We start from the raw sequence: 144179 nt of genomic DNA, 5'->3' as shown, positions 1-144179 counted from the left end.
CTCCCAGGGAAGTTGCTGTTACACACACTCTCCCCATCTCAAGCCTCCAGGGTTCAGCAGGACCCTATGGCAAAGAAGCCAAGGAGACATTTTCAAAGAGCTGCAGACCTAAGGGAATGAGATGAGAACTTGGGGCCTGAAGGAAGGAAACAGGAGGAGAAGCTCTGTGCATTCAGTCAGGATCATGGGTTGGGGTGACTGTGGACTTGGGACCCAAACGCAGCCCATCAGTATTGGGATGGGGTAGTTCACACACCACTGAGCAGAGCTCCCCACCTGCAAAATGGTGATATTGGTGCCTGCCTTGTCTCGGTGTTCAATGATAACGGTGTGTGAGCCAAGTCAGAGAGAGGGTCATGAGGGGAGGAACCTTCCTTCGCTGATTCACCATTTCAATTGTTAGATTTGGAAGAGAGCTTTGATGTCATGGACTCATTGGGCAGATAAAGAAACTGAGGAATCAGGAGGTTACACAGCTTTCCCACATCCACATGGTTGATGATGAAGCCACTGCTGGAAGGTGGATTTCTCACACCTGGCACAGACTTTGCCTGGCTGAGTTCACCAAAACACCAACCACCACCTGGCAATAATTAGTTTGGGGCGTAAAACCCCTCCTGATAATTAGACTGTCATGACAGTTGTTTTTCCCAAAGTTCCACAAAACACAAGTTCTGTTGGTTGTTAATATCTTTTATGGGGGAAAAAAAAAGGCTCTGTGGTCAAATAATTTTGGAAAATACTGAGTTAAACAAGGTGAAATCGTGCTTTTTCATAACTATGAATGTGTTCACCTCTCATCTCTGCCGTTTCCAAACCTGTTTGACCAGGGAACCCTTTGGCAGGGGTTTGAACGCACCTCTGCACAAATATTCCATCAAACCCAGTCCTAAGTGATGCTGATACATACATGGTAGCACATTGACTGTTGGGAGTGCATCAAATGAACTATTTGATGGTGCTGATAATAACCGTCTTCTTATAGTCTTTCCAGTTCTCCAAAATCACTAAAGTTCAACCTCTTTAGGAGAAAAGGGAACACACCAGAAAATTTTGTCCCAGAGAGGTTTCAAAGCCTTCCTGGAAAGGAGGATATGATTCTGATGAGGAAAGAGATTGGGTAGTAGTCAAGAATTATCTTCTTCTCCTTTTTCCACTATAGATTCAATACTGCCTATGGAGTTGGGCAGGCAGTCTTTAATTTCTTTTATAAAGCACCTGGTGGTTTCTTCCGTGTGTGGTAGTTATTTTTATCCAATCCTCTTGAGTCTAAGAGGTCAGTACCCAGAAGTGACTCACTACATATTTTTCAACTCTACCTGCTGGCCAGATTAAGGTGAAATCCTGGACTGTTTTCTAAACACTGGCAAGTTGGTTTTTCAAAACAGAGTTGAAATTTAAGTGTTTAATTTTATTATGTCTCTTCCAAACACTCCAACTTCTATCAACTCAAACCACTTGCCAGCAGCTGCTCTGAAAGCTCATTCGTTGACTAGAGCCCTCGAAGCAGGTTGTCCTTGACCCTTGGAATTACATAACTGTAATTCCCAAGCTGGGAAGAGGACCCACGGTTCCTCCCATCTCTCTCAGTTCGTGTCATGCACTTGGCTTTTGGTTTTGGACCACTGGGTGGAGTGAGATTTGATCATGGAAAAGGTAGACATTCTACTGGAATAATTTATAAAAGCTCATACTCAGGCTTCCCTGGTGGCGCAGTAGTTGAGAGTCCGCCTGCCGATGCAGGGGACGTGGGTTCGTGCCCCGGTCCGGGAAGATCCCACATGCCGCGGAGCGGCTGGGCCCGTGAGCCATGGCCGCTGAGCCTGCGAGTCCAGAGCCTGTGCTCCACAACGGGAGAGGCCACGACAGTGAGAGGCCCGTGTACCGCAAAAAAAAAAAAAAAAGCTCATACTCACCATTCATTCATTCACACCTGTCACTCACCAATCATTCCTTTATTTGAATAACAGGTGTGACGTGCTCCAGGCAAGCTGGATGCTGCCCTGGATTAGGCATTGCCTTCGAGGGGCTTGTGTTCAGTAAGGGAGGCCGACAGCTGATGAACAGCAATGCCCTAGACTGTAAGTCCCCTTCTGAGATGGGGCAGCCCAAGGACAGGAAGTGTTCTAGTGCCTTCAGTGTTCTAGTGCCTGGGGCTGGATAGGTCTTTAGTACATACTCAGAATGAGAGCTAAATCCAGAAAGGCCAGTGGGCTTTTGATGAGCTCCTTTCCAAGACTTTTCTCCATGTGCTTCTTTATAGGGAATAGCTTAATAGCAATGGTTTCCTGTAGGTAATGGGTCCTAGCCCAGAGACAAGCAGAAGAACAGACATAAGATTAGTGCTTTTTTTTTTTTTTAACTTCCCATTTTTTTTCTTTTAACTTTTGGTTTTGACATCATATCAGACTTACTAAAAAGTTGCAAGAAAAGTACAAAGGACCCTCATAAAGTCACAGTCCCCAAATGTTAGCATTTGCTTTATTTTTCTCTCTTTCTCTACACATACACACACAATCTTTTTCCTGAATCATTTTAATAAGTTACAGGTGCCATGCCCTTCTACTCCTAAATACTTCACTCTGAATTTCCTAAGAACAAGGGCATGCTTTTATATAACTCCAGACCAATAATCAAGATCAGGACATTTACATTGGTTTAATACTACTACCTAATCTACAGACCTTATTCACATTTCACCAGTTGTGTCAATAATGACCTCTTAAAAAAAATCATGATTGCATTTGGCTGTCGTGTCTCGTCCGTCTCCTTTAATCTGGAATAGTTCTTTAGTCTCTTTGTTTTTCATAAAGTTACATTTCTTTAAAGAGTACAGACCAGTTGTTTTGCAGAATAGCCCATAATTTGGGTTTGACGTTGCCTCCTGCTTCAATCCAGATTATACTCTTTGGGTAGAAAAACCACAGAAGTGACTCCAAGTTCTCAGTGCATCACATCCGAGGCTGCTGACTAGTCTCGTTACTCACGATGTTACCCTTGATTATTTGATTTAGGTGCTGTGAACCAGGTTTCTCCACTGTAAGGATACTGTTTCACCCCTAAGCATGTGGTGGGGAGCTACTTTGAGACTAAATATCCCATTCTCCTCAAGTTTTCACCCGCTGGTCTCAGCATCTGTTGATGATCCTTGCTTACCTCAACTGTTCCTGTGATGGTTGTCAAATGGTGATTTCTCTAGTTCCATTATTCCTTGTATGTTTGTTAGCTGACTGTCTACTTGTAAGTCAGAGCTTAGCCCCTTTTTAGATTTATATCCTAGGGATTCATAGACCCTTGTTTTACTCAATGGATTGTAATCCTTTATGTTAATATTTATTCTCATGTTCATGTTGTTCTGTATTTGGCCAGTAGAACCCCTGCCAGCTGGTCCTGTGTCCATTTGACCTGTCCCTGTCATTCTTTAAGATCATCACAATCAGAGGTAGCCCTTTCCGGCTGAGTTGAGCCTTTTTCTATATTCCTTGACTTCCTGATGGATACTCAGTCAATTTCTCTGTCTGGCTGCAAAACTCCTGCCTCCCCCCAGTCTCCCCGTTTCTCCCCACCTTCATCACTAACTCCCTTGTGAAACCAGATTTTCTCGCAAGGGGACTTGACTAGTAACTAATGGGGCTTTAGCGTGCCCGTCTTCAAACACAGGACTGTGTAATTTCAACACGGAACACAGGACAAGAGTCAACCTCCAACACAGGAGTCCAGGAGCAGGCAGGCGCCAGCAGTGGTTGGACACACCATCCTAACGGTGTTTGCTTTTCTCCCGTGCAAACCAGATGACGGTTGCGAAGGCTTTGCCTTTTGCTTCTCTGTTGCTCTTTTCCACTCCAAAGAGAGAGCAAATTCTGATTCTGCTCCATAATAAAAGGCCCCAGACAACTGAGTTCTCACCTTTAAGCCAGATGTTGTCAAAGTGAGGGGGGAGAGAAAGAGACAGACTGCCCGTTTTGAATTCGGTTTTACTTCAGAAAAGCATATACTTTTTTCCCCATGTCCGTGTGCCACGCTGGACCTGGAGTATTTCCTTTTTGCACCTGGAGATGGGAGACCTCCTCGCTAAAAGCAAGATGTGGTGTGGCAGGGACACATGAAAAGAGAAACAGATCAGGTTTGATGTTAGGAATCATCATAGAAACAAGAATCACTGTAGACACAGGCGGGCAGGGGTTGGGTGTAAATGCATTAGTCTCCACCCTTTTCGTCAGCGGTCACTCAACCTTGGACGTTGGAACCTATCTCACTGAGAGAAGGAATGTCGCTGGAGAAGGAAAACACAGGGTGGTGAGAGAGGGCAGGACCTCTAACCAGAAAGAGGCTGCCTCCACTGGGCTGGGGAGAGAGAGGCACAGAGCGTGGCCCTGGGTACGGGACCAGGTCTGTAGGAACCCCAGGGGGTGCACCCTAAAGGGAGGCAGCGGGGGGTGGGGGGGACTGTAAACCTGACTTGAAAGGGGAGAGTCATCAAAACACCTTTTATAACTACATGGCTTTGAAGAAAAATACAGATCCTGTGGTTTTCCAGGGAAAGGGGTGGGTGGTGAAAGCCACAGATGACATGTCGGTTCTCCTAGAAACAGGGAAGCAGAGGCTCTGGAGTTGGGCTCTTAAATCTCAGCAGTAATCTCACTTCCGGGCACGTTGCTTGTGTGGCCACAGCGCCAGCAACAGAGGGTGGGGACAGCCAGCCAGCCTGGCGAGGGTGACTCAGGGTCAGGATGACCTTGGTCAGCCTCAGAGATGCTGGGAAAGCCAGGTGTCGCTCAAGACAAGCCTCTTTCGTTCTTTCTTCTTTCCAGAAGAAAACCTTCCCTACCTACGACTCTGGAACCCACCTGCCTGACATTTTTCAGTAATTCACATCTCACGATTGCTTCAATTACATTATTAAGACCTGTAGTCTGCCCCTCTCTCAAACACTCCAAAGCCCTTTTTTTCTTTTCTTTGACTTTTTTTCTTGCCTCCTATCCTCCTGACTTTTTAAAAACAGATTCCAAGATAAACAAAGGTACTGCAAGCATGGAAACGCCAGATTTTGAGGGCGCAAGTGGAGAGGGGAGGGGCTGATGGTGGGGAGGAAGCACACAGGGGGTTCTTGAACCTGTTATCCAGCTGATATATAAATTATTTGCAGCAAATGGACATAAGTGGGGAGCAGAGGCTGGAAACAAAATCCTGGGCTTGGAAAATGGGGTAATTTCATTGAGACTGCATTGAAAAAGGAAAAGGTTGTACACATATTGCTGGCTAAGCCACCAGTGATTTCTCTCTCTGTGGAATTCTTGTTGCACTTGGGGTGTGCGTCTTTCAGTTGGTGCCACAGTTGATAGAAATATACCATTTGGCCCTTATTCTGGAAACAAGTATTACTTGGTATTGGTAATGCTCTTGTTTGTATGTGTATGTACGTCATGACAACTAGATTCTTTCTTAGGTGCAAAGCTTCCGTCTTTTTTTTTAAACATGCTGTATCTAGACAAAGCTGAGTAATAAGTATATGCTTATTATGAATATTAACTCATATAATCTCCAACAATGCTATGTGGTAGATGCGTCACTATCCCCATTTACAGATGAAATAGCTGAGGCCCAAAGTTACACGGCAGAGCTGGGACCTGAACCAAATAATCCAGGCAATCTCCCCATCTCAAATCCGTAAGCACATCTGCAAAGACTTTCTTTCTTGATCACACGAGGTAACAGTCACAAGTTCCAGAGATTAGGATGTGGATGTTGGATATCTTTGTGTGTGGGGGGGTGGGGGGGGTGTAAACCTAGTTTCCTCTAACCAGCCAACTAGTCTATACTTCTTAAAAGACACCAGTAATTTTCTCTGTGGTTAAAGGTTTATGAAGTAGCATCCTGGGAAATTCATGCATGATTGAAAGGAAGGAGAGAGAACAGAGGAAGCAGTGACACAGCTGACGATGAGCGATCCCTCTCTCTCCCTAGCATATGCATCTCATGGAGACAAAGGGACTAGGGCTTTAGATTCTGTCACTGGCTTGTCTTCTTAAAGGTTGTAGCTGTTAGAGATGGAAGATGACTTAAAGTTTCTTCCATACTAATTTTTAGGATTTTCAGAAAAGACCAGAACAGTGTGGTCAGTTTTACATGAAGAGAAGGTTTTATTCAGAGGGCAATCATGAGGGGAAAATGCAACTTGGGAGAGGCCAGGGGACAGAGGGCGGGTGGGAAATGAAAGAAGCAAAGATATGAGTCCATCTGCCACCAGCAAGCCCGAAGGGGCGTGTCCTTGAACTGCCAGAGAGTGGAGCCACGGATCGTAGCCGGGATGGGACTCGTGGTGGGAAAAGCAAAACAGAAGCAGTTTAGTCCAAGTAAAGCTTGTGATGATCCCTCCAGCTCTAATCTCCTCAGGTCTGTAACAGGGAACGTAGAGATCGGCTGCCGTATCCTGACATCTTTGAATGCTGAGTAGCTAATCCCCTGGCGCGGAAACCTCTCCACTCTCTTACACCATCTGCTGCTGCACGTGGGCTGCACCCCGGTTAAGTCCATGTCCCCTGTGGAAGGCAATGGAAGAGAAAACGCACAGGTCCTTTTCAGTCCCACCTTTCTCTCCCTAACATTCATCAACCTGTTTTTTCCTCATTTGCAAAGTGGAGATGGCATAACTCCCAGGGCTGGGGAAAGGTCTGGCACGAGAGACAAGTGTAAATAAATGTTTGAGAACTCTGAATCGGTGATTTTAGATACGTGAAGGTATTCCGGGTAACCAGTGCCCTCCCTGAATCGCGTTATCCTTTTGCCAAAAATTGTAACTCTACTAACTTTGAGTGTATCTAGGAAAGAAAAAGCAAACTTAATTCCTATTAAAATGTCATTCAGCCTCCCCGGCCCAGTCCAGGCCGAGAGCGCCCGCCTGCTGCTTCCGCTCTCCGCGCAAGCGCCCGAAGCTCCGCGGAGAGCGGCGGGGTCGCCGGCGGGGCCGGGAAGGGAGCGGGCGCCGCTGGCCGGGAAGGTGCTGGAGGCTGCGGTCCGCATGTTGAAGGTGCAGCTCCCCGCGTTATCTTAAGCAGCTCCCAGTCCCCGAGAGCATTACCGGGATCGCCCGGCTCACAGTTTCAGAATGGCTTTGGTTATTGCCTTTCCTCGGTGTACTTGCACTACCTTGCGGCTCGTCCATTCCTCCCGAAGAAAAAGCAGCAGAAGGATAACTTGATTAATCTTAAAATACAAAAGGAAAATCCCAAAGTGGTGAATGAAATAGCCATTGAAGGTTTGTGTCTTACTGAAGCAGCTAATTGTAGGTGTTGGCGTTCTAAGACGTTTCCTGCCTGTGATGGTTCACACGATAAGCATAACAAATTGACTGGAGATAATGTGGGTCCACTAATACTGAAGAAGTAATGAATAGTAATGAATTAGGATGGAATTCAATTCTGTGCTGTAAAATCTTATAACAGTATTTTTCCATCCTTTGTTTATAGAAGATCTTTCAAATGGTAGTCTTAAATATTGCTACCGGTTGAATAATTATTTCTGCCAATTTATTTTACACTACTCTTTATATTTGACACTTTGTATATTCAGTCATTTATATAGAATTAAATCGTGCAACCCTTTCACTCTGATTTCAAAGAATTAATGTATCTTCCTACAATAAAACGAACACTTTATTTTTAAAATAAAATAAAATAAAATGTCCTTCACTCTGTTCTCTCCTTTTTATGCCTTTTTTTCCAGATGATAACAAAAAATAATCCAGATGGGGTGCAGATGCTGTAAAATGCTACAAAGGTAACATTGAACAAAATGTCCCATCCGAATGGAGGAATTTGTGATTACCACGCAAGCACTTTAAACACCCTGCATGGGTTCAATGCATTCACCCAGCTTGGGGCATGACCACCATTGCCAGGAAATTAAGAGCTGGAACCACTTTAATGTCATTTAAAAGAACACGAGGCCTGGAGTTTTAAATATTTTTTGCACAATGCTCAGAGTGTGTTGGGAACGCTGTCTTTCTCTGAGGCTGAATTTGGTTTGAGTTGAATTTACATTTCTCCAGAGAGCTTCAATGCAAAGAAAAGTTTGAGTTTTTGAAGATGCCTGAAATGGCATCACTGAAAACACCCCAGTCACATATGTGCTTTTAATTTTGTCCAGATTCTATTTCATAAAAATTTGGGCGACATGAATATAATTCTGTATAAAATAAAGGGGAAAAATTAACCGATGATTTTGCTTCCTTAACAAAACTATCTTTATTATGTTAGTTCTGTTCCGTATCTATTTCTATCTATATATAGATCTATATATAGATAGATATAGGTATACACACACACACACACCTACATACATATATAAGTTTTATTCCACTATAATTATAATCTGATGTTAGGCTCTATTCAAAAAAATATTTATTGTAAGTATCTTTCATGCTAGTCCAGACTTCATATTTTAATTACTACATAATATTCCACTGAGGGGTTGAACCATCAGTTCTTAACCAGTTATTTTCCTGTTGTTGGATATATGTTTTATTTATTTACATTTTTTGTTTGTTTTTCAATTTCATGACCCACTTTGTTCTGTAACTTCTTCCTGCCCTTTTTTGAATCCCTTCTTAAGATCTATTTCCAGTTGGTAGAACATTTTTATACCAACTATATATATTTAATGAGGCACACATATAGACTTAAAAGAGTAATCATGGAAATTTACAGGAATCGTAGAAAACAGCAGAGCCTGTAGTAGATATATTAATAATGAAAGTTAGTTATTAATAAAGTTAATACTTAACCCGACTTGTCTCCCTTCTTCTCACCCCAGCTATCTCTTGGATCCAGTTCAAGTGCCCTCCCCTGGTTATGTCAACGAAGTAAACAGCTGCAAGTTAGATGAAGACGATGGCGTTAAGTTAAAAGGCAAACAGAGCCGCGAAGTGCTGGTACACAAGGATGACCCTCCGAGCGAGAGCTCCAAGAGGACCACGAGCAGGAACAAAACGGCTGCTCTGCAGGAGCCCTGCGGGCCGCCCCAAGGACCGCTTCTCCCGGGGGACACGGCCGGGGGACCCTGCGCTGAGAAGACTGGCGGGGCCGTCAATGGCCTCGGCCCCGCTGCTGCCCTGCAGCTCGCTGGCGATCCCGGGTGCCCCCAGGGGGACAGGGGCTCCTGGACCAGTGCCACAAACAAGGGTTACACGACTCGGCCCTTCCTTGGAGGAGGAAGTGCCAGGCAACCGGACTGCGTGCTGCTGGCTTCAGGAGAGACCCGTGTCATCGGAAACGGCGACTCCAGCGCGTCTGGCGCGGCAGGGCATCCCGCCTGGGAAATCCCAGACCACGTCCTCCAGATACCCGCCCCCGATTACCCTCAGCTGTGGGGCTCAGCCGACGACGACGCAGATCACGTTGATCGCGAAGAAAAGCACTGCCTTTTCAAGAGCCACACAGAGGAGGAGCCCGGGCAGGGCGCTCCCCCCGGGGCGAGGGAGCGTGGTTTGAATATGCCCTTCTCGGTGAAGAGAAGCCGGGATTCGTTAAACAAGGCCGTGGCAACTGAAGTTCTAAGTGTATACCTTAAAGAAGAGGATCCTGCACAGGACGTACCTGTGGTCGATTCGAGAAACGGGTGGGAGGAGACCCAGGGCTCCCCTGGAGATGCGAGTGGGGAGACGGTGGATGAGGACGCAGAGGTGGCCGAAGCCCTGGCCGCTTTAGAGGCAGCTACTGCGGGAGAAGATGTGGACGAGGCAGAGTAGGGGAGCGGCTTTGCGCCCGCAAGGAAGCCAGCGTTGTGCTGGGCGTATGGGGCTGGGTTTGCTCCTTAGACACAGAGCTGATGACCGCAGCGCAGATGGGTGCAGCCTTACCGGTGGTTGACACCCAGCAGCTGTTCTGATGGCTGTGAGCGCCTGGGCCACACCGCTTGTTAAACATGGAGAGTACCACAGTCTAGATGGGCTAAAACTCGAGACACGAGAATAAAAGTCAGAGTGGGCCACAGTGCTCGTGTCCACAGCGCATGCAGACATTAAGCAGCCTGCTTGGCACCCTGCACGACTCCCCCAGAACATCTGGTGCAGATGTCCCTGAGGATGCGCTGACGTCCCAGCGCTTAATCCCAAGCGCACAGATTCACAGAACGTTCTGTTTGACTCTAAATTCTCTATCTTGCTTTTGAGAGCCAAACGTTATACCCAACCCGAGAAAGGTAACTACCCCCACTTAAAGTGCCTAATGTATGGTTTACCTTCAGGGACAATCACCCAGGGAACTAATAACTAACCACTTGGACCGGGGGTGAAGCTCAGCAGCTTTCAGGGTGGAGCACGAGCCGCCCGTAAACACGTGGTTAGTCATTAGCTGTGATATCAGGACACCTTGACCTTAATTTTTTTACATTATTACTTTTTAATCTCCTGTGGGATTGGGGAGTCTGGTCAAAATAATTATTTAAACTGCTTGTGTCAAATTCAGGTTTTCATGAGATTTGGAACAGCAAAGAGATAGATGGAGTGTTTTGTGCCATGTTAATGTCTGATTGTGATTAAAATATAGCAACATATGTGTCTGTGTGTCTTAACTCAAGAGTGCTTCTAATTTTCCCAGACTGAGCATTAGTGACCCTTGATGTTTCTTCCAATTTAAACAGCTAGACTATTAAATTACAGATGAGGAGGAGACTAGGTTGGTCTGCCAAGAATGGCTTTGACTCTCTGTCCCTGTAGTTCAAACTCTTGGCACCATGATTACCTGTGCAGATCTGACCTTTAGGATGAATAGCCCTCTCTGGGTTTCAGCCTTCTAATTTATAAACAAGGACAGCCATTTAGACATGGCTTGATGGGGAATTTAGAGGATGGTCAAGAGTATTTAGAAAAATACCAACTTGGAGGATGCTTTATTATGGTGTTTCATAACACAGGCTCTGAAATCTGACCTTGGTCGGATTTCCAGCTTTGCATGTGACCTTGGGCAAAGAATGTATCCCTTCTGTTTGCCCATTAATTGAGAATAATAATATGTATTTCTAGAGATTGTCATAATGTCATCGCTCTATTTTGGTAATTATTTAACATAAACATGATTTCTGAGCCTAACAGACAGACATTTCCCTGGGTTTGCTTGATGACAAGCCACCTCTACATACAAGGTCACTCAGAGCTTTTAAAGGCTAAACCGTTGGCATTGTTAATTGCATTGTTGGTTTACTGTTCTATTTAGTACACCAGATGCTTAATATTTCAAAGTGGTTCCTTCAACAATCTCCTAAGTGTACCTATTGAGATCAGGTCTAGCTGCATGTGATAAATGTCTTATAAAAATAGAGATTTATTTACCTTTTATGTAAAAGAAGTCTGGAGGTAGCAGTCCAGGCTGGTAGAGGATGGCCATGGTATCAGCAGCGACTTATGTTCCTTCTATCATTTGGCTTCCGTCTCAAGATTACTGCGTGGTCCACAATGGCTGCTGGGGCTCCAGTCACTCATTTGCTTTCCATGCTGGAAAAAGAATAACGGGTCAGAAGATCTCACTCCCTCTCTATTAAGGACCTTCTAGAAGTGTAACTCAACCTTCCCACTTGTTTCTCATTGGTCAACATCTGGTTACTTGGTCACATCCAGCTGCCAGAAAGGCTAGGAAGACTTACCTTTCTAGCTATGAGCATGGCTTTCCCAACTAAATTCAGGATTCAGTTACGGAGAAGGGGGAGAATGGACGTTGAGTTATGAGATGGTCTGCTTACAATCTGCCACACCAGGTCCTCAAAACACAAAAGCCCGGGATAGAGCTGATTTGAAAGAGATTGAAAGATATTTACATTTAGTGTGACACAGGAGGAGTCTGACCCTTTGGCCCAAGGAGGACTGGACAGCTACAGCCTTCCCAGCTTCCCGTGGGTATCTCCAAAACAGAAGGATGAAAGAAGAAAAATCGGACAAGGAAAGGGGAAAGTGAGGTATTCCTGCAGACAAGTCTCTTTCCCTGGCACAGAAACACACTTCTGCATTTCCATGTTTACCTAATTTTACATTTTAGGGCGGCTACAGAGAGTTCACCATGATTAAAAACTCTCAACTTTTAAAGATTCTTTATATATATTTAGAAAATTCTTTATATAAAGATTCTTTATATTCTTTATATGTGAATAACTGCTTCAAAAAGGTTAACAGAATTTCATGTGTTTTGTTAAAAGCAGCCCTGGCCCCAATATCCAGGCTCCACCAAAGGACATCAGGGCAAATGTCAGAATCTTTAGGTTGAGAAGAAACTCCAGATTTGAGCTTTTTCCCCTGCAGCTTGTCTGGCAGCTGAGAATCCTGCTCTGTGCAATGTTTTCTTTCTGCAGCCTGGTCCCACCCCTTATCAAAAGTGGTGCTGGTGCTAGTGATGCTTTTCAAACATTCTGGACAGTCTGACAGCATCCCTCTGAATGTAAGGCACTGGCTGTGATTAGAAGTGGACATCACAATCCAGAAAGGAGGAGATATATGTATATGTAGAGTTGATTCATTTTGCTGTACCGTATAAACTAACACAATATTGTACACCAGCGACACTACAATTAAATAGATATATATAGAGAGAGATAGATAGATAGATATTAAGAAGTGGACATCACAGTCTCCTTGATCTTAGCAAACTGCATTGCATGGATATTTACCATGTTAAATCTTGATTTTGATATAAGACTATTTCTATAGTCCATGTAGTTTTCTTGAGCTAGGAAGTTACATTTCACTTTTTACTGATAGTTGAACTATCGTATAAATATGAAATTAGATGTTTTTCCCTGGTTTCCGAGGCAGATGGTAGCATATTGTTATAACTGTCAAAGCAGATCCGCAAGGGATTAAAGAGGATTTCAGGTTCTTAGCACACACCCATTTGTCCATGTTCCGTAACTTTTAGCCAGTCACCGTTTTCCTCTTTCTGTCTTCCTCTGCCCTGACCCTAAGGGCAAGATTATCTCTTTTCTTCTTTTTTTTTTCTTTAAACTGAGGTATAATTGACGTACAGTATTATATGTTTCATTTGTACAGCATAGTGATTTTTAAAGGTTATACTCCGTTTATAGTTATTATAAGATATTGGCTGTATTCCCTGTGTTGTGCATTACCTCCTTGTAGCTTATTTATTTCATACATAGTAGTCTGTATCTCTTGATCCCCAAGGCCTACCTTGCCCACCTGTCCCCCACCCATTCTCATCTTAACGCTTCATCAGTATCTCCCAGCAGGAGGCCTTAGGAAGACGGGAGGAAGCACCAAATGCAAGTACATGAGTGCAGATCTGACTTCCTTAGTTTTGTCCTCTGTGTGCAGTCACAGGAATGTGGCCTCTGCTCTTGAACTTGGACTTTATTCTTCATCAAGGGGACTCCTATTTGTACAATGAGTCTTTCGATGAAAATGTGGAAATTCTTGCTTTCTGTTTATTTTTTTTTTCTTCTAGAGTAAACCTCATTCTTTTTAAAACCTGCCATTTTAGAGCTGGTGATAATTAAACAGAGACAAGCTGACATTTATTTTTCGTGGTAAACGCTTTCTCTGTTAACTTACGGAAATAAGTTGCTCATTTATTTATGTACTAAATTTATAAGTTCCTCCAATGTATTAGGTTATAGTAGACATATAACAGGCTGACTTTTTAAGCACTCTTAGCCACTCTAAGAAACAACATGCTAGGCGAATCTATTAAATATGCTTGGAGTTGACCATTAGCAATTTTTTTTTTCGACTAAAGTGACTATAATAAAGAAGCACCTTTTGCCTAGATCTAGGATGGTGTGCGGCACAGGTGAGACTCAGTACATTATTTGTTGAATGAAAGACTAAAAGCTTTTCACGTGTAGTGGAGGAGACATCATGCAGCTGATTAAAATTCCGAATGCTAACTGTGAGATTGGGATATGTTGTGATAAAGGTATAAATGCAGGGCTGTGGAAGCACAGTCTAGATGAATATGAGAGAAAAGAAATTACACGTATTAGTCACGCGTTTCACTCCGGCGGCCCTGCTCCGTTTGAATAAGGAGGCTGCCCGGTGGTCTGTGGAAAGATGGGCACAGAGAGGAATTGAGTAGCCAGTGGAGGTTTGGTCTCCATCACGAGGTCACGTTACCCTGAGGAGCTTACTCCCAAACTGAGACAACAACCTTAAGAAAACCAATGTTTGGGGCCAAGCAGTGGGAAACTTGGCTCACCACATTTTTCAGTCATCTTGAACTCAATCTTTCAAATCCTGGAGGGGAAAGAAGGAAAGGGTGTGTATTTGTGACATGACACTCAGATGTCACTTTTCTCTTGGCGCCTCGTGGTAGAAAAATACATGGGGGTTGGCTCCGCGATTAACCCCTGCAGCCATGCGCGGCGACCTCCAGGTCTTCGGAGATTCTGACCACACAGCATGGGCCGGGCACTCACACTCGTGCCCCTCTTCAACCCTAATCAGCCTGGGGTGGAATCAGCCTGTGCCTCTTACTCATTGTATGACCTTGGGTTTAAGTTTCTTAACTTTCCTGAGCCTGAGTTTCCTCAACTGTAAAATGGGGATCCTTCCTACATCCCAAGTGGAAGGCAGACATTCTCAAATTTCAGGGTGCTTGTTTTATAAAAGCAGGTTTCTGGGTCTCAGCTCTTAGAGACTTGGATTCAGCAGGTCTTGGGTGGGGCCCCAGCATCTGCATAGTTGTTGTGGGTGTCTCTCCAGCCACACTTGGAGAAGCTCTGAGACTAGAGCAGGACTCGCCACACCTTTTTGATCTTGCACCAGTTATCAGTAAAAATTGTCACACTCCTACCCCTAACAGAAGTATGTTTACAGGGAAATGTACCGGTCCTCTTGTACTATGTCGTGCACTTTGTAGAGCAGTATTAACATAACAGATATCAGTCTGCGTTTTAATATTTTCTTCCCATACCCCTGGGTTATGTGAAACCTACTTTGAAAACCACCGATTTAGAAGCTCAAATGAACTATCTATAAAAGCACTCTAAATAGACAAAACCGGACTAAGATTTTCGACAAGATACATGGCCTATATATATGCATGTGAGCCATACACTTGGAATACAAGCAAACGTGAAAATACCTCCCCAATGCCACTCGTCGCTACTGTTCACCCTCATCTCACCCTTTGAGCTTGATTTTTTAGGAGACTTCTGTATTTTCGGCTTTTAAGCGTTTTGGAATAGTTAATACAAAACAAGGGTAAAACATGACCCAGAGACCAGAAGGTAGACAAAGAATTTTACTCATTTCCCTTATCAAATCTACACATTCCCAATTTACATAAGTGAGACAGTTGGAGGACAGGCTGATTAGAATATTTGTTTAGTGGGGCTCTTGCTGTTTTGAAAACAAAGCCATAAAGTTTTCTCTTGACATCCGTTACCAACCTTAGAAGAAAATCCCACAAAAATAATTTCATTTCCAGGTTCTACTCATCCTTTTTCATTCTCCAAAGTAGCTCCAAAGCTATCAAGATTGGTACATATAAACTTTGCTCCTCGTATAAACAAGGGAAGATTTTTACAGGCCAAGGAGAGTTGCTGGTCTCTTCTCATGAACTAATGTGCTCTCCCTGTCTTAAATGTTCATGCCTAGAACAGAATCAAAAGTTTTGAATTACCCATTTATGAAGCCATATGACCATAGGCTCTAAGATTTTCATGATGTCAGCCACTGTCCAGGAGACAAACCAAGAACTGTACAGTGTTTAAATTAAAAGTTTATAAAGATGGATTTCCCTGGTGGCTCAGTGGTTAAGAATCCACCTGCCAATGCAGGGGACACGGGTTCGAGCCCTGGTCTGGGAAAAGCCCACATGCCAAGGACCAATTAAGCCCGTGTGCCACAACTACTGAGCCTGCGTTCTAGAGCCCGTGAGCCACAACTACTGAAGCCCACACACCTAGAGCCCATTCTCTGCAACAAGAGAAGCCACCACAATGAGAAGCCCGCACACCGCAACGAAGAGTAACCCCCGCTCGCCACAGCTAGAGAAAGCCCACGCGCAGCAACGAAGACCCAATGCAGCCAGAAATAAATAAATAAAATAAATTAATTTTTTAAAAAGAAATGGACTAAAATTATTTTTTTAAGTTTATAGAGAAAAATTTTATAACAAGAAAAACATATCTGAAGACACTTTCAAAATAATTTGCCAAATAATACAGTTATTGATATAGAAATTTTATTCAGTAATAACTTCTGAGAGACAGCAAGTTACGTTTTGTTTGTTTGTTTGTTGCGGTACGCGGGCCTCTCACTGTTGTGGCCCCTCCCGTTGCGGAGCACAGGCTCCGGACGCGCAGGCTCAGTGGCCACGGCTCACGGGCCCAGCCGCTCCGCGGCATGGGTTATCTTCCCGGACCGGGGCACGAACCCGTGTCCCCTGCGTCCGCAGGCGGACTCTCAACCACTGCGCCATCAGGGAAGCCCCGTTTGTTTTGTTTTTTTTTTTATAGGTGCAAATGTAGCTTAACTTTTTTTAAAACTACCATTTGTCAAGCATTTAGTACCGCTTCAGTTCTGCATATGCGTCACCTTCCTTAAGTCCACCATGACCCTATAAGTTGTAGGTATGATTATCCCTATTTCACAGATGAGGAAATGGAGGCTCACAAAACTATCTAATTCATCCATCGTCACACAGTCAGTGGCAGAACCTCAACTGAACTCAGTTTGAACAACAAGCTTCCTTTTAAGGAATAGGTAATACAGCCTCTCTGTGGAGACAGCCATGTTGCCATCAGAAAAAACGGGCTGAATCAAAATGTGAAATTTCTAAGAAAAAATAGCCTTTGGTCTCCATTATTGCAGGGAATGCAGCAATCACAACAATCAAGTGAATTCTGAGATCTGAAAGTTGGGGGAACTTTAAACCAAGGTGGTGGCGCTAAGAACAATCCAGGGCTTCCCTGGTGGCGCAGTGGTTGAGAGTCCGCCTGCCGATGCAGGGGACACGGGTTCGTGCCCCGGTCCGGGAAGATCCCACATGCCGTGGAGCGGCTCGGCCCGTGAGCCATGGCCGCTGAGCCTGCGCGTCCGGAGCCTGTGCTCCGCAACGGGAGAGGCCGCAGCAGTGAGAGGCCCGCGTACCACAGGAAAAAAAAAAAAAATCCAATATTGGAAAAGTAAACTTACATGTATTGTCAATTAGGAAAGAAAGGTTTTTGGTTTTTGTTTTGTTTTATTCTTTTTCTGGTTCTGAGGAAGATTTTAATAAAGAAGTGAAACGTTAGTCAAGGCCTTATCTGTAAAATCTCTGAGATTGTCTACGACCAACGATATTTGTGTTTTTACAATGATCACATGAACGGCCAGTGCAAAGTATCTTGAAATTCCTTTCCTCAGTAATGTCACCTGTAAAATGGAAGTGGTGGCTCTGCCTCCCCCCGAGCTGTAATGCAACTTACAGGAGATACAGAATATAAAGTGTTTAGCACATACCCAGCACCGGGTAAATAATAAACGTTAGATGTGATTCTATTACCCAGTGAAGGTCATCTCACACTGGACCACTTTTTTATGAGTAGCATTTACACTTTTTTTTAATAACTAAAGTTTGATTTCTATGACCACCAAAGCTTTCTGCACCACTTCTAATCATGTTGAATTATTTCTAAACTAGATAAGTCCTTTTCTACCTACATTATTAACAATCATCTCAAGGTAAACATGCATCTTGGGGGCACTTCAAATTTAATATTTTCATCATTATTATTTTTGTATTCTCATCATTATTATTTATTTTCATCATTTAACCATTGGAGGATACACAGTAATTTATGCCTAGTCACAATTTTGTCATGCTATGTTTGAAATATTTGAGGCATTAAAACTAACCTATTTCTTTAATCCTCCCTTGCCACAAATACATTTTTATTAAATAAAATGCATTTTTAATGCAAGATAGAAATCTTGGGTTTGGTAGGGTTGGTTAGTTAGTTCAGGGGAATTGTTTTGTTAGGTGTTTTTTTTATTTGGCCAACATTAAGATATTCATCCATAATCAAACCCAGAAATTTTGTAATTTAGGTTTCATGTTATGATTCCAAGAGCATTTTCTCTATAATTTCTCAGTTAGAATGACTTGCAAATAAAAAGAAGTCAAGTTCTTTTTAAGACTATACCACATTCATGTCTTATCCTAAGAGTGATAAGATAAAATGAGAGCCTGTACATGCAGAGAAAGAACACACCCCTTGTCTTGTAGATCCGGCTCCATTTAACATTGGAGCAATGAGATCATCCTCTCACTTAAGGTATTTGACCTGGTTCCAGAAGAATCTCAGGCCCAGACAGAATCTTAGAAGTTGCCTCTTCTACCTGATCCCTCCTACTCTCCAATCGCCCCCATCCCCACCCCGGATCCATCTTCAATGTGAAGCAATTTTAATGTGGCAAAAACATCAAGAACCCACACTCAAATGGCCAAATACTCATCACTCTATCATTTATTTCACTAAAGAGGGGCTGAGTTTGGCAACTCCAAGGCAGCTCACTGACTCAGCGCTGGCTGTGTCCGGCCCCATGCTACATGCACTACCTGCCCACGCTCTTATAATCCTGACGGCCTCCCTAAAAGGCACATATTATCTTCAGTCTAGTCTATTATCTTCAGTTAGAAGATTGGGATCTGAAAACCTTAAGGTCACAGATGGCCAGAGTCATCTGAATGCCAAAGTTGTGCTCTGACAGGAGCTACAGTCTCAAGCCCTATGGCAAATCAAGGAAAGATGGTGGAATGGAGGTTATCCTAAGGCAACGAAGTTCGGAGAGGGTTTGCAAGAGCATTTCAGAACAGATGCCACACCAGGGCCGGGGCCCCTGGGTATGGATCTGAGGCAGCGCTGGGCAGCCTCAGCTGTAGGGCTGGATGTCTGATACTCCTTATGTATCTACTTTTCTGAGAATAATTGCACCGACCGTGGGGTTTTGTGATTGTTGTCAGAAGTGATAGAAACTCAACCCAAAGGCGGTGAGACAAAAGAGGGATGTCCTTGGAATGTTCATAAAGCTCGGAAGGGCAGCTGGGCCTCAGGGTCAAATGAATCTAGGCCTTGACAACAAACCAGGACTGCCTCGCTTCCCTCTGCATGTTCCCTTCCTTTCTTCAGACCAGCTTCCTTGGCACTGCCTCTGTCACATCCAGCTGCGGTCAGGGCAGCGGGGCGCCTGGCTGGGTTCTAAGAGGGAGGAGAAGAGTTCTCCAAAGGAGGGGGCATAATCCCAGAAGGGAGAGGCACTGGGCTGATGGAGTTTCAGCTGCCCCCTGCACACACTACCTCTTCATCCTCAACTCTTTTTTCTATCTCTGTGCTTCTGCCTCCCCAAAATTTGGACTCTCCTCTACTCTGTGGTTCTTCCACGAGGCTTCTGAACTCTAACTGTGGTTCAGCAAAAAGTGTCCTGGCTCAGCTCCACACTTGGACAGAGCTGTGTGTGCTTGGCCTCTTCACAAGCCACCTTGATCAGCTGTGGTGGGACAGGTACACACAGACCCTTTACCAAGCTACCAAGCTTGGTTGTTGACGATGACAGTGCACTCCATCAGGGTTGCCATGGAGACCACGGCAGGCACCATGACTTTGCCTGCATTTTCCTAGTCCTTAAAAGTCCTGAGAGATAGGTCATTTTACAGCTGAGGAAATTGCATCTCAGAAGGTAAGGTAAGGGACTTCCCTGGTGGTCCAGTGGCCTAAGACTCCGCGCTCCCAATGCAGGCGGCCCGGGGTTCGATCCCAGGTCAGGGAACTAGATCCCCACATGCCGCAACTAAGAGTGTGCATTCTGCAACTAAAGATCCCGCATGCTGCAACAAAGATCCTGAAAGCCTCAACTAAGACCCAGCGCAGCCAAATAAATAAATAATTTTTTTTTAAAAAAAGAAGAAAAGAGGGTAAAGTAATTTCCCCAACATTGCACAGGCAGTGAGCATCAGAGCCACAACTCAGAGCCAACATCAAAGGCCGGGGCCACTGCTCTGAGACCGCACTGCTTCTCACAGCCACACCACTTCCATGGCAGGATTCAGGGCATGGGGTCTCCTCCAAATAAGAACTCAATTATTTCTACCAGCATCCACACGTGCAGGGAAATAAGTTCCCAGGTGAGAAACTGGGATTTCCTATGAGAAAGACAATAGAGACCAGCTACTAGGGTCAGAAAATGAGTTAGGAAAAATCCAAACTTCAATTTTTACTCCCATAAAATAGCTGATGATAATCTTTCATTTTTAAAGGTAGACTTTTGTTTATTTATTCATTGATCGTGAAATCGTGCCTACGTACTTTCTGAGCGCCCGGCGCTGAAAGACACACCACCACCAATAAATGGCCCAGGAGCTAAGCTTCCTGCACTTCTCGCATTCGGCCGGCAGAGGGGGCAAGTGCCAGCCCTGTGCGAGGCGGACAACCGCCCGCCTGGGCAGCAGCTGAAGCGGGTGGGCAACGACACCAGCTGGGCGGCCACAGAATGCCGGGGACAGAGTCCCAGGTGCCCTTTCGGGTGTTTGGAGCTACCATGAGGGATCTCCAGGAAGATCTGAGAACAGTCCTGAAGAATGGTCCTGGGAGGATGAGGAATGAACAAAGGAAGCCCTGGATAGAACCTGCCCTGCAGACAAAAGGGTTCAGAGGATTTAAGAACTGGTAAGGACCTCGGGTGAAAAACGGAGTCTCCTTTGACCACAGCCAAGCCCTGAATGGTGGGACCCCACTTCCAAAGCACCAACATCCTGCTGTCCTCAGTGGGAGGGAAGGAAGTGTTCCTCCACACTTCCACTATATCAGATCATCAGGGTGGAGGAAAGCTCGATATCTGGATTTGAAAAGGAAGTGCAGGAGCATACAAGGCCATGGACCGTCAGTCCCCTTGGCAACTTCATCCTGGACCTGCCGGTGAGAGAGCTGAATCCTAGGGAGGATCTTAGAGAGGGTATCAAAAGGCTGATTGAGGGCTTCCCTAGGGCTTCCCTGGTAGCGCAGTGGTTGAGAGTCCGCCTGCCTATGCAGGGGACACGGGTTCGTGCCCCGGTCCGGGAAGATCCCACATGCCGCGGAGCGGCTGGGCCCGTGAGCCATGGCCGCTGAGCCTGTGTGTGCGGAGCCTGTGCTCTGCAACAGGAGAGGCCACAACAGTGAGAGGCCCGTGTACCGCAAAAAAAAAAAAAAAAAAAAAGGCTGATTGATTAAGAACAAAACCTGTAACCCCAAATGACCCCTTTCTACTATAAAATGAGATTTGGGGGAATTCCTAACATCCTCCCTGGTGCATATATTCTGGGTTTCCTGGTTTTCAAGAGCTGAAAACTGTAAAATCAGCTTTTCCACTTCCTTAGCATAAGCTGTTATTGATCGTCTTGTTTTCAAGGCAAACACACACACACACACACACACACACACACACACAGGAAAATTCAAAATCAGAATCCAATGAGGCACCCCAAAGAGTGAAGTTTGCTGTATATAAAATTTTTTTTACTATTTTAATTATTGTTTATCAAATTAGAATTTGGCAGTAAACATCACTTTTCATAAAGACATTACTTATATATTAACAAATCAATCGATTCATTCAGTCTGGTAGCTTTGTAAGAATCCATGACTTCAGTTTTTCTAGCTCAGCTTCACTTAAGTCATGGTAAACACTTGGGAAACTATGAAACTTTGTGCTCACTCCTAGAGATTTTAACACTGAGTTTGTCTCTTCACCCCAAGAATGAAGAACTAACTCATCTGCAGTACCATGACACTGAAATAATTCCGGAAAAACACCATCACTTTTCTGAAGACGTTAGTAAACAGCAGATGTCTTATTCAGAAAACTGGAAAGAGCAAGTACTCCTGCCACATCTTGATGGTTTCTGTGTGCTAAATGCATTGCCACACACCCTCCCGTAGAAAATCCTCCTACTGATATTCTGTTCTTCTTGATACCACTTTTTACTTCACCGTCGATCAAATCTGTAAGCACCTGACACATTCCATCAATTGATTCAAGGTGCTCTGGGTCGTCATTAGATATTTTAAATCTGTCAAACCATACATTGGAGAGTCCTCCTTTCAAAGAAGTATATGGCCTGGGAGGAGCTGTTAGATAACTTTTATGTGTTGGAATGTTAAATCTTGATTTAAAACTTGCTTGATCCACGTTCTCAGTCCTTGTCCAGAATCACCTGAGCTGTGCAGGAAGATCAGAGGGGCGCTGTGCCTTGCAGCCGGCAACCCATGCAGCGAGGCAGGCGCCCTGAACCCGACAGAGCCGCATGACTGCCGCCACGACCCTGCTGCATATAAATTTTAAGAAGTTTAACCAGGACGTGAAGGAAAGATGGAACGCAGATGATGACAAATGACTCTGTTAAAACTGAATCACACAAGCATGCCCAAGGTGTGGGGAACAAAGGCGCTGACCTAAGTAAATTTGGCAAACAGGCTTCTGGCTGGATTCTCTAAGGCTCACAACTAGAAGAATAAGTACACAGCATACTGCTCTAGTTGGAAACCTATTTCTCACAGGGGTATGTGTTCAAACTACTTTACATGTCTGCTAGGGCTGAGACATTGTATAAACATATTATAGATTGTAAGAGCCAGGTTTCTCTACTGTTGGAGAAAAGTCACAAAGAAGGAAAGTGGGGAGGTTAAAGGGAACCCTGTAGAGCTAAACTGGGGTCAGAGGCAGCAGTCATGACTCATGCTTTTGTTCTAAATATAGTTACATAAATAAAGATGTGTGTATATGAATGGGTTAGTAGTGTGTGTGTGTGTGTGTGTGTATGTATATGTGTGCCCAGAAGCAGTAATACCGCAGTATCAATGAGCACACCCAGTGCTCTGATCTCTATTTCTAAACACCATTCTCCAATAAAAGGAACCGGGGCTCCTTGATTAGTTAGTGGTGGATTCCAAAGCTAAGACAAGGAAAACAACATGAGAAGATGAGCCTGGAGCACCTCGTGGTTCTAGAAAGTGAGAAAGGGCAAAAGGGATAAAGAGGAAGGGAGAAAGAAATAAAGAGAAGGAGCCATATCGAAAGGACACAGGCACCAACCTGAAAGAGCCCCTCCTACAGTAAAAACAGCTGCAGGCAAGATCCACCAATGGATGGTGTAGTGGGTTGAACTGTGTCCCCTAAAAAAGTATGTTGAAGTCCTAACCCCAGGTTCCTGTGAAGGTGATCGTATTTGGAATTAGGGTCTTTGCAAATGTGATCAAGTTAAGATGAAGTCATCCTAGATTACAGTGGGTCCTATATCCAATGACTAGTGTCCCCATGAGAAGACGAGAGGACAGAGGCCCACACCCAGGGAAGACGGTCATGTGAAGACGGAGGCAGACATTTGGAGGGAAGCAGCTACACAGCATGGAACGCCAGGACTGCCAGCAACCACCAGGAGGCAGGAGGGAGCATGGGACAGGTTCTCCCTTGGGACTCAGAAGGAACCAACCCTGCAGACACCTTGATTTCAGACTTGTGGCCTCCTGAACTGTGAAAGAATAAATTTCTATCGTCTTAGGCCACCCAGTTTGCTTTTTACAGGAGCCCAAAGAAAATAATACAGGTGGTAAAATTAAAGGGTGAAGCAGAAATAGGGTATGTGCCTAATCTCAAAATATCTCCCCTCAAATACTTATTAATTACAAAGGGAAAAATAGTGACTTTACCAAAATGAAAGCTGGTGGCCACCACCTTGACTAAATGGTGGAGGTTGACATCACTAGCGATACACAGCGACATCGTGGCCTCCCCCACCAGCCCCCGATATGGAGCAATGGGAAGGGTGTCCTTTGCATAATGCAAACCCTCAGCCTAGTCAGGAGAAACAGCTGGCACACTGAGATTGAAGGGCACTCTACAACATGACTGACCAGTACATGCTATAACACGTCAAGATCATGAAAAATAAGAAAAGACGGAGGGAAAATCACAGGTCACAGGAGATGTAGGAGGCCGAAACTAAATGCAGTGGGAAATCTGGAACAGAACAAGGATGGTAGTGGGATAATTGGTGAGACCGGAATAACGCTGTGACTTAATTCGTAGTATTATGCTGATGTTAATTTCTTAGTTTTTTTTTAAATAAATTTATTTATTTTATTTATTTTCATTTTTGGTTGTGTTGTGTCTTTGTTGCTGCATGCAGGCTATCTCTAGTTGCGGCGAGCAGTGGCTTCTTTCGTTGTGGAGCATGGGCTCTAGGCGCACAGGCTTCAGTAGTTGTGGCACGCAGGCTCAGTCGTTGTGGCGCACAGGCTTAGTTGCTCCGCGGCATGTGGGATTTTCCTAGACCAGGGCTCGAACCCTGGTTCAAATCCCCTGCATTGGCAGGCAGATTCTTAACCACCTCGCCACCCGGGAAGCCCTAATTTCTTAGTTTTGATCATTGTTCTGTGGTTATGTAAGATGATACCATAAGGGAATGTGGGGTGAAGAGTATACAAGAACTCTTTGTACTGCTTTTGCAACTGTTCCTTACATCCAAAGTTATCTCCAAATTTTAAAAATACTAATCGAGGGTGAGGATGGCATTACTATGGGGGGAAGGAGGAATCCAATGGGGAAAGTCAGCCAAATGATCACTTGACAATTCAGACGTAAGAAATCAGGCACTGTGATATTAAGCTCGACAAATTATACCAACCACAATTGTACTTTCAGTACCCAAGGCACCAACAATTGGATCATTCAAAAACAACTCACTGTGTTTAACGTTTTTATTTTTAACTCTGCTTTGGTAGTACAAAAGTCATAGAAGTACAAACCAGACAGTTAAAAATACATTTGACACTCGGTGAAAAATTTCCTTTACAAATTTTTACATCGAGGTGGTAGCCAACTCATTTATTACATCAGAAGTTAGTCCATCATTAGTGTTTTATACAGTAACTTTGTTGTGGGTCTCCAAGCCTTCTAAAGGAGGAAAAACACAAAAGGCCTGTAAACATCTGTTGCTTTGGGGACACTTAAAGATTCTTATTAGGTAATATAAACCTGTAAAAAGCATACATGTTGAAAATACTGAATGCTTAACTTTTGGCATATTTGGAAGCCAGTCAGACAACAACTGCTCAAGTATTAGAAAATAGTTAAAACGTACTCTTGGTATAAATACAATTTAAATATTTTGAGTATCCTCTTGCCTGTTGTATTGCTATTTAAAAAAAAAAGCGATCTGACCTGAATAAAATTATAAAATAATTAAAGCTGAAGAATATCTTACACTTTATCCCTCACCATTCCGGGGGCATAATATTTTTAAAACAAAAAATGATTCCTCTTTATAAAACTAAAACTATTGGTCTAAGACTGCACGCATATTATTTACACTAACACACACCCCCAAAATTCCTATATTGCTACTTTCTGGACCACCGTGAAATTTATTTCCATATTGCCTTCATCGGGTCTACTGCGTGTATGCATGTACACATGTACAGCTTTTAATTAGTTGTCAGCAAAAATTCACATGAAATTGAACCTACCATTCATTTAAAGGTTAGAAATTTTTAGTCTGGTGCCAGAAAAAGAATGGATACTTTAAAGTACATTTTCGGGCTTCCCTGGTGGCGCAGTGGTTGAGAGTCTGCCTGCCCGATGCAGGGGACACGGGTTTGCGCCCCGGTCCGGGAAGATCCCACATGCCGCGGAGCGGCTGGGCTCGTGAGCCATGGCCGCTGAGCCTGCCCATCCGGAGCCTGTGCTCTGCAACGGAAGAGGCCACAACAGTGAGAGGCCCGCGTACCGCAAAAAAAAAAGTACATTTTCATGGGAATCATATTTTGGGAGTCAAATGAGAATTGTGCTTTCTTTCTGAAATAAAGGAAGTGCCAAGGCACCATACCAACATGGAGGCAGGTCTTGAAGATTTCCCTGTACCTGGACTCCCCAACCTCTTGGCCCAGACCTCCCATAAATGTACTACTACCTTCACCTCTGGGTTCTTTGAGGTGTTTTGTAAACTGTAAAGCTTTTTTTTTTTTTTAAGTGGGGTATTCCACACCTACAGGGGAAAGTAACCCTCAAGAATCCTTTAAATAATAGACACTAGCTACAAGATGGAGAACAGGAAGAACACCAAGGAAAACATACCAGAGGAAGGTGTGGGTCCATCTTGCACCAGAAGTGGAGATTGTCTTGTTTTGTTTTAGCCTTGAGTAGTCAAAACAAGACTTTTTTTTTAGTGACTTTAAACCATTTCCCCCTTTATTCAATGGCTAAATAAGATTTGCTTAGCTTGAGTTAAAACAAACAAAAAAACAACCAAAACTCTCAATATTTTATAAGTGACCTAGGAGTGGCATGCTGGTAGCAGGTCGGTGCTGATTTCTCGTCTCTGAATCCAAAGTCTAGCATCTGGTTCCCTCTGACTCCATGATCTCTTGGGGGATCAACTGCCCAGGGTTAGACTATATCTTCAAGGAGCCTTCACCACCAAAGATTCATCTTTTATCTTTTGTAACAGTTAAACTGTAAGAGGATCGTCTTACAACCAGTAGCAAAATGAGATCTAAGGGTTGGGGGAACAGAAGCACAGGCACACAGACATGTGTGTACATACACACACACGCACACACAGACACACACACCCTGAGCATTAGCTCAGACTACACACATATAGTTCACAGACACACACACCCTGAGCATTAGCTCAGACTCTACACATATAATTCCACTGTACATAGTTATCATACTGGAAAAATTGCAGTGTGTATACCAAGGCCACAGACGGGGGATTGGGAGGGGTGGTGGTTGGGAAGACAAAAACATGAGCTCTTTTCCTCCCTGGAAATATAATAAATGTTTCATCAGACATTTTTAAACCAAAACTTGTTTCAAAGCAAAACTGAATTCTGTATCCAGCACAGCAACAGTATTCCCTTTTAGCTTTCATCCACATGCCTGCAGACTCCACCATAGAAATTGTATAAAAGATAAAAAAATAATTCCCTAGGCAACTTTATATGTCATAAGTTTTCAGTCTCTTAGAACTCTTCAAATAAAGTCACTCCTGCAAGAGAAAACAAAAAAGGTAAAGCTTGGCAAGCATCATATCACATGTTAATCTGGCCTAAATATTTAAGAACACAGAGGAATTGTAATCCACCCTCACCCCGTCCCACCCCATCCCACTGCATTCCTTCCCCCACTACACATTTCTTCTTTGAAATCAGTCTAAGGAAATTTAAGCACGAAAATTTCCAAAGGACCTCTTTATTGAGGTTTTATAAACCAAGAAAGAACAGAACTAGGGAACCACAGTAGACTGACGGCATCAGTCTGGTTTAATACAAGTTTCTGGGGTGACTGGTGGGCATTCTCCCTGTGAGTCCTTTAGCACTTGTTCTCAGGAACCTGTTCCTTAACTCTTCAGCTACATTCTGTCAAGTCATGAGCAACAGGGTGAACGTGGTCAGTCACAAGGAACCCTGTATGTTAGGTAATGTGACTTTCCCAGGCCACACCAAATTGAGTTAACTTTGCATCTCCATTGAGCAAAGGGTGCAGCTTGGCTGGGACTTCACTGGGCAAGTAAGAACACAATGATAAAATGCTCAATCTTCATTGTACCTTGGAAGGCTCTGTATTATATTTTTAAGTTCTTCTAGCAATTGGCCCATGTCAACATCTGTGTTTACATTACAAATGAAGCCCCCTATAAACCTGCAAAATAATTTTTTATTTTTCAAAGTTTTGTGTTTGTTTTTTGTTTTTTTACGGTGGTCTCATCTACGTGACAGTTATGTACCCCTTTACTTTCCTGTTTTGAAGACCCAGGATAGGATTAAAATTCTACAGCTGACTGTGTATGTTGAAACATACAATGCAGGCAAACCTACACCAGGTTAAGGAACAAAACATTCTCTTGTCTCCCCAAATTGTGTTTCCTATAAATGCTAAACAAAAACAGAGATGAAACCAGCTTACAGAAATATGAAGAAATAGCAAAAAGTCAATAGGTTGTCTTCACTGAAGTATTACTTTGTACTTATTTTATAGCTCATCCTTCACATGTAGCCTGATATTATCCATATTATCCTTTTCTGTCACTATGTCATTTATAATAATCATAGTGTGTGTGTGTGTGTGTGTGTGTATGTGTGTGTATACGTGAAGGAGAGAGAGCCAGAGAGGGATCTCCCAAACTAAATGGGTTGGGGAAAGGACCCTTACCCCCTTAGCTGAAAGGGAAATAAAGCATTGTCCTCTAAAACAGCAAGAACCAAGTTCTTAATTATAAATGAATAAGTAATTCCCTGCTCTGCATTGCTACAACCGAGCATGGCTAAACTACAGATTTGTACAATAAAACTGAACAAAGTCAAGTCTGGGAATACTGTCATTTGAGAGTCAATTAATGTGGAAGACACTAGCAGGGAAAAAAGTAGAAAAGCCAGAGATGGAAAAATAGAAAAATTGTCCTAAGAGGAAAAAAAAAAAAAGCTAAAAGATAGGAGAGAATTTTCTCAGTAAAACTTCAAACTAGGCCATTATCTAGAAAAAAGGTGTTCAACTACTTTTATGTCTCCTCTTTTTATCAGCGGCTCCCTTAGACCTGGACTGTTTTGCACCAAGGAAAACAAGAAGGTCAAGAGCAAGGGATGTCAGAATGAAATGTTTCATCACAGTAAGAGTTTTCATCCCAACATAGTAGAACTTCCCATTTAGAGTTCTTTGCACAGGTTTGACCAACTTTAAGGAGTGGGCATGTAAGACCAAGGATGGGCTACGAAGGGGGGGTCCGGAGCCAGTGGCCTGTCCCCAGACGCAGACCCCTGTGACTAGCTGTTGAACCTTGGCCTCTCTGCAGCATCCCACATAGGGCTGTTGGGGGTTTTACATAAGATGATATATGTACAATGCTTAATACAGGGCCAAGCAGTCAGTACCCTCCTAAAAGTTAGCTATCGTGACCATTACCAGCATCCCAGCACAGTGGCTCTCTTCCACAATGGCTTTCTGCAGCTGGTTAAAACTGCACTGCATACAATATCTTTGAAAGAGAATGTGAAAAACACAAAATGCTGCTTAAAATTCTTCATTACTAATACCAGAAACAAGGCAGAAAAAAAGGAAAGTTAACCTTTTCAGGCTCTATTGAAAACTACCCAGCACAGATTCAAAGTTCTGGGCTCTCTGTCTTCACACACACTTAACAAAAGGGAAGCTTTGACCAGCACAGCAGCTCTCAATTTCCAGATAAATACCTGTCTTATCTGAGTGATAATCTAGAGGAAAGAAGATACCACATTTTGCACAGCTTGTAAATTTCCAACTGCAGCCTTATTTCTGGGACTGCGTCATGGTGCATTTGACAATGTTAAATTTCTTCTCATTTCATTCTACAGCTGTGAATATGACCGTATTGATAAACAAACACATACTTTAAAATAGTATTTCTTTACCACAACACATTAATATTAAAAGGTGCCTCCTCTACAGGCACACAGCAGTCAGAAACTAGGAGCAGGCTGGCATGAATGCTAAGGGAAGGCTAGCAGCGCGGACCAGAGGGAGAGAAAACACTCCACCCACCTGTTGTTCTCAGGTCGCATCACCAGGGGACCCCACCATATTTAACAAGACTGATCTATCTTTTCTGAGTGGGATAGGGTGGGGAAATTTGGTGATTACTGTCTTACACAAGTGAGTGCTCAAGCTGGGAGAAATGAAGCAAAACTTCCTTACATTGAAAAGACGATTCAGAAATCCCAAGTGTGACCACATCCACCATAATAACAAGACTGATGGAGAGAAATTAAGAACCTCAGAAAAAATTTCTCTGGAAAGAAAAGGTCATCTTTTTCTCTAGAGTTTATTGCTTTTTACACAATTCTAATTAGATAAAGCTAGAATTCCATTGTGGTGTTAAGGTTCCACAGGAGCCACAACAGAGCTTTGATTAGGATGCATATGTGCCTTGTTAAAAAAGGATTCTCTAGAAAAAAGGATCTGGTCCCTTTAAAAATGAGAACCATGTCTTAAGAAACTAGAAGCCTAAACAGATTAATGGACAGCGAACACTAAGACCTCAAAGGACAGGGGATTAAGGAAGGAAGGCTATCTGATTAATAACAATAGTGGCTGACATTTACGGAGTGCTTTCTATGCACCAGGCACTGCAGTGCTAAGCGCTCCAGATTCAGTAACTCAATTTTTTCAATGACTCCATGAGTCAATGACGATTCTCATTTTCATAAGTAGACACTAAGGCTTGCAGGTTCAATAGCTTGCCCAAGGCCACGCAATTAATAATAAGAAAGCAGTGATTCCAGCCCAGGCAGTCCCACCTGGAAGCCACAGTCGCCGCCACACCAATCACACGGAGATATCCACCGAGCCATGAGGTCTTCTGCGGCCTGTCCTTCTCTGCTCTTTCCTGAATAACGCCAATGGGAAACTGCACGCCTTGTAGTTTTGAATTTTCTCACATGAGATTTAGATCTTACTGGGAAGTCTGAAGGTTGCTCTTTCCTGAGTTATAGCTTCACAACAATTTAAATGTGTTCATATATTTAGCAATAATGGGCTTCCCAAGTGACAATAGCTGAACGTTTGCGATTTACCAACCCTTGGGATGGTGAGAATCAGAGCACTTTATTCCAAGTAAAATGTAATTGACATCAAAAGTTATTCTGTATCTGGAAACACAAGGGTTCTCCTGGGAAGGATTTAAATGCAATTCAGCAGTTCCCTCTTAGTCTCAATAAACCTCTGATTCAACATGTACTCTAGCTACAGGTAGAATAATTTAAGACTCTGAATGGTCCCACCTCTTTCTAATAAGGAAAACAAAACAAGTTAAACGTTGCCTCTTGATTGCCTTGTGAGCAAGAGTCCAGCTACCTGCATTTAGTAAGCCTCTACCCGAGTGTCAAACAAAACTACAGCATCTCATAGGTTATGTCTAACCTGCCTCTCTGAGCCTCAGGAAAATTAAGAAATATCAAAAACCATTAATTTTTCACACTTTTATTTGCTAAGTGTTTAAATAGGTCTCACCTGACATAATATTATAATAATGACATCAAGTATTTGGCTATTTAGCACTTGCTACGCACCAAAGAACAACAACCCTATGAGGTAGGTGCTATTTTAAGCCCACTTTACAGATGGAGAAGTTGAGGCATCAGAGGCTAAGGAACTCGCCCAAGATTACACAGCTAAAAAGTGCCCGGCCAGGACTTGGGTACAAGGAGTCTGGTTCCAGAATCTATACTGTGGAGCTACTATAGCATCGTACATCCTTGCAGAAAATAGACAGCTTACAGAAAACAGGGACTACTATTTCCTTAGCTATTTAATGTTAGTAGATTCAAAGTCTCGAGTTACAAATGAAGAAAAATTAAAATCCTGATTATAACTGTTAATTCCCTCTTCTATCTCGTTCTGGGCCAAAATGTCGCCAAAGGCATTTCGCTTTCTGCCTCCCTCGAGCCCCTTAGGTCTGCCTTTTCGTCCTCCGAAATCTCCGTGAGCCTCCAGTGCTGCAGTTTCTGTGGCAAAAATGCAGATGTTGCAGCCCTCTTTCCTAAGCCTTGTCAGAGCGCTGGCAGGGCCACCGGGGAGGACAGATAAGCTCCCTGAGGGGTCACCTTCTGGTCAGCACTAGGGAGGTGCCCGGGAGCAGACTCTGCGGAGGGAGATAACTGAGGAGAGGAGACAGCTTTGGTGGCAATTCAAAACAAAACAAAACAAAACCCTCTGGGCCCTCATGTTATCTAAATTCTGGGAATACTCACAAATATGTTTCAGTCTCTTCTGTACACAGAACAAGGCTGTGGAAGAATAACTTAGAACATCAGTGTTGATGACGGCAAAATACGTTTTTAGGTCCACCCAAAACTCTCAGATTATGTCTGTGAATGTTTCGGGGCTATTCCCAACAACAAAGAACAAACAGGACACACAACATTTTAAACGTGTCCGGCATTTTCACTCCTCATGGCTCAATCAATGTGGGAGCATAAAAAATAGTCCACAGACCTTATCAGTCATCAATTTCAATAAAAAGCAAGGTGCAGACAAGTATCTAAGCTCTCATTCATGGAAGGGCAAAGGAGGGGGCTGTAGACACGTATATATGTTGTTTAAGTAGGTATATGCATAGAATAATCCTGAAAGGATATAGAGGACACGGACAACCGTGGTCCCCTGTTGGGAAGGGGACTGAGAGATGACGTGTGTGGTGGGTAGAAGGGGCGTAGACAGGGTGAAGACATTTTTTTTTCATCCTGCAGCCTTTTATGGTGCTTAAATATTGTATCGTGTTCATGCCTTATTTTTCCATTTTAAAAATGATTCAATTTCAAACACTTGCAATATCCAGGACCTCAGAGACAGTGAAGGGACTGAACTATCAGGAAGCCCAAGTCCAGGCTCTGGAATAAACCATCCGCATGACCTTGAACAACATACATAATGTCCTAGGGCCTCCTTGCTCTAAAACTAGGGGACCAAGGGGGCATGGGGAGAAAAATTACTACAAAAACTAGAACAGAAGCTCCATGAAAGCATGGCCCTTGTCTGTCCCTTTTCCACACTGCTGCATCCCTAAGGCCTGGCACAAAGTAGGGGCTCAACAAATACTTTTAAAAGACGTTAATTGTACTTGAGTTGACCTGAACTAACCATCACAGCTCCTCTGAGATCTCGAAGTCTATAATCTTAGTCGACTTGTTAGAAAACAGAATAGCTCACAAACCTGGACTGATCCAGGCGCAGCTCTAACAGCCAAAAGACATCAGGTGGTCCCCATAGGAGACCAAGCCTGGGGAAGGTTGATAATGTTGAAATGATCACTGCTGTGAGTTACCGGGCTAAACTGAATGCAGATTTTCTTCTTTGTTGAAGCAAAGCTCCCTTGAACTTCAAAGCCACTGAGCATATCGGCCCCAAAGTATGGATTTCTTCCCACCCAAGCCCTCTCCCTCCCCAGCCCAGGGATCTGGGAAAACTTCATCCTTCTGAGCCTGGCTCTTCCACTGTAAACTGGAGAGATGAGATGAGATGATCACCCATGATCCATCAGTTTGCATTTAAATTTCTGTCCCCCACTCAGCTCTTCTCATCTGCCTGGTTCTACTGCCTACGCTTTGCACAGACAGTGAATGGTCAAGGACAGACATTAACTTCCCTCCACTTCCATATTTAAGATGGACTCAATGGGACTGGTCTTCCATGTAAGAACACCACAAGTATCAAAGTACTGCTTTTACTCTTTAGAAATGTATTTAGCCATTTCTAAATCAAGCCAGGTGGTCCCATCCATGCCTATTTGAGGTGCAGCTTCTGTTTATGAAGGCCAATGAATCACATTAAGGGGCTTCCATCAAATTTGTGATCCTTTTTCTTAAATATATATATATATATGTGTGTGTTTTGCCCTGAAAAAAATATAAGCTATGGAGAAAAATTAACTCGTGATACCTAAAGTTTCTCACCATCCTCTCCTTCCATGGAGAGTTAACAAAAGAATAAGCCATGCAGAGGACTGCGAATAAAGCAACACATCATCAGGGGAGGCCACCACCGGACCATCACTGCACTGCCTGTCACCAGAGTTCAAAAGCAAAAAGGAGAAAAGCTTGCCTTTCCTCACTGTTAGAGGAGGAAATGAAAAGGCCCCAAAGATCTGGAGAGCTGACCTTGTGCCCGGCAGTGGTCCTGAGGAGGGAGGGAGTGTGATCCATGAGTCTTGGCAAAAAGGAGACTTTTATCCCAGAGCAAAGCCCCAGCCCAGCAGTAGCACGGTGAGGTGAAGAAAAGTCAGTCCACACTAGCTCTTAATATAACCCCTCCTCTGATCTGTATAATAAAAAGAACTTAAGTTGCAACGCTTTTCAATTGCCTTGTTACTAATTCTGATTCCACTTCCAGTAAGAGGGACATGTTATTTCTAAGGCCCTCTTAACACACACAAGAAAATGGCCCAAATTCCTAAGGGACTTGCCAAATATCTATTTCTGAGATGTCATCAGACTCCAAAGCTCTAATGTTCTTAAGAAGTAAAAAGGGAGTTACAGTATCTAAAAGTGATGCTTGAGGAATGGGTTAATAACTAACTAGGACCCCTGAGAATGGGATGGAAATTGTTGATAATAGTGAATCGTGAGTTAGTGAATACTAACTCTGTGCTAAAGCCTGATTTAAGAACTGTACACATGTGTTATGTCATTTACACCCACCACTACACCCTACACCACTTTAAAGATGAAGAACCTGAGGCTTGGAGAGGTTAAGTAACTTGCTGAAAACAACCGGTAGTTAGTGGCACAGTTAAAATTAAACCTAAGCAGTTTAAAACTCAGCTCTTAATCACTAAACTAAATGACCGAAATAAGAATTAATAGAATAGCTTCAACAAGAAAACGATTTAAAACAGAGATATCTAATATGATGAATTTCTGTTTTGATAAAAAAATATTTTCTGTAAACTTTACCAAATCAACGTTTTCAATAAGATGCTACCATAAACTGGAAAGGGGGGTAGATACTTCAGAAACATGTGCGAGAGAATGCTTACGATGGCATCATTTTTAAAAAGCAAAAGCCCAATGATAATGAAGACAAGGCAGTGGCATTTGGAGGCTGAAAGCAATTTGATTTATTTAACTTTGAAGAACAAAAGCTTATTCTTCTAAGAAGAAATCAAAACACATTTTCTGTGGAAAAAAGAAACCATTTTAACTGCATTGCCAAAATAAATCAGGCAGAGTGCAAGTCAGATCTAGCTACAAAAAAGAACTCAGGCAAAGGAAACAGGGGGGAAATAATAAAGGGGGGAAGAAATGCCAAACAGCAGATTTTGTTTTTTCAAAAGAGAAGGAGAAAGAGAGAGAAATCCTAAGTCAAGTTGGTGGTATGAGCCACTGAATTTTTTTTTTTTTTAAAGAAGGAAACCTAACCAATGAGTAGATATGCATTTGCATTTGAATATTTGAATCAGTTCTATATTAAAACAAGGCATTCCAGTAAAATAGCTTGGCCGAAAATCCAAATTTAAACAAAAATATTTTTCAGGAAAAAAACACAACTCTAAAACCTGTATTAGACAGTACAAAAGGTATATAACACTCCTGTCTTATTGTGTTACATCCCAGTGCAGATCTTTCTATTCAGCTCAGAACCAGAGATCTTCTGGGCCTAGAAGGAAAAACTTCAGGATCTCTCTTGTTGGAAAATCAAGTCACATTAAATCTCCCAAACATACTCTTTTGGAGGATGCAAAATATTAAGAAACCAAGCAAGAAAAATTTTCATAAGTACATACATATTTTTGAGTGTCAGTGAATAATCCTTTCCCTCCTTTCTCAGAGTCCATTCTCTGTTGGGCTCATCAGACATCGTCACTCAGCAGGTCCCAACCTCAGCAGGCTCTAACCACAGGACCTGTTTTTCCTTGGACCCGGCTGAGTGGTGAAGTCTGGGACTCCAGGAGCCAGACTGCCTGGCTTAGGCTCTAAACTCTACCACATTCTTGCTGGTAACTCTAAACAAGTTGCCTCAACTCTCTCTGCTTAAACTGGCACCTACTTATTGCTGTTGTGAGGATTAAAACAGTTAATACATGGAATATGCCTTCTAAAGCATGCCCGGTACATAGTAGATACTCAATACGCAGTACGTATTATAATTAAATTAGTCCATCGGCATTTGTGACATTATTCTCTCTACTTTTGAGTCTGTTTGAAATTTTCCATAACAAAAATTATTTTTTTTAATTCCAAAATTAATTACAATTATGTTGAAGGCTCGGAAAACACATCCCCTTTCTAAGGTCACTCATGTGCTCGTTGCACCTTTGGACGGCACAGCACCACTGAGTCAATGACATGCCAGATGCTCTCCTGGCACTCACCTTCAATCGATGGATTAAATATCCTATTTCACGTTCAAGGAAACCTGGAGTAAGGGCAGTTAAGGACAATTTCCAAGCTGCGAAGCTTTGATGAGAGCCCAGGTCTTCTAATCAAATCCAATGCTCTTTCACAAAATCGCGGTAAGAAGATTGCGTGCTTTGCAGAGAGTATCAAGTTGTAAACCAGTTAGATGTGGTCAGGATTTTCAGATGACTGGATCAAATCCAGATACGGACAGAATTTGGACCAAGAAAACTACCTAAGCAATCCTAATTCTTTTAACCTTCCCAGACCTTGAGTGCCTCCCTCCGGGCACGGCACTTTAGCAAGGCTGGAATCTGGCTGAGCCTAACCCAGGATCATCTTGCGCTTCCTGCCCGAGGGCAAGCAGTGTCTTCTTACCCACCTCTGCTCTGTCTCTCTACACACAGCCAGGTTGATGACTCATAAGCAGAACTGTCATTACAACTCATGCTTTCTCTTTCTTTGCAGCTCGACTGGCTGGGCCTTCCTCACCTTAGACTTGAATAGCTACATACTTCTCATCCCAGAAGCCAAGTCCTCGCGACTTCAATCAGAATGTTTCTCTAATTTACCAAAGTCACTCAGGATTCCAATTCTGACATCTAAGGTACCATCTACTCTGTTGGTAACACTTTCTGCAATGATGGAAAATGTCTGTATCTGCGCAGATACAGTATCTGGCAGACCCTAGTCATCTACGGCTACTGAACACTTGAAATGTGACTAGTGCGATTGCAGAATGAAGCTTTTAATTTTAATTAATTTAAATTTAAGTAGCCACAGGTGACTAGTGGCTACCATATTAGACCACCAGGTTCCAGATCATTGGTGGAGATGTTCCTCATTCATGGATCTAGGGCTGCCCCTTCATGAGCACCCCAGGATGGCAGAAGAGTGCAGCTGGTCTTACAGTCACAGACCTCAGTTCAAATCAGCTCCTCTTTCCAGTTATGTGATCCATAACATGTAATTTACCCTTTCCGTGCACTGGTTTCCTCATCTATAAAGCTGGGGTAATAGTATCCATCCCATTAGGAGATGTTTATAATGGTGACATGTGAGATACATCTCAGTACAACACCCAGAAGACTAGAATACTGAATTGACATTAGCTGCTTTTATGATCTTCATCATCCTCTTCGTTTTCCTAAATTCCTCTTGGTTCCCTTCCCAAGACACCAGTAACTGGCTGAGAAGCCAAAGACAGACTTTTCTGCTCCATGTCTCTTCTTTAAAGAAAGCCTCTGTTGGGTTCCTCAACTCAGGGGAAGCGGCCAGATCTTCCCAAGGGCGAAATGGCAAGAACCAGTGCTGGAAATCTATCAGAGCCCCTACGTCTTACAGAATTCAGGAGCACAACTCTTTTGTTTTGTTTTGTTTTGTTGTTTTTGTGGTACGCGAGCCTCTCACTGTTGTGGCCTCTCCCGTTGCGGAGCACAGGCTCCGGACGCGCAGGCTCAGTGGCCATGGCTCACGGGCCCAGCCGCTCCGCGGCATGTGGGATCTTCCCAGACCGGGGCACGAACCCACGTCCCCTGCATTGGCAGGCAGACTCTCAACCACTGCGCCACTAGGGAAGCCCCCAGATGACTTCTGGATCATCCTCAACCCCTCTGAGCCCGGGCAGGTTATCAGAAGCTTCACTCAAAAGCCCCTTCTCCGCCAAACTGGCCACTTAAAATAATTAGTAGCACTGACTGGGCATTTCCTATCTGCCAGGCCCTGGGCTTCCCATGTTATTTCCCTGATATCTCATTGCCATCCCTCAAGGCAGGCAGCATCATTTTTATTTCCCAGTGAGGAAAGTGAGGCATAAAAAAGCCCAAGCACCTTGTCCAGGTCCCAGGGCTAGTGAGTGGGGAATGGGGACCTGAACCAGGCAGCCTGATTCTGAGGTTCAGGTTCAACCTTGCCGTTTCCCTGTACCTTCTAGGACCTGGCTAGTCCCCTCCCCCTTACCCCGCCTCCCCCTCCCTTTGGAAGTGGAACCTCTTCTGCCTTAACATTCAGGCTCTGACTGTTCCATTGGAGACTTTGGAGCTGGTCACTCCTGAGTCCTCACACTCATCCTTTTACATATAATAAGTAACATGAAAGGGATGAATGGGACTCAAGCCAGAACAGAGAGCAAAGAAGATGAAGGCTAAGCCAATAACAAATTATCACAGCTTTTTTTTTTTAAGTAATATCTCCCAAAGTTAAAACTGCCAAGCCAAGAAGCATTCACGTTTGCTTTTAAATTGCTTCAAAATATTTGGTGGAAAGAGTAATACTTCTACTGGGGGTATTTTAGAATGTGACACATCAAAGAAAACTGGTTTCCAACTCAAAGGAAAAGAGCGTTGCTTTGCTTGCTCAAGGCTTTTTCAAATCACGGTTTACCTAGAAATGGCGACAAGATTATATTTCATTTGGCCTGCGTGGTCGTTTAAAGGATTTTTAACAAGCCGCCAACATTTAAAAACCTGTTGATTTCACCTGTGGGGGCTTCCCTGGTGGCGCAGTGGTTGAGAGGCTGCCTGTCAATGCAGGGGACGCAGGTTCATGCCCCAGTCCGGGAAGATCCCACATGCTGTGGAGCAGCTCGGCCCGTGAGCCATGGCCGCTGAGCCTGCGCATCCGGAGCCTGTGCTCCTCAACGGGAGAGGCCACAACAGTGAGAGGCCCGCGTGCCGCAAAAAAAAAAAAAAAAAAAAAAAAAGTCTAGATTTCCACCTTTTTTTGCCTAAGATCTAGCCACACTAAGTGCTTCCTGCCTTGTGGTAATGCAAACCCTAACAGATGGGTTATGTGATTTCTAGTTTGCTCCAGTCCCCACCACTCCACATTGCCTCCTAAGTAATCCTCCCCACTCATTATCATACAGGCCAGGTCCCTGGAGGCACCTGTGTTGATGGGCTCTTCACAAAAACTCTGGGCAGACAAGTAATGGTGTTCCGTCCCCTACAGCCTTACCAGCTCCAGGAAAGTACTTCTCATTTCCCTGCCAAGTCACTCCCGTATTACCACAGACTCCAGGGAGGCTCTGGGCACCTTCTCCCTGCCATGTACCACCCACCCCCAATGTCGCCACAACTTCCACTTACCTGCTACTCTGTGCCACTTCGCTCTCTCTTCAGGGGTGTCATAGACACCTCCCCATTGACGCTGTCGGTCCCACTAACTGACATTAAACTTCTCCGCTCCTTCTGATTTGACTTGTGTTCCACTTTCGTAACTCTAAACCTGAGCGGGGGAAAGAGGAAATGTGACGGGTTTTGCTTTTCCACTGAACAAGAATCATGAATGAAGTAAAAATCATCCACCTGGAGGATCCCAAACAAACTCAGCCAAAAGTTAGGACAGCGATGAAAATCACCATATTCACATACACACATGACTATATATAAAATAGATAATCAACAAGAACCTACTATACAGCACAGGGAACTATACTCAATATTTTGTAACAACCTATAAGAGAAAAGAATCTGAAAAAGAATATATATATATTAATATATACACATTATATTAATATATTTATAGCTGAATCACTGTGCTGTACACCGGAACTTAACACGACATTGTAAATCAACTATACTTCAATAAAAACTTTTTTAAAAGGAAAAGAAGGGCTTCCCTGGTGGCGCAGTGGTTGAGAGTCCGCCTGCCGATGCAGAGGACACGGGTTCGTGCCCGGGTCCGGGAAGATCCCACATGCCGCGGAGCGGCTGGGCCCGTGAGCCATGGCCGCTGAGCCTGCACATCCGAGGCCCCAACAGTGAGAGGCCCGCGTACCGCAAAAAAAAAAAAAAAAAGAAAAGAAAACCACCATATTCAACAGGAGGAGCCGTCCTGCCAAACCTCCCAGCTGATGTTCACTCAACACATCACAGACTGCCGCACAGTTTACAGAGCATGGGAAAGGCACTAAGAAACACGGGTACTCAAATATGAAACAGCCTCAGAGCTGTGGTTTCTAACAAGGACCTGGGCTTAAACATCAGCTGTTTTAACAACAGAAGACTGAATAAAAGCCTGACCAGTCTGCAAATCTGACGTTCACTAGGGAACTGTCTTCTCAAATTTCACCCAGCAGAGGGTCTACCTCTATACACAGGGCCCCAGACACACATTAATCAGCATCAGTCAGGTGGCAGAGTTTTTGTGTCTGCATGAGTTTTGTCTGGGTTTTTCTGTTTCTGTTTTTGAAGCAAATCTGGGTTTTCATTAAGGGTTAAGGAATTTAAGGAAGAGATTTTCCTTAAGAATTAAGAGAGAAGTTAAAGAAATGTACTCAGTTGGACTGCTTTTCTCGTCCATCACCATCAAAACCCTAAAATCTCTCACAGCAGTTTCTCTCTAGTCTTGGTCTTCATTTCCCTCAAAACCATCTAAAATAAATTCTCCTTCTTTGTCCAAAATGAGCTCACCCACCAGAAGGAGGAAGGAGAGACTCTGAAGGAGTGAACGGAGGATCAGGAAAAAAGTTGTCACCACAAACCTATTCGGTCAAACTTTAAGACTCTCTTTAAGCAACACTTGCTGAAAAGCAGCCTGTAATCACTCAGCAGTCATAGTATTTATTCTATCTCCAAGACGGAGAGTTGGATTGGGGGGCGTTTAAAAAAGCCATGCTGAATCTGAGTTGAAAGTTTCAGCAGATTTTTTTTTAAAGCAAACAAAATACACTTTGTCCAAACAAGTTACAGGTTCTCACCGCATTCCACATTCATAAGTTCCCATGACTCTGCTCTGAATAAAACAGTGTGGTCATGAGTTGCACTGTTTTGTTATAAGTGGCGAAGAGCCAAGGAGTCTTCTCCTTGTTGCTTGTGCAACACATGATGAAACTCAATGGAATTCAAATAACAGTAATAATAAGAGCCAACAATTCTTGAGTATATAATAAGCACCAAAAACTGGTCTAAGACCTATACCTGAGTCACCTTACTTAGTGTTCACAGCAACCCGATAAGGTGAGTGCTACTGTCATCCCCATTTTATAGAGGGGAAAACTGGGACACAGAGAGAAGTAACAGTTTGTAAGTAGTGGTGTCAGGAGTCAAATGAGGGTGATTCAGTGAGTCCAGGCTACTCTTCTCAGAGTTCATCAGTAAGGAGAGAAGGATCATGTAGGCAACACTGTCAGCTTTTGCTCAGGGCTTCCCCAGTCTGGTGCCAGCAGGCATGCTCTCGACCATTACTCTCTACTGCCTTTCCACGTGCAGCATTAGCCTTGCAGTTCCTGCAGGAGGCTCAAAATCAACCAAAAATGCTCTGCATACAGTATCGTCAAATTGTTTATCACTTGAACTGCAAGATCTCCACATCACATATGGGTCACAGGTAAATGGAACTTTAGGACTGGGAAAGGAGGAGGTGAAGTAAAAGCGAGCAGTCCCAGGGGTCCACGTGGATCTTACACGGCAGAGGCTGGAGAGCAGTGGACCAGGCTCCATCTCTTCCCTTCTTCCTGGCCGTCGTTACCTACCTCCCTGGCCATTAGGTGTGGCCAAGTGATTGAGTTCCAGACAGAGGAAGGTGAGCAAGACTGAAATGTGCCACTTCAGGCCCATCTCCTGAAAAACCTCTTGTGAACAATGCTCTGTGTACTTTCTCCTGCTAGCAAATCCAGCAGAGGCACAAGATGGAAAGGACCCAGGGCTGATCTTTCGATTTCCACACGTGAAATACAAATTTACATTCTCTAACAGTTGAGATTTGGTTTTATCTATTAGAGCAAGTGTGATGGTTAATTTTATGAGTCAACTTGACCAGGCTAAGGACTGCCCAGAGAGTTGGTAAAACATTATTTCTGGGTGTGTCTGTGAGGACGTTTGCAGAAGAGATTAGCCTTTGAATTGGTAGATTGAGTAAAGATCACCCTCACCAATGAGAATGGGCATCATCCAATCCCTTGAGGGCCTGAACAGAACTAAAAGGCAAAGGGAGACTGAATTTGCTCTTTTTACTTGAGCTGACACATCCCTCTTCTTTTGCCATAAGACATGAGCATTCCTGGTTTCTAGGCCTTCAGACTGGGACCAGGACTAACACCACCGGCTCCCCTGGTTCTCAGGCCTTTGGACTTGGACTGAATTACCACCAGCTTTCCTGTCTCCTTGGCCTCCACAATCGTGTGAGCTAATTCCCATAATAAATCTCCTCTTACATGTATGTCTCTGTGTATATATATCTTATTGAGTCTGCTTCTCTGTAGAACCCTAATACAGCAAGTAATTAATTTGTTACCTTAATTAATACAAGTCACACCTGATCTTGCAATAGCCACCTCTTAGAATTCTTCTGCTGTTGGAAAAATATAGGACTCAGACCAGAAAACATCAAAGAAGCCCAGAGATAGGACCTGAGCCAGGCTCAGGAGAATACACTCTACATTTAACGGGTGTACAAATCCACACAGCGCAGCTACTGTGTTACACAAACCCAAAGCACCCCCAGGACTCACCTGCCCACAGAGAGGACAGTAACTTCTCCTTGGCGCCTTGAGCGGCCCTCTTTGGCCTTGTTGATGGGTTTTATGAAGTGCCATCGCTTGTGCCTACATCGATGACACACGTCCCGCTCGACAGCACCACCCACTGTGTGCAGATGGTGGCCGCAGATGTGCTTCCCTGGGGTGCCACCTGGCGACAAGGGCCCGGGGCTCACAGGCGGGCTCCCAGGAGTGCTAGGGGTCGCCGGGCTAAGGTGGGAAAAAAAAAAAAGGAAACGGTCGAACTGGTTATTAAAAGAAATACCAGCTAAGGCATTCTCTCCCCCTGCGATATAAGAAGCAGGTTTAAATCAAAAGAAAAAAAATGCCTCTTCCAATTATACAGATGGGCTTTGTGAACTGATCTCAGGCAGCAGGTACTCAGCTCTTACGACTATACGATGACAGTTCGTTTTAAACAGTAACAAAGTGAGTTATCACTTCCAGTATGGAATTAACTGGCCAGAAATAAACCACTGCTTCTAATGATGATGCACTGTTTGTCTTTCAAGTATTAGGTCTCTTTCCAAATGGCTGATCTCCCTTTGCATGCAGTCTAATTTCAAGTAAACTAATTTCTCACACATACCCAAGTTCCTCCTAGATCTCTAAGCTAAGAGATGCCCCGAATATATGTGCCCTGGAGTAGAGAAAAACTTAAATTCCAATCAAATTATCGGATGACTTAAGATAGAATATTTGATCCAATCTGACTATTGTGTCAAAGGAAGAACGCTTTTAGGTCAAGACATCAAAAGTGATGCTCAAGACAGATGTTGATCATAGTAATAACAAAAATAGCTAACACTTAGCAGTCTATGCACTTGATATATATTAATTCCACTGATCTTTACAAAACCTTGAGGTAGGTATTATTAGTTTCCTCATTTTAGAAACTAGGACACTGAGCCTCAGAGCAGTTAAGTAACTTACCCAAGGTCACACAGCTAGTAAGCGACAGCTGAGATCCAAATCTAGAAAGACTAAATCTAGAAACCATGATCTTAACCATCATGCTACAGTGCTTCAGAAACAGGGGAGATCACTCTGATAACCTGGAAGAAACCCAGCCGTACCATCCAAAATATAAAAAGCAGAAGTATACATAGGTCAGGTGCTGGCTGCTTTCAAAAGGCACGTGTCAAGGCTCTGGTCCACTAGGAAAGGAGGAAATAAGACAGGACAGGGCCAGCCCAACCAGGAATCAGCCCTCTGACCTGGTGTAGGTGAGGTGGGCAGGGCAGCACATAACAGCAGAGCCTGACTCCTGAGACTGGGCTGAGAGCCCAAAAGGCATATAGAAGTCTCATGACAGCATAAGCCAGCCTTTATGCTGCTGGTAAGCAGCCCACTTGCCCACTTCAAAAGTAGACAAAAAAGTTTAACATTCATTCAGCAAACGTTTATCTAGTACACGCTGCACACAAAACCCAATGACAGGGACTATAGGATGCCCTAAGATGACTGAGGCAAAGATTCGATGAGGTGACATGGTCCTAACACAAGGAGTCTGTGGTCAGGGCTGGAGTGTGGCAGAAACCACAGCTCGTATGTCTCTATAAACTACACCACCAGAGCTCCTTTCACCGGCCTTCTGGCACTAAGTCACCTCGCTAAGAGGCAGATCTAACGTGGCCAGTTTGACAAACACGTATGAAATAGCTAAGACGCGCTGGGTGTACCACCCACAGAGTAAGCAGGAAGAGGTCCAAACTCCTTGCCATGTCACTCAAACCCAACTTGCCTTCCTGGCCTTTCTTGCTTCTGTCCATAGCATGAACTCGGGCCACCCCAGACTGAACCTTACCGGAGGCATCCCACACTTTCACTCTCCCGGGCCTTTTGTCCTGGACTTTCTCTGCCTACAAGCAGCCCCTGCTTCTTGTCTCCACTCCCCACTAGACTTCGTCCTCCATGGCAAGGATCTGTGAAGGCCCGGCTCCAGCATCAGGCCCAGCACACAGCAGGCACTCAATAAATGCTCCATGAAGCATGGAAACTTACATAGAAATACAGTTACCTGTAATTAATCAGGAAGGACTATGATACTCAACCACCGTAACCTAAAACTGGTAATACAAGAACAGAACTTAGCAGGTGCCCCCAAACCAGCCTGGTTTTTCGTTTAATCATCATTGTTCATAGAGGTCTTTCGATGCCTGAGGTATTCGGTATTCCTCATAATATTCCAATTAAGTTGGTACAGTGGTTATCTCCAGTTTATAGATGATGGAACTTGAGCTCAGGGTGGTCGGTTAACTTGCCCGAGAAGAGGGGATCCAGAAGTGGTGGAGGTAAGACTCACCCAGGTCCCCAGCTCCAGGGCTACTCTTCCCTCTCGTAAACGCAGCTGTTCTCAGCCAGGGGCGACTTCGCCTCCAGGGTACATTGACAATGTGTGGAGGCGTTGGTTCTGGGATGTCACACAGCAGGAGAAAGGGACAATGGCATCCAGTAAGTGGAGGCCAGGAATGCTGTTAAATGTCCTACAATGCACAGGACAGTTCCTCACAGCAAAGAATTCCCTGGCCCAAATGTCAATAGTGCCAAAGTACAGAAACCTGCTCTAGCGGATAACTGAAAACGAAAGCCCCATAAAATCAGGGGAAAAGCACTCACCTTTCAGGATCACACAGGTTGTTATCTGCTACCATTGCCTTTAAAACATCAGCATTTGCTGAGGAAAAAAAAGAAGGTCAAGAATTAAAATGGGGGGCTTCCCTGGTTGCGCAGTGGTTAAGAATCCGCCTGCCAATGCAGGGGACATGGGTTCGAGCCCTGGTCCGGGAAGATCCCACATGCCACGGAGCAGCTAAGCCTGTGAGCCACAACTACTGAGCCTGCGCTCTAGAGCCCGCAAGCCACAACTACTGAACCTTGCATGCCTAGAGCCCGTGCCCCACAACAAGAGAAGCCACCGCAATGAGAAGCCCACGCACCACAACAAAGAGTAGCCTCTGCTCACCATAACTAGAGAAAGCCCGCTTGTAGCAACGAAGACCCAACACAGCCAAAAACTAATTAATTAATTTTTAAAAAGAATTAAAATGGAATCAATCATATGAGTGATCATAGAACTATCATATCAGAAAAACTGTTTGGAAAACACCTAATTGATTTCCTTCAGTTCACAAATGAGGCCCTGGGGCCCTGGAGAAGGGAGGGTCTTTCCCAAGAAAAACCCAGGTGTGGCACCATCTGCCGACACTTTTCACCACGCAGGAATTTAGGGAGGGCGACAGAGAATCTATGCAAAGGAAAGCAGACCTACTACAGAGCTTTGTTTCCAACACGTCATTAGCAATATAACATAGAAGCCATATCTTTCTCCCCTTCTCAAACCAAAAGGAAACTGAATTTAACTCACTTTGCTAAATATGTCATAAAATGTATGTCTCAAGAGACCTGTATTTTAATAACTTATACATGCTTAACGAATTAGCCCTAAATTCTGGATACCCATGTAGTATCAAGTCTATCCCACATAGAATCAGGGATGAGAAAGGATTAATTTTCTAGGTGGGCCATTCAGACCATACAAGACCTTAACTCTAGCCAGATAGCTTTAAATTTCAAATGTTGGTCACACCCATCAGTTAAATTAGACTTCTAATGTTAACTTTTTTAAAAAAAAATCCAAATTTGTAGGGGGTGCCTAGGCTGTCCACTAAAGCAAATTGAATTTAAGCTTCTTGGGTGCCTACCCCACCGCCATGCACAGACACACATGTTCTTTTCATGTTTTGTAGGGTGACAAGTCTTAAGGATAAAAGACTGAAGTGAATGGTCAAGTTTCTCTTGGGTATTTCCTGGCAAGGCCAGATGTTATGACCGACTCCTGACCCATTCCCATTGATTTTTAAAGCACTGTCCCCAGGACTAACCACAACAAATTCCCCAGAGCCAATGAAACAATTAAAAAATCACTATTTATCATGTGAGCTAACACCAACATTTATCATCTCAGATGACATCCGAGAGGAGGAGAATTAATTCTGTTTTCAACACTGCTGCTTTTAAGTGCTAATAGCTAAGGATGTATCCAGTGTTTCAACTTTTTTTCATTATTGCTCCACCCAGAAGCCTTTTTTTTTGATATTTTTTTCCTAATCACCCTCCCATGAAACTATAATACTGCAGATATACATGTTTATGTACTATACGCATATCTGTGTTTTACATATAAAATAGTAAGGGGGTTTTGCCCCCTACAATCTAATTTTCTCCCCTTCACAACCCTTGCAAATGTATGGGGTTTCTGAAGACATATTGATGGAGCATACCATCCTTTTCAAAAAGAAATATTTTCTTTGCCTTTCATGACTATCTGTGAAGATGCACAAATGCATATCCAAACACAAGTTTTGATCTAAATAAGACTCTTATCATTACAAAAAAAGTGCTGAAATGGATCAGCAGTATCTTTTCCCACGTGACAAAAAAGGCACATTACCCTCTGTAAGACAGATTTAAGTACAGTCTCATCATTTTCCCTTTAACTAATACTAAGAATTCAGGACAATAATTTTCTTTCAGATAAAGAGTTTAGGGAATACACAATAATTTGCCAGTTGAGATTTATATTCTGCCATCATTTACTAAACTTCAAAACTATAAACAGAAAAGAGGGAAAAATAACAACAACAAAAAAGGTATGAAAACAAAGATAACACTAACAGCATTCACTTATAAGAATGAGCTTTTCAGAAACAGAAGTTTAAATAGTCACCTGAGAAAATTAATTAATCAAAATGATGACCTCTGTTAGGAACATCAGATGATGAAATGCTGCCAGAGAGATTATGAAAATGTATTAAAATCATTACTAAAACTTGTTTCTATGGGCTTGTGTTGTTTCTCATGTATTCCTGTATCTTGCCCTTATTTCTTAGAAACAATAGTAAACAACCCCTTTGTTTGCTACGAGTGATGCTTTAAGAGTAGACTCAAGTTTTGATCATTCATACCCATTGAGGGTGGGTGTGTGAGACCAACACACACATACACACGCACATACGTCCTTGTCTCTAGTCTACTCTGCAATCTATACCAGGGAGTAAATCTCAGTAAACTAACCCTTGGGAACATTTTTGGTTTCCTGTGATGAGAAAACTCTAACAGAACACCACCGTGAGCACATAAACACATGCTTTAATTTGGCTGTAAAAGAGCTATAATCCAATTAAGTTCTAATGAATATATTTCTCCTCCTTGTGATTACTCATAACTCCAAAACGCCGCAAAAGATGGTTTCCCCTACAGTTGTCAGCATTCTGTCCAACTATTCTTCCCTTCATGGGCATCCAAAGGATGGGAGGAGTCAATTATAGGGCAAGCAAAGCCGGTCAAGAACAGGGGAAATTTTCCAGTGGGCAGTAATTTCCAGAAACTGCTTCCTCTCTTCTTTCCTGAATTTCTGCCTGATAATATGCATAGACCAGTCAAAATCAGACAAGAAAAATGCCTTGTCTTCTCTCCCACTATTACTCTTTTCAAAGTTTTCCCTTACATTCAAGGCAAGATCCTGGTATGTACCAGTCACTGGCTAAAAGCTTTACAGACCCCATCATGTTTGATTCTCCCCAAGAGCGGGCAGAGTTATCATCCCCATTTTAAAGATAGACACTGAGGCCTAAAGGCTGTAACTGACTGGCCAGAGTCCCACAGCTAGAGACAGAGCTAGAAACAGACCTAGATTCAAGCCCTGGTCTATCTGACTCTGGGGTGGGTGCTTTTCACCCCGACCTACTCCTTCAATGTCCAAGTCTCTATCTAAATGATGAGTAGTTTAACCGTTCACAGGATGTCTGCATAACCAGTATAGCAAGTTTCAGAGATCTACTCAGTAATGATGGTAGTTTATGAAGGAATCCTTTTTGCCACCACACAAATTGAGCCCCAAGGTGAGAATTTCACCAAGGGATCCCTCTCTCTGCCTAGTGTGAATAACCATAACCAGGGTGCTTGGAATTGCTGCTATTTTCAGACAGTGTCAGGGCCTGGCAGAGAAGCTCAGCTAGGAGTTGCAGGTACTTTCCAAACTTCCATACAGTGGAGTTGCAGGTACTTTCCAAACTTCCATACAGAGGCCACTGAATTGAAGAGCCAAACGCTCTTCAATTCAGCTCTATTTAGAAAGGATTAGGAATTAGGGGGAAAATAATCAGTCTGCAGGCCAGCCAATAAATTCATCCTTCAAGAGATATTTATCTAAACAAGACTTGATTTGCAACATTCAAGACATGATAGGTTTAAACCATAAACAAGAATGTCACCATGAGTACAGGTGAAATATTATCCCATTAGCCAAATTAAAAATGCAAAGCAGAAGACGAGTCATATATCATGACTGCAAATGTTTTAAAATATGTAAATATAGGCAAAGAAAACATAAATAAACATGGAAAAATGGTAATGGTTTGTACTCAATTTTATTCCTTTTTTCTTCAATGTTTAAAGAAAAATTATGTTATAGTGTGCTGATAATTTTTTTTAAATAGTTAAATTAACCTCAACAGGGAGGTCTTAATTGATATTAAGTTCAGAGTCTGTTAATGACAAAGAAAAGAAAAATACATTTTGTTCTATAGAGAATTTAAGTCTCAAAGGCAAACTAAAAAAGCTAGGTTATCAACTGGTAAGAGACCCAAGTATGTATCTAATCCCCCAGCTGCTGTTTTGGCACAGGCTGGAAGCTAGAGAGGGCCACGGCTGGAAGAGGGGTGTCCAGTGAGATCAGATGTCTCCTGGTGGCCAGGGAGAACCAAGGCCACACAAAGGATCAGAGCCCCCAGCCTTCCTCACAGGTCACTGGAGAAATCACAGGCAGACAGCTGAAGAGGGTAAAGAATAAGAAAGACAGAAGGGAAAGAACTGGGGAGCAGAGGAGAAAGAATGAAATCAGTGCCTTGGTATTATTCCAACATACCTACTGGTAATCAAGGCAGCAGAAACCAAAAGGCTACTTTCTGAAAGGAAAAGGACATAATTAAAAAAGAAAAGAACAGCCCTATAGTCTATGAGTGTGGAAGGTGAGGAAATTATATAGTCTGCTTGCTCCAAGGACCCAAAGGCTTCTCGTCTGCTGTAATTAGGAGAAGAGGCCCACTGCTGGCACCATCCTGCCACAAGCTGGCTGTGTGACCTTGGGTAATTTTCTTACCCTCTGGGCCTCTGTTTCTTCATCTACAAAATGGGGTGATAACAGGATCTACCTCATAAGGTAGTTTGGAGAATTTAATGAGTTCTATAAAACACCCCAGCTCTATACGTTGTCTCTTTGAAAGGAGGAGGTTTATCATACGTCTTTCCTGCTACCAGGAAAGAGGCAGTGACAGCACGTGGGTAAGTATAGACTCTGAGGTCAGATGCTAGAGTTCAAATCTCAGGTCTGCTACTTGCAGCAGGGTGACATTGGCAAGTTAGTTAAGTGCTGTGGGCCTCAGTTTCTCAACTGTAAATTGGGAACGAAGTATCTGAATCACAGGGTTCCCAGAAAGGCCCTAGAACGAGCCTGGCGCATAGCAAGCACTCAGTGTCTACTATGAAGTTATACATGAGAACTGCAGCCCCCGGCAAAGTTTTCACAGCTGACTTATTTCAACCAGTTCACCTGTCAGTAACCCCCTCATGCAGCACTCACTAACTCAGCAACCGCTCCAGCTCTCAGAAGCCCAGGTCCCAAATGCCTCCAAGCTCCCCAAAGCCCTGAAGGCAGTTTGGAAAGCACAAGGTACAGGAGCAACCTTACCCTGTGAACTTTTGTCATGGCTGGAGCTTCTATGCCAAGAACGTATTTGTGTATTTCTTATGCAAATTAAAATCCACTTTTTTTATGTGAAAGAAATATGCACCACTGAGTCCTCAGGGATAGCATCACCAAATACTGTGCCCTGAACGAAGGTCTTTAGAAAACAGACATCAAATCCAAGTGATGGCTGTCTTGTTATTTTAAACACCATATTATTAAGTTTGGCTATCTGGTTTTCCATCCCATAGAAACTGAAAGCTACAAAGTAGAAGAGAGTCGAGGCAATGTTGTATAGATGAAAGAGACCCAGGTAGGGCCAGGCTGCTCCTTAACCATGTGACCAACCACTTGGAGTATTCCTTTCTTCATCTGTAAAATGGGTATAATAATATCAACTCCAGAGGAATATTCTGAGGATTAGATTATGCACATAATGCACCTAGATCTATGCCAAATACGTAAAGTCCACTCTGTAAAGAACGATGAAAATTATGCTGAATCATGTGAAATTGCTGCTTCTCTTAGTCAGAAAAACTGACCAGCAGCCCGGGCCAGGCAGGTGCTCCAGTTGATAGTGAGGATATGGGGGCAGAGGATCCCCGGGGAGCGGCTGGGGATGGAAGAGCATGTATTTACTGAGCAGCACGGAGGTATTTCTACTTTTGGACAAATGGCTCAGGTGTAGCAGTGCATGCTGCATGTGTCAGCACTGACCGAGCCCAAGGAAAACATTTTCTTTTAAATTCTCATGAGAATTCAAAGTATGGAGATCTGCGGATACTGGATATGTCGACTGAAAATAATGCACGACCTAAAAGTTGAGAGGTTATGTTTTATTCAGTGGACAAATCTGAGGACCTAAGGCCGGGACACAGCGTCTCAGACAGCTCTGAGGGAGTGCTCTGGAGAGGCAGCCCCAGGATATACAGGGGTTTTTGCAACAAAGACCAGGTAGTCGGAACATCAAAAGATGACTATTAATTAAAGAAAACCAGACATCTCGAGTGAAGGAATGTAGTTCTTTTCTATGTATGGGAAGATGCAAGAGTGTGGGTTCACTGAAGTCATTCCTTTGATATGCACCTCAGCCCTCTGGGGCCAGTATCCTGTGCACCCTGAGTCTCCCCAGGGTGCACCGCTGGGGCAGATGTGATGGCTTGATGGCTGCAACATCCTTTGTTTACTGACATGACAGGTGACATTTTTAGTTCACAGGTATGTGGGTAGGAGTACCACACACCTCAAAAGTCACTCGGGGTGTGGAAGCTTATGGAGACAATCACCTTCAAAACAATGACCCTGATTTATCTAATGAAGATTAAACTAATCCTGATTAGTTTAGGAAGATGGGGAAGATTAGGAAGATGGGGGTTTAGAATACATTCCAGAGGGGAAAAAAGTGCTTAAAGCCATAAAGGTTAGACTTTTTAAAAGTATTAACACTTAAGAATGGGCAAATCCATGGAGACAGAAAGCAGAGGAGGGGTTGCCAGAGGATGGAGGGAAAGGGGATGGAGAATGGGGAGTGACTGCTTAGTGGGTACAGAGTTTGGGATGATGAAAAAGTTCTGGAGCTAGATAGTGGTGATGGCTGTACATTATTGTGAGCGTACTTAAGGCCAATGAATTGTCCATTTTAAAATGGGTATAACGGTACATTTTACGTTATGTGTATTTTACCACAATATGTTTAAAAGCACAAAAAAAGCAATAGATAATATTTGAGTGCTTATTATACAAGCACTTTATGTGCAATATGTCACAACAATGCTATGCGGTAAATATTATTTTAGAGGAGGAAAGTGAGGCTCCATGATGTAATATGACCTTCCCCAAATCGAGGCGAGGCCAGGAATAAAAGGTAAGCCTCCAGGGCTGACTCTACAATGACTGACTCTTAGAAAACACTTCTGTGAAACTCTCCTGGTCAGATAATGCTGGAAGCTGAGCTATTTGTGAGCTTAGGTAAAAGGTGTCAATAACTTCAGAAACAGGACAATCCATACAAATCATGACTCTTTGAAGCAGGTTTTTAATAAAACATATGAATACTGAATTGTTCTGGACACTAAAACAACCATACCTTCGTTTTTCATGATGTAGTGGACAATTTGCCCAACGGTGTCACTATTTTCATTTACACTGTCGTTCAACTCTGAAAGAGAAACGGGAGGGGAGGACAGGTTACAATTGGTCACTTGCATCAGGTCAACGAGACGTGCAGTCTTAGAGCCCAAGACCTCTCTGAACAGTGTCAGGAAAGTTCAGCTGATCCCCATGGTGCTAAGAGCTCTGCTTTCTTCCTTCAACCCCAAGCTGCCTGACTGAAAGCACACAGTGACTTCCCTGGCATAAGAGGCATAAAAAGTATCAGTTGTCCATCGATCTCAAGTCCAAACACACACTCAGTTTCCAAGACAACAATTCCATGTATCTACATCAGTCCTTACAACTATTATTTCTCTCTCATCGTTTTGTTAAACCCTTAAGGGAAATGGAAAGAAAAAAGACAGTTGAAAGAAAAACTTCTTGGATTTTACTTTAATTGCAGATGTACTATATAAATTTAGAAAATTAATTCATTTCTTAAATTGGGTAATTATTGGGCTTCCGTGGTGGCGCAGTGGTTGAGAGTCCACCTGCCGATGCAGGGAACACGGGTTCGTGCCCCGGTCTGGGAAGATCCCACGTGCCGCGGAGCGGCTGGGCCCGTGAGCCATGGCCGCTGAGCCTGCGCGTCTGGAGCCTGTGCTCCGCAACGGGAGAGGCCACAACAGTGATAGGCCCGCGTACCGCAAAAAAAAAAAAAAAAAAAAAAATTGGGTAATTATTCGTCTGTGTTTTTACAAGACTCTTCTTTTAAATGTACTTCCAAATGATCTAAATGTTGGTCGCAGTTAATTGCCTACAGACTCAGTTTACTTTGAGAGACTCTGCACATGGAATAGTCCTTGAAAAAAAAAATCAAATCTCCACTCTGAAACTGATCCTTATAATTTGCTTCCATAACACAGGAAGGAAGAGGGAGGGTTGATCTAGCTCGCAAAGAATGAATCAAGGTGTGCGGTGTGCTGCCCGTGTATCTGGAAAATGGTCTTCTCCACCCAAGCTGCTTGCTCTCGTGAATACGCATGTTTGGTTGCATAGTGCACATGCTAATGGCTAAGCCGACCTACAGAGCACCTAGGAAGGAGGAGGGGGAGGCCCCGCCTTCTGTTGACAAACACTCAGCTTTGGTTTGCTCATAAGCTCAAACATGACTCATCCTGCGACCGTGCTCTCTCTCTGGCTCAAAGGTCAGTGGGGGTGGGAAAAACCAACAGGGCGGCAAGCTGGCAAGGAATGAAGAAGTTCCCGCACTCTGCCCTTGGGGCTGGCTTGAAGGCTGACCTACTCCAAATGTCACATTTCTGCAAAAACTGTCCTTTGAGAGGCTGAAAGGGATAAGGAGAGTTACCTACTACTCCCCAAGGCCCTAAAGGGTGGTTGGAAAGTACATCTGTGGAGAAAACAGGATTTCATCTCTCAGCGTTTTCCAAACACAATCCAGCAACTCCACTTTAAGAGGAAAAGCTGAGACGGTCTGAAGTCAATACGAAAGCACCAGCTCTTGCCATATTTTCACTGCAATGTTCACACAACCTCTTACTTAATAAACATAGACTCTAACCTCGTAGATTTAAGATAGAACTCCCCCAGCAAAAGTAACAGCACAAAAATGGTGAGACGTATTCAGTTTTCCCATTGTTCTTATTGGAATCTAATTCAATAATAGTAAGGGTTAATATTTACTGAGTGGCCATGTGTGACAAACACCAAATATATATTCTCTATAAATTTCACAATAATCTTACAAGGTGGAGATTACTGTTCTCACTTAAATTAAAATTTTAATTAAATTAGTATTAAATTAATGAAATTAAATTTAAGTTAAATTATACATAGCAGCATATATAACATATATAACTTGCCCGAGGCCACAAGGCAATTAAGAGTAAATGATTTAGTAGGTATTTAATAAATGAAAGCAAGGTTTATAACTCTAGGTGTGCTTCCTGTGAAATCTACAGTGACACTACACCACACCATCTGCCTTTAAGATGGATCATTTTGTAAAAGTGTTGGCGAGGATGCGGAGAAAAGGGAACACTTCTGCACAGCTGGTGGGAGTGTAAACTGGTGCAGCCATTGTGGAAAACAATATGGAGGTTTCTCAAAAAATTAAAAATAGAAGTACCCTATGATCCAGTCATTACATTCCCAAAGGAAATGAAAACAGGATCTCAAAGATTTATATGCACTCCCATGTTTATTGCAGAATTATTCACAATAGCCAAGATATGGAAACAACCTAACTGCCCATCGAGGAATGAATGGGTAAAGAAGATGTGATATATATATAATGGAATAGTATTCAGCCATGAGAAAGGAGGACATCCTGCCATTTCTGACAACACAGATGGACTTTAATCACATTATGCTTAGTGAAATAAATCACACACAGAAAAGGACAAGTACTGTATGTTATCACTTGTATGTGGAAACTAAAAAAGCCAAAGTTGTAAAAATAGAGAGTGGTTACCAAGGCATAAGGGATGGGGAGAGAGTGAAGTGGAGCAGGGCCCTGTGGTCTATACGCCCACGTCCTCTGCCTGCCTTTTGCCTGTGGAAAAACTTTAGCCAAAGAATAAGTTTAATCAGAGAAGTGAGAAAATGCAGAAGCAGAGAAAAGCAGAACAAGACAATAATAGTCACTAAGCAAAGTCAAGCTAAAGCAAGGACCTCTAGTTCCTTCTCAAGGGCCGTAGATAATATTCTGAGCCGTAACCTGCGAGCTGTCTTGTAGATACTGAAAGCCCCACCAGGTGGAAGAAGTTAACTACATGATGACCAGGCTGTAACCACGACATAAGCTGCCACAATTCTGAGAATTGGCCTCAAGGAAATGGGAAAAAACTGACCCTGGAAAGATTAACTGCACTTAAAACAATCAAGGGCTTCCCTGGTGGCGCAGTGGTTGAGAGTCCGCCTGCCAATGCAGGGGACATGGGTTCGTGCCCTGGTCCGGGAAGATCCCACATGCTGCGGAGCGGCTGGGCCCATGATCCATGGCCACTGAGCCTGCGCGTCCGGAGCCTGTGCTCTGCAGCGGGAGAGGCCACAACAGTGAGAGGCCCGCGTACCGAAAAAAAACAAAACAATCATGATGGGCTTCCCTGGTGGCGCAGGGTTAAGAATACGCCTGCCAATGCAGGAGAGACGGGTTCGAGCCCTGGCCCGGGAAAATCCCACATGCCGCGGAGCAACTAAGCCCGTGCACCACAACTGCTGAGCAGCTACTGAGCCTGTTTTCTAGAGCCCGTACTCCGCAACAAGAGAAGCCACCGCAATGAGAAGCCTGCGCACCACAACGAAGAGTAGCCCCCGCTCGCTGCAACTAGAGAAAGCCCGCGCACAGCAACGAAGACCCAAGGAAGCCAGAAATACACGAATAAAATAAATAAATTTATAAAAAACAAGACAAAAAACCAATCAAGATGACGCTGGTCAGACCACCACATGACCAATTTCAAGATGACTGTCAGAGCTGACTGTGCTGTTTCTTCATGTAGCTCCCTCCCTTTGTCTATAAAAGCTCTTTTGCCCCCCTGATTGTCAGGGGCAGGGGGTAGTCAGCCTTTGGACAGGAGTCCATTCACCCTCCCCCCCACCCCCCCCACCCCGGTTGCCAGCACCCCAAATAAACCATCAACGTGGCCTTTTTATTGGCTTTTGAGCAGCGAGCAGCCAGACACCACCTTCGGTTACAATAGGGCAGATGTTGCTTAAGGGTACAAACTTAGAACAAATAGTAAATAAGCCTTAGAGATCGAATGCACAGTATAGTGAATATAGGCAACAATATTGTATTATAATCATCAAACCTGCTAAGAGACTAGAACTTAATGATTTCCGCCACTAAAAAGAAATGACAATTACGTACTGTGATAGAGGTGCTAAATATCGCTACAATGGCAATCATATTACAATATACATATGTATCCGATTGACGTGTTGTACACTTTAAATTTACATAATGTCAATATATAAAAAAAGATGGATCATTTGCCTTATAGAGATGGAAGATATAGGTTACTGGTTTCTGATTTAAAAATCGTCTGCACTCACATTCCCATAAAAAGAATCCAGGTGATTTACCTATCTTTTCAACCTTTTCTTCTTCCACGTCTTGCTCAGCTTCTGTTGTACAACGATAGCCTTTCTTCTTAAGCAGGTGGCAGATGAGGACGCCGAAGAGACCCATGATGAAGAACACAGGGACAAGCGCGTACGCAATGTATTCTGGGTGTCCATTTCCATTGTTCGTGGGCGAGGGCGTCGTCTCAGTTCTGGAGTGTAACGAGCGGCTGCCATCATTGTCTGAGGAAGAAACATGCACAGCTGCATCAGACGTCTACTGGGGACAAGAAAACTCTGACAACCTCGGGAAATGTTCCTGTTAAATGTCAGTCTGCTTCCAAAACCACGGGCCACGCAGAGACTGACAGGTCTGGCAGGACAGGCACACAGGCTTGTGCTGAAACAGTCTTGAGTTCCCATCCTGTCCCTGCTACTCAGCACCTGGGTCCCACCCTGGGTAATTTTTTTTTAATCCTCTCCAAACCAGCCTCTGCTTCTTCCTCTAAAAGAGTACCTACACAGCGTGGAGTGAATGTACAGAGTTTCAGTGAAGGGTCCACACAGAGCAAACACACCATCACTAGGTGGTTTCACAGCAGACTACTTAGTGGTTAAGAGCAGACTCAGGAGACGTGTGGTCACATCCTGGCTCTACCGCTTAGCAGCTGTGTGACGCTGGATGATGACTTAATCTCCATGCCTTGGTTTCTTGTAAAATAGGCACACTAATGGTAGCTACCCACCCTTCTAGGCTTGTTATGAAGATTAAATAAATTAATACATGTAAAACATCCAGAACCATTTCTACAACATAGTAAATGCTCAGCTTAGCTCAACTACATGCCAGGCACCATTCCAGGCATCTGGGACATACCACTGAGCAAAACAAAGATCCCTGTCCTCATGGAGTGTATGTCCCAGAAAGATTTAGTAAACTGACAGATCTAGTGTATGAAAAAAGAGAGAAAAATCCACGACGGCATCAAGTTTTGGCCCAGGGATACAAACATAAAAATGGAAGCACATGCATTTGTTTGTTTGTTTACTAACCCAAATTAGCATTTATGGCATGACCATTATGTGAAAAGCACCAGCTGGGAGCTGGAGAGAGAGTGGAAAATAACACAGCATGACCAACGCCATCTTGAAGCTTGTAGGGTAGTATCGGAAAGAGGCACTAAACAAGTGAACACCTGGGCAGGCATGAGAGATTGGAAGAAAAGCCAAGGAAGGTATGCATGGGGCGTTAAAAGAAACGGTAATGGTGGGGACCTATTTTATGACTTCAAAAATGGGGCAGCTGGGAAGGGGGTCATCTTTGGGAGAGAAGGAGACATTTGCTTTTGGACAAGTCAAAATGCCACATGGACTTACGCCAGAGGCAGCCGGATATCTGGGCCCAAGGGCATGCTACGTAGGCTCCCAAGAAGTTCCCATATATGGGGAACTGAGTCACATCTATGAAGGAGTGAGAGGGAAAAACAGTGAGCCCGGCTTGTACAATCATAAGATACGGCCAGTTAAGATAACAGAGAAAGAGCCGACTGTGTGGAAAATCAACAAAATACCAGTTCACACACATAAAATGAGAAGGAAGTTATCAGACAAAGGAGAAGGGACTTCCCTGGTGGCACAGTGGGTAAGACTCCACGCTCCCAATGCAGGGGACCCAGGTTCAATCCCTGGTCAGGGAACTAGATCCCACATGCATGCCACAACTAAGGAGCCTGCCTGCCGCAACTAAGACCCAGCACAACCCAATAAATAAATAAATAAATATTTTTTAAAAAAAACAAAAACAAAAGAGTGGGTCAGGTAGGATGTGGACTAAAGAAAAATGTGGGATTTCACTGAAGTGAAGTCTCATTATTTGGGATACTCAGATTCTGAAGTAATAAAATAAGCTTTTCTACATCATGGAGATTCACACATATTGCTTGAGAAACCCAGAAACCGGAAAGCTAGATGCATTTAACTATAAACTCTCTCAAGAGTATTTTGATGAAAAAAAAAACAAAAAATACCCCTGTGTTATAATGATTACATGGGGACAGAGACTAGGTGTAAAGTGACCACATTTCTTTACTGCAGCAAATAGTATCAAACAGAAGCCACAGGACAAAAGGCTCTCTCTCTTTCGCATGGAACTATCCATTATCTTTGAACATGAAAGGAAATTGCTGGTTTCGCAGGTTTGTAAAAGGTTGCATTCATTATTTTATCATGCAACCTCTAGAATTTGGCATAATCTATATATTTTTCTCTTCCAAGAATCAATATAATTAATAAATGAATGAATAAATAAATAAGAGAAGACACATACACACACACACTTCCCTAAACATATGCAAATATATCATCTAAATTAGGGTTTAACCTCAAGACTTACTTTCAGTAAAAACCAGAATATTCAACTCCTTTTATAATTCTAAGTGTGTTATTTATTAATTCCTTTTTAAAAACACATATGCCATGCAACAAGAATAGGTAAAGCAGACAACATGCTAAGACTGAAAGAGTTTTACTCAGAATTGTGGTCTGTTTCAATCTGGAGGTGATAATAAATTCTCTTTGGGAAGCAGTAGAAACAGAGATGAAAGCAGAGGGGCTCTAAATTGGAGCCAAACAGCTCCTCCTGAATCAGGTGGCTGAGAATGTGTGTTCATCATTAATTTGACATCTAGCAAACCCTTGCAAATACTATGTATTTACAGTTTGTGATTTACAAACATATTAGCAGTCATTTAATTTCATAATTATTGCACCATGGAAAAAACCAAAGTAGATATGAATCTAAATTAGTGAAACATGAATTACAGAGATGCACTGTAGTTAAAAAAAGGTCAGGGCTTCCCTGGTGGCGCAGTGGTTGAGAGTCCGCCTACCGATGCAGGGGACACGAGTTCGTGCCCCGGTCCGGGAAGATCCCACATGCCGCGGAGCAGCTAGGCCCGTGAGCCATGGCTGCTGGGCCTGCGCGTCTGGAGCCTGTGCTCCGCAACGGGAGAGGCCACAACAGTGAGAGGCCCGCATACAGCAAAAAAAAAAAAAAATGTCAGACTGCCTGGCATAAATAACAGCTTGGCCAATTACTAAGCATGTCACCTTGGGCAAGTTTTTTAACTGCTAGGTGCTCAGTTTCCTCATCTGTAAAACAGAATCAAAATGATTGTACCTTTCTATGATGACTATGATGACCAAAATTGTGCCTCCAAGTTCTACAAGCTCTAGATGCTAGGTTAATATAAAGGCACGTGATTTGATAAGGATGATTCCCAAGTTTCTGCTTGAGTAACATGGTGGACATTGGTGCCATTCATTGAGATGAGAAATACCTGAAAAAAAATCAAGTCTGCATGGTGCTATGGGTTGAATTTTGCCTCACCCTCAATTCATATGTTGAAGTCCTAACCCCAAGTGACTATATTAGGACATAGGGTCTTTACAAAGGTATAAAATGAAGTCATTAGGGTGGGCCCTAATCCCATATGGCTGCTGTCCTTAAAAAAAAGGGAAATTTGGAGATAGACAAGCACAAAGTAAAAACACCATGTGAAGGTAAAGGCAGAGGTCAGGATGATGCTTTATAGAAGCCAAGGAACATCAAAAATTGCCAGCAAACCGTCAGAATCTAGAAGAGAAGCACTGAACAGATTCTTTCTCACAGCCCTCAGGAGAAGAAACCCTGCTGACCCTGATCTTGGACTTCTAGCCTACAGAACAGTGAGTCAATAAATCTCTCCTTTTTAAGTCACCCAGTTTGTGGTACTTTGTTTCAGGGGCCCTAGCTCATATACTTGCATGGAGAAGACAATAGCACATGTTCAGTTTTGAACATGTAGTGGTAAAGGAAAGCACGGAGACATCCAGGTGGAAATATCCATTGAGCAACTGGATCTACTCCATGAGGACCTGAGGAAGAGAAGCCAGGGTTCTACCTTAGAACAGAGAAGAAGTTTCCAGGAGGAATCAGCAGTCAGCTAGGTCAGATGCTTCAAGAGAGAGGAGCTAAAATAGGAAGGAAACATAAAATGGTACATCCACCATGGAAAATAGTATAGAGCTTCCTCAGAAAAATTAAAAATAGAACTACCAAATGATGCAGGAATTCCATTTCTGGGTATCTATCCAAAAGGAATGAAATCAGGATCTTGAAGAGATAGCTGCGCTCCCATGTTCTCCGCAGCATTATTTACAATAGCCAAGACTTGGGAACAACATAAATGTTCGCTGATGGTTGAAAGGATAAAGAAATGTGACATATACATATAATCGAATCCCATTCAGCTTTCAAAAAGGAGGAAATCCTGCCGTAAAGGACAACAAAGATGGACCTGGAAGACATTATGCCAGGTGAAATGAGCCAGTCACAGAAAGACAAATACTACATGATTCCACTTACATGAGGCATCTAAAGTAGTCAAGTTCATAGAAAGAGAGTAGAATGGTGGTTGCCAGGAGCCAGCTTTGGCGGGGGCCGGGGGGGGGGGGGTAGTTGCTATTCAACGGAGATAAAGTTTCAGTTATGCAAGATGAATAAGTTCCAGATATTTGCTGTACAGCATTGTGCCCTCGGTTAACAATACCGTATTGTGCACTTAAAAATTTGTTAAGAGGGTAATTCTCATGTTAAGTGTTCTTATCACAATTTAAAAAAATAAAGAGAGAAACACCCTAAGAAGAATCTTTAGAAAGATTATTGAGAAAAACTCAGACAAATTGGGCCACATAGAAGTTCCAAAGAACACACGGAAAGCCTTCAGTTGCTGAATCAGGAAGTAACTTGAAATTTTTTAAACTTTCCCCTTGTTGCACTTTGCTCCCTTTCTGTTTCCCCATAGTTTCTTGAAGTAACTTAAAATCCTAAAATAATCTTTAAAATCCTAAAATACATACATACATCATACATAAAATGAAAAAATAAATAAAATAGGAAGGAAAAAACGGTTGGCAGGAGATCTTTGTGGCCTTGGAGGGACCAGTTTTTCATAGACTAGAAGGTGAGGCTAGATTCCCTGCGTTGAAGAGCAGAAACAGCTCAGTTTGCTCTTTCTAGAAGCCCACTACGGGCATTACGGGTAAGGGAGTTCACTTTCAGCATGAAGGGAAGAAATTTTTATTTGGAGTTTTGAATTTTTTTAAAGTGGCTGAAACCAAAGTGTTTATTTACATGCAGGAGCCAAGGAGCAAAAAGGAGACGGATTAAAAACTTGAATAGGAAAAAAGATACTTCGTCCTGAGGCAGGGTGTCCATGAGTTTGTTCTTTACGTGGATGGAGGGAAGGTGAGCGAACAGATGCCTGAAGATGAGAGATGGCATCTCTTGAGAACTAGAGGGGCCAGGGCAGAAGAGGGGCTGACGGAGACAGTGAGGCTTAGTGGAGAAACAGAAGGAATGTGAGAGGCCAGTGAAAGGACTGCAAGGCCATTTGGGGCACAGCTGACATGTGCACCCCAAACTTGTAACTGGGTTAACTCATGCAGGGTGGGCCACCGAGCAGGAAAGAGAATAAGAGACCCAAGGGAATCAGACACCAGGGATCAGGGTCAGAATGGAAAGTAGGCTGAACCAGAGGCAGGAAGGGGATGGTTTCAGGTGGGAGTGTTCCAGAAGTGATGGAAGTCTGGCTCAGACTAATTTGTTATACCTCTGTAACTACTAACGATAAGCAACACCACATTTATGGAGCATTTGCAATCCAGCAGTGAGCCAAGCACTGAATCTTCACAATAAACTTATGATATAGTTACTGGTATTCTCCCCACGTCACGGATGTGGAAAGGAAGCACAGAAAGGTCAAGGAGCCTTCCCAAGGTCACAGAGCTACTACCTGTCAGTGGCTGGATTCAAACCAGGCAGTCTGGATCCTGCCTGCTTGGACGCTGCTTCCTCTTACCTGAGCTGAGGTCATCATTTACCAACTTGTCTGTGAAAATGCTAAATGTTGGTTTGCTCTTCTACTTCACAACTTAGATTAAAGGCTCCCCACATCGCAAAACTATGGATTCCAATTAGCACAGCAGGAAGGAGGATGTTTTGAAAATGCCCACCACCAGACCTCAGAGCAGCTTACCCGATGAACAACTGCAAAACTCTATTTGTCCCCCCTCTCTGACCTCCCTTCCAACTCCCAAATCACAGCCCACCTTACGCAGACCACAACCTCGGGTCCCTCAGCCTCTTCAAAACAAGCCCATCACCTCGTCTCCAGTATCCTCTGCACACAGCAAGAGCCATAGAAAGAGAGAGTTCTCAGCTCTTACTGATAAAAGTGATTCCCCTCCACATTACAAGTAAAACAGGTCCAGCAAAAGCCAGCGGTTATCAAAATCCTTAGCGTTTTTCTTAGACCCAGCCAGGTTTGGTTAATTCACCGTATTTTGAAGACCCACTATGTACTGTGTTTTGCCAAGATCCCATTGACAAAGTCACAAAAGAAGATGTTATCTAAAAAACATTAAGACAGCAAGAAACTGAGGAAGAGGTATGAGGAATGGCTCGAAGTCAACCCAAAAAATCAAAAGCAGTTTTCTAGCTTGGATTCCAAGTAATACTTACATTTCCAACTGACCCCAATGGTCAGAGGAGCTGAGAAGAAATGGCGCAGAAATGGCATTCCTCAAACCCAGTGGGCATAGCTCGAAGGTTGCTAAAATACACATAATGGGGATGACGGTAATAACCTGAGACTCCAGATAAGGAGGCCCTTGTGACTTCTCCCAAGCAGCTTTGTTCCAACCAGGGCCAAGAGCATTTTGATGGTTCTGATAGCAATTCTTCCTCTCCTATCAGGAAAGGGTGTACATTCTCAGAAGCTAGGGTTTCCCAGCAGCGACCCAACAACTCTGTGATGGGAAAAGGACTTGGCTGGTAAGTAGATAACCCACTAAGCTTGGCTGGAACCTTGCTTTTAAACACACAGATACAGACCCTATTTTTTTTTCAGCAAACATTCAAATCACAGTACCCAAAAGTAGTCTATTTTTGATTTAGATTACCAACTAAGATAGCTAGATATGCATTTCTCTAAAGGGGTTTTTATTCCTCCAGCTTTGTCCCCAGCTACCTCTGTGATACTAAACAAGTCCCTTCACCCCTCTGCACCTTGGTTTGCTCAGCTGAAAAATTATGTGCTGGACTTCCCTGGTGGCGCAGTGGAAAAGATTCCGTGCTCCCAATGCAGGGGGCTTGGGTTTGATCCCTGGTCAGGAAACTAGATCCCTCATGCATGCTGCAACTAAGAGTTCGCATGCCGCAACTACAGAGTCCTCGAGCCACAACTAACACCCAGCTCAACCAAATAAATAAATAAATATTGAAAAAAGAAAAGAAAATTATTAACCATTTAAAAAAATATTACATGCTAAAACCAATGTCCTTCCTGGTTCTCAAAATTCCATACTCCCCAGCCTTTTCCAGCCCTATCTGGGTTGATGCTACTGGAGAGGAAAACGCAAGCCCACCCTCCTGTGTCCACAAGGCAAAACCCAAAAAACTCTGAAACAAAAAGTTTTATACCTCATTTCATAGCAAAACCAAATCTGACAAATTCATTGGTAGCAAAACCTGCTCTGATCTGACGTGAGGCTATTTACAACCCCTATTCCACTGAGTCTGCTGCAAAATCATTCATATATTTGATTAGATCTCTCGAGGGGGACTTACATATTTAGAGTTTAGGCCATGGGCCCCAAGCGTTTCTGACAGTCACAACCTTATGAGGTGGGTAATATTATATTAGAGAGAGAAGCTGGAGGTTAGGGAGGGTATGTCACTTGCCCAGGGTCACATGGTTGAAAACTGGTAAGAGCCTGGAGGAAAATCCAGGCAGATACTGTTTCAGGACAGAGCCTCTCAATCCTACTCTGGCAGAGCTAAGCTCTACTAGCTCCTGAAAAACAACCCCCTTTATTAAGCTAATTGTTTAAACACGTTTTAAATCAATTATGAACACTAACGAAAGGGGAGAATGCAAAGCAAACTCCACAAAACAAAATCATCCCCAAACTGTTTCTGGTTTTAGCTGTGGGGATAACCGAAACCATAGAGCTTTTAAAATATTCCCCCAGCGCCAGTGATTGAGACACAGCATTTGCCCAAATTTTTAAAACTTAAAATGCATGAAGAGAACAAACGAGCTTATATGGAAACTGGAAAACAATGGAAGTCAGTATATAAATAAGTGCTAAACTTTGTAGTGGAACTTCAGGCAGCTGCCAACTTCCAAATGACTCCCAGAGAAGCAGCTGCTACTGTCCCACCCTCCCCAACTCCACAGCTGTGACTAGGCAGGGAGGGACATCCAGACAGGACCCACCTGCCCAGAGTCTACTCACCCATGATACAAAGTCCCTCCCAAAGTATACAGCTACTCAGTTACCTCTATCTTGTCAAATTCCTTGAAATGCTCCCCTGATGCTGGAAAACTCTTGATACTGGACAGCAAAAACCACTAGGGGAACAGATGGAGGCCCAGAAAGCTTCCCCAGCAAAACATGCATAAATCAGCAATGTCCGACTATGAACCCCTGATTTACAGATGCATTTGGCTAAGAGGTCCCTGTACCCTGGGGCTGGGGATCTGGCCAAAATGGAGAGCTCAGGGCAGCAGGAGCACCCCAGGATCCAGAGACAGGCATTAAGCATGGGAGAGGAAAACAGGGAGAGGCGAGTACACAAAGATTTCAACATACTACCTATGCCCAAGGAAGTTCCTTCCCTCCCCCAGAACTTGGCTAAATGTGGCTTCAAATAGCTTTTGTTAGAAACTAATAGGACAAAATCCGGTTAGTAAACCTTGATTGGAGCCTGATTCCAAATTCTAAACAATAATAAAAATTTTAAAACAACAATAAAGGATATTTTGAGGTCAACAGGAAAATGGCGTAGACAGTAGTACAAATTTATTGTTTATTTTTTTTAAGCTATGATCATGGTATTACAGTTATGTTGAAGGAAGTCCTTAATCCTACAAGGTGATGGCAGAGGGATTTAGGGTGAAATGTAACACTGTCTGCAACTTGGTTTCAAATAATTCAGCAAAAAAAGTAGGTAGATAGAGGTATGTGGATGGGTGGATGGGCAGATAGATAGATAGGGTGAGCAAGTGAATATGGCAAAATATTGAAACCAAGTGGTTAGTGTACAGCAGTCCACTTTACTATTCTTTCAACTCTTCCGTAATAAAAGTTCACTAAGTCCCATTTTATCATTTTTTAAATACCCTTTATGGGAGCCTAATTATTATTTTTAATGGGAAAATGCATTTCAATTTCCAACCCAATTACTCAAAAAGGAATGTCTGGAGCACAACCCTTCCCTAAGCTGCAGTTCCTTTGTATAAGTACCATAGGAGTTGAGAAGGGAAGTAATTAGTGTGGATCCAGGAAGAAAAATGACTTTATATTAGGTTTCAAAAGAAAAACTTAATTTGGCTGGACAAAAAGAGAACAAACATTCTTGACGGGCAAGAGGTTGTGGGACAAAACTGAATTACTCCTGAACCCCAGGTAGCTACCAGAACAGAGAACTGAAACTGGGGTGATGTCAATATAAAGAAACAAAGACACAAAAATTATGATGGAAACTATACATATTTACCATCTCAGGTTTCCATTTAGACTAGAAGGGGAAAACTAACTTTGCAGAGTAAGAGAAAATCCCTAGCATTCTCCACAACTGTCTTGGATTTACCAATTCTTCAAGAGCACCAAAAGATTGAAAAAAACAGAAAAGAGCTACAGCCCCACAGCTACTCCTTGGGAAGGGATTCAGTTTAGGACACCAGTGCTTTGAGAAGTCAAGGATCTCAACTTCTGGACTCTTCCTGAATCTTCCAGAATACCTCAAACAGTGGTTTGCATTCAGATGACACAGAAGGCTTATCTGACCTGAGCTCACCCCACATGGGGCAAGTTCAGCTTGCCAGTGTCTGCACTGGGACACAGGCCAGGAAGTCACCCAGCATGCCTCTAAGACAGAAAAGGCTGAGGAGTCCCAAAGGGAGAAGAACCCCACATCACGGGGTCCTCAGAGAGGGGTATAAGCGAGGGCGATGCCCAAGGGGCTGCAGGGACCGGGAGAGCTCAGCAGTTTGGACCCCAGCTGAACCTCCCCCCCTCCTCTTTTCCTATTCTCCTACCCCTTCCTCTGCCTCTCCTCTTTCTCTTGCTATTTTCAGTGTTGTCCATTTGGGGATTTTTTTTGTCTTTAGTTACTGTAGCACTGTCAGTCTCCTGGAGATGGGGTGGGTGGGTGGCTGGAGGACAGGAGTGGAGTGAGACTTTGACTGTAGACCCTTCCTCGCCTTGCAAATTGTAAATTACATCAACTCAAGAAAAATTAGAATTTTTAAAAAGACATTTGCTTGATATGACTGCAAAGCAATGGACTTCAGAAATTTAATAATCACTTCAGATTCTTTTCTAAAGGTGGTGTGTTATAAAGAATGAGTTGCTACGTTAAGGTAACTGTTGGGCAGCATTTATCGAGTGTTTGCAGTGCTTCATGCACAATTCAATTCATTTCCACATCTTAAGGTAGGTTGTCTCATTATCCCCATGTGCAGATGAGGAAAATAAGGCCCATGGAGGTTCAATAACAAGTCCTAACATATAGTGGGACAGGATTCAAGCCAAGCCTTGAGACCCCAGAGCCCTGCACACTTATCCACATTGTTTAGCAGCGTCTGTAGGAGTGGAGATTGGTTTTCAGTTTTACCTAGTAAGTGACACATGCCTCACAGTAAACAGGTGGGTTAAACCATCACCAGCTGACCACAGAGTTGGGCTGGAGCCCAGGTCTGCATCCACCCCCTCAAATGCCCTTAAACACTAAAAAGGTGCCTCTCGCCAAATGACCCTATCATGTGTGATACACATTGGAATCTGCATGCATCTTGTTAAATGTAAGAATCATCTTCATGAAAAAGTGTTAAAGTCAGCTACAGCAAGATCAATTTGTATTGACGTCATTTTTTAAAATATTCTCAGCAGCATAAAATTTCCCAATATTAATTTCTACTACAAAAAGCAAAAGATCACTCTAACGTCGAACTCTATTTTACTGCTCCATAACTATTATGAAAGTGAAAGGAAGACTTTTTTCTATCTATTGAAAAGCATCTTGTTCACAGGTATGTTTTCACATTATGACTCACAAACTATTATACTTGGAAGCCATTCAATAGTTGTCACAAACATCATTCGTGCTAACAATGTTAGTTGCGTGGCATCTAAAAATATTTCAGAAAGGAAGAAGGAAGGAAGGAAGGGAGGGAGGGAGGGAAAGAGAAAATGGAAAAGGAAAAAGAAAATCTTCAATCACATACATTATTAGCTAGAGACATCATATAAGATATAAATGTTTCCACTCAGATGACACTTGACGCTGTCATTGTCTTATCTGAAACGTCTAATCCCAAGGAAGTAGACAAGAGGGTGGATGAGATCCTCATTTTGCAAATAAATCAGTGGTCTAACATGACTTCACTGGGGAGATACAGAAATGAGCCAGGCAGAAGAACCAACACTCAAGAGCCACTGACAGCCCCCCCCACACACACACTTCACTACAAGCACATCTCTCGGACATACTGTGGTCAACGTTAGGAAACCCAACATGGGTGACAGAACTTGCAGGAAAAGCCTGATTTAAGCCAAACACTCCTGTTTCCCCAAGTAGCAAGGAGAATGTCCTATCATTGTACCCTGAACCCCTGTCACAGTTCCTGGAACATGGTAGGAGCACCTTAAACTTTTGCCACATGCAACCTGTGAATTGTGAAAGCAGATTCCATCCTTCCAGAAGGATTCCTCGATTACTGATCAAGTGTCCACTTTCACTACAACTGGATCAGCCGTTTTGTTAAGATGCTATTTGGTGGGACAGAATGTCCAACGCACTTGTACCTTCATTTGCCAAATGCTGACAGTTTTTTAAAACTTATATAAATAAGTTCTTTTCAGAGCTGGACGAGTGATCCACCCCATAGCTTTACCCACTTGTTGGGTAAGCCCTTTCCAAAAGATGTAAATATACCAGCAAACCCCTGTATTCATCAAAATCAACAGAAGTTTCCAGTTAACAAAGATTCAAAGGAAGGCCACGAATGGCAGCATGTTCCCAAGCCCAGTTTTGGGAACTGGCCCTCCACTGGATTTTCACAGGACTCCATCATATTCCACACTGCCGCATCCGTCAAGGAGCGAAGCTGACATACCCTCACCAAAGGCGCTGACCTCTTTCCACAGGGATGCAATCCCTAACTGATCTGTTCCTGAACATTCCTCACAAGAGGCCAAGCAGGGACTAGGTTAGAAATTATTTAAACTACGGGAGGACGCTAACCAGCAAGTGCCAGGACAAAACCACCAAATGGGGAGAGGACAGGCCCAGATAGTCTGTTTCTGGCAGAAACTGCAAGAGGGGGGCCCAGGGAGGAGGGGGTTCCCTTACGAACCAGTGACTGCCCTGGAGCTCCACAGAGAGGGTGCTGACTCAGAGGACCAGGCCACCAGGAGCTAGGTCCCCAGTTTCTGGCTACAACCTGCGCCTGCCAGGGTGGGAGTACAGCCAAGTAATTTCTACCATGCAGAAGACAACACAAACTACCCACGTGGGAAAACGAGGTGTGGTGCCGAGCCAGGTGGGCTTCAAAAGGGAAAACTGCTGGGTGACCGGCCCTACAGAGGGAGAGAGGGATTTAGTGACTGATTCTCCAGGGGTGTGTTGGGGGTTCACCATCCCACATCCAGGGCCTCTGGGAGTTCAACCACTCTACCACCAATCACTAAGAGCAGCAAACCTCTACCGAGTGCTTATTTCTGAGCTGGGCGTCTTTACTCCCGTTATCTTTTTTTTTTTTTTTTTTTTTAATCTTCAGGACTCTTAGATAGGTCCCATCTTAGAAATGAAGACATTAAAGAACAAAGTATTGAGGTCAAGGTCACTCATCTGGGGAATGGCCAGGATTTGAACCAAGGCCTGTTGCAGGCAGGGCTCAAGCTCTCAACCAAAGCTGCTCCCTAGAAAGAAAGAAGGCAAAAAGCAGAAGCTAGCTTTTTCTTGCTTCCTGCCTGTGAGACCCCAGGCAAGTCCATTAACTTCCCAGTGCCCCAGTTTCCTCATCTCTAAAATACAGATAAACAAAAAATAAATAAAAATAAATAAATAAGTAAAATACAGATAATAATAGAATGGTTTCTGAGCAGTAATGATATGAACTTGGGTTTAGCCGAGGTCCTAGCACAGAGTAAGTGCTCAATAAACATTAGCTAGCATTGCTGTGATGCTCGTTATCAGTGGTAATAAGTGTAAACACTGCTATCCTCACAAAGCTTCCAGCTCAGCTGGGAATACAAAGCCAACAGACAGGATTAGACACTGAAGCATGTGAGCCCAACTGGAGGGACAGAGTTAAATGTGGGGGGCAGAGAAATACCTTAAACCCTGGAGGTGAGGGAGCAGCTGCCCAAGGCGGCACTGCGGGGCCCAGTCTGCAGCTCCCACAACGCTGACATCAGTCCAGTTTCTCTTCCTTCCAGGAACAGGAAGGGGTAACAATTAAACAGAAAACTACAAAAGTCCTAAATGCAGGGTTTTTCAATTAGTCACAGGTTAAGTCAGGCAGTGTTCCTGCTAGACAGGCACGTGGCCAGCCTCGTGTGAATATGGAAACTGGCGAGCAGAGATGGTATATGTGGAGGGCCACGGTCCTGTCCTGGGGAAGTCATGAAGTCCTCTGCCTGCCGGGAATTCTCCCCTGGGGCTGTTAGAGAGAGCAAAGGAACAGGAACTAAGATAGAAAATAAAGACCATTTCGGTAAAGGCAAACAAAGGCAAGATTAAACAGAAGTAATTAGGAAAACCCTAGATATAGAGAACCTGATTTAGGGGAATAAATGAACGTCAGTAGCCTGAAACTCAAATAAGAACTCTGAAAACCAGCAGCAAGGGTAAGACACCTAGAAAAATACTATTAATATTAGTCACGTACTGATGCATACTTTGTAATAATTACTATTCCAAGCACTTTACAGGTATGAACTTGTTCAACCATTACAATAACCCTATGAGGTAGGCACTATTGTTTTCAACTCCATCTTACAGATAGGAAAACTACAGCACAGAGAGGTCAAGTAGCTTATACCAGGTCACACAGCTAGCCAAGTAGCAGAAGTGAGATTTTAATCCAGGCAGCCTGACTCCAGAGCCCCATACTCTGTGCGCAATTGCCTGTGAGAGTTACCAGTTTTGATATTCAGTAAAGTTCCACAAAACGGGATTATCCATAGCTCATCTCTATGTTGAGTTAGTGTTTTGAGTAGAATAATCTATGAGTAATCGTTACTCATCTATTTCAATAAGAAACCTAGAATGAGAGAATGGTTTTCCCTAGTGAGTCAACTATTGGGAAGAGAAGGTACATTTAAGTTATAGTCTCGCCAGGTCAATTTATCTATTTTTTTTGGCATTAAACACCTATTTCAAAAGAAAAAATCCTGCTACCATTATAAGAAACAAAATCAAAAAGCCATCTGATCTACACTCCACACTGTTGAAACTGCTGATTACTTATTGAAAATCCTAAACTTCCCTTTGTTTTAAAACAACAGAAACTCTTTGTATGAAGGGATTGGATTTGCCATATCCCTTTGCCAAAATTATCGAAATTGTTAATAAAAAATGTTAAGTGAAGAAATAAACACAAAGCAGTATTTTGAGCTAACATGATCTCAGTTTTATTGAGACAAATTTTTTTTTAATTTATTTATTTGGCCGCATTGGGTCTTCATTGCTGCACATGGGCTTTCTCTAGTTGCGGCGAGCGGGGCCTCCTCTTCGTTGCGGTGCTTGGGCTTCTCATTGCAGTGGCTTCTCTTGCTTGCAGCTGTAGGTGCGAGGGCTTCAGTAGTTGTGGCTCGCGGGCTCAGTAGTTGTGGCTCATGGGCTCTAAAGTGCAGGCTCAGAAGTTGTGGCGCATGGGCTTAGTTGCTCTGCGGCATGTGGGATCTTCCCAGACCAGAGCTCGAACCCGCGTCCCCTGCATTAGCAGGCAGATTCTTAACCACTGTGTCACCAGGGAAGTCCCATCTCAGTTTTTTGAAAGAAAAAGTACCAAAATGTTTACACAAAACTACGGCACAGAGAGGTCAAGTAACTTATACCAGGTCACACAGCTAGCAAATAGCAGAGGTGAAATTTTAATCCAGGCAGCCTGGCTCCAGAGCCCCATACTCTATGCTCTATTGCCTGTTATCTCTGAGTAGTGGGATTACAAGTTATTTTTATTTTCCTTTTAGTATTTTGTATCTTTTGTTGGTGGAACTTGAGAGTATATATTTTTTTTCTTTTTTGCCTTTGAGTATTTTCTCAAATGCCTTTTTTTTTTTTAATATTTATTTATTTGGCTGCGCCGGGTCCTAGTTGCGGCACATGGGATCTTCGTCCCCGTGTGCAGGATCTTCCTTATGGAATGCAGGATATCTTAGTTGCTGGCATGCTAACTCTTAGTTGTGGCATGTGAGATCTAGTTCCCTGACCAGGGATCGAACCTCGGGCTGCCTGCGTTGGGAGCACGGAGTCTTAGCCACTGGACCACCAGGGAAGTCCCTTAAATGTCTTGATGGCAGTCACGACAGTTGTTTTTTTTTCTAAACTGCAGATAGAAAGTCAATAAGAACTTAATTCCTATTAAGTTTGAACCATATGAAACTGTTGTCACTGTAGGTCAAAAACAATAGAACATTGGTAATTTCCTGTGGTTTATCCTAATAGTAATATTAATGCTGTGGAGGTAGACCAAAGCACTGAAAATCCTTTAGTGGGAGACTACCTATAACTGCAATCCATAATACTTACGTACTAGATATTTCCACTGACTGAAGGCAGAGAAAAGGCTGTGAAATCTTTGGTCTACACCTTAGGAGAGACGGGTCAATGGAAACCACAGAGTGGTGTAACTTCTACTTTATTACACTATAAAACACAATGTAAATACATAAATAATAAGGCACTTGCCTGATAACTTTTTTTCTTTCCCACTATAATTTTTTCTTAAAGGATTTTTCAGTCTTTAAATAGTAAACTACCATAATTTCAGAGAATATTACAGCCACAATGTTTTAATATTATGCATTGATATTTCACAATAAGAAAGACTTGACTGCTTCATTTTCCAACAACTAATTCTCCATCACCAACTGGGTGTCCTGCAATGCAATTCATTTCTGACACCAATTGCCTGGAGTTAGTGCAAACCCCACGTTAGACACAGGCTGCAAATGGCATCTAACCACTTAGCCAGGCTAACCCACTACAAAGTCAGGGCTTCCCATCATCTCCCTCAGGTTCGACACTTTGCCATGATGGCTCAGAGAACTCAGGAAAGCGCTATACTTATTATTATCATTTTATTATAAAGGATACAACTCAGGAACAGCCAAATGGAAGAGATGCGTAGGGCAAAGAATTGGGGGTGGGGAGGGGAGGTAGCGCAGAGCTTCCATGCTCTCTCCAGACCCACCACCCTCCCAGCACATCCATGGGTTCACCAACCCAGCAGCTCCTTTAGCCTCCTTGTTTCAGAGTTTGTATCGAAGTTTTAAGAAATTTCACTACATAGGCATGATTAATTAAGTCACTGGCCGTTGGTGATTAACACAATCGTCAAAACCCCACCCCTCCCTGAGTTCAGGGGATACAGCTAAAAGTTCCAACCCACTATAATCATGAAGTTGCTTCCTCTGACAACCTGCCCTCATCCTGAAGCTATCTAAGTGCCCACCAAGAGTCATTCATTAGGGTGAACTCAGGTATAGTCTAAAGGCCTCATTAAGAATAACAGGGCTTCCCTGGTGGCGCAGTGGTTGGGAGTCCGCCTGCCGATGCAGGGGACGCGGGTTCGTGCCCCGGTCTGGGAGGATCCCACATGCCGCAGAGCGGCTGGGCCCGTGAGCCATGGCCGCTGAGCCTGCGCGTCCGGAGCCTGTCCTCCGCAGCGGGAGAGGCCACAACAGTGAGAGGCCCGCGTAACGCATAAAAAAAAAAAAAAAAAAAAAAAAAAAGAATAACAAAAGACACTCCTATCACTCAGAAAATTCCAAGGGTTTATGAGTTTTGTGCTAGGAACATGGGACAAAAACCAAATATATATATATACACACACACACATATATATTCACACACACACATATATATACACACAGACACATATATATAGCCTTTATTATACCACATTGACTCAAAGTCAAGAGTCTTATTTATATATCAAGGTGCATCACTGAATGACATGGAAAAGATCAACTACTTTATCATATGGTTCAAGCAAAAGAATTCTCCTTCCGTCCTTGAAGACTCCCCGCTTCCTATCCCACCGGCTCCCAGGCACTAAGACACACCAAGTCCTCTGTCTCTGTGAGCACTATGTCCATAATATGAAGGCACCTAATGTACACTAAATTACTTTCAAGTGAGTTATTTTTCCTCCCCCAAATCTATTCGGTCACGTTGTAAGAAATCAAGGGACTAAAAAAACGGACTTGCCAGAAGTGACAGAGAGATAGAGCCCCTAGCCAAGCAGGGTTTTATAAATCAACGCAGTGTTGATCTGCATGTTTTATTTAAAGACACGACCCTAAACACTGATGGCCAGCACTGCCCTCCTGACCTGGGCTTGCCCGGAGAGAGAAGAAAACAATGAGAACTTGACCAACAATAGCTAGCGCAAAAGCTGGACATGCACAACAGTCCTCTAAAAATAAATGTTACGCAATGAAGAATTCAAGAGGCAAGATGATTTATACAATTTCAGAGGACTTACTCTAGCCTTTACCATTCATGAGCACTTTCTGGCCTTCACACCACCAAGACGATTCACTGCACTTACTTCATGATTCTAATTTCCCAGCAAACTTTGAAAACTTGTTTCTATCTATATATCATATGCATTATATTAAACCTATACACTATATAGGTCATATTTGTATTACTTACAAAGGACTACATTATTCATTTGATCCTCCAAACGACTTTGAGATGTATAAAGAACAGGTATATTCATTCTCTCTCCCTCTCCTTCCCTCCCCCTCTCCCTGCCCACCCCCAACCCTCCCCCTTTTCTCCAGATGAGGAAACAGCACAGCAATCTCAATGGCCTTGTTGAAAGTACTGGGGCCATGTCTGGTACTCAGGTCTTACTCGGCTCAGCATCTGGAGCTCTTCCATCACACTGCAATGCCTGAGGGCCCTTCTGGTCCCCTATCCTCCACTGCACCCCATCCTTAGCCCCCAACTCCCTACACAGTCAAGCACCTAGTTTCAGGAGCCCCAGAGCCTAGCCTCAACCCGCCCTCTGCAGTCTCACGGGGTCTGCACTGACCTCTCCTGACCTATCTCCACACCTCTGCACAAACTGTTCCTTTTGCTGGGCTGCCATCCCCACACTCCCCTTTAAGGTCTGCTTAAAATGCCAAGTTTTAGGCTCTCAAGGCTTTTCCATCCCTTCTATCAGAAAGAAGGAAAGTCTCTCTCCTCTGTGATCCCACGTGGCACTCCGTCTGTAGGTCTCTGATGATACCAAATACATCCTCCCTTATTCTATAACAATTTGTATTCATAGCTTAGCTCCTCTCCCTTCTCAATCACAAGTTAGTAGAGAACGGAAACCACGTTTGTTGTTCATTTTATATACCCACACAACACCTAACAGTACCTCAGAGAAGGCCCTCATTTTAAAATGAATTGCATGCTGTTTGTATGGAATATCTACATGTTTTACCTGCAAAGACTATTAAGACACTGACTTGGCAATCATGCATGGGAAATGAGTTTTACCTTCAAAACCCAGCTTCCTTGGCCCTATCATCTGGCTTTAAGTGATAGCCCATGCCTCTTTTTTTTTTCCCTGTGGGTGGTTGTTTTGTGTTTTGCTTTAATAGTGGAGGAGGAGGTTGGAAAGAATTGAGGAAGCCTCAGAAGCATTCAGGCCATACAACTATATAGCACAAACATGCAAAGAAAAATGAAGGAATGCCTGTTCATTAGCCATCTGCCACTTCACCAATGCCAGGAAATTCCGGGCTGCCGTCTCTTATAATGTGAATAATTCACATGATTGTGTTGGAGACTTCCAGCTATGGAGAGCCATTGGAATATTTGAAAATTAGTGTTCCTGAGTTATATTGTCAGACAGAAAACCCAGTGAATTCTTCCAACTTCTACCCGTTACAGGAATCTCAGAGAACCGCATTATGTTTGTATGTACATGGGGGAGGAAGGATTGGCATGTTACTGATATTGAAAAGAATTTGTTGTTTGTTTGTGACCCTTACCTATCACGTGACATTTTATGTACAGGTTCTTTATAAATCTCCGACTACTCAGCTAAACTTAGCTGGCCACTTAAGAAGGGTAATGGCATAATTGTTTAATCTGTGTCTTTTCAGGAAACTGAAATAGATTTTTTAAAATATCTCCCTCATACCAAAACTTTATAAAAATCATTTCAAAATCTAATGACATGTAAATTGAATTAGTCCCTTCAAATATTTACTCTAAAAGTAAATAGACAATTCCTGAAGAATTCCTTGGATAATCACTCATTTTCCACTAAGAACAAAATCTACATTCAAATAATAAACTGCCTTAGTTTTCTCTTTCAGTAGATGGACCTACAATGGAAAAGTAAAAAAATAATAATAGTAAATAAATATAAGGCCACCCTTCCACCAGTAGCGCTGAGCATGGAGTACATGCAATTTCACATAACAACAAAGAAATTTGAGAACAATGAACATATATACAGCTTTGGCTTCCCCTCATCTAGGACTTGAATGAGACATTTCACTTCTCTTCATCTTGGTTATCCCTCTGTACATCTGTTTCCTCATCTCTACAAAACAGAATAGAGCAACCTGCTCCTCACAGAGGTTGCAAGAAATAAACCTGATCAAGTAATCAAATATTTGAGTGTGTCTTATGTGCTGCTGTCTAGTTAACACAAAACACAGTGGAAACAACTGCCTATGATTCTGTGTTAAATAACATACAATAGATCCAACATGTATTCATGGACTCGAGATGTACATTCACAGGAGATAAAATCACTGAGAATGCCTAGGAAGGGTTTCCTGGAAGTGTTATCCTATATCTCAGCTTCAAGGATGAGCAGGAAAACAGGACGACTAGCCCATGAAGAGGGGATGGATTTCCAGGTTAAGATGCTTAGACAGCATCATTTGGGAAGCAGTTAGAAATGCAAATTCTCCAGTTCCTTCCCAGACCTACAGACACTGGAGGAGGGGGGGAGCGATCTATCTGTGTTTTGACCAGCATTCTAGTTAATTCTGATGCATGCTCAAGTTTAGGGACCAATGCTATGGCTTTGCTCGGTCTCACCTCCTCTGTTCCACAACCACGTGTCCCCTTCACCTGACTAATTCCGACACTTTTACAACTATAAATTCAAACTTCATTTCCTTCAGAAAGTCTTGCTCAACCTGTATTCAACTCTCGTCCCACCCCCAGCCCCAGGTCAGGTACTCTGACCCTGTGCCATACTTTCCTTATCGAGGTAGTAATGACATTTTATCATTATTGCTTGTTTAATCATCCTCCCTGATAACCTGCGCTGGCTCCGTAAAGGCACGGACTGTGTCTATTCTGTTCGCATCACTTCATCCTAGTGTCTTGCACCCCAGTAAAGCACTTGGCTAATATTTGCTGAATGAGTAAATAATTTAAAGAATTAACCTGTGAAACGAAGGTATAAAGGAAAGGTATAAAGTATTATAAAATTGGGAATATGATATATATATACATAAAACTAATAGATGCATTTAAAGTACTGGTGTAGCAACACAACTGAATTCAGTTTGTCATTGAAAAGAACTTCTCGAATGGATTTGAGTTTTGAAAACCTTTGCACTGAAAATTTTCACTAACACTTTCAAATGTGTTGATGTTCCAGCATATTCACCTGATAAGGCAGTACTTGCTTACTTTTTTACTGTCATTCTTTTTTTCTCCTTGACCAGAGTCTCTGCCTCAGGCTTTCGGAGCAATATAGAGGATGACAGACAAAGCAGCCTCTTTCCATTTCGGGAGGGGAGAGGGGGGAGGAGACTTACAGCTAAGACTTAGGGATGATTTTGGAAAGCGTAAGTCTTCACTTTAGTATAAAGAAAACGCCTTGGGCTGAGTCAAAACACCTGGATTCCACCCCTGGCTTCTTTCCTTCCTTCCTTCCTTCATTCAAATGTTTTTAAGCATCTGCTCTGTTCCGGGTCCTGTGCTTGGATCTGGGCCTTGGACAGTGACCAAGACACACACACAGGCCCTCCCTCACCAAATCTAACGTTCTGCTCCTCGACTATGGGCTATGGCCCTTCCTGATTCCCGCTGGCTCCTGAACCTGAAGCTTCCCCATCTGCAAAGGGAGGGCTGAATTATAAGAGGAACGCTGAGTCCCCTCTGACGCTAACATTACGTGACTAAGAACAACACAATTACTCACAGGAGTCAGTTAGCCAAAGTCATTCTCCTCAGGGCCTGCTCACCCCAGATCCAGAGAGCTGAGAAACCGGGCCCCGGAGCGTGAGGACCAAGTGCAAGTATAGACCTTGCCAGAAGCAGCAAAGCGGGGTCCACTGAGGTGGAGAGACAGCTTTCACACAGTGGGAAGCATCCTAGACAGAGTAAAGAACCCCCTTAAGACCTGGCTAGTCTGACTCAGTATCCGTCTGCTAAATAAGCTTTGAGGAGATCGTCAGCCTTAATGCTACAGGGTTCTACCTCCTCATTCCAGCATGTGTTTCCCCCGCACCACCAAGCAGCTAACTCAATTTCCTACACTACCTGGAGAGAGCATCCGATCCCACAAGTTAAGGGCTCAGACCCAAAGACTCCCCACCGCACTCCCCAGCCCCCCATCCGTCAGACGCCAATGCTAAGTCCAGGTTGTCACCTGTACTTCTGATCAACTGGCTATAGATTGAAGGTTCCAATGACCCCCTCCTTGAGTTCAATTAATTTGCTAGAGTAGCTCACAGAACTCAGGGAAACATTCTGCTTACTAGATCATCAGTTGATTATAAAAGGACACAACTCGGGAACAGAGGGGAGAGGTGCACAGGGCAAGGGATGGGGAAAGGGGTGGGGTTTCCGTGCCCTCTGGGTGCGCTACTCTCCACACATCTCTTTACGGTCACCAACCCAGAAACTCATCAAGTCTTGTTATTCAAATTTTTAAAGCACTTAATCTGTGGCCCTCCTCCTGCCTCCTCCCCTTCCCTCTGGGAAGAGGTGGCTGGGTGAGGCTGTAAATTTCAACCCTCTACTCCCACCCTCCTTCAGGTGACCAGCCCCATCCTGAGGGTATCAGGGGTACCACCCTAAGTCCCCTCATTAGCATTCGCTCAAAGGGGGCTCCTCACAAAGAAAAGACACTCCTATCATTTAGGAAATCCCAAGGGTCTGAGGAATTTTGCATCATGAACTGAGGACAGAGACTAGATATATGTCTTATTACACATATATTATACATACATATATTATATATTATATATATTTCTAATTATATTCTACTTCAACATAACATTCACCGGTGAACAATGAGAAGATGAACAATGACCAGTTCAACGCTGGATAATCAAACAGGATGTCAACGGGATGATTACACCAATCCTAGGGGAAAACTGTCAAAACTTTGTGACTGTAGCTACAGATCCACCGGCTAAAGAAAAACCAGTTGGTGAATTTTTCAAAATTCTTCCCAAAGAAACTGCCACATTCTACCTACCCTTATAAAGATTAACGGTTTCTTTCTTTTTTTCCTTTTTTCATCTGTTGCCTAATTTTGGTAGCTAATGGCTCAGCCCCACATATCCCCTGCACCCCGAGAGAGCTCCCTGCCAGGCTCACTGGTCCCTACTCCTCCCCTGGCACCTTGGCGCTGCCCAACTTGCTTCCTCAGCCTCGTGCCCATGACACCGCAGCCTCAGCAGCCTGGGCTCGGGAGCCATATGAGTCAGGGGACACCTCAGGCAACGGCAGAGAGCCCGAAAGGAAAATTCTGGAGCGGCCAGCAACTTTGTCCCATCTGAGAGCTATGACAGGTAGTATTTGGTTAAGGACAAAGTAATAATAATATATTTTTTTAGCATTTACTACATGCCAAACACTGCGCAAGGCACCCTTATATTTTTATCTCATGTAATTGTCACAACGATGCCAATGAGGCAACTCTGCCATATTTTCTCCACAACACAGATGAGGAAAGTGGCTCAAAGATTTCTTTGCCCTCTGTACAATAGGCACTTTCTTAGTAGTTGGAATGCAGTTATACCCAGGGGTGTGCAAACAAAATGGGGGCAGGGGAGAGTCGGGAAGAACTGGAAGCTGTTTGGGATCCTGAGATGAACAAAGACAAGAAGGCAGGAAACTTGGGGCACGGCAAAGGGGGGATAGAAAATCCCTGAGTTCAACAAGTTTGGCACAAGGATCCTCAAGGTGAGATGACTGGGCACGGGAACTCAGTTTGCCTGGGGTATCCACCACCCTCTACCAACCTTCCCTCCCCAAAAAGTCCCTTGGGCGGATTCCGTTTCTTTTCTCCCTTACAAAGAAAGCTGTGTCAATAACTGGCAGAGGAAAGCAGAGTTTCCATTATAATGGGCACCCATCACTAAACCCACCTAGAACAGACGAAACCTCAGCTTTGCCAAAGTATCTTTGCTTTATTAGATTCCCCACTAAAATACCAAAGCAGTGCTTCTTTTCACGAAGTGCCACTCATTTGAGGAGTTCTTTTTCTCCATAGGGTATTTTACTATTTTGAGCAGTTTTACACTTGGCTGCCCGCAAACAAGAGCAGATGAGTCACGAAAGAGGAAATGCAGGACCATAATCCCTTATCTGAAAACCTGGAGGTCAGATGTGCCTCGAAATTCAGACTTTGTAATTCTAGAAAGGTAACAATGCATTTAGCACACATTATGTAACACTCAGAAATCAAACTCATTAATATTACTGCAGCCAAAACTTAGCAATATTCACACTGGTTCAGGTTAGGTTTCACCCACCAAGGAAGTATGCAAAAAGCCTCAAAAATCTTCTGGTTTTCGGAGTTTTTCAGATTTCAGAATTGTTCGTAAAGGATTACAGGCATGTGCAAATGGCTCAAATATTATACTAGAAGAAAATAGTCAACCTATTAGTAATCAAAGACATACACATTTAAACAATCAAGGTATAAATTTTTGCCTTACAATTTAGCAAATATGTTTTTCAGAGAAAATGCCAATGGTATGAAAAGTGAGTCTTTTGACCACTGCTGTGAGAATGTAAACTGGAACAACCTTCAGGTCACTAAGGTTGGTGGCATCAATGGCCTCAAACATGAATACCTTTGACCCCAACATTGCCTTTTCAGGAACCCATTTTCTATGGAAGTCATCGATATCCAGACAAAGTTTTGCATAGATGTTCACTAAACAATGACTTTTAAAATTCATTTAAAAATAATTAGCGGGGCTTCCCTGGTGGCGCAGTGGTTGAGAGTCCACCTGCCGATGCAGGGGACACGGGTTCGTGCCCCGGTCAGGGAAGATCCCACATGCCGCAGAGCGGGAAAAAAATTAGCAAAAACTAAAATCTAAAATGGAAGCACAGTGAGGTAGAAGACAGAGAACCATGTAATGGAATATTATGCAGCCACTTTGTGAGTGTGTAGGGAAATGGAGAAACCTTTAAGTATAACATTAGGTAAAAAATGCCAGGTAAAAAAGTATCTTTGCATTATGATCCCCTCCAAGTAGAAAATACATACAAAGAAGACCAGAATGAAATAGGCTGACAGTGACAAGTGTCTTGGAGTAATGAGATCATGCGTTATTCTCTCCCTTTCCCCCAAAACTTTAGATCTTTTGGGGAATTATCCAGAAATACCAGGAGCACTGTATTTTAGCTGAGGAGAAATGGGGAAAAAAGGTTTGGCTACTTAACTCCCAGTCAATGGCAGCAAACTCATGAATCTGAGGTGTCACTCCAGACTTTATATACTTACAATGAACCTATGACTGCAAAACCATCACCACTTCCAGAATGAAAACATGTGTGGTCTACATTTATTAGACAGTTGTTTGGTTGACATTATAAGTCTAGTCTAATGGGCACTTTGGGTAAGAAACACAGGAAAAAAGATACACAGGATAGAAGATATATACCACTCTGCCATTTGCCAAGACCTTTCAGAGACACCAGCTCATTTGCTCCTCACTAGCAGCCAGTAAGGCAGAAAAAGATAGGGGTTGGCACACACCCATTTTCCAGGCAAGAAAATGGAGGCAGAGAGAGCCACACTCCAGAAAGCGGCAGGCGCACTTCACTTCCAGGGTTCTGACTTAGAGCTTGGTGCTCTTTCTACTCTATCATGCCATTACCCTATTAATGATTCTTTATAAATATCTTACAGTAAAAAGAAATTCCTCACTCTAAAGAAAAACAAAATGATTTGGTAACAATAATAGGCCTCAGAATTGAATATATGTGAGTCCACGTCAAAATCCAACTTACACAGGTAAGTGACTTTTTCAAGTTAACTTCTCAGAATTCAAATTCCTCATCTATACATGGAGGAATAAAACTATACAGCTGACAGGATGTTGTAAGAATTAAATGATCTGAGTACTTAGACCAGAGCCTGCCACAAAACAGGTATAATAAACACTGCATTCCTTCCTCTGAAAAGGGCCCACAGTGTACTAACTGCAGATTCCAATTTTAGCCAGACTCACTGTTTTCCCTGCTTTCAGCAGCCCACCAAATCTTTAGAATTTCCGAAGTAACTGCCCTAAAATTCTCAGAAACAACTCAACATAATAGTTTTAACCAATGACAATTTAAATCATGTTTTTTTCGGTGTCAAATAACAACTCTTTTGTCCCAATGTGTAATTAAACTTGAACATCAGAGACAAATTTTTAAAAAGTAACAATGAAAACTTTTTTCTCTGTCACCTGGGGCTTTGGTCTCTCTCATTCAAATGCGACTACTGAAACTCCCAAATAGTTTGATTTATTTGGGGGCGGGGATGGGGTGGGGATGGGGAGATAGGGAAGGACAGGCACCACTCGATTTTTGCATTTTCTCTTTAAATGAAATTTGGGCAGGGAAGCCCAAGCTCCAAGGAGTGCCTTCTCAAAACATTCTGTCCACTGACTAAGATTAATGTAAATATACAGCTAGGCAGGTACCTGGCCAAAGGAGAACCCAAAATTTAATAAAGCTTATCGTTAGCATCTAAATGAGGAATCAGGAGGCTGGATGGAAGCCCACAGAGCCCCAGGAGAGGGCACCTCTCATTCACCAGCCCCTGGTCCTTTTCAGCCCACTCTTTACTCAAAGGCCATGCCCACTGTCTGCAGAGAAACTAAGCCCTAAGTAACCAGAGAAGTTAAAAGACATAAATAAGCCAAGATGTGGAAAACCATCCCTTCTGGTGCTGGTGGTATATAGTTTCGAATGCTGCTTAATGAGAAGCTTAATGAGATTCTTAAGCTTAATGAGATTATTCTACTAGGCAGGAAGTCAGAGACTTTGCCACTACCCACTGTGCACTTAACTGTCCTTCTTTTCTCTACTTCCCATCTTCTGATAACCCCATGTTTACAATATTATGATGTCCTAAACTCCCTATCTTAGAATCTCAACAAGACGGCTGAAGGTGATTTCTTTTCTATTTTCTCTCTGGGGAGCAGTGCAGTATAGTGCAAAGAGAATGAACTTTGGAATCAAGCAGGCTGGGTTATCAAAGATAAAGATACTCACAGACACACATACACACACACTCCCCTCCTAGTGATTCTGCTTCTTGGACTGAATGCTGACGGATACACTAGCTATGTGATGTTGGGCCAACTGTTTAATCTCTCTGGGCCTCAGGTGCCTCACTGGAAATAACTTCACAGAATTGAGAAATAAGTATAAAAATGAATATAAAGTGCCCAGCTCAAAGCTTGACACATAGCAGGCACTCAACATTACTCCCCATCTTTCTCCCTACTTCCCTAAAACATTCCCTACAAACATTAACACCGTCTTAGATTCCACGGGGGACCAGATGTTGGCTGGTCAGGGCATCTTTTCATCACAAAACAGGTCTCAAGTCACACTGGCACATTTGTACTCTGTACCCTTTCCTTTTTAGATACCTCATTCTTCTAAAGTGTTATACTGTGTAATTAAGAGTTTTGTCATCACACTCCAGTCCTGAAAGCTGTGTGTTGCTCAAAGGTCCATCAAAACACAAACTCGCTCTACAGATGATTTCTCCTGCTATGACTGATGACATGCATCATGTGCTGAATTATTAACAGTTTCCCTCCCAGGTCAAGCTCTTCAAATTCTGGAGCAACTGACTCTAGCCCTCTAAGTACTGTCTACAGCCTGGGGTCCAATTGGAACCTGATGATGCCTCTACCTGTCTCAGCAATGAAACGCAGGGTGAAAACCAAAATCTCCCATCCAATAAGACATGTCACTAGTGGCCATTTCCTCAGGGTGGATGGCTGAAGGAAATACAGATCTGCTAATAAAGACTCAGGAGACATATGTTCCCTTCCTAACGTATTCTGATTTCTACGAAAAAGTGAAGGCCAGAGTGATAAGCCAGTTTAAAAGCTGTAAGCAAGTGGATTCTTCTTAGGAGTGAAGAGCAGTATATGTGTTTTTATGGAGGAGATAGTTATGGTTGGAAGGCTTCCAGTTATTGCTTATTATTTGGACTGAAGAGGAGCTGCTCAAGCTTGGAAGAGCTTGCTGACGTAAGATTCCAGGCTCTAGTAACCCCAGCTGGACAAGAAGCTATACGTTTTGTTTTTTTTTTAACTACTGCTGTAAGGTAGCAGTTAAGAGGGGGCTCGGTGGTAAGGAATCCCTTGTGTCTATAATTATAAAAACAAGAGTGTGAGAAGGGACTTCCGTAAAAGTTACACCTCCTCTTAGATTTCAATTAAAAACTGCTCCAAGTTCATCATTGGGGACAGCATTTTATCATCTCTGCTGGTGGCTTCCTGCTCTGACCACAGAAGGTTCCTTTTGTGGTGACAGGAATCAACTCAAAGAAGAAAAACAAAAAGGTAAGTTTACAAACGCGCCTTCCGTTTTTCCAAGCCTGACTTATCCAGGATATGTGGGAGGAAACCAGAAATCCCCAACCTGTTACAGAATCCATCAACCACGAAAATAAATTAAAACTTGGAAAGGAAAGAAATTGTAACTCCTCAAGGTTTTAAGATTTAAAAAAAAAAAAAAAGGAGGGGGGGAAGGCGGCGACAGCGCACCCGGTGCCCGGTGTCACGATCTTCCGTTCGCGGGGCCTTTGAGGACAAGGGCAGGAAAGGGGTCCGCAGGGCTCCAGGTTGCTGGGCCCGGGCGGAAGGGCTCCCGAGGAAGGCAAGAGCCGGCCGGGTCCCTACACGCCAGACAGCTCAGAGGTGGGGCCGGGGCGTAACAGGTCCTCCGAGGAGGGAAGGCGGGAGCCGAGCAGGCTGGGAGGGACGGGAGCCATCTCCACGCGCCGCGCCCGGCCCGGGCCACCCCCAGACAGCCAGATGTTCAGCGCCGGGATCCTACGGCTGTGCCAGGACCAGGGCAGCTCGAGGAGCAGCGGGACTACAGTCCCGATCCCTCGCCTCCTCCTGCGCGCCCCGGCTGCTACAGGGTACTCACCCGGGGCCACGAGAGGCGAACTCACGGCGCCTCCCACGAAGACAGCTGCGGCGAGGACAGCGGACTCCAGGAGTCCCGGCGGAGCCATCGCCGCGGCCCTTCGCCCTCCTTCCCCGGGGCGCCCCGTCCCGGGCTCCGGCACGAAGAGCAGCTCTGGAGCCCGCGCGCTGACAGACTGTCTGGGCTCAGCCCCCGCGCGCTGTGCACCCCGCCCCACCAGGGACCCTCCCCTCAGGCCCCACCCACCTCCTCTCGGCCCTGCCTCTCCCAGTTTAGCCCCCGGCTCCGCCCGCACTGGCAGGAGGCACATCCAGCGACCCCGCCCCCGGACCCGCCCACCTCAGCCTGGTCCAGCCTCTCCGCTTCGCCCCGGCTTCCTTTCCAAGTCCGTCCGCAGCTCCCGCCTCCCGGATTAGGCCATGGCCCCGCCCCGTACCCCGCCCACTGGGCGAGGCCCCTCCTGTCCGCTCGCTCGTTCTCTTTCCCAGACCCTCTGTACAGCAGCCGCCCACATAGTGCGGGAGCCCGGGGTCGGGGCAGGGTCGCCGGGGCTTGACCTCCAGGGCGCTGGGACTAGGCGGGTGTGGGAAGAGGAAAAAGAGCAGGTCAGGAAGCTCTGGACGGGTGGACATGGCCAGCACTGGAATGGGCACGATCTTCTTCCTCTGTTGGCGTTATCTATTCAGCTGGCATTCCCCTAGGTGACTGGTCCGGGGAGGAGCGCTGCGCGGGATGTCAAGTTCCAATTTTTAAAAATGAGAAAAGCCAAATCATTTAAACTTCTTCCTATCTCCACTTCCATTTAAGCTGTTCCTATTGGGGGAAAAAACCTCTACATACCTCCAGGAACAAATTGCCTATTTAAAAAAATGCTGTGCCCACATTGCACCTTGCAAATACTTCTACGAAGTAACTCTTCAAGTGCCTGGTCACTTATTATCTCCTTGTATCGTCCTGCCAGCTCTGTGAGGTAAGTAGTATCCTTATTTCACAGGCTAGGGAGTAAAACCCCGATGGCCAGGCCACCGTGATAAATTGGGATTAGCTCTTCATTGTGTTTGCTCACCACTGTGCCCTCCCTGCCTAGCTCAATGACAGCATACACTAAGTAGGAGATCAGAAGTGGTTTTTGAAGTTGAATCATCATGACGAGCAGCAATTGGAGTCAGGGTCTTTCTATGCATAGTTCCCTCTTTACTGCTCTTTAGAGATTCCTTCTGAAATAAGGCAGTCAGGCCTTGAACAAATGTTCAAGAACACCAGCAAGAGGAGGGAGTGGGCATTGGAGGTTTTCACAGAACCAGGCTCTTCCTTGGCCTGTCAGCCTCAGATTTTCAAAGGAGTACTCTTTCATCTCCTCGCTGAGTTCTCTATACAGTCCACTAGACTCTTACACGCATTTGCACTGATGTGGGAATTCCCAGAAGCTCAGGCCACTACAGATGGCTGGAGCCGAAGGATGGAGCCTCTGCCGTTTGAAGCCAAAGGAGGGCACTGTGTTTCCTTTGCACAGTTGTCTGCACATCCTCAGTCTGGCAGGTGAAGCAGTTTTATACCAACACAAATACAGAGTGGCTGCAGGGGAAAGAAAGAGGTCCATGTGGGATTCTAACTAAAAAAAAATGAAAGAGTCCTGGTCCTAGAAATTAAACACACACCTATAAAGCCAGTCCTGGTTTTGGAACTTAGAATGTAGCCAAATGATTGGACCAAGATATCTATTCAAAATGTAAAATATCATTTTAAAAATGGTGTTTCACTCTTTCTCACAGATTGAACTTACTATTAAAAAGACAGGGCCGGGCTTCGCTGGTGGTGCAGTGGTTGAGAGTCTGCCTGCCGATGCAGGGGACACGGGTTCGTGCCCCGGTCCGGGAAGATCCCACATGCCGCGGAGTGGCTGGGCCCGTGAGCCATGGCCGCTGAGACTGCGCGTAACAGTGAAAGGCCTGCGTACCGCAAAAAAAAAAAAAAAGGACCATTTTTAACAGCCTATTTGAATTGGATGTCTGTGGCTCTCCAGAAATAAGAGTACAATCCAGTAATTAAAGCTAGAAGCAACCTTAGTAATCATCTACCAAGCCACTTATTTTACAGATGAGAGACAGTTAAGTGACTTGCCTGCTATCTCATTGCTAGTGTGAGCCAGGGTTGGAACCGAGGCTCTAAAATTTCCCTTCTCAGGCTTTTCCATAACACTTAGCTTCTTGACACACTCTCTCACAAAACTTCACATACATGCATTTGCACATCTTGTTAATGGAGGGAGGGAGAAAGGGAAGAAGGGAGGAAGGAATGAAGGGAGGGAGAGAGGGAGGGAGGGAGGAAGGAAGGAAGGAAGGAAGGAAGGAAGGAAGGAAGGAAGGAAGGAAGGAAATAAATGAAGCTTAAATTATTTTCTAGGTACTTAACCCTACAGATTTGTTCAGCTGATTAAAAAAAGCCCCACATATGCATATCTAAAAGCTATTGCTTATTGTTTTATTTTAAATGTGAAGACTTCAGTGTGATCAAAGTTCTCATTCATATTAGCAAGGGGATGTCATATTTCTTCTGAGGAAATAAAAATTTAACATCACAGGACTAAACGATCTTCCCATTTTTTCAGAAATAAAATTAAAGGACCATAGGTATAAATAGTTGTAACATTAGTTCTTTACTCAGCTCTTAGATTTAGCCTGATCCTGGGGCAAGTACTTTTCCTGTATTACTTCATCAAATACTCACAATTTTATGTTTTGGGAAGTATTATTACTGATCCTCACTTCAAAGCTGAGAAGACTAGGATTGGTGGGATAAGGCATTCACCAAAGTCACACAGCTTCGCTGGGTGCTGCCAGGACTCAAATCCAGAATCAGCTCACTCCAGGCCTACACTTGAACTTCTGCTTATACTGCTCTGCCTCTGAAATGCAGAATACTAGCCAATTAGCCCTCCTTTTCCAATATAAAGTCTTACTGTCATTTTTTACTTAACCTGGACTTTTTGAACTCTGTGTCAACAATTGATTAAATGCACTTTTTTTCAGGGAAAATTAGTTATTTATATATGGGAAGAGCTTCTAGGAATCAAATTTACAAACTTATACAATCTTCTGTCCTTTCTGGGTTTTGTCGAATTTTGTTTTGTTTTTTCCAGTTTCTCTATAAAATTCAGTTAATCCTTCCCCTTAGTAGAAACGTTTCCTGTTTTCCTCTGTGCTGTAAGGGGGTAATTTTCATCGCCATCATTTAAATGTGTAAGGCTCAGTTGGCTGGTATTTACTCTAATTAATGTTGAAAATACTTCTGCAGAAGGTCTCTGTAGAATTCCTTCTTTCTGTGATTTAGATGTAGTCATCTTTCCTTTTGAGAGGTTACATCTAGGAAAGAAGCCTTCAGTTCTCTAAAAAATACGTTTGCAGGGATATCAAGTGATATTTTATAAAATCTGAGGCTATTTTGATCTGACAAGTATGTACTGTGTTCCTAGTACTGGGCTGAGGGGAGGAGATTGGAGAAGAGAGTTACTACATGTGTCGTAATAGATCTTAACCTGGCTTATAGAAGCCAGGTTAAGAAAGGAAGAAGGGAAACAACTGCATCATGAAACGGAAATGGTCAAAGGCCCAGGGATCAGGATAAAGCTGTGCCACTGACCCACTCTATGACTTTCACCAGCTGCTTCTTACCCAGAAAATTCAGGCAGACGATAGGATGATTTCTAAAGGCTCCCATCCAGCCCTAAGATTCTACACCATAATGAGTAATCAAATGATAGGGTGCATGGTGCCAAAGTTGGGCCCGACTGTAGGGTTTCTCAACATTATCGACATTTGTGGACTAGATAATTCTTTGTCGGGGGGCCTGTTTTGTGCACCGTAGGATGTTTAGAAGCCTCTTTGGCCTCTACCAATTAAATGCCAGTAGCGCTCTCCCCTTTCCTGATTGAGACAAACAAAAATATCTCCAGATGTTACCAAACGTTACCTGGGGGCAAAATCGCCCTTGGTTGAAAACCTCTGGGCTATAGGAATTCCAAAACCAAAAGGATTGCAACCGGAGGCTCTGAGCAAGCCTTCATGGAGAAGGTGCAATTTGGGCTAAATTGAGGGAAGTACAGGGATTAGTGGAGAGGTGGGGGAAGGGTATAAGTACCTGTACAGAACTTAGCATGATGTAGGCTGTACGGTGATGAGTACACATGAGGGCAAGAGGGAGAGGAGAACAGGTCAGCTATAACTATGGGTCAGAGCTGAGCAGTGGTCAATAAAAGGAGAACTGAGAACTTCAAATGCCCAGGAATTGTCATAAATTATACCAAAATAGATTGTTTTAGGGAGGTTGAGATGAATTTCAGTTCTTCAATTAAGTATTTTTTATCATCTGTCAGGAAGCTGCAAATAGAGAAGTCCCAGTTTTGCCAACATGTTCATTGGAGGACATCAGAGGAATCTGATTGCTGGGTTAGCAGTGGTGTCCATAATCTCTGCCTCATTCCTGACCACCAGGTCAAGTTTCGTTTCATGGGCACAGAGTTCCCTGACAACTGCACATAAGTGACCCAGACCATTTACTGCTAGAGCCTCAAAATCGGGTGGATATACAATGATATGGTTATTCCCTGTAAAGAGCAAGGGAGAATTATAGTAATGAACCCCATGGTTTCAGCCCAATAAAACCCACAAATGCACATTTTGGAGAAGAAACTCTTCAAAGTACCAGGTATCTGTCTTAGTCAAGGTTCCTTTTGATTGCAATACACAGAAACATCAACACTAGCTGAATAAACAGTACATTTATTATAAAGGTAAAACACTCACAGATATAAAAATGGCCAGGTCTCAAGCCCTCAAACAAATCAGAACTGAGAACAGTAGATAGTAAATGTAGGGGGTGTGCTTCCTTCTCTATCTCTGCGCTACCGCACTGTTCTCATTTCTACTTCTTAGCAAGTTTATACTCTCTCCCCCTCTCCCTCTCCCTCTCCCCCTCCCCCTCCCCCCCACCCCCCTGCTTATTCATCTTGGCCGGGCCTTCCCATGGCTGCTTTGCACCCAGGCCCTGCTTAGCTTGATCTCCACAGACTGGCTGTGGATTGGTTTCCCATGTCTCAGGAGAACATGGGGCTGCCACCTGTAGGAACTCTGAGTGTAGCCTCTAGTTGGGTATGTTGGGCGTGGTCCTCACGCGGACTGATAGATTCTACATAGGGAAGTATTATGGAAGCAGGATAGAGGCAAGATTGTCCTAAAGAAAGAAGTAATGGTCAGCATCGTATGTGCAGAGTAGTCCAGTAAAATAAGGACTGAAAAAGAGGACCAGGAGAAGATGGCAGAAGAGTAAGACGCGGAGATCACCTTCCTCCCCACAGATACAACAGAAATACATCTACACGTGGAACAGCTCCTACAGAACACCCACTGAAGGCTGGCAGATGTCCTCAGACCTCCCAAAAGGCAACAAACTCCCCACGTACCTGGGTAGGGCAAAAGAAAAAAGGAAAAACAGAGACAAAAGAATAGGGGCGGGACCTGCCCCAGTGGGAGGGAGCTGTGAAGGAGGAAAGCTTTCCACACACTAGGAAGCCCCTTCGCGGGCGGAGACTGTGGGCGGGGGGAGCTTCGAAGCCGCGGAGCATAGCGCAGCCACAGGGGTGCGGAGGGCAAGAGGAGAGATTCCCGCACGGAGGATCGGTGCCGATCTGCACTCACCAGCCCGAGAGGCTTGTCTGCTCACCCGCCGGGGCGGGAGGGGGCTGGGAGCTGAGGCTCGGGCTTGGGTCAGATCGCAGGGAGAGCACCGGGGTTGGCGGCGTGAACACAGCCTGAAGGGGTTAGTGCGCCACGGCTGGCCGGGAGGGAGTCCGGGGAAAAGTCTGGACCTGCCGAAGAGGCAAGAGACTTTTTCTTCCCTCTTTGTTTCCTGGTGCTCGAGGAGAGGGGATTAAGAGCGCTGAGCGCTGCTTAAAGGAGCTCCAGAGACGGGCGCGAGCCGCGGCTAACAGCGCAGACCCCAGAGACAAGCATGAGACGCTAAGGCTGCTGCTGCCGCCACCAAGAAGCCTGTGTGCGAGCACAGGTCACTCTCCGCACCTCCCCTCCAGGGAGCCTGTGCAGCCCGCCACTGCCAAGGTCCCGGGATCCAGGGACAACTTCCCCGAGAGAATGCACGGCGCGCCTCAGGCTGGTGCAACGTCACGCCGGCCTCTGCCGCTGCATGCTCACCCCACATCCGCACCCCTCCCTCCCCCACGGCCTGAGTGAGCCAGAGCCCCCGAATCAGCGGCTCCTTTAACCCCACCCTGTCTGAGCGAAGAACAGACGCCCTCAGGCGACCTACACTCAGAGGCGGGGCCAAATCCAAAGTGAGCCCCGGGAGCTGTGCGAACAAAGAAGAGAAAGGGAAATCTCTCCCAGCAGCCTCAGGAGCAGCGGATTAAAGCTCCACAATCAACTTGATGTACCCTGCATCTGTGGAATACATGAATAGACAACGAATCATCCCAAATTGAGGAGGTGGACTTTGAGAGCAAGATATATTATTTTTTCCCCTTTTCCTCTTTTTGTGAGTCTGTATGTGTATGCTTCTGTGTGTGATTTTGTCTGTATAGCTTTGCTTTCACTATTTGTCCTAGGATTCTGTCCGTCCGTTCTTTTTTTTTTACTTTTTAGAATTTTTTTCATAATAATTCTTTTTTTATTTTAATAACTTTACTTTATTTTACCTTACTTTTATTTTATTTTATCCTCTTTCTTTCTTTCTTTCTTTCTTTCTACTTTTTCTCCCTTTTATTCTGAGCCGTGTGGATGAAAGGCTCTTGGAGCGGCAGCCAGGAGTCAGTGCTGTGCCTCTGAGGTGGGAGAGCCAACTTCAGGACACTGGTCCACAAGAGACCTCCCAGCTCCACGTAATATCAAACGGCGAAAATCTCCCAGAGATCTCCATCTCAACACCAGCACCGAGCTCCACTCAACGACCAGAAAGCTACGGTGCTGGACACCCTATGCCAAACAACTAGCAAGACAGGAACACAGCCCCACCCATTAGCAGAGAGGCTGCCTAAAATCATAATAAGTCCACAGACACCCCAAAACACACCACCAGGTATGGACCTGCCCACCAGAAAGACAAGATCCAGCCTCATCCACCAGAACACAGGCACTAGTCCCCTCCACCAGGAAGCCTACACAACCCACTGAACAAACCTTAGCCACTGGAGACAGACACCAAAAACAACAGGAACTACGAACCTGCGGACTGCGAAAAGGAGACCCCAAACACAGTAAGATAAGCAATATGAGAAGACAGAAAAGCACACAGCAGGTGAAAGAGCAAGGCAAAGATATCCTCCAAGTCAGCATGGAGGTTACTGAGAACTCTTGTGAAAGAACGTTAAGGAAATGATGGGGGGATACCAGAGTGTAGAGGATGAAGAAGTGGAAAATATTGTGGAGAGTTCTCTTCTCAGAAGCCTGGCTAAGAGAAGAGGGAGGGAGTGGTAGTGGGACCTTGGGAGCCAAGAGAAGGTTTTTATGGAATGGAATTGATTGTATGGGACAACTGGAAAATAGACAGAAATGAAGAAGTGAAGAAGGGCATAACTAATGTCACAAGGTCCAGAGGAGACCCCTGATAGAAGCATAGGGGTTGTTAGCCTTGAATAAAAGGCAGACACCTCATGCTTTAAAATTGAAGGGAAAAGGCCAAAGAAACACACCAAGATGAATATATTTGCAGTTGAGAAAGAAAGTCAAGGAAATTCACACTGATGGAGGCAAAACCATCCTTTGACAATGGAAGGAGTGGGAATGATGCAAGGGCTTTGAGGAGACCATGGTCAGAGCCATCAGGACAGGTGTCCGAGTCATGTACCACACTAGGCACCATATATGAACTTATTCCAGAATGTGAAGGCAAGAGATTCTGGCCTCCTGATCAACTCTTGGAAAAGTAGGGGAGAGCCTCATGCATATAAGCCCACACGGCAGACAAGGCCATGTACACACTTGGAAGAGCACACTGTCATTGGTGCTCACACTCACATACGCATACACGCAAGCATGATTGTGTCCTATGTCACTCTTCGCTGAGCATCCCTTGAGGTTTCTTCCCTCACCTGCAGAAGCCTGATTTGTGACAATCAGACTCCAACCCTACTTCTCTTTCCCTGGGGATGTGTGGAGTGTGCAGGCTGCTGACACTGTGAGGACCCAAAGTCTGGAGGGGGCGGTGGCGGCCGAGTTGTCAGAATTTGGGCACATGTATGTGTGCAGCCAGGGATGCTTCCCCCTGGGACTCTGGAATTCCCATTTCCCCCTACCCCCAGGGCAGAGCTGTCCAGATTGTACAATGATATCAGAGTAAACTAACTGGAGGGAGGGGCACTTTTTGCTGATTCGCAGAGATTCTGAGAGTAGTAGAAGTCACTGAAGGGAAGAGGAGAGCTGCCCAGTATACATGCTGCTGTACATCTCAGAGGCTGCAGCTGGGGCTGCAGCCCATGAAGTTTTCATGGCCCCATCTACTTGACTGAGTGATTCTCTGTAACTGTGCCTAGTGGCCCAGGGGTAGGAATGAAGGAGGCAGTTTAGGAGATGGATCCCAGTTTAGGGAAAAGCGTGACATCTTAGAGGTTTTTCAGGGCATTTGGCAGTTTTGAAGGATAAGGGTTTGAGGTGATAAGCTTCAGTGTAGGCTGGTTAGGACACCAAAGGGCTGATGTACGGAGAGAACTTAGGGGTCTGGTGTGCCTCAGGTGTACCACCAGAGCAGTGGGGTGGAGAGGATGAGAGAGCTGCAGGAGGGGAAGGCCCTTTCTCAACATAGTCCAAGACTCTGAGAATCCCATATGGGCCATTCTGTTGCCAAGACCCAGGTCAGTAACAAGGATTCTCCCCGTCTTCCTTTCGGCCGGGCCAAAAAGTTAGTCTGCTTGGTCAGCTCTTAATACCAGCTGCCACCAACTCTGTCCCTCTGCATGAGACCTTTAGTACCATGTAGGTCTGGGCTAGAGACCTTAAGTCCTTCCTGAGGCAATGACTAAAAGGCTGCTGGTCTTCTTCCGTCTGCTTTTACTCCCATCTGCTTTTACTCGAGGGTCATGCTTATCAAGACTCCTCTATTCCTTGAGGGTAGATGCACTTCTGTGCATGAACCTGTGGCAGCTCATTTTGCAGGCAGGGTTAAAGGTTGTAGCAGCTCCATTTTCCACCGGTGAAGAGTCACAGCATGCCTTCTGCCAAAAGGGTGCAGAGTGCCAGGGAGAAGGGCCTGCTTGGTCATGCACGTTGATTCAGCTGTTGATTTTGATGACAACCCCATGCGTGGTCTTATATCTCATTGTGCGAAAGGCAGATAGAGCTATTGTGGTCCCTGCATGAATAATCTATTGTTTTAAAATATCAATTTTCCCATTACTCTGTCAGCCATAAATACCTTCTTTGATAACATGTTCAGAATCACCGTAATCTGGAGAGGGCCATTTTATATCCCCTGTTCACATGATCTAAGCAACATTTTTGCATGACTTTAGGAAATAAAACTAGGAAAAGGGGGAAATTTTTAAAAATAGAATAAACTTAATGGCTTTTTCACTTATCATTTCTTTAACCACTTTAATATACGGTGGTGGGATAAGCACTAACCTTTGGTAGAAAGGGGTCCTGTTTTGCAAGCAAAAGGAAGTGGAGGGCTTCCCTGGTGGCGCAGTGGTTGAGCGTCTGCCTGCCGATGTAGGGGACACGGGTTCGTGCCCCGCAGGGAAGATCCCACATGCCGCAGAGCGGCTAGGTCCATGAGCCATGGCCGCTGAGCCTGCGCGTCCGGAGCCTGTGCTCCGCAACGGGAGGGGCCACAGCAGTGAGAGGCCCGCGTACCGCAAAAAAGGAAAAAAAAAAGAAAGTGGAAAATATTTCTGGAACATTTTGACTTTGTTTCAACCTGTTAAATGACTCAAAAGAAATATGGAATAATAAAATAAAAACTTGAAGGCTGCCAAAAAAAAAATTCCTCCATTCTTGTTTTAACTTATATAATATTGTACATTAGCTATATACTTCAGTAAAAAAAATATTTTTTTAATAAATTAAAAAAAACGATTCCTCCATCCTTCTGACCCTCCATTCTCTGCTGATACGGTGAAGAAGCAACAGTACAAACTAACGATATTGCAGGGATGGCATGAACTAAATAGAGCTTCACAGTTGTGGCTGGCGCCCAGCACTCACGAATGACTCTTTTACCAGAAACCCGCTTGGCCCGAAAGGGAGCCTCAGAGCCTCAGTTGACATCCCTTCCCCTGCCAGCACCCCACCCCCAAACCACTCCCCACCGTCAGACTTAATGAGGAACTTTCAGTGCTGACATTCTGAACAATCTTTTCCTCTGTGAGCACACACTGAGATGGAGGAACTTGGTGGCCAGTTCCATCTGCTGCAAAGCAATCACACAAGTTGTTTTGTTTTATTTTTTTCTTGCTGAAGAAACAGTACAGTTCTGTTTGACTTTGGAAAGGCACAGCTATGTCCACAACTGCTTCTCCCTAAAAGGCACAATTCTAAGGGACTCATCCTCCCTTGTGTTCCTGGTGGTTCCAAGTCCTGCAATTGCCTCTCAACAGTCTGTCTCCAGCATGTGCTGTTCTACTCGATCCCACATTCACCGCCACGGTGCTACTTCTAAAACCCCACTGATAGCAGACATTTCTCTGCTCATTTCCCTTCTAGGACCCAACCCTTTGTTGCCTACAGGGTCACGTTCAACTCTTTAATCTGCTGTAACCTCAGTGTCTACCGTCATATCCATGCAGGCAGAATCCAGCTTCTCTCTTTCAGTCGAGGGTCACTTACCTCTAGCACATTTGGGTTGAAAAAGGGTGGCCTCTTGGCCATCCTGACTCAGTCCACACTGCCAGCTGCTTATTCATGGTCACCTGGCTCCTAGCGGCTCTCTGTGCAATTCTGGGATGGCCACCCTGGCCTCTAGGAATGGCTGCCACTCTCTTCATTACCCCCTCCCCAAACATGTACACTGCCCATTCGTTTTCCCCCAAACATACTAACACAGAGGTGCTTTGTGTAACAGACTGTTCCTGAAGGTTTGGCCAGTATCATCTGTGGACCCAGCACAGATGGAACAGGAAATGAGGTGTTTCTCAGAATCCCCTCAGCCATCACAGCCATGGAAGTTTCCTCACTGTAAGTCCACCACATTCCTTGGGTCCCCACTCACCCCTTTGCTCTTTTTTATTTTTTTAAAGGAAACTTCCTTAATCTTTTTTTTTTTCCTTTTTAAAATATTTATTTACTTATTTTATTTTTCGCTGCATTGGGTCTCAGTTGCGGTGTGCGTGCTCAGTAGTTGTGGCGCACGGGCTTAGTTGTCCCGTGGCATTTGGAATCTTAGTACCCCGATAAGGTATCAAACCCAAATCCCCTGCATTAGAAAGCGGACTCTTAACCACTGGACCACCACTTAGGGTCAGAGCAAAGAGCCCTATCTCTCCTCTCCTAGAATTCCAAGGCCTTCAATACACTCTACTGCCAGCTCACTTCCCCCAGAAAACACTCTAGAACTTCTCATTACCTTATTATCATGTAGAGGATCAGATGACCCTATTCCAGATTGCAGGGGTTCTAACCCAGAATCCAAGGGGACTATAAATAGAACTCAGGGAAGGTTGTTGTTTCTAGTGGGGAAAACATTACATCCTTATTAATTTTGAAATTATTCAAAACTGTTTTCAATGATCTTGAAGTGAAATTTTGCATTTCCTCCTTTGATAAATGTAGCAACAAACCACAGTGCCTGTGACACTGGAACCAACAGAAACCACAGATATTTTCATATTATAGTCGTGCAGATATCTCAAATACTGCTTATACCCATTATTATTTGGAAATTACTTTGAAATTTTCAATAATACATTAAATAACAAGACTTAAAATATAATCTTGTTTAATGTGTGAAGTAGCACACATATCACTATCACAATTTTTTTAATATTTCAATAACAAAAGATTTCAACATAGTTGGTTTTCTTTGTATTACTAATTTTAATTATGCATTTGAAAATATGATTCTGAGATGAGGCTCCATAAGCCATACCAGACTGCCAAAGGGGAGCAAGACGCACACACACAGATGAAAGTGTAGAACACCTGCTCCAGGGCCTGCCTTTGCATAATCACACCTACTGAGGAATTTTCCTCTGCAAAGCTTATCTCCCCTGATGCTGCTTCTCTAGAAACTGATGCAGTTATAACGAAGGTCTGGGGGATGTAAGTAAGCTTACCCAGCTAGTTAGCTAGATGCACATTTCTGTAAATTTATTCTATGGGGATATTTCTTTCCTTCCTCATGGATGAAATTTAGAGCAAGCTTCATGATTTTCCCAGTACTTTAAGGTAATAAAAGCTACTCTGGACACTAATTAAAAGTCCAGGGGCCTCCCTGGTGGCGCAGCGGTTGAGAGTCCGCCTGCCGATGCAGGGGACACAGGTTTGTGCCCCGGTCCGGGAATATCCCACATGCCGTGGAGTGGCTGGGCCCGTGAGCCATGGCTGCTGAGCCTGCGCGTCCAGAGCCTGTGCTCCGCAACGGGAGAGGCCACAGCAGTGAGAGGTCCGCGTACCGCAAAAAAAAAAAAGTCCGGTAACCTACAATGGTTAAAAACTCCTCCCTCGGCTTCCGGGAAGATGGCGGAGGAGTAGGACGCGGAGATCATCTTCCTCCCCACGGATACACCAGAAGTGCATCTACGCGTGGAACAGCTCCTACAAAACACCTACTGAACTCTGGCAGAAGACTTCAGACCTCCCAAAAGGCAAGAAACCCCCCACATACCTGAGTAGGGCAAAAGAATAAACAGAGACAAAAGGATAGGGACGGCACTTGCACCAGTGGGAGGGAGGAGGAAAGGTTTCCACACACTAGGAAGCCCCTTTGAGGCCGGAGACTGCGGGTGGCGGAGGGGGAAAGCTTCGGGGCCGCGAAGGAGAGCACAGCAACAGGGCTGCGGAGGGAAAAGCGGAGAGATTCCCGCACAGAGGAACGGTGCCGACCGGCCCTCACCAGCCCTGAGACCCTTGTCTGCTCACCCGCCGGGGCGGGCGGGGTTGGGAGCTGAGGCTCGGGCTTCGTTCGGAGCGCAGGGAGAGGACTGGGGTTGGCGGCTTGAACATAGCCTGAAAGGGGTTAGTGCGCCACGGCTAGCCGGGAGCGAGTCCAGGGAAAAGTCTGGACCTGCCGAAGAGGCAAGAGACTTTTTCTTACTCTTTGTTTCCTGGTGCGTGAGGAGCGGGGATTAAGAACCCTGCTTAAAGGAGCTCCAGAGACGGGCGCGAGCCGCGGCTAAAAGTGCGAACCCCAGAGATGGGCAGGAGACGCTAAGGCTGCTGCTGCCGCCACAAAGAAGCCTGTGTGCGAGCACAGGTCACTATCCACACCCCCTTCCGGAGAGCCTGTGCAGCTCGCCACTGCCAGGGTCCCGGGATCCAGGGACAACTTCCCCGGGAGAATGCATGGCACGCCTCAGGCTGGTGCACGTCACACCGGCCTCTGTGGCCGCAAGCCCGCCCGGCATTTCATGCCCCTCCCTCTCCCACGGCCTGAGAGAGCCAGAGTCCCTGAATCAGCGGCTTCTTTAACCGCACCCTGCCTGAGCAAAGAACAGACGCCCTCAGGCAACCTACATGCAGAGGTGGGGCCAAATCCAAAGCTGAGCCCCTGGGAGCTGTGAGAACAAAGAAGAGAAAGGGAAATCTCTCCCAACAGCCTCAGAAACAGTGGATTAAAGCTCCACAATCAATTTGATGTATCCTGCATCTATGGAATACATCAATAAGCAACGAATCATCCCAAATTAAGGAAGTGGACTTTGGGAGCAAGATTTATTATTTATTCCCCTTTTCCTCTTTTTGTCAGTGTGTATGTGTATGCTTCTGTGTGAGATTTTGTCTGTATAGCTTTGCTTCCACCATTTGTCCGAGGATTCTATCCGTTTTTTTTTGTTTTTCTTTTAATTTTTTTCTTAATAATTACTTTTTATTTTAATAACTTTATTTATTTTACATTATCTTTGTTCTTTCTTTCCTTCCTTCCCTCCTTTAGACAACAAATCATCACAAATTGAGGAGGTGGACTTTGAGAGCAAGATATATGATATTTTCCCCTTTTCCTCTTTTTGTGAGTGTGTATGTGTATGCTTCTATGTGAGATTTTGTCTATATAGCTTTGCTCTCACCATTTGTCCTAGGGCTCTATCCGTCCATTTTTTATCTTAATAATTTTTTTATGTTAGTAACTTTATTATATTTTATCTTACTTTATTTTATTTTACTTTATCTTCATTCTTTTTTTCCTTCCTTCCCTCCTTCCTTCCTTCCTTCCTCCCTCCCTCCTTCCCTCCCTCCTTTCTTTCTTTCTACTTCTACTAATTCTTTCTTTCTAATTTTTTCTCCCTTTTATTCTGAGCCGTGTGGATGAAAGGTTCTTGGTGCTGCAGCCAGGAGTCAGTGCTGTACCTCAGAGGTGGGAGAGACAACTTCAGGACACTGGTCCACGAGACCTCACAGCTCCACATAATATCAAATGGCGAAAATCTCCCAGAGATCTCCATATCAACACCAGCACCCAGCTTCACTCAACGACCAGAAAGCTAGAGTGCTGAACATCCTATGCCAAACAACTAGCAAGACAGGAACACAGCCCCACCCATTAGCAGAGAGGCTGCGTAAAATCATAGTAAGTCCACAGACACCCCAAAACACACCACCAGGTATGGACCTGCCCACCAGAAAGACAAGATCCAGCCTCATCCACCAGAACGCAGGCACTGGTCCCCTCCACCAGGAAGCCTACACAACCCACTGAACCAACCTTAGCCACTGGGGACAGACACCAAAAACAACAGGAACTACAAACCTGCAGCCTGCAAAAAGGAGACCCCAAACACAGTAAGATAAGCAAAATGAGAAGACAGAAAAACACACAGCAGATGAAGAACCAAGATAAAAACCCACCAGACCTAACAAATGAAGAGGAAATAGGCAGTCTACCTGAAAAAGAATTCAGAATAATGATAGTAAAGATGATCCCAAATCTTGGAAATAGAATAGACAAAATGCAAGAAAAATTTAACAAGGACCTAGAAGAACTAAAGATGAAACAAGCAATGATGAACAACACAATAAACGAAATTAAAAATACTCTAGATGGGATCAATAGCAGAATAACTGGGGCAGAAGAACGGATAAGTGACCTGGAAAATAGTGGAAATAACTACTGCAGAGCAGAATAAAGAAAAAAGAATGAAAAGAACTGAGGACAGTCTCAGAGACTTCTGGGACAACATTAAATGCACCAACATTCGAGTCACAGGGTTTCCAGAAGAAGAAGAGAAAAAGAAAGGGACTGAGAAAATATTTGAAGAGATTATAGTTGAAAACTTCCCTAATATGGGAAAGGAAATACTTAATCAAGTCCAGGAAGAACAGAGTCCCATACAGGATAAATCCAAGGAGAAACACGCCAAGACACATATTAATCAAACTGTCAAACGTTAAATGCAAAGAAAACATATTAAAAGCAGCAAGGGAAAAACAAATAACACACAAGGGAATCCCCATGAGGTTAACAGCTGATCTTTCAGCAGAAACTCTGCAAGCCAGAAGGGACTGGCAGGACATATTTAAAGTGATGAAGGAGAAAAACCTGCAACCAAGATTACTCTACCCAGCAAGGATCTCATTCAGATTTGATGGAGAAATTAAAACCTTTACAGACAAGCAAAAGCTGAGAGAGTTCCGCACTACCAAACCAGCTCTACAACAACTGCTAAAGGAACTTCTCTAGGCAAGAAACCCAAGAGAAGGAAAAGACCTACAATAACGAACCCAAAACAATTAAGAAAATAGGAGTAGGAACATACATATCGATAATTACCTTAAATGTAAATGGACTAAATGCTCCCACCAAAAGACACAGATTGCCTGAATGGATACAAAAACAAGACCCATTTATTTGCTGTCTACAAGGACCCACTTCAGACCTAGAGACACATACAGACTGAAAGTAAGGGGATGGAAACAGATATTTCATGGAAATGGAAACCAAAAGAAAGCTGGAGTAGCAATTCTCATATCAGACAAAATAGACTTTAAAATAAAGACTATTAGAAGAGACAAAGAAGGACACTACATAATGATCAAGGGATCAATCCAAGAAGAAGATATAATAATTGTAAATATTTATGCACCCAACATAGCACCTCAATACATAAGGCAAGTACTAACAGCCATAAAAGGGGAAATCGACAGTAACACATTCATAGTAGGGGACTTTAACACCCCACTTTCATCAATGGACAGATCATCCAAAATGGAAATAAATAAAGAAACACAAGCTTTAAATGATACATTAAGCAAGATGGACTTAATTGATACTTATAGGACATTCCATCCAAAAACAACAGAATACACATTTTTCTCTAGTGCTCATGGAACGTTCTCCAGGATAGATCATATCTTGGGTCACAAATCAAGCCTTGGGAAATTTAAGAAAATCGAAATTGCATCAAGTATCTTCTCCGACCACAACGCTATGAGACTAGATATCAATTACATGAAAAGATCTGTAAAAAATACAAACACATGGAGGCCAAACAATAAACTACTTAATAATGAAGTGATCACTGAAGAAATCAAAGAGGAAATTAAAAAATATCTAGAAACAAATGACAATGGAGACACAATGACCCAAAATCTATGGGATGCAGAAAAAGCAGTTTTAAGAGGGAAGTTTATAGCAGTACAATCCTACCTTAAGAAACAGGAAACATCTCGAATAAACAACCTAACCTTGCACCTAAAGCAATTAGAGAAAGAAAAACAAAAAAACCCCAAAGTTAGCAGAAGGAAAGAAATCATAAAAATCAGATCAGAAAAAAAATGAGAAAGAAATGAAGGAAACGATAGCAAAGATCAATAAAACTAAAAGCTGGTTCTTTGAGAAGATAAACAAAATTGATAAACCATTAGCCAGACTCATCAAGAAAAAAAGGGAGAAGACTCAAATCAATAGAATTAGAAATGAAAAAGGAGAAGTAACAACTGACACTGCAGAAATACAAAAGATCATAAGAGATTACTACAAGCAACTCTATGCCAATAAAATGGACAACCTGGAAGAAATGGACAAATTCTTAGAAATGCACAACCTGCCAAGACTGAATCAGGAAGAAATAGAAAAGATGAACAGACCAATCACAAGCACTGAAACTGAAACTGTGATTAAAAACCTTCCAACAAACAAAAGCCCAGGATCAGATGGTTTCACAGGTGAATTCTATCAAACATTTAGAGAAGAGGTAACACCTATCCTTATGAAACTCTTCCAAAATATAGCAGAGGGAGGAACACTCCCAAACTCATTCTATGAGGCCACCATCACCCTGATACCAAAACCAGACAAGGATGTCACAAAGAAAGAAAACTACAGGCCAATATCACTGATGAACATAGATGCAAAAATCCTCAACAAAATATTAGCAAACAGAATCCAACAGCACATTAAATGGATCATACACCATGATCAAGTGGGGTTTATTCCAGGAATGCAAGGATTCTTCAATATACGCAAATCAACCAACGTGATACACCATATTAACAAACTGAAGGAGAAAAACCATATGATCATTTCAATAGATGCAGAGAAAGCTTTCGACAAAATTCAACACCCATTTATGATAACCCTGTAGAAAGTAGGCATAGAGGGAACTCTCCTCAACATAATAAAGGCCATATATGACAAACCCACAGCCAACATCGTCCTCAATGGTGAAAAACTGAAAGCATTTCCACTAAGATCAGGAACAAGACAAGGTTGCCTACTCTCACCACTCTTATTCAACATAGTTTTGGAAGTTTTAGCCACATCAGAGAAGAAAAGTAAGTAAAAGGAATCCAAATCAGAGAAGAAGAAGTAAAGCTGTCACTGTTTACAGATGACATAATACTGTACATAGAGAATCCTAAAGATGCCACCAGAAAACTGCTAGAGCTAATCAATGAATTTGGTAAAGTTGCAGGATACAGAATTAATGCACAGAAATCTCTGGCATTCCTATACACGAATGATGAAAAATCTGAAAGTGAAATCAAGAAAACACTCCCATTTACCATTGCAACAAAAAGAATAAAATATCTAGGAATAAACCTACCTAAGGAGACAAAAGACCTGTATGCAGAAAATTATAAGACACTGATGAAAGAAATTAAAGATGATACAAATACATGGGGAGATATACCATGTTCTTGGATTGGAAGAATCAACATTGTGAAAATGACTCTACTACCCAAAGCAATCTACAGATTCAATGCAATCCCTATCAAACTACCACTGGCATTTTTCACAGAACTAGAACAAAAAATTTCACAATTTGTATGGAAACACAAAAGACCCCGAATAGCAAAAGCAATCTTGAGAACGAAAAACAGAGATGGAGGAATCAGGCTCCCTGTCTTCAGACTATACTACAAAGCTACAGTAATCAAGACAGTATGGTACTGGCACAAAAACAGAAAGGTAGATCAATGGAACAGGATAGAAAGCCCAGAGATAAACCCACACACATATGGTCCCCTTATCTTTGATAAAGGAGGCAGGAATGTACAGTGGAGGAAGGACAGCCTCTTCAATAAGTGGTGCTGGGAAAACTGGACAGGTACATGTAAAAGTATGAAATTAGATCACTCCCTAACACCATACACAAAAATAAGCTCAAAATGGATTAAAGACCTAAGTGTAAGGCCAGAAAGTATCAAACTCTTAGAGAAAAACATAGGCAGGTCACTCTATGACGTAAATCACAGCAAGATCCTTTCTCACCCACCTCCTAGAGAAATGGAAATAAAAACAAAAATAAACAAGTGGGACCTAATGAAACTTCAAAGCTTTTGCACAGCAAAGGAAACCATAAACAAGACCAAAAGAGAACCCTCAGAATGGGGGAAAATATTTGCAAATGAAGCAACTGACAAAGGATTAATCTCCAAAATTTTTATGCAGCTTAATAACAAAAAAACAAACAACCCAATCCAAAAATGGGCAGAAGACCTAAATAGACATTTCTCCAAAGAAGATATACAGACTGCCAACAAACACATGAAAGAATGCTCAACGTCACTAATCATTAGAGAAATGCAAATCAAAACTACAATGAGATAGTATTTCACACCAGTCAGAATGGCCATCATCAAAAAATCTAGAAACAATAAATGCTGGAGAGGGTGTGGAGAAAAGGGAACACTCTTGCACTGTTGGTGGGAATGTAAATTGATACAGACACTGTGGAGAACAGTATGGAGGTTCCTTAAAAAACTACAAATAGAGCTACCATATGACCCAGCAATCCCACTACTGGGCATATACCCTGAGAAAACCATAATTCAAAAAGAGTCATGTACCAAAATGTTCATTGCAGCTCTATTTACAATAGCCCAGAGATGGAAACAACCTAAGTGTCCATCATCAGATGAATGGATAAAGAAGATGTGGCACATATATACAATGGAATATTACTCAGCCATAAAAAGAAATGAAATTGAGCTATTTGTAATGAGGTGGATGGACCTAGAGTCTGTCATACAGAGTGAAGTAAGTCAGAAAGGGAGAGACAAATACCGTATGCTAACACATATATATGGAATTTACGAAAAATAAAATGTCATGAAGAACCTAGTGGTAAGACAGGAATAAAGACACAGACCTACTAGAGAATGGACTTGAGGATATGGGGAGGGGGATGGGTAAGCTGTGACAATGCGAGAGGGAGACATGGACATATATACACTACCAAATAAGGTAGATAGCTAGTGGGAAGCAGCCGTATAGCACAGGGAGATCAGCTCGGTGCTTTGTGATCGCCTGGAGGGGTGGGATAGGGAGGGTGGGAAGGAGGGAGACGCAAGAGGGAAGAGATACGGGAACATATGTATATATATGACTGATGCATTTTGTTGTAAAGCAGAAAATAACACACCATTGTAAAGCAATTATACTCCAATAAAGACGTGAAAAAAAAACAAAACTCCTCCCTCTTCACTGCCCAGGCTCCTGCAGACAGGCTGCATGCACTGGGAGGACGGTGTTGTCAGTGTAGTGATGCTGTGTTTGCCATCCACGGGCATGCCCCCCCCCCCCAGTTGTCCCACAGCTGCCGGAGGATTGGTCCTGAGGGTTCTCAGCTGAGAGGCTCTCTGGAAATCGGCCTCAGCAAAAGAGAGCTGCCTCCTCCCTAGGGGCAGCCCTTATCCAGTGATGGGTTAGTGGAGTAAAGGAGGATAGAGCCCCTCTGCCAATGAGGGATGACTTCAGAAGGGCAACCCAGCTCTAGTAGTACCCCATGGGCAAGGCTGCGGCCTCTGTAACAAACAACTGCACCCCAGTTCAACATCTCCCTCTGCCCCATCCCACTCACCACCCCCCGCAGAGTCAGCCTTGGGGGTCCTCCCTAATCAGCCTTGTGCATGCAAGTCTCCATCTTGTGTCTGCATCCTGGGGAACTCGGCCTTTTCCTCTCCTTCCCTGTCAGGTCCTTCTGTTCAACAGCCTCATCCTGCTGACCACTTTTTTTTTTTTTTTTACCTTCACAGGCTTGGGCTGTGAGGGAGAAGAGAAGAGAGGACAAGAAAGTTCCACTTTAGAGCTCTCATCAGAGCTTAACTGGTAAGGAAGGGATTAAATGCAGACTTTGCTCTGTTACGAATTTTCAAGTGTTCTTTGGAGACCTCTGCAGCCACCATATCGCCTTCCAGCCCAGGAATCTATCTTCCTCAATTCTCATCAAAGAGGGGGGACGTCTTCTCTGGCTGTCTCTTCACTCCTTCCTCAGGCTCTAGGCATCCGGTGGTACTTCTGGCTTCTTTTCCCTGAGGGCTGCTTGCCTCTCCAGATGCCCTTGTAGTCAGGACCCTAGAACCCCTCACAGTCTCTGCTCCAAAAAACTGTGGGCATCTCTGGGCTATTGTAAATAGAGCTGCAATGAACATTTTGGTACATGACTCTTTTTGAATTATGTTTTTCTCAGGGTATATGCCCAGTAGTGGGATTGCTGGGTCATATGGTAGTTCTATTTGTAGGTTTTTAAGGAACCTCCATACTGTTCTCCATAGTGGCTGAACCAGTTCACATTCCCACCAGCAGTGCAAGAATGTTCCCTTTTCTCCACACCCTCTCCAGCATTTATTGTTTCTAGATTTTTTGATGATGGCCATTCTGACTGGTGTGAGATGATATCTCATTGTAGTTTTGATTTACATTTCCCTAATGAATAATGATGTTGAGCATTCTTTCATGTGTTTGTTGGCAGTCTGTATATCTTCTTTGGAGAAATGTCTATTTAGGTCTTCTGCCCATTTTTGGATTGGATTGTTTGTTTTTTTGGTTATTGAGCTGCATGAGCTGCTTGTAAATTTTGGAAATTAATCCTTTGTCAGTTACTTCATTTGCAAATATTTTCTCCCATTCTGAGGGTTGTCTTTTGGTCTTGTTTATGGTTTCCTTTGCTGTGCAAAAGCTTTGAAGTTTCATTAGGTCTCTTTTGTTTATTTTTGTTTTTATTTCCATTTCTCTAGGAGGTGGGTCAAAAAGGATCTTGCTGCAATTTATGTTATAGAGTGTTCTGCCTATGTTTTCCTCTAAGAGTTTGATAGTTTCTGGCCTTACATTTAGGTCTTTAATCCATTTTGAGCTTATTTTTGTGTATGGTGTTAGGGAGTGATCTAATCTCATACTTATGCCCATCATCGGATGAATGGATAAAGAAGATGTGGCACATATACAATGGAATATTACTCGGCCATAAAAAGAAACGAAATGGAGCTATTTGTAATGAGGTGGATAGACCTAGAGTCTGTCACACAGAGTGAAGTAAGTCAGAAAGAGAAAGACAAATACCGTATGCTAACACATATATATGGCATTTAAGAAAAAAAAATGTCATGAAGAACCTAGGAGTAAGACAGGAATAAAGACACAGACCTACTGGAGAACGGACTTGAGGATATGGGGAGGGGGAAGGGTGAGCTGTGACAAAGTGAGAGAGAGGCATGGACGTATATACACTACCAAACGTAAGGTAGATAGCTAGTGGGAAGCAGCCATATAGCACAGGGAGATCAGCTCGGTGCTTTGTGACCGCCTGGAGGGGTGGGATAGGGAGGGTGGGAGCGAGGGAGATGCAAGAGGGAAGAGATATGGGAACATATATATATGTATAACTGATTCACTTTGTTATAAAGCAGAAACTAACACACCATTGTAAAGCAATTATACCCCAATAAAGATGTTAAGAAAAAAACAAAAACAAAAACTGTGGGCATCAGTCACCCCTTCCTCCAGTGAAGCCACTTCTCCTTTTCTTCATTGTCAAAGCAGTTGACCAGGCCATTCCTCACCATTTAAACTTTTCAGCTGGAAGACAGGTGCCAGGAAGGGGACGCACACTAAGCTGAGCAGTGTTGCCAAAGGATCCCCTTGCCTTGAAGTGAAGGATAAAGCACACCCCTCTCTCTCCTCCTTGATGGTGATGGGGGCCGTGGTTAATGCCCAAGAACACCAGCAACTCTTTGTAAAGCTCCTCACTCCTTTTCAATTATTTCCAACCTTTTTACACCTCAATTATGAGTGAGGAACTCAGAGTCATGTTACTGGTGTTCGAGGACCTCATTGGTAAATCAGTGACCCACACCTCACTTTGGAACGTGGTATCAGTTATAGCTTGATGACTTGGCTGAAACAGCAATATGCCCCTATTGTAATCCATCTTCTTTCCTTCCTTCATTTCTTTCTCTCTCTTTTTTCCTTTCTTTATCTCTCTCCACAATGTTGACCTCTATTTCCTTGATCTCTCATTATTCCTTTACTTAAAGTCTGTGCTCCAGCCACGTGGGTCTACTTTCACCTTCACCAAAGGCCCCAGAAATATTTCTACCTGCTCCGTCTTCAACATCTCTCACCCTTCAGTGTCCTGTGTGCTCTTCACCTTTAGGGATCAATTCATGTCCCGATTCTTCTGTAAACCCTATTCTTGACCACACCTGTCATCAGTTGCCATTCTGTCCCCAAATTGAGCAAGCTGGTTCTCTTGTTGTGTTTTGTTACTTACAGATCTGTGGGATGCCCCATCCTCCCAACTAGACTGAAAGATTGCTGAGGATACCAACAATGTTTTATGTGAGCAACAGGGGCCCAGAGAAGTAGAATTTTAAAAAGGATACCAGCACATTCTCTGCCTAGATATTAAGGGAATAAGTCCTTTTGAAATAGATATTCCCTATTAACATGGAAGGGGTAACTTGAGTATTTCACATTGATCCAGGATAAGGGTGTGACTAGACTTCTGTGGCCTGAACCAGGGTGCCCTCCATCCCCTGTGGGTTGCAGGGCTAGTAACTACAAAGGTGGTAGGCAAGTTCACAGAGGGGAGCTTCTTGGGGAGAAAGGGATCCCCATATTTCTAAAACTTTAATGTGAATATATAACACGAGAGGATCTTGTCAAAATGCAGATTCTGATTTAGTAGGTCTGGGATGGAGCCTGGGTTTTTGCATTTCTAACAATCTCAGAGTCACACTTTAAGTAACAAGCATCTACACTTCAAGCTACACTTTGTGTTTTTTTTAACAAATTATTTTTTCCAAGGGCTTTTTAAAAAAATTATTTACTTTATTTATTTTTGGCTGTGTTGGGTCTTTGTTGCTGCACGCAGGCTTTCTCTAATTGTGGCAAGTGGGGCTACTCTTCGTTGTGGTGCATGGGCTTCTCATTGAGGTAGCTTCTCTTGTTGTGGAGCACAGGCTCTAGACGTGCGGGCTTCAGTAGTTGTGGCACATGGGTTCAGTAGTTGTGGCACACAGGCTCAGTAGTTGTGGTGCACAGGCTTAGTTGCTCTGTGGCGTGTGAGATCTTCCCGGACTAGGGCTCAAACCTGTGTCCCTGGCATTGGCAGGTGGATTCTTAACCACTGTGCCACCAGGGAAGCCCCAAGCTACACTTTTGAGGTTCAACTTTATGAGCAACTGTTTTATGGATTAGGATATTCCCCACTGAGGTCCTTTGGCAAGTGCATTAGATAATAATTGCTCTGTAACAAAACTATCACAAAGCTAGTGGCTTAAAACAGCACACATTTATTATCTCGTAGTTTCTGTGGGCTTGGAATCTAGGTATGACTTAATTGGATCCTCTGCTTCAGGGTCTCTCATCAACAATCAAAGTGTTGATGGAGGATGAGGTCATATCTGAAGGCTCAAGTGAGGAAAGATCCACTTTCAATTTCATGTGGTTGTTGGTTGGATTCAGTTCTTTGTGGCATGTTGGCCCTCACTACCTTGCCATGTGGGCCTCCCCAACATGGCCACTTGCTTTATCAAAGCGTGTAAACTGAGAAGGCAACAGAGAGAGTCTGTATCAAGATGAAAGCTATAATCTTACGGAACATAATCATGGACATGTCATTCCACTGCCATTGCCATCCTATTGGTTAGAAGTAAGTCACAGGTCCCTCCCACACTCAGTGGGAGGGAATTACACAAGGGCATGAATATCAAGAGACAGAAATCATTGATGGGTCTCTAAGAGCCTGCCTGCCACAGTAAGAAAGACTGGAATAGGCTTCAAAGAGAAGTTGACCCTCAGGGAAGAGAGTCTGAGCTAGTGTAATAACCAGAATAATGACCTCCCAAAAACGTCCAAGTTCTAATCCCTGAAACCTGTGAATATATTAGGTTTCATAGCAAAGAGGAATTAAATTTGCAGATGGAATTAACGTTGCTAATCAGCTGACTTTAAAATAGGGAGATTACCTGGATTAGCTGGGGGGGCTCAACATAGTCAGAAGGGATATAAACACAGAAAAGGGAGGCTGAACAATAAAACCAAAGGGATATGTGACTATGGAAGAAAGACACAGAGGGATGCAATGTTGCTGGCTTTGAAGAGAGAAGGAGGCCATGAGCCAAAGAATGTGGGAGGCCTCTACAAGCTAGAAATGGCATGGAATCAGATTCTTTCCTGGAGCCTCCAGAAAGAAACAAATCCCAGTGAGACCCATTTCCAACATCCACCCTACAAAACTGTAAGGTAATAAATCTGTGTTGTATAAGTTGCTAAATTTGTTGTAACTTGTTACATCAGCAATAGGAAACTAATACCACTGGGTAACTCAGCCTCCATATAATGGCTGTTGGAGGGTTAGTGGAGAGAGGCAAGACTGTAAACCTCTTGAATCCAGCCCCATGGGTTTTACTTTGGAAATAATGTCTGGGTGTGTAAACATGAATTAAGAACTATAACCTTTGAACAAGTCCAATGTGATGCTGAGGGTCTAGACCAGCAAGGGATCACAGAGTCCTGAAAAAGAATTTACAACTTTCAGAGACTCCACTCATCATCAGCACTGGCGCAGGGACTAAAATAAAGATACAGGTGCACTGACCAAACCTTCCCTCCCCCATTCTCTCTCTCCCAGTGAATTCGAAGTAGGACAGTCTCCATATTGTGTTATACAATTTATTAGAAAAATGACATAAGGCTGCAAATGCTGAAGCTGGTTATATCTGTCATTGTAGTCTGGCATTAGCCATATACTCATTACACACTCAGTAAATGTATTGACATAGTATCTTAGACTTTCTTTGTGATGTGAATAAATTCAGCTGTGCTATGATAAGACACATAAATTTAAATGACAATCTAAGCCAAGACCATTATGCCAAGTTCCAGGGAAATAAAGAACAGATGAATGATGCTTTTTTCTCTAATGAATCTCATCATAATTTCTGAGTTGGAAGCATAATGAAAAGATCAATTCCAATATTTCTAACACCCGCATTTTGCTGATTAAAGCTTTACATTCAAAATTAACATTTGGAAACTTAGTGCAGTTTTTTTTTTTATTCCCCCTCTTGGAGTTGAAGACTGTCAGAAGTGATAAGCAGTCTGGTCATGGACATGAAGGAGCAAAACAGTAGATTGAAATGTCACCTGGAGAAATCTATTTCTAGACCCTTCTTAAGCAGTTGGCATCCAAATGGGGGGAGAGGGGGAGGGAATGCTGGAATGTTGTTTTATATGCAGAATCCAAATAGAGTCCCCAACATCTCTGCAGGGGATTGGTTTCAGCCCCTCACCCCCACCCGTGGTTACCAAAATCCAAGGATGCTCAAGTCCCTTATATACATGGTGTAGTATTTGCATATAACCTACACACATCCTCTCTTGTACTTTAAATCATCTCTTGATTACTTACAATACCTAATGCAATGTAAGTGCTATGGAAATTCTTGCCAGTGTGACATTTAAGTTTTGCTTTTTGGAAGCTTTGGGAATTTTTTTCTAATATTTTCCACCCAGGTTGGTTGAATCCATGGATGCGGAACATGTAGGCACAGAGGGCTGACTGTACTCTGAAATGCAACAAGTATCTCCACAGGGGGATTAATGTAAAAGTTTCAAATTATTTGATTATCAAATGAACCAAAGGTGACTTGGCAAGCTCTCAGTTGATAGAAGGGTCCTTTGTCTGGTCTGCAGAACACTCCAAGCAGACTAACACATATGGGCCATGGCAAGATGATTTTTAGGATTACGGCATCCACCATGGTTATGGACAACATTGCAAAATGGATGAACTTTGCTTTTAGTGCCTTCACACATTGTATAATTCACTCTCTTCCAATTCTTCCCCTACTCAAGAGGTGTCCCCCAGCCTAAAATTATGTCTTTCCCATTCTCCAGCTCAAAAGCCAATGTACTGGTCTCTGCCAGATGACAGGTAAGTCACAGATTGACTCTCAGTCCTCCCAATAAAGTTTTCTTTAATTGGAGTATAATTGCTTTGCAATATTGGTTAGTTTCTGTTGTACAACGAAGTGAATCAGCTATATGTATAACTCTACCCCCTCCCTCTTGGACATCCCTCCCACCACTCCCCCATCCCACCCATCTAGGTGATCACAGAGCACCAAGCTGTGCTCCCTGTGCTACATTGCAGGTTCCCACTAGCTATCTATTTTATACGTGGTAGTGTATTTATGTCAAACCTAATCTTCCAGTTCATCCCACCCTCCCCTCCACCCATGTCCACATGTCTCTTCTCTACGTCTGTGTCTCTATTCCTGCCTTGCAAATAGGTTCATCTGTACCATTTTTCTAGATTCCACATATATGCGTTAATATACGATATTTGTTTTTCTCTTTCTGACTTACTTCACTCTGTATGACAGTCTCTAAGTCCATCCACCTCACTACAAATGACCCAATTTCGTTCCTTTTTATTGCTGAGTAATATTCCATTGTATATATGTACCACATCTTCCTTATCCGTTCATCTGTTAATGGACATTTAGGTTGTTTCCATGCCCTAGGTATTGTAAATAGTGCTGCAATGAACATTAAGGTACATGTGTCTTTTTGAATTATGGTTTTCTCAGGGTATATGCCCAGTAGGGGGATTGCTGGGTCATATGGTAATTCTATTTTTAGTTTTTTAAGGAATCTCCATACTGTTCTCCATAGTGGCTGTATCAATTTACATTCCCACCAACAGTGCAAGAGGGTTCCCTTTTCTCCACACCCTCTCCAGCATTTATTGTTTCTAGATTTTCTGATGATGCCCATTCTAACTGGTGTGAGGTGATACCTCACTGGAGTTTTGATTTGCATTTCTCTAATAATTAGTGATGTTGAGCAGCTTTTCATGTGCTTCTTGGCCATCTGTATGTCTTCTTTGGAGAAATGTCTATTTAGGTCTTCCACTGATTTTTTGATTGGGTTGTTTGTGTTTTTTAATATTAAACTGCATGAGCTGTTTGTATATTTTGCAAATATTTTCTCCCATTCTGAGGGTTGTCTTTTCATCTTGTTTATGGTTTCCTTTGCTGTGCAAAATCTTTACAGTTTCATTAGGTCCCATTTGTTTATTTTCGTTTTTATTTTTATTACTCTAGGAGGTGGGTCAAAAAAGATCTTGCTGTGATTTATATCAAAGGGTGTTTTTCTTATGTTTTCCTCTAAGACTTTTATAGTGTCCAGTCTTACATTTAAGTATTTTTATTTTTCACTAAGAATTTAACTGGTAAATCAGCCCCTTGCTAATGTTCTCAATTGACTACTTTTTCACATTCACTAGATAACTACAAAATGTCCATGTATGTAATACAGTCACTGAAAAGAAAAAGTTGGACAAAATTATATAAAGTTTGATATATAATAGCTAATATTAAGATACTTGTACATATTCCATTTGTCTTTATATAAATCATTATATATGTGTATGCACATTACAAATATATATAAAATGTACAGTGTGTGACATTAGGAAGCATTTATAAAATTGCTAAAATTACAGCTAGGCTGATTCATCTGCAAAATGATAGGGAAGAACTGCCTGAGTGTTGAGAAAGAACTTGAAAAAACTGATTGTATCAAAATTACTTGTAAAAAGTTGAGAGTTTAATTTTAAAATCATGAAAGGTAAGAAAATGACTTTTAAAATGACTTGATCGTTTTAACTGAAGAAAGATGAGGTTTTAAATTAACTTGCTTTTTATGCCGTGACATTTCAATTTCTCTGTGTTTGGAATGGTTTCCTCCTTGCCGTCTGCAGATGGCCTGCCGTGTTGTAATTCACTTTATTATCACCTGCCTTAATGACACCAGCCCACACACTTATCTTCTAAATCACACTTATTAGATCCTTGATGGGTAATAAGAATGAACACAGACTGAAGACAGGTCCTAGACTTTGAGATTGCCATCACAATGTTTTTAATAGCACCAACCTTTCAATTTACCATTGAAACAGAAAAGCAATTCACCAATGACTTGCTTTTTGCTTTGGATTTTACTTATCTATCTGCCCTTAACCGCAAATATTTGTAGTTTAAAAAAAAAAACAAAACTTTTTTTCTCTAGCAACTAAATAGTTCATGCTCATTGGGAAAAAAAAATGTGAAAAAATTGAAAAAGCCAACATAAGCTAATTGCCAAGAAATTACCATGTTGAGTACATTTGGGTATCTTATTGTATTGGTTTTTTTTTTTTTCCAACTAATGTCATTAAAGGCTCCCTAAAAATATGATTTTGGTAACTGTAGACCATTAACTGTTCTCTTGCCATGAACATCTACATTAATTAATTTCTATAATAATGGCATGAGAAACAGTTTTGTTCATTAACCATTAGCTGTGCATCTACTTTTTAAAGGATGCATTTCTAGAAGTGACTGTAAAGATTCTTAATGTTCCTCTAGGAATAAAGGAAAACCCATTTCTTCCAGGCTTGTATGAGAACGTTTCATAGTTCTTTTTGCTAAATAGACCTTCTAAAGCAGTGCTGTCCAAAAGAACTTTCGGTGATGACAAAAATATTCCATATCTGCACTGTCTAATATGCTCATCACTAGCCACATGTGGCTACTGAACACTTGAAATGTGGCTAGTGAGAACGAGAACTGAATGTTAAATTTTGTTTTAATTAATTTAATTAATGTCGTGTTTAATTTCTGCTATACAGCAAAGTGACTCAGTTATACATATATATATACATTCTTTTTCATATTCTTTTCCATTATGGTTTATCACAGGATATTGCATATAGTTCCCTGTGCTATACAGTAGGACCTTGTTGCTTATCCATCCTATATATAATATTTTGCATCTGCTAATCCCAAACTCCCAATCCTTCCCTCCCCCGCCCCGCCTTCAAAGAATTTAAAATAGCTACAAGTGGCTAGTGGTGGCCATATTGGACAGCATAATGGGAAAAAGCAGAATATACTGATATTGTCCCTGGAATTTACCAAATAGGATTTTTAAAGTTTTGCTTTAAGTGCAAAATCCACATTTTCTCTCATCACTGGCATTGAAACCTTAATGTTTTAGCCATAGCACCTCTCCTTTGCCCCTTATGTAGTTTAACAATAGGCTTTGATAAATGGTAGTATACACATGATATCCACCAAGCTAGACAACTTGTATCTTTACAGAAGTTGTGTGATTTTAATTACCACAAAGGAACTACAGACACTTCAGAAATTCTGTTTGAGGAAGACCAATTATGTTTTTCAGAAGTAGCTTGAGGTGTAATAAAAATATGACATGATTCAGAACACCAGAGAGGTTTGAAAGACAAATTAGCCCAGAGTGTTGCTAAGTGTTCCATGTTCTGGAAAAGGAAGCACAAAAATCAGCTCACTTTATGGTTCTTAGTTCATATCTGAAAAAAATTAAATGAAATTTTGGCTCCTTTTTGGGACGAAACTTACCAAGTTACACATTTTCAGGAAGAATTTCCTCTGAGCTATGATCTTACCTAATTCAGACTTATTTCAGTCCCATCACCCACTTCTTCACTATTGACTCAGCCAACACCAGCAAAAAGCTCAGAATCGTCGTACATGCTCCCATTTTGAATACTCTTCCTGCCTCCTACCATTTTTGTCTTCAACAAGATGATTTCTTCTCATTTTCCGAATCCCTATAAAGTCAGAAGTTAGTATCATTCATTGCACTCCTTACTTCTTATTCAATACCTGTCTTCTCCTCTATACTAAAAACTGCTTGAGGTTGGGTACCATGGATTGCGTTGTCTTCTCGTTGCTGTAACTGCAGTGCCAGATAGATAGGTTGATAGATAGATATAGATAGATAGATATAGATAGATAGATAGATAGAGTTATATATGTGTGTGTGTGTGTATTTGGATAGGGATAGATATAGTCAGTGCTCCATAAATATTTCATGAATGCATGAGTGAATTTAATCTTCACAACTGCCATGTGAAGAATGTATTTTCAGTCCCATTGTGGACGAGGAAACTGAGGCTCAGAGAGTACAACACTTGCTCTGGGTCTCATGGCTGAGAGGTGAGAGAAGTGGGATTTGAACCCAGGTCTCTAACCCCAAGTCTGGAGTTCTTTCATTACCTGAGAGCTGCCCTCTCATTCTCCTTCTCTAGGCTGGCTTTGAACATTCATCTCTATTTCCCTAGCCAAAGAGATACGTGCGCTATGGAAGCAATTCCAATAGGGACAGGGTTGCGAAGAAAATAGCTGCTGCCACAGATGAGATAAATGCAAGAATGAAGCTGCCTCTAGGGCTAAATGCTCTTCTCATTATATGGTGAATTACCACGCTCTCTCCAGTCTGAAAAAAATAAGGCCACAGACTGCAGCTCTGTTTCTTTATAATAGACATTACAGCTCAATTTAACCACCTTAAAAAAAAATCCATGTGGAATACTGTGAAACTTTTGTAATTAGCATAAAGCTACTGTCCCATGGATTCAGCTTTAATTAACCAAATTACATGGCTCTTCATACAGTCATCCTTCGATATCCATGGGGGATTGGTTTCCAGATTCCTCACGGATACCAAACTCGAGGATGCTCAAGTCCCTTATATAGAGTGGCATAGTATTTGCATGTAACCTACACGCATCCTCCCGTATACTTTAAATCATCTCTAGATGACTTATAATACCTAATACAGTGTACATCTATGTAAATAGTTATAAATACAATGTAAATGTTATGTATGTAGTTGCTGGGCATGTGGCAAATTCAGGTTTTGCTTTTTAAAACTTTCTGGAAATGTTTTTTCAAATACTTTCAATCCATGGTTGGTTGAATCCGTGGGTGCAGAACCTGAGGACTCAGACGGATGACTGTAAAAACACTTATTTCACCAAATTAGAATAAGAATGGATTTTAGATACACACTTTTCCTGCCCTCTCTATTTTCAGATGTAGGAAGTGAGGTTCAGAGAAGTGAGAAGATGTGCCCAAGACACACAGCACTAGGGCTAGAACAAAACGATCATGCTTCTCTGCCTGGTGGTCCATCCACTCTTCCAGTGATCTTCAGACACCAGGCTGCAGAGGGGTGCCCACCTACGACACAGCTCCTATCCATCCAGAAACATGAGAATGCTCTCAGTACATGGAGCTTTATGTTATAATTACCACAATTTTTAATTCGTTATTTGTTTTCTACCTGTCACCCTCACTAAAATATTAGCTTCACATGTCAAGGAGCATGGCAATCTAGTGACAGTTCTTCCTTTCACACCTGGCAAACTCCTACCAGTGCTTCAAAATTCGGCTCAAGGGACTTTCCTGGTGGTGCAGTGGTTAAGAATCCGCCTACCAATGCAGGGGGCGCGGGTTCAAGCCCTGGTCTGGGAAGATCCCACACGCCGTGGAGCAACTAAGCCCGTGCACCACAACTACTGAGCCTGCGCTCTAGAGCCCGCAAGCCACAACTACTGAGCCCACGAGCCACAACTACTGAAGCCCGCGCGCCTAGAGCCCGCGCTCCGCAGCAAGAGAAGCCACCGCAATGAGAAATCTGCACACTGCAACTAAGAGTAGCCCCCGCTCGCCACAACTACAGAAAGCCCGCGAGCAGCAACGGAGACCGAAAGCAGCCAAAAATAAATAAATTAATTAATTAATTAAAAAAAAAATTCTGCTCAAGTGTCTCCCCCTGAGGGAAGCCTTCCTTGATCTCACCAGCCAGAGCAAGTACTACCTCCATGCTCCATCTATGGTAACTTCTATCTGATGAATAAATGAGACTTACATGCTCTTTTTTTCCCTTTCATTCTAAAGACTTTATTTATAATATATGTTTTAGTTTGCCAGGGCTGCTGTAACAAAATACCACAAACTTGGTGGCTTACAACAACAGAAATTTATTCTCTCACAGTTCTGGAGGCTAGAAGTCTGAAGTCAAGGTGTTGGCAGGGCCATGCTTCCTCTAAGCCTCTATTGAGGACCCTTTCTTGCCTCGTCCAGCTTCTGGTAGTCCCAGGCGCTCCTTGGCTTGTGGTAGTATTTCTCTACTCTCTGCCTCTGCCTCTGCATGGCTGTGTTCCCTGTGTGTCTTTCTCTCCTCTTCTTCTAGGACACCAGTCATATTGGATGAAGGTCACTCTACTCTAGCGTAACCTCATACTAAATAATTACGTCTGCAACGACTCTATTACCAAATAAGGTCACATTCTGAGGTAGCAGGAGCTGAACATATCTTTTTGAGGAACACAACTCAACCCATAATAACATATATCAAAAAATGTTTACTCAAGTGTGCTGTCCTAACTCAAAGTGAGCTGAGCCATGTAACCAATACCCAGATCAAGAAACAACATGACCAACACCCCAAACTCCTCTCACTCTCCCTTCCATCACTTGCCTCCCCCATCACCAGTAACCACTCTCCTGCCTAACAAAATGGATTAGCTTTTTCTTTTCATCATAATTCACACACCATAACATTTATCTTTTAAAGTATACAACTCAGTAGCTTGTAATATATTCACAAAGTTGTGAAACCATCACCACTATCTGATTCCAGAACATTTTCATCACCTCTAAAAGAAACCCCACACCCATTAGCAGTCATTCCTATCACCTACCCTGTTTATCCCCACCCCTGATAACCATGAATCTACTTTCTGCCTCTATTCATTTACCTCTTCTGGATGTTCGTATCAATGGAATCATACAGTGTATGTCTGGCTTCTTTCATTAGGTATAATATTTTCAAGATTCATCCATGTTGTAGCATGTATCAGTACTTCATTTCTTTCTAGGACAATAATATTCTATTGTATGGATATACCACATTTTGTTTATCCATTCTTCAGTTGACAGACACTTGGGTTGTTTCCATTTTTTTAGCTCTTATGAATAATGCTGCTATGAACATTCCTGTATATGTTTTGTGTGGATATATGTTTTCACTTCTCTTGGGTGTGTACTTACATGTTTTTGTACCCTAATCATCCAGCACAGTTCAGGGCTTATGGTGGATATCAATTGATTGATTGCAAGTTAAAAGCAACCCTAGCCTCTGAAAAGGCTCTCTTACGTCAGGGAATAATTTGGACACTTGAGAGAATTGTAGCTCTCCTTTGTTTGATCCCCATTGTCTCTTTACATTCATCCTTCCAGATAGTTAATAGTCATCTGCTTTTCCACATCAGTGTTAGTGCAGGAAGCAGCCCGCTGCTCATGTGCTCAGAAAATGTCATCTGGGGTCACAGTGAAAGAGCATGTGCTTAAAATAACAAAGTAAAATATTTGGGAAGCTGTTGATTTGAAAAAAAAATTGCAGGAAACAAAGCATATACCCATCATTTTTCTCTGGTGAGGACATCAAAGAAGTACAGTGTTAGCGAAATCCCCTGGACTCTGCCCTGTACACCTGACAACAACTATGTGGACATAGTAATAGAGGAATGCTTCCAACTCTCTCTCTCTCTCTTTATGTTTTTTGTTTTGAAAGAGTGGTTCCTTAGTTAGGTAGGTAGATAGATAAATTCTTTTGAATGGATGTATAGTATACAAGACATAAAGATTAATAAAATGGATATATGTGTACCTACCAACCAGCTTAAGAAACAGAATATTATCAAAACTGTTGAAATCTTTCTACCTTCCCCAATGAATCCACCATGCTGAATTTTGCAATAATTTCGTGATAATTTTACTACATTTGTATGTATCTCTAAACAGTATATTTAGTTTTGTACCTCTTTGAATTTTATATAAACAGTATCCTATTGCTTGTATTCTTCTGCCACTTGCTTTTTTGACTCAATATTACGTTTGTAAGATTAATCCATATTGATACATTTTGCTTTAGTTTACTCATCTTCACTACTCCATTTTATGTAGTTACTACAAATTATTTGTCCTTTATGATGTCAGACACTTGGATTCTTGGCATTTTTTGCTATTACAAACAATGTTGCTATGAACATTCTTATGCACATCTCTGGAATGTGCATTTTTCTAAGATGTACATGGAAATGCACATACAACAGGAATGTAACTGCTGGGCCCTGAGGTATTTTTATCTTTATAAGATAACGGTACATTATTTTCCAAAGTGGTTATACTAGTTTGTGCCACTAGTGTGTTAGGAGTTCCCACGAACTCTCGACATTGTCAACTTCTTAATTTTGCCAGTCTGATGGCTATAAAATAGTAACAATATCAGCTAGTCATTGCCACATACTATCCCAAAATTTAGTGTCTTAAAACAATACCCATTTATTATTTCTCACTAGTCAAGGTTAAGCTGGTTGGCTCTGCTGATCTGGGCCATGCTCAGTTGATCTCACCTGGGCTTGCTTATGGCCTGCAGACAACTGTCAGGTCATCAGTGCATTGGCTGGACTAAAATGGCCTCATGATTCAGCTCTGTTCCATGGGTCTCTCACCCTCCAATAGCAAAGTTTAGACTTGTCCTCGTGGATAAGACAAACAAACAAGAGAAAGAGCAGAAACATACAAGTGCTTATATAAGCTCTGCTTGCAATAGGTTTGCTATTGTCAGGTTGGACATGGTCAAGTCCGGATTCAGTAAGGGAAGGCAGTGCCAAAGAGTGTGTACACCGGGAGGCATGAAAACTTGGGACCATTGGTACACCCAATCCTTCTATGTGGTTTTAATTTGTATTTCCTTGATTAGTATGGTGGTTAAATATCTTTTGATATGTTTATTGGCCATTTGTGTTTTCTCTTCTGAAATGCCTCTTCATGTCTTTTGTTCATTTTTATACCAAGATTTTGTCTTTTTATTCATTCAGAAGAGATTATTATTATTATTATAAATGTTAACCCTGTATCAAGTATATGTGTGTTTCACCTCTTCTTCCAGCTTCTATCCTTCTTTTTACTTTTTTCTTTACTACAATCAATTCATAATTTTTTTCTTGTGTTTTTGGTGTATATGTATTTTTTTATACCTTATTTATGACATCTTTCTATATTCCAAATATTTGGATACTTTCTTATATTCACTTCTAATATTTTTAAAGTTTTGCTTTTCACATTTTGGTCCTTGATATATCAGGAATTGATTTTTGTATCTGATACGAAATAGGGATCCAACTTTCACTTTTCCCCATATGGAAAAACTCCATATCCTGGCACCATTTATGGAATACACTCTCCTTTGCCCATTGATCTGACTTACCTCAACTATCATATATCAAGCTTCCATCTGTGTATTATCTGTACCTGGGCTTTCTGTTCTGTTCCACTCATCTCTTTGTCAATCTCCATGCCAGCATTATACTCTCTTATAATTGTAGCTTTACATTAAGTTTTAGTATCTATTATAGCAAGTTTCCACACTTTGCTCTTCTTATTCTTGGCAATTTGCTTTTTCATTTAAGTTTTAGAATCCAGTTGTCAAGGTTCATGAAAAGCCTATTGGAATTTAGATTGAAATTGGAGTTTCCCATAGATCAAATTTGGGGAAATACCATATTATGTCTTCCTTGACATTACATGGTATAATACTACATTTATTTAGGTTTTATTTTGTGTTTTTCAATAAATTTTTGTAATTTTCTTTCTAAAGTTTTTGCCCACATTTGTTAGATTTTTTCATAGTTACCTTAATTTTCTTTCTGTGGCTATTGCAAATTCTCTCTTTTTTTTAAGTATGATTTTTTTTAACTGTTGCTAGTGTATGAAAATATAACTGATTTTTATAGTTCCTTGTGAGTTTTTGGTGCTTTTTGTTTGTTTGTTTGTTTGTGTGCAGATAATCATATTACAATTATAGTTTTGATTAGAGTTTTGTTTTTTTCTTTCTAATTCTTATACTTTTAAACTTTTGTCCTATTATTCTGGCTACAACCTCAAGTACAATGTTGAATAGACTATAAGTGGTATTAGTGGCATCTTTATTTTGATATTGATTTTAAAGGGAATGCTCCTAACATTTTATTCTTATGTCTTTCTTCTTTTCTTCATGACATCACTGCTCCAATGGGTTGGCTCAGAACCCTGAGAAATATGCAGCAGCCTCAACTGTAAAATATTTATTTCTATTTAAAAATAGAATCAGCTTGCTGATAGTTTTTAGTATTTTTACAATTGCAAAGCACAGTTATTTTCTAATCTTCATTAATTGGTTTCTAAATTTATTAGACATGATTCTCACTTCACTTCAGAGTTTAATGCTCTTTTCTCCCTTATTTTGCCTCATCAGTTATCTAACGTATCAAGGTTCAATTGTTTGCATAGCTATTGTTTTTTCAAACAAACTTTCTCAGTATTTGTACACTTCCTTTTTCCTCTATCTGGTTGAATATAATAGTATGAAATTAGTGTTTTTCAAACATTTAAATAGTTTACTAAGTAATTAAAGGGAGGAGGAACTAATTAATATTTATTAATTGCCTTCTATATGTGCTTTACATATTTTAACTGTAATACATATTTACTATATATTATTGTGCTATAATATATATTATAAAATATCCATTTTAAACCACACAAGAATAACTTCTTAAGGTAGTTATTGTTCCATATTTTATTGACTCTAAAATGTATCTTTGTTCATATTTTAACATCTCTGAATTCAGGATGCATCTTAAAACCCACGTGATAAGAAAGCATATTATTATATGTAATTGTCTGCTTTTTAAATTTCTTAATTGTGCGTAAAATAATGGTGCATCTTATAACTAATGACGTCTTTGATTCAATGGAATACAGTGTGTACCAATTTACAGATGAGAAACCCTGGCCTCAGAAATGTCAGGTAATTTACCCAAAGTACTCAGGTAGCAAATGACATGAACCCAAGTCTATCTTACACCAAAAGAGTGCCCAAAGTATATGGTAATTAGAACATGCTCATTAACTGTTAGTTTCAACAATAGCAATTGCCAACTACCTTGCTAATAGCTTTCATACCTATTATCTAGTCTAATGATAGACACTGTCTTTGATAAACATACATTTTTAATAAGAAGCTCAATTTAATAATTTATATCAAATGAGGTGATGGTAAGATTCCAAGGGCAGACTCTGGCATCCAACTTTGTTGGTTAAATTCTGCATCTCCACACCCTCCTATGCCTCCTATATTTCTTAGAATAGAGAAAATGATAATATCTCACTCACAGAGCTGTCATGGGAGTCGAATGGGTTAACACAGTACAACACTTAGAAAACTGTCTCACACATAGGGCTCAATAAATATTAGCCATTTTTCAATTCGTCCCTGATTAGAGCTTACATTTTCTTTTGATGTCAAGGTTTTTCTGAGCCTGCTATTTAGTAACTAGAGAGTAAATACAATAACTCTATTATGTTGTCACTTTAAGCAAAGCAAGAAGTTAAAGGAAATAGCTTATTTTCTTTGTCACATGCCATAACTAATTCAGGACTGAAGTCGTTCTGAATTGGCGAAGGATGGTTATCTTGGAGAGCACCATCTTACCTCTCACCTCTTACCTATATTGACAGGAAACCTGAAAAATGAACTAGCACCGTCCTGAATTGCCTCTTCCCTCCTCCAGTGAGTCACTTAACTTGAATTATCTAGTAGTTCACATGAGGAAAGGAAAAACTGCAAAAAGCTGGCAGGCTCCCAAATGCCTGGTGGCACAGCTGACATAAAAATATAGGTGTTTATGTATGATGAGATTATTGGGGTCACAAAGTTTTCCTAGGATACGCTCTGGCTAGCAAATGGCTCTGTTCTCCACTCTGTCTGCAGGCTTGCCTCTTGCAGGGATTTGTTGATTTTAGTAAAGAAACATTACAGTCACTGTTCTTAGAGTTGACTTCCGTCCATTAGCTCACTTTATCCTCACAATAATCTGGTGAAGCACGTGGAACCGGTAGTTTTATATTCATATCTTACAGACCCATTCGCTGTTAGGCTTAAGATTGTGTAGTTATTCATATTCAGCCCTAAAAGTAAGACCCGCTTTTAGGGCCATTTGGACTAGAACCAGGTGGTTCCTCTTTTCCTTACCCTAGTTTTCTGCCTGGAGATCAAATCAAACATAACCTAATAACAGCTAAAATATAAAACAAAACAAAAATGCTTTGAGTCTGTACCTAACTTTAGTCAGATGTATCTAAGAAGCTTCCTTCTCCTTTATGACATCTTACAAGATCGTATAGGAACTTAAGAAAGTTCACTTTCCATGGGTTGTTTGTTCTGGAGGAGTGGAAGGAAAATACAGATAGGTAAACAGGCTTCCAGAGGAAGACTCAGCTCTGAGGTGGTCCCAGCCTGATCAGAATAGTTTCAGCAGGAATACGGGTTCACTCTAAATGTTCGGATGCCGAGACAGTCAGGATGAGACACAAAAGCATGAACTTTGGAGTCAGACCTTGAGTAAGTGTTTAACTTCTCTGTGCTTCAATTTTCTCTCCTATAAAAGCTAAGGCCCATAACACCACGCATACCTACCTTGTAGGATTAAGTACAATAATGTAACTTTAAAACAGGCAAAGTGGACTTCCCTGGTGATCCAGTGGTTAAAGCTCCACGCTTCCACTGCAGAGAGCGCAGGTTCAATCACTGGTCAGTGTACTAAGATCCTGCACATTGCACAGACAAAAAACACAGGCAAAACTTTCTTTTTTTCAATTTTTATTTTATATTGGAGTGTAGCTGGTTTACAATGTTGTGTTAGTTTCAGGTGTACAGCAAAGTGATTCAGTTATACATACACATGCAAATATTCTTTTTCAAATTCTTTTCCCATTTAGGTTATTACAGAATATTGAGCAGAGTTCCCTGTGCTATACAGTAGGTCCTTGTTGGTTATCTATTTTACATATAGTAGTGTATATATATCAATCCCAAACTCCCACTTTATCCCTCCCCCCCACCTTTCCCCTTTTGTAACAATAAGTTTGTTTTCTAACTCTGTGAGTCTGTTTCTGTTTTGTAAATAAATTCATTTGCATTTTTTTTTAGATTCCACATACAAGCGATGTCATATATTTGTCTTTCTCTGTCTGACTTACTTCACTTAGTACGATCATCTCCAAGTCCATCCATGTTGCTGCAAATGGCATTATTTCATTCTTTTCTATGGCTGAGTAATATTCCATCATATATATGTACCACATCTTCTTTATCCATTCATCTGTCAATGGACATTTAGGTTGCTTCCATGTCTTGGCTATTGTAAACAGCGCTGCAATGAATATTGGGGTGCATGCCTTTTAAACCATGTTTTTCTCCAGATATATGCCCACGAGTGGGATTGCTAGATCATATGGTAGCTTTATTTTCGGTTTTTTTAAGGTATCTCCATACTGTTCTCCATAGTGGCTATACCAGTTTACATTCCCACCAACAGTGTAAGAAGTTTACCTTTTCTCCACACACAAAGAATTACTCATAAAATGAAAGATGGAGATAACCAACAAGGACCTACTGTATAGCACAGGGAACTATACGCAATATTTTATAATAACCTATAAGGGAAAAGACTCTGAATAATACATATACATATATACATATAACTGAATATATATATAACTGAATATAAAAAATATATATATATAATTGAATCGCTTTGCTGTACTCCTGAAACTAACACAATATTGTAAATCAACTATACTTCAATTTTTTAAAATGTATTAAAAAAAGAAAAAGAAAAGGTGGGTACATTGGACTTCCTTAAAATCAAGAGCTTTTATTAACTGTAAGATACTATTAGCAGTGTGAAAAGGAAAGCATGGCAGATTATATTTTCCAGAATGTCTGTAATAATATTTCCCATCTCGTATGCTCATTCAGAACTTTGCCACCGTTCCATCAAAAGGGACAGTTTCTGTCCCGCCCTTGAATCTGGATGGACCTTTGTGACTATTTTGACTAATGCAATATGGCAGAAGCAATGCTATGGGACGTCCACTTTTTATGTTTTTTTCCATAAAAAACCATAGTTTCCACCTGTCTAGGGACATTCACCCTTGGAACCCAGCCACCATGCTGTAGAGAAATATAAGCCATATGATGAAGCCCACTTGGGTAGGAACAAAAGCCTCCACCCCTCAACCCAGCTAACAGGCAGCATCAACTTGCCAGCCATGTGAGTGAGTCACCCAAGAGTAAATGTTCCTGCCCACTGTTGAGCTGCCCCAGCTGATGCTGGGTGCGGGGGGAGGGAGGTGCAGAGAAGCCTTTCCTGTTGAATCTTGTCCAAATTGCAGTTGCATAAACGAAATAAATGAGTGTTGTCATTTTCAACTACAAAGTTTTAGGGTAGTTTGTTACGCAGCAGTAGATAACTAGAAAAGTCTGGTACATAGATGTGAGCTGCTGCCATAACAAAACCTAAAATATGTGACAGCGCCTTTGGGAGGAGGAATTGGGCAGAAGCTGGATGGGCCTTGAAGCTGTTGTGAGATATGAGGGCCTTGAATATGCAGTTGGTGAGAGCTTAAAGCAAGTGAGGAAAATGTTTGGAAAGCTGGGAGCAAAGGAACCCTATGATATAGTGATGGAAAATTTAACAACACTGTAACCTATGGTTACCTGGAAAATAGAAAATCTACTTAACGAAGTAGGTGCCAAAGCTGAGGAAATTTCCAGGCAGAGGGTTGTGCATGTCACCTGGCTTCTTCTCACTGCCTACAGTAAAATGGGTGAGGAGAGAGATAAACTAAGTAAGGAGAGAAATAAACTGGTAATTATAAAGGACCTGGGACTTACTGGGTTCAAAAATGAAATTATTTCTCGTTCCCAGACTCTCCAGTTGGAAAATAAAAATGCTGAAATTAAAGAAATGGCTTCAGGCAGAGATCATATCCAGGGTATGGTCATGAAAAAAGGGTCTAAAGATGAAACTGAGGGAGTGTCATGAAGTGTCTTTGTTAAGACCTTATGGTAGTATGTCATAGACCCTTGCAAACTGACAAATAGCCCTTAATGATGAGGATCTTAAGTAATAGGGCTTCTCAGAAATTCAGTTTGTTTACAGGGAGTTCAGTTTTACCGGGAGCCTGACTCTTACAGCAGATTTACAGAGAGCCAATGATAGGCAAGGGCTTGTTTTGAAATGACTTGGAGGTATGGTTTTGCATAATGTTTGGACTCTAAAACGATTTGCAAGAAATCCATAAAGTTTTTTAAAGGAATTGTAGCAGCTTGGACTAAAATTAACCAAGACAGTACACAATAAAAAGAGGTTTGGGGACCTTCAAACATCTATGGACAGGAAGAAGGCTGAGAAAACTACTCAGCTGTAAACACAGGCTACATTTATTGCAGGAGGAAGGATAATCCAGAGGGTGGAACTGAGAGCCCAGAGGTTGGAACAAAGAGCCACAGAGATTCATTCCCAGGAAGTAGGACTGAGCCCCACATGTACCCAGCTAGAATTCAGACCAGCAACAATTGTGTGCCTCCAATTTCCCCCCTTTTTGGCCAACAGTGTTTAATGCAACTAGCCTATGACTGTTGCACTGTTGTATGTTGGGAATATGCAGGGCAGGTAACTTTCGTTCACAAGTCTTCAGATGGGGATGGGGGTGGAGGGGGCTGGTATTCAAGGAACTGTACCTGAGGAGCCTTATCCACATCTGGACCAGATTAAGATGATGAGCTTGTCTTGTAGACTTCAGGCTTCAGGTATTGTCATGAGATGAGATGTTGGGGGATCTTTGGGAAGGAAGGAGGTAGTATATTTTGCTTATGAGAGGAATGTGAATTGTGCTAGATGGCAAACTGCAATAGATTACATTTTACAAAAATAGCCACAACGATATTTTCAGCCCCATGTGTTCTTCCAAATAATTGCCACTCCCCCAATCAAGAGGTGGAGTCTGTTTTCTCTCTTAAAACTGGGTGGGCCTTTGTGACTGCCTTGATTAATATTGAATGGTGTAAGTTATGCTATGTCGTTTCTGAGGCTAGACTATAAAAAGTGATTCAACTTCTACCTGGATCATTCTCTTGGGACATGTGCCTTTTGGAACTCTGAGCCAGCCACCATGTAGGAAGTCCTGAAGCCCTACACTAAAGACACCAGGAGACAAAACTACATCAAGTTATAGAGAGACACCTGAGGAGCTCCAGCTATTCCAGTCTCCAGCTCTTTGAGCCCAGATATCAGACATGTAAATGATCGAGATCTCAGATAATTCCAGTCCTGGTCACCATCTGAAAGCAACCTTACAAGAGACCCAAAGTGAGAACTTCCAGCTGAGCCTAGTAAACTCGCAGAATCATGAGAGAGAATATTTACATGATTATTGCTGTTTTGAGGCACTAAGTTTTCATATGATTTGTTATGTAATAATAGATAACCAACACAGCAAGCCAGAATTCAGTAAGAAAAAGACAACATTAAAAAAATATATGGATGACACAAACAGATGGAGAGATATACCATGTTCTTGGATTGGAAGAATCAATATTGTGAAAATGACTATACTACCCAAAGCAATCTGCAGATTCAATGCAATCCCTATCAAATTACCAATGGCATTTTTTACAGAACTAGAACAAAAAATCTTAAAATTTGTATGGAGACACAAAAGACCCCAAATAGCCAAAGCAGTCTTCAGGGAAAAAAATAGAGCTGGAGGAATCAGACTCCCTGACTTCAGACTATACTACAAAGCTACAGTAATCAAGACAGTATGGTACTGGCACAAAAACAGAAACATAGATCAATGGAACAAGATAGAAAGCCCAGAGATAAACCCACACACCTATGGTCAACTAGTCTATGACAAAGGAGGCAAGGATATACAATGGAGAAAAGACAGTCTCTTCAATAAGTGGTGCTGGGAAAACTGAGCAGTGGTTAGGAATCTGCCTGCCAATGCAGGGGTCACAGGTTCAATCCCTGGTCTGGGAAGATCCCACATGCCACGGAGCAACTAGGCCCGCGTGCTGCAATTGCTGAGCCTGCACTCTAGAGCCCACAAGACACAACTACTGAAGCCCACACGCTTCGAGCCTGTGCTCTGCATCAAGAGAGGCCACCACAATTGGAAGCCCACGCACGCAACGAAGAATAGCCCCTGCTCTCTGCAACTAGGGGAAGCCCACGTGCAGCAACAAAGACCCAACACAGCCAAAAATAAATAAATAAATAAAAATTTAAAAAATGGATTAAAGACTTAAATGTAAGACTGGACACTATAAAACTCTTAGAGGAAAACATAGGAAGAACACTCTTTGACATAAATCACAGCAAGATCTTTTTTGACCCACCTCCTAGAATAATGGAAATAAAAACAAAAATAAACAAATGGGACCTAATGAAACACAAAAGCTTTTGCACAGCAAAGGAAACTATAAACATGACGAAAAGACAACCCTCAGAATGGGAGAAAATATTTGCAAACAAATCAACAGACAAAGGATTAATCTCGAAAATATATAAACAGCTCATGCAGCTCAATATTAAAAAAACAAACAGCCCAATCAAAAAATGAGCAGAAGACCTAAATAGACATCTCTCCAAAGAATACATACAGATGGACAAGAGGCACATGAAAAGCTGCTCAACATCACTAATTATTAGATAAATGCAAATCAAAACTACAATGAGGTATCACCTCACACTGGTCAGAATGGGCATCATCAGAAAATGTACAAACAACAAATGCTGGAGAGGGTGTGGAGAAAAGGGAACCCTCTTGCACTGTTGGTGGGAATGTAAGTTGATACAGCCACTATGGAGAACAGTATGGAGTTTCCTTAAAAAACTAAAAATAGAATTACCATATGACCCAGCAATCCCACTACTGGGCACATACCCCGAGAAAACCATAATTCACAAAGACACATGCGGGCTTCCCTGGTGGCACAGTGGTTGAGAGTCCGCCTGCCGATGCAGGGGACACGGGTTCGTGCCCCAGTCTGGGAAGATCCCACATGCCGCGGAGCAGCTGGGCCCGTGAGCCATGGCCGCTGAGCCTGCGCGTCTGGAGCCTGTGCTCCACAACAGGAGAGGCCACAACAGTGAGAGGCCTGCTTACCGCAAAAAAAAAAAACAAAAAAACACATGCACCCCAGTGTTCACTGCAGCACTGTTTACAATAGCCAGGTCATGGAAGCAACCTAACTGCCCATCAACAGACGAATGGATAAAGAAGATGTGGTACGTATATACAATGGAATATTACTCAGCCATAAAAAGGAACGAAATTGGGTCATTTGTAGAGACGTGGATGGACCTAGAGACTGTCATACAGAGTGAAGTAAGTCAGAAAGAGAAAAACAAATACCGTATATTAACACATATATGTGGAATCTAGAAAAATGGTACAGATGAGCCATCTGAAGAAGCAGCCTGACCACTTTGTCTTCTGAGATCCAAGTTTAATAAAGCTCCCAGGCAAATCTTTCTTTACTCCCAAGTGAACTATCCATATAGAGGTCCCAGGAAGAGTAAATATAAAATAGAGTTCTGGGACTTCCCTGGTGGTGCAGTGATTAAGAATCCGCCTGCCAATGGAGGGGACACGGGTTCAATCCCTGGTCCAGGAAGATCCCACGTGCCATGGAGCAACTAAGCCCATGCACCACAACTACTGAGCCTGCATACCACAACTACTGAGCCCACATGCTGCAACTACTGAAGCCCGCACACCTAGAGCCCGTGCTCTGCAACAAGAGAAGCCACCACAATGAGAAGCCCATGCACTCCAACAAAGAGTAGCCCCGGCTCGCCACAACTAGAGAAAGCCCGTGCGCAACAACGAAGACCCAACGCAGCCGAACTAAAAATTAAATTTTAATAATAAATAATAAAATAGAGTTCTGTTTAACAACCCCAGGGCTGGAACTAAGGTGATAAAAAGGCCACAATAAATGTAGTATCTGTTAATCCAGGGACTTCTCCAGGGTTACCCTTCCTCAGAAAACAAACAACACTACATGAGTTGGTGTATGTTACAGGGAATGTGGCAAATTAACTGCCTAAATAGATAATCTGCAAATGAAATTTGTGTTTTTAAGACTGGAGAAAGTCTTAAACACAGATGGACTAGTCTGATTAAGAGTTTCTTTGTCATAGTTCAGAAGGAAGCTATGATTACCAGAGCAGCCATCAACAACAGAAAGGAACTTATGGCCACATGGACCAGAGGAAATTTACCAGTTCCTCGAGTGAGAATGGGATTAAGGTAGTTGACATGCTTGCCAGCTGCCAGTTTCTGTAGGAAATGTTTAGCATTTAAGCTGTATGTTTGGTCTTCCCAGTGAACCACCTCACTAAAGCTCTGATGTCCTCAACACAATGATCAACAACTACATTTGACTGTAAACTAAATTCTCCTTAGCAAATCCCAGTTCCCTAATTTTTTAAGACAAGAGCAGTCTATCAAAAAATTATAATGTCAAAGGAACCTGAAAAGATGAACACAAAATATTCATGGGAATAACTTTGATCCCTCCAAATAGTCTTTCTCTGTTCATCCTTGAAACCTCTATTTGCTCGTTTCTCATATTCAAACCATCACTGAGTTCTAAATATACCTGGCACCCACCCTCCTCTCTCTATATCCACCCCCATAGATGGTGCTTCCTTCATTTCTCACCTGGATTACTCCAATGGTCTGATCAGACTGTTTCCATACTTACATCTTAGCCCTCACCTACCTCTACCCTACACTACCACCAGTGATCTTTTCAAAACATAAGTCTGATGACTTTACCACTTTCCCCCTCCAAAGCACTTCAATGGCTTCCCATTGCTTTGAGAATAAATACAAAATCTCTATCATGACCATGAGGCCCTGCATGATTTGGTCCATGCCCTCCCCAGTCACCAATCATACTCAGGCCACACCTTGCTTTCTCTTACCACAGGGCCTTTGAACATGCTGTTGCCACTATCTGAGAAGTTCTTTACCTCTCTCTTCACCTAGCCAAATTCCATCTTTTCTTCAGGTTTCATCTCAATCATCACTTATCAGGGAAGGCTTCCCTAACCTCATAGCACTTACCACAGTTTAAAAGTTTCCACTTATTTGTTTGATTAATTACCAATCCAACAGAGTGTACAGCAAGCTCCTTGAGGAAGAGGTGATGTCATTTTTTGATCATCATTGAATCACCAATGCCTGGCTTAGTGACCGGCACATCAGTGTGCTCAATAAATATTTGTTGAATGAATAAATGCAAGAATTACTGAATGACATTTCAAGGTCCAACAACCAATAGCAATCTTCAGCCAGAATTTGGGCTTCCCTGATGCTATATTGGAGGTAAACCTGCCTCCAGGAATTGAGGAAGACACATGACTCATGACCCAAAAAGCAGTGACTATGTCCCTACTCTGAAAAGCACTGACTGAAATTGATGAAGCAGCTCATCCGTGAGAAAGGAGACTATAATAGGATGTAAGGAGTCACCTAGTAAAAATATCCTCTAAAGACACATTGTGCTGTTCCTCATCCTGTAAGAGAGAGACTCATCTTGAATGGAGATATGACCAGCTGCCATCTTCCTAGCCTGGCATCAGACTTTATTGTAATGATCACAGAATCAGGGTGCTCAATATACACACCCAATGAGCAATTCCTAGTGTTTAAAACAAAGGAGAGTGCAATGAGGGAAAATGAAAGCCTAGAGTCCATTTCAGAGGTGATGTCATCTGGAAAGAGAATGGAGAAAAGGCTAGATGTAAAGTTGGAAAAGACTGAACTAACTATATAAAGGAAAAATATTTTTCCACATCTCTAGCGTAGTTAGGTCCAAGGGAATTAGGGAAGTGCTTTTTATAATGGTTAAAATTAATTGAATAGATTAAGATTAGAGCACTTCAGGTACTCTACCATCAAAAGGTTAACGTTTGCTGCAAGTTTCTGCTTAATCCTGAGACAGGAGATGCCTTGTGTTTGCAGTTCATCTGAAACCACAGAGATGCATTGGTAATAAGATTACTTGAGTGGCCTCTTAGAGTGACGGTCTCTCTAGCTTCCAAGACAAACTGTCCTTGTCACTTCTCCCTGTCAACACTAAAATGTTGGAAGCCATTTTATTTCACTGGGAAATAAACTTTATGTCTTGGAGAAAGCCTCATATAAAACGTTCCAGTCCAGGTCAGAGATATTTAGCGTAGGTCACATCCACATGTGAGACTCAAAGCTCTTTTGAGTCACGAACTTTCAGTTACAATCTGATGTTTCCATCATGCCTGATCCGGCCTGATTAGTAGTTCTGTCACTGTCTATGGATTTGTGAAAGTTCCTCCAGGGTAGATAGGCTCAGTATGTCACAATACCTGCCAGCTGCCAATGCTCTTTTTTCTTAGTCTCCATTCTAAGTATGCATGCTCTTTAAAAATTCAGTGTTCAAAATGTTACCAAGGGGACCTCTGGTGCTTCTGGTGGTATACTAGTTCCTGGTTCCAGTGTCTGTAACTGTATCATAAAATGTGTGGAATAGGGTCATCTATATACCCTAAATCAATCCCACGCCTCTCTAGTACCAATTATTGGGAACAAGGTCACAGTGATAGAATACAATCAATAATGAAGGGGAAATGTTGAGCTACTGAATGTACTCTACTTGAATCAGAAAAATACACATGATTCAAAACTGCACTTGGCAAGTCTCCACAAAGCCTGGTTGTGGGCACTTTTCAGTGTTATTAATAAGAGTATTTTTATGTGCTTCAAAAACATGCATTATTTGAGGATAAGCATAAAATCAGCCTCCTACCAAAATCTATATACACTATGATCATATCATACATTTCATTTTCTAGGAATGCAGTGACCCACTTTAAGGTTTACAAAATAAGAAAAGCAACTAAATAATTTTTAGTATTATCGTAGATCTGTTCAGAATCAGATGGATCTATGTTTGAATATTATCTTCTCAAAGCAAACACTATATGGAAATTATTTTTACTTACTTATACTCTAGTTTTAAGTGATAAATTCTAATAGAAGCTGTTTAACTCAGTAAAAGAAAGGTTTCCAAAGGGACTTGGAGAGTAACAAGAGATAATTACAATCAAGTAAAAAAATATTACAGTCAAGAATTCAAGTGAATTACTCTCAGTTTACTTGCTTGATTTCACAAATGGAAATCAAGCTTGTATCAACTTGTTAAATGCTAAGATCATAAAGAAACCCTAGAACAACAACAAATCCACAAAGCAATTGGTGGATTTTCCAACAAATAAATGTAAGCATATAATAGGAGCAAGAAAAATATGTTTGAGAAATTCTTCCCACTTGCATTTGAGTTTCAACAATTTCCCTGTGAAAGGTCACACATTATACTGCAAATGTGTCAGTCTTTGTTGACTGGCAGTCTCTGAGTAATCACTTTACACTGAAGTGGACATTCTCACACCATGTCCAGACATCTGCTTATTCAGCTAGAACTTGGGGCTTCTTCCCAGGCTTGTACTCTCTGCTTAGCCCTAGGAGAATCACTACCAATCCCCAGAGTCACATTTTTCAGTCTATCAAATAGGATGAAAATCTGCCAGCCTTTTCATCTTGTTTGGTACAGCTCTCAGTGCTAGGTAAAAATATCATCTCTGAGGATTCTTATGAGGTTTAAATAGATGATGCTGAGGAGCAGTAGCTGAGGCATGTGGGCCCTAGAGTGTGTGGGCTCAGTAGTTGTGGCTCGTGGGCTCTAGAGTGCAGGCTCAGTAGTTGTGGCACATGGGCTCAGTAGTTGTGGCTTGTGGGCTCTAGAGTGCAGGCTCAGTAGTTGTGGCACATGGGCTCAGTAGTTGTGGCTCGTGGGCTCTAGAGTGCAGCCTCAGTAGTTGTGGCACATGGGCTCAGTAGTTGTGGCTCGTGGGCTCTAGAGTGCAGGCACAGTAGTTGTGGCGCATGGGCTTAGTTGCTCCACGGTATGTGGGATCTTCCTGGACCAGGGATCGAACCTGTGTCCCCTGTATTGGCAGGCGGATTCTTAAGTGCTGTGCCCCCAGGGAAGCCCCACTAAGAGAATATTGTAAGTCAACTATATTTCAATTAAAACAAAACCCATCAAGGTCATAAAAAACAAGGAAAGGGGCTTCCCTGGTGGCGCAGTGGTTAAGAATCCGCCTGCCGACTCAGGGGACACGGGTTCGAGCCCTGGTCTAGGAGGATCCCACATGCCGTGGAGCAACTAAGTCCATGTGCTGCTACTACTGAGCCTGTGCTCCTCAACAAGAGAAGCCACCACAATGAGAAGCCTGCGCACCGCAATGAAGACTGAACCCAGCCTAAAATAAATAAACAAATAATTATAAAAAAAAAAAAAAAAAAAACAAGGAAAGTCTGAGAAACTGTCATAGCCGAGAGGAGCCAAAGGAGACAAGACAATGAATGTGATGTGGGATCTTGGATGGAATCCTGGAATAGAAAAGACATTAGGTTAAAAAACAAAATCTAGGGCTTCCCTGGTGGTGCAGTGGTTAAGAATCTGCCTGCCAGGGGCTTCCCTGGTGGCGCAGTGGTTGAGAGTCCGCCTGCGATGCAGGGGACGCGGGTTCGTGCCCCCGTCCGGGAAGATCCCACATGCCGCGGAGCGGCTGGGCCCGTGAGCCATGGCCGCTGAGCCAGCGCGTCCGGAGCCTGTGCTCCGCAATGGGAGAGGCCACAACAGTGAGAGGCCCACGTACCGCAAAAAAAAAAAAAAAAAAAAAAAAAAGAATCTGCCTGCCAATGCAGGGGATGCAGGTTCTAGCCCTGGTCCAGGAAGATCCCCCATACCATGGAGCAACTAAGCCTGCAAACCACAACTACTGAAGCCCACGCACCACAACAAAGAGTAGCCTCCGCTCGCTGCAACTAGAGAAAGTCCGCGTGCAGCAATAAAGACCCAATGCAGCAAAATAAATAAATAATAAATCAATTAATTAATTTTAAAAAAAGGAAATCTAAATAAAGTATGGACTTTAGTTAATAATAACGTATCAACCTTGGCTCATTGATTGTGCCAAATATACTATACTAACGTAAGACATTACTATTCGGGGAACTGGGTTTGGAGGAGGGTATGTGCTGTACTTGTCTCACAACTTTTCTCTTGTAATCTGAATCTAAATGTAAATCTAAAACTGACCTAAAATTGAAAGGTTATTTTGTGAAAAAAATCTAACTATAAAATCAGTTTTATAGGGCTTCCCTGGTGGCGCAGTGGTTGAGAGTCCGCCTGCCGATGCAGGGGACATGGGTTTGTGACCCGGTCCGGGAGGATCCCACATGCCGCGGAGCAGCTGGGCCCGTGAGCCATGGCCGCTGAGCCTGCGCGTCCGGAGCCTGTGCTCCGCAATGGGAGAGGCCACAGCAGTGAGAGGCCCGCGTACCGCAAAAAAAAAAAATCCGTTTTATAGATTTTATGGAGAGGCTAAGGAGATGCTTACATCACACCTCACCCAGCTAAGTTTAATCATGCTCCTCCGCTAACTCTATCTGTTCTGTCTCCAGACTCTTCCCAGAAGTCCTCCCAACCAGGTGTCCGTTCTCTGTATTCTCTGCCCCTCAATCCTCTATTCATATCCAATACACGCAGCTTCTAGAAATCCCCAAGCAACTCAGTTTTTGCCCTCAGCCTGCACAGTCCACTCAGCAGAAAAAATCCCCAAATTTACTGAACAGCAACAAGCCTTGTTCCTCAAGCATGTTCCTTGGTTGCATTCGCTCTCCTACCATATTCAGTTTAGGGAGATGTTCTTAAATGCTTTCATTCTGACTCAGTGTGTGGTTTCCAAACAAATTCCAGAACAACTCCTAAAGTAAAAACTTTATGTGGAAGAAGCTCTTAAATCTAACCTCAGATGGAGACACAACATTCAAAAAGCCTGTAGGATTCCAGGAGACTCTATTAAGCTCAATTATAATCGCCATAAAAATTACGAGGTAAAGAAATAGGCTCAGCATACAGGCGCTTAACAAGCTGAGAGGCAAAATGGATGCCTGCCAAGGGGACACAAAAAAGCAAAGCTCAGGGAAAAGATTCCCCTTGAATTCTAGGTTCCCCACTGCCCAATTATCTCCTGACGTTAGATGCCGCTTACACAGGCGCCTGAGTGCGCCTCAGATGTGGTGATGTTTGCACAGATTCGCCCACTCGGCCTCCTGATTCTTCTGGGTTAAACAACAAATAGTCACCTGAAAAAGAGCCAGGAATGCCCAGGGTGACCAGGAGGCAGCAGTGTCAGATGCCCATGACCTTGGCCGCATCCTCATTATCTCCTATCCACAGTGAGTTCAGTAGGCAGAGAGGGAGACACCTCAACTCTTTGAATAAACCACAGCAGGAAGGCCCTTTAATGGTTAACTAGCTAGTGCATAAGCCAGTGATGCCTGCCAGGGAAAAGAAAAAACAATAAGGTGAATGACCTTCTTCTTAAGAGGACCATTGTATATAGATAGCGCTGCGCTTTTAAAGTCTTCAGTGTCTTCAAGATACCTTCGTTTTAAGAAACAAATACACAGTTTTACTTGGTGCTGACCTTACAGTAAAGGCTGAACAGTCTGGACCCTCCTCGTCATTCTTTGCACTTGCACACAAATCTCCACAGGTCACCTGTGTTTCCCGGCCTCCCATTATTGTGACCTTAGAAGAATACAGGCGGCCTCAACTGAAGGCAGAGAAGGAGTCAGAGCAGTGGCCAGGAGGCTTGAGGATGCCGGGGCAGGCGAGGAGCTCACCAGCGGCCATCACGACCAGAGCAAGGGCAGAAGCTGCCCCAGGGGGCAGAAGCTCTAAGACGGGAGGAGGCCGGCAGAGGCTTGGAACAGACCTACCCAAGCATCAGTATGAGCGGAGGAGAATTAGGGACCAGACGTAAAATCTTCAAATCCCAAATTCATACATTACCCACCTCAAGAAATTCTGGTAATTTATCACTCTTCCTACTACTGCATTACTCATGTAGTAAATAACAGATTTGGGGAGGTTTTATGGTATTCATGCGTTCCTTTCTTAAAAGACTCATCAGGGATTTCTTGATGAGAGGAGTATCAAGAATTTGGGGCCACGTTTTAAAACTGCCACAGTAACTTTTGATATTAACTCATAGCTCTGAGCTGCCTGTAAGAAGTGTGACTACCCTGAGGTTGCCATGCTCTAAGGAAGCCAAGCCATGTGCAGAGGCTGTATGTAAGCTCTGCTGTGAACAGTCCTAGCTGGGCCCATTCTTCAGCCATCTCAGGTCCAGGCACTGGATACTTGAGCAAAGAGGCCATCATGAAAGTGGATCCTCCGGCTCCAGCGATTCAAGCCTCCCCCCATTCGATTTAGCACCCACCCACCCCCAATTTGAGTCGCTCTAACTGAGACCCCAGACATCATAGAGAAGAGAACAGTTGTTTCTGCTTTGCCCTTTTTGAATTTCTGGTCCACAGAATCCAGAAAGTTGTTGTTTTAACACCAATAGTTTGGTGTCGTTTGTTACTCGGCAACAGATAATGAGCCACTGCTCTGTACCAAGCACTTATTCTGTACCAATGTTCTGCATGTGTTCTCTAATCCTTACAATGCTCTCAGGTGAGGAGTATTATATAGATGAGAAAACTGAGGCTTAGAGAAGCAAAGAACTTATTACAGATCACACCTCTGGAAGTGATGGTGGTAGGGTTAAGTCCCACATTCATTCAAATCTGAAGCTGAAGCTCTTACTCACTCCAGGGCCACAGGATATCCTTCTGCCCTGAAGGGAGAGAGAGGTGGAGAAGGGGGGTGACCCTGAATTCCTCCCAAACATGTGTTGATCCTTCCACCTTAATAAATATTAGCACTAAGTGCTTCATTCTCTTGAACATTTCTCTTCTTAATTCTAAATCTTCCCAAGGATGAGAGATGCTTACCCACTAAGAAATGTCTTCATGTTCTTCATAATTTGAAAGGAAAGAGTGACTACCTTTTTTTTTTTGCGGTACGCGGGCCTCTCACTGTTGGGGCCTCTCCCGTTGCGGAGCACAGGCTCTGGACGCACAGGCCCAGCAGCCATGGCTCACAGGCCCAGCCGCTCCGCGGCATGTGGGACCTTCCCGGACCGGGGCACGAACCCGTGCCCCCTGCATCGGCAGGCGGACTCTCAACCACTGCGCCACCAGGGAAGCCCAAGAGTGACTACCTTTTCGTACAATTTTTGAAGTTGTTGTCTTTGCTTTGCTCGAGATTGTCAAATGACCTGACTGGTCTGCTGCCTGGGATTTTGTTGGTGACCCAGACAGGACATACTCTCTCCCTCTCTCTCAATCTTTTTCTGGTTTTGTTTGTTTGCTTGTTTGTCCTTACATTCTGAGCCCATTTGAAGTTTCTGGGCCATAACTCTTCAACTTCAAGGAAAGAAGGTGTTACATGGCCCATTTGACTGGATTCAGTTTATATGTCACCTCATCCTTCTGCCCACTCCCGAAAGTTTGCAGCCCCTGCTCACACTGGTCGCTGCAATCACAGCCAAAAACGTGATGAAGGAAACAATGATTTCTTCTGTTAAACACCTCTATGTAAATGAACAAACATTTTGAACAAATACCTACATGCATATCAATATTTGAAGTCTCTGATGGGAAAAATGAGCTGCTTCCCTTTTGTTAATATAGCCAATACGGGTTAGATGGTAACAGCATTACTTCTTGAGGATGAGTTAAACTGCTTCTATATTTTGTCTTACTGACACACATAGCAGAGAAACCAGGGTCACAGAAGTATGGTGACAGAAATGGAATAGAGATGTGAAAGCGATTTTAGTAAGCTCAAGATATGTATTAACTCTTACCAAAAATAATTCATCTCAGTGCTTCATTAGCAGCCAGTGTTAATAAGTTATTCTGTAAAATTTTAGCTAAATTTATGTTATCTTTGGATGAAACACTAGCTCACAGATCAGCATCGTTGCCAACGGCATTGTGAACAGCACACTCCTTGAAGCAGTTAATCACACTCAGATGATCTGCACCAGTAGGCTTTCGACACAATAAAGGAAAATTTGCATTAATAAACTAATTCCAACTAGCGCCACCACTCCCCACAGTTAATTAAAACTGAAGTGACAATATGGAACAACATCTGGTGTAGTGTGACACGCGGAAATATACTGAGGGCAAGCTGAGTCCTGAAAACGTTTCTTCATACTGTAACTATTGATAGGGTCTTGGCTTGTTAGACAGTTAATCCGGTTATTATATAATTAAAATAATATTATATTCTAAAATATAATGCAACAGGAAGGAACCTGTCTTTAAAACTGACAAAACTTTCTTATCAACTGATGGTGGGTACCATATTCTCCAGTTAACTTATTTTTGAAATATACATTAGCTTCTCAAGTATCAGTGGTTATATGTTTGAACAAAGGTGTTTTGCAATATGGCATCTGAACTAGAGTCCAAAATGTGGTTGTTAAAATCTCCTCCCCTGCTTTCCCTTGTTTACTCCATTTTAGCCATGTTGGTCCCCTTTCCACTTCCTGTGCTCTCCTGGCTCTAGGCACTTTCGGTTCCCTCTATCTGGAACTCTCTTGCCACCGGTTCTCGAAGACGTAGCTTCCTTCGCATCCTTAGATTCCATTCAAATGTCCTCCTCTGGGAGGACTTCATTCAACACTCAGTCCAAAGGATGGCTCTCTCCCTCTCACATCTCTCTCTCTCAAGCCTCTGTAAAGCATTTCTCATTACTTATGTCTTCAGTGCCTGTCTAGAGCTTCTAGCAGGGGACTCCATTTAGAGAGCGACGTGGTTTTTGTCCACTGCTACGTCACCCATACACATCAGAGGGCCTGACCCATGGTTGGTGCTTAATGGTTACTTGCTGAATGAATGAAAGTTGGATGAAGCCTGCAGCGTAAGTCCAGGTTCTGTTCCTTAAGCATGAGTTGGGCTCTGTGCTCAGGGCTGCAAGAGATACAGAGATGTGTGGCACAGTCTCTGCTCACTGTTTACAGTCGACTGGAGAAATGATACATATACAAACCACTGTAAGTCACATCAGAGTAAGGTAGGTGCCACAAGAAAGCCATAAATTAGTCTCATGACTCAGAAGAGAAAGAAATCACTTTTGGTTTAATAGAGAGTGTGGTGTTAGTGCTGAGCTTTGGCAGATGAGCACAATTTGGATGCGGGGAGATTCTTACAGGCAAGGCAAGAATGCCAGTGCATCCCTCACCTTAGTCTACAAACCTGGGTCCTTATATGGAGCCAAGCCCAGGGACTTGTTAACATAAGGGCTTAGGGGTCTGTAGGAATAAAGCAGCAGTCTGAACCTTGAGGCTCAATTTCTCTGAGACTGTTTTAGCACTATGTATACCTTCACCAGAAGTACGCTGAGATAAACAATGAGCAGACAGTTGCTCATCTAGTTTCTGAGCAGTCTTGTAAAGTTCCAGTTATGCAAGATGAATACATTCTAGAGATCTTGTTGTATGACATAGCACCTATAGTTAATAATATGGTATTGTGCACTTTAAAATACGTTAAGAGGATAGATTTCATGTCAAGACTTCTTAACACACACACACACACACACACTCAAACCCAGAAAAGAAAACAAGGAATTTTTTGGAGGTAATAGATAGGTTTAGTACCTTGATTTTGGTGATGGCATCATGGGTGTTTGCCTATGTCCAAACTCACCACAATGTATACATTAAGTATGTGAAGTAATTTGTATGTCAGTTATACCTCAATAAAGCTTTTTAAAAGATAAATCAATATAAAGTATCTGAATTTGATGTAAGGAAGAAATGAGAAGATTCTCAAGAACGAACAGTTTCGAGAGAGTTGATTTCTCATGCTAATGAGCTACATGAATCAGGAAGAACTGGGGGCAGTAGCTGAGATAGCCATAGTTTAGATATTTCATTAAAAGTTCAGTAGGAGAAATTTCCTTCAGGTTAAATTAGAAATTTTAATTATTCACATAACCTGCTAATGGGAAATTCTAAATTAAAGTTTTAGGTGTATGAACCCAATTTAAATAATCCAAACTACTTTCATTATCTTTAGCCTACATTTGATGGATATTTTTTCAAAATAATATACATGTGAATCTGGCCCTAAAGTTTAAAAGCACTTCACGTACATCATTTGTTAAGCAAAACAATTGTATGAGGGAGGTAGCTAAATCAGAAATTACCTGAGTTTTAGAGCAATAAAAACAAAAGCGTTTAGCAGCCAAGTTACTGAGAGTTACAGGCTATTTAGTCTCAAATCTGGAACGTGAATTCTGTTCAGAAGTGTTGTCTCTGTATCTCTTACAGATGTGGGTACAGTGAGGGAAATGAACTTTAGAAGACAGAGCGCAGAGGGCACTCATATGCCACGAACTTAGAAAACCTGTGTCTGGCAACCCCTGAACTATATATAGTCCTCTACCAGTTACTTACCAGCACCACCGGATTTTCTCTGCTGTGTCAGTTCTTAGGGTGCTTCAACATCACGCATAAGCAGGAGTCATTGTGGCCAGAGGTCCAGGCCCAGTGAAACAATCTTCAAGCCCCAGGATCCCACCTAGACCTGATTTCTGGTTGCCTACCCCATCATTCATTCTCCCCTTATTCCTTACTAGTAGAAACATTGATCTTTATCTTGGCATATAGATGCCTGGGGAATAAGCAATACATTTCTGCATTCCTTGCAGCTAGGTGAGCCAATAGGAATAAGTTTTAGCCAATGAGATATATACAGAAAGGCCTGACAAATTTTAGGAAGCCTCCTTAAAGGATAGCTGGTTCTCCCTTTACTCTTTCTTCTCTCTATCTCACTGCCTGGAACGATGCTGTGACTGATGGTGTTATAGTTTCCATCTTGGACCATGAGGTTGAGGGTCCCACACCCTCAGGATGATAGAATGGAGAACTAAAAGTCTCCTGGCAGATCCTTAGCAACTTAGTGAAGCCACCATCCCAACACTAGACCACTTAACTCTGGATCTTGTTTTCAAGTAAGAAAAATAAACTTCTACCTTGTGTAAGCACTGCCTTTTTTTTTTTTTTTTTTTGGTAACACACAGAACCCAACTGAATCCTAACAAATATGCCAACTCTGGAAAGAAACCTAGGATTAGAGTCACCAGTGGAAAGGACAGGAAATGGGGGAAGTAAGGGGAGAACACACCCCTTGTACCACTGTTGTACCCTTCTCAATCTCATCATCTCACTAGTTTCCCACAGCCTGTGAACACCACTTGAACAAACTAAGCAGACTTATTTGGGGGATCTGAAATTAATTATTGATTTTCTTTTCTATCTTCCCTGTTAAACCATAAGTCGGTATTCTCACAGCCTGTTTCATGCACCACCTGCATTGGAATCTCCTAGGAACTTCAGTAAATCCACAGAGTCCCTTGCCCAAACCCAGACCTATCACACCAGAATCTCTCTGGTGAGATGCAGGAATCTGCATGTATAACATGCCTTCCACCTGATTCTTAAACCCACTCAAGCTGAGGAGTACTCCTGCACTCTCCTTACCACTCATTTGTTTGCCTTTAAAAATTACTTGTCTTTCTTTTCACATCTGTATTCCCCGCTGCAGGGATGATTGTTCTTGTTTCACAGAGACTAAAATAGATTCAAGATGGTAGGAGGGTATTTTCCTATGTTTGTTTGTTTTTTAATATTTTTAGAGCTTGTCAAAAGCGAGTGTTTAAACCAAGATCTCACTGAGAGGTCAAGACACTTTCATCCACATTTGGTGATCCTGAGCAATCTGTACTATGCATTCATCTGAAGATCTAAAACTTCTTTACTCTGAATATCTCATTCACATTCTTAATATAAATATGCATTTTATATACATTCGTAATCAGCCACCAAGACAACATAACAGACAATTCATTTTCTTTGCAAACAATCACCAGTGTCACTGAGTGAAAACCCTGTCATTGATACTGGTGGAGATATAACCTAGAAACTCACGGGGTGTAATTCAACATTTCGGTTCAGATCAACACAAATTCATTTAACTCCTACTAAGTGCTCCATGCTGTATTAAATACTAGGGACACAACAACAAAATGAACAAAAACAACAACTGCTGTTAAGAGTGGAAAACTCTGGGTGTGTTTAAGAACAGAGGCCTAGTTTAGGCAGAATGCCAAGGTCTGACTAACATGTGAGAGTCCTCAAAATGGGAGATTTTAGAGATTTACTTGTGGAGGGTTTTGCAGCGTTGGCAGTGCTTGTATCTGGATGTTACCCGGGTGACGGACTACAATACACTCTTATAATTTTCAACTGCGGCTCCACAATAGGGGTCATTATTAATGTGCTTCAAACGTTTAAGCCTTGAAAATATACATCTAATTTCAGAGGCAGATGTTATTTAGAACTGGGTTTTTAAAACTTACTTTATAGAAGCGTTTTGATGGATGATTTCCTTGCTGCCAGAGGAACCACACAG

The 144179-nt window shown here is 42.8% G+C and overlaps 2 protein-coding genes and 2 pseudogenes across 2 annotated transcripts; 2 read left to right on the top strand and 2 right to left on the bottom strand.

Annotated features, from left to right (window-relative positions):
* Positions 1–6853: 6853 nt before the first annotated feature.
* On the top strand, positions 6854–7386 carry LOC136123203 (CDGSH iron-sulfur domain-containing protein 2 pseudogene; annotated as a pseudogene).
* Positions 7387–7744: 358 nt separating this feature from the next.
* C5H4orf19 (chromosome 5 C4orf19 homolog) lies at positions 7745–9745 on the top strand. The gene is made up of 2 exons (XM_065878305.1): positions 7745–7776; positions 8812–9745. The coding sequence occupies exons 1-2, from the start codon at positions 7745–7747 to the stop codon at positions 9743–9745; spliced, it is 966 nt and encodes a 321-aa protein (XP_065734377.1).
* Positions 9746–21571: 11826 nt separating this feature from the next.
* On the bottom strand, positions 21572–23737 carry LOC136123202 (lysophospholipase-like protein 1 pseudogene; annotated as a pseudogene).
* A 15235-nt stretch (positions 23738–38972) lies between these two features.
* On the bottom strand, positions 38973–85108 carry RELL1 (RELT like 1). The gene is made up of 6 exons (XM_065878174.1): positions 85021–85108; positions 56310–56531; positions 52195–52266; positions 44981–45038; positions 42335–42571; positions 38973–39108 (listed from the first exon to the last, which is right to left on the bottom strand). The coding sequence occupies exons 1-6, from the start codon at positions 85106–85108 to the stop codon at positions 38973–38975; spliced, it is 813 nt and encodes a 270-aa protein (XP_065734246.1).
* Positions 85109–144179: the final 59071 nt, after the last annotated feature.

Source organism: Phocoena phocoena, chromosome 5 (genome assembly GCF_963924675.1).
Source record: "Phocoena phocoena chromosome 5, mPhoPho1.1, whole genome shotgun sequence".
In the NCBI taxonomy this organism is placed as follows: domain Eukaryota; kingdom Metazoa; phylum Chordata; class Mammalia; order Artiodactyla; family Phocoenidae; genus Phocoena; species Phocoena phocoena.
Note: the sequence above shows the minus strand (reverse complement) of the source record. Positions and strands in the feature narration are given on the sequence as shown.

Coding starts and splice junctions, on each gene's coding strand:
- C5H4orf19 (XM_065878305.1), top strand. CDS start 7,745: ATGGGGTGCAGATGCTGTAAAATGCTACAAAG. Junction 7,777..8,811: donor TGCTGTAAAATGCTACAAAG/GTAACATTGAAC, acceptor TTCTCACCCCAG/CTATCTCTTGGATCCAGTTC.
- RELL1 (XM_065878174.1), bottom strand. CDS start 85,108: ATGGCTCCGCCGGGACTCCTGGAGTCCGCTGTCCTCGCCGCAGCTGTC. Junction 56,532..85,020: donor TTCGCCTCTCGTGGCCCCGG/GTGAGTACCCTG, acceptor TTTCTTCCTCAG/ACAATGATGGCAGCCGCTCG. Junction 42,572..44,980: donor AACCTGTGTGATCCTGAAAG/GTGAGTGCTTTT, acceptor TTCCCACCTTAG/CCCGGCGACCCCTAGCACTC.